Source organism: Lichenostomus cassidix, chromosome 2, assembly GCF_008360975.1.
Source record: "Lichenostomus cassidix isolate B80296 chromosome 2, HeHo_3.0, whole genome shotgun sequence".
Taxonomy (NCBI): Eukaryota; Metazoa; Chordata; class Aves; order Passeriformes; family Meliphagidae; genus Lichenostomus; species Lichenostomus cassidix.
The window spans coordinates 29,419,816-29,563,994 of NC_139482.1; the positions used below are offsets into that span (position 1 = coordinate 29,419,816).

Below are 144,179 nucleotides of genomic sequence, written 5' to 3' on the forward strand. Positions count from 1 at the left end.
GTTTATAGGCACATCATATATGTTTTCTTGATATTAGCCAGCACTAAAAGAATGTTTTTGATTTGAGATGCTTGAAGAAAGCAGTCATGAAATGAAAGTGGGTGTTCCCCTGTTCTCTGACATTTTAATAAACTGAGCTAAGTTTTACAATTGTATATTCCTCTTACCTCAGTTGGACTGCTCTTGCATGGAAGTGATCAGATGCTCTTAAGAGGGAGGATCCCTTGGATAGGGAACTGACAGCCTGACCAGCACAACATACACTGTGTCCATACACAACTGTGACCTGAGTCAAAGCCCTTTGTGGAACTTATGTCATTGGTGACATTTTGAGAACTCATCTTTCCTTGTTTGCTTCCCATTTTTGTACAAACGTATCCTGGTTTCAGTTGGGATAATTTTCCTCCAAGTAACTGGCACTACTGTGTGGTGATTTTTTCATTCAGTGTGAGGATAATATTGACAGCACACTGACATTCAGCTGTTACTAAATAGTGCTTGCCTTTAGTCAAGATCTTTCAGTGTCTTACGCTCTGCTTTTAGCAGGTGCACAAGGACCTGGAGGGACCATAGCCAGGACAGTTGGCTCAAACCCCCCAAAGGGATGTTCCATACCACAGAACATCATTCCCAGCATATAAATTGTGGGGAGTTGGCTTGGAGGGGCTGATAGCTGCTCAGGGATGAGCTGGGCGTTGGTCAGCAAGTGGTGAGCAATTGGATTGTGCATCACTTTTCTTCCTTGCATTTTATTTCTCTCTCTCTAATCGTTGTCTCGCTTATCATTACTATTATTATTAAATTCCATTTTATTTCAATTATTAAACTGTTTTTATCTCAACCCACAGGTATCACCTTTTTTCTGATTCTCCTTCCCATCCCACCATGGGTGTGGGGAGTGAGCAAACATGGTACTTGCTTACTGGCTGGGGTTAAAACATGGCAACATGATGGCTACACTCTATAACACAACACTCCATAACATAACAACACTCCCATTATTCAATTTTAAAATCTTTCCCCCTTTTTTTTCTTTTTTTGGTAGATAAGGGGAAGGAAAATAGATGAAAAATGATTCATTAGTGTCTCCATGTGGAGACAAAAAGCCTCTTAAAACAGAGGACTGCAGAAAAATATAGTGGGAGGAGACACTGTCCTGAAGGTTTTGTCAGCTTCAGAAGCAATTGATAACATTTCAGATCTATATTTTGCTATTTGGTTGTATCAGTGAATACCTGGTATTAGAATAAAAACATGACTCTTCAGTTGTGGTTGGATTTCCTTCATTTTATCTGATTAACAAATATAGAAAGGTCTTGTCTAGCAAGTGGTTTAGTATCTCTGTAGTATAAATGTCAAGAAATGGCAGAAATTTTTACTTCTGAGCTGATGTGCCTGAGTGTTTAACTCTGCCAAAAATGGTAAGGGAACAGTCCCAGTCTAAGTTAGTGGGATGAGCAGTACACAACAGTAAGCCTTAAAGCATTACTAGGCTGCTTTGGTCTGAAATACACCCAGGCAAATCCACAATGAGCAGTGGCAGGGGTGTATAAAAAGGAAAGGGGGGGTGGGGTGGTGGTGTCAGCCACCCTTTTAGAGATGCTTTAGAGCCTACCAAGACTGTCAGCTTGAAATGTCAACACTAAAACAAAAGTGCTTTGCTGTAATACAGAAAACCTCAGTGTCAACATGGTGTCACTGAATGCAAATCTGCCTTAAAAGACTAACATTTTCTGCTCATTATACATCCACTCAAGTATAAAGTAACAGTAATAACCATGCTGCCCCCCAAATTGTATTTTAAATATTGTTTTAAAGAAGGAAACTTTACAGAGCAATGCTGCTCTTACTTACCAAAGCTGGCAAAACTGGGAGTAATTGGAGAGGTGAAGGAAAAATTCCCTCAACACTTAGGTAGGCTTCTGGCATATGAAGGGAATGGTGTGACTTTCCCCCCCAGGAAGCCAATGGAGTCCCCAGAACCAGGAGCTTTCCTGCGAGCTAAGCCAGGTAAACCAGGTTTCTGGACTAGGAAGGATTCTGACTGCAGGAAACATCTCATAAACCCCAGCTAAGGGTAGTTTCTTTTCTCTGTGAGGTGTAAACAGCTTCTTACCTTTCACCAGGGACCACAGTGCCTTTTAGCACAAACTAAACCTGACAACTTGAAAGTAGCAAAAAACTCTGCTCTCTGAATCTTTTGACCTGGCCCTTTATACTGCAATGTCCCAAGGCAAAATTCCTTATTTCTTCATCACTAGAGTATGTTTGCATTTCAGAGATATTTTGCAAGTCCTTCAGCCTGTGCAGAAGCTGTGGATTTGGGGTATGCCTGAACAAGACTCTCTCCTACACTGTCCTTCTGTTTAATTTTTTTGTCTCTTGTCTATGTGAAGCCACTGACTTGTGATCTGACAAAATAGAAATGACACTTTCTCTTTTTGGCATAGGTGGACTTCTGAGATCAACATTAGCACCTGCCCAGTGCAAACACACAGGGGAATGTTGATGTGCTAATGCTAAGAGCACACTGAGGAGGAAGCAGACATTTTCATGATGAGCTCACCAGTCAAGAAAATGGGTGATCATTTGGTTGGAAGACTAACACTAAAATCAGAGGCTGAGCTGTTGAAAGACCTGGAAAGAAAGAGGGTAGAGAATTTGCTCCTGCTAAAGGCCAAAGGAGCCTTGCAGGCTCATTTGGTAGGTGCATCACCTCTCACAGTGTGGTGGCAGAAGCAACCCAAATCCAGTGGGGCCACAGGATTTACAAAAGGGAATTGTGGGTCTAGTCTTGGGCCTGAGGTCTAAGGTTCTCCAACCTTAAGAGCTCACAATTAAAAACAGGTCAGGCTGTGCAAATTTTCATTGCCTGCAGTTGGGAAAATACAAAGTCATGTTTCCAATTTTTAATTTGCTCCTGGCATTGCTGATGATACGTAAGTAATGGTTCTTAGAATAATTTACTCATCGTGCTCAGATTTGACTTAAGGCTTCTTTTGTATTTGTATACATGTAGAGTCGCCAATGTCTAGAGTTTGTTAATTACAGCCTTTGAATCTGTTTGCCTTAGAATTGCAGAGATCCTTTTATTTAAAATAACAGTAGGAACATAATAAACAAAGAGAGGAAAATAATCAAACGTAGCTCCCTTTAAGCTGATCCACATAATGTTATATTGAATATCCCATCAAAATAAAAAACACTTAGAAAAGAGTGATTCTTTTATGGCAGTGAAAACCAAATGCTTTCAGCTTCTTATTGGAAAGAATAATCAAATTGCATCATGTTGCTGCCTTAATCCCATTAGGGTTTAAAGAACATTAGTTTATTCATGGCCCTCTTTCATCTAACACTAGACAAAACCCTGTATTAAATCATTATTCAGAGTAATTTTAATATTGTAGATCCCAGTTCCATGTTTCTCACTCACACTGAAAATGGCCTATTTTAAGAACTGACAGATTAATATTAGTATTTCTACAAAATTAAAAAGAACTTTTTTTTACTTGTCATGTAATTAATTATGTATTAATAATCTCAGTTGTTTTCATTCTTAAGAGAAATGTGCTTTTAGCTTATCTGCAAAATAAGGTTTTGGAAAAAGATACTTAGGGTTACATTCAGTCACATATACTTCAGCCGTATTACAAGTCATGCCTATTTTGTGGTTCACCCTTTTCCCAGGAGCACCATATTTTTTCTTTTCCATATTGTTTTCAACACAGAATCTTTCTCAGTCCCTTGAAGGCTGGTTTTAAGCTACTTGTTTCCAGTTTGTTTCAAATCTTTTCCTGCAATATCCTTCCATGCTGGGCAGAGCAGCTATTCACCAGATGCCAGATGCATGGAGTACTCTTCAACTGGCTCCTTTCCTCAAAATTACTGATTTCTATGCCAAACTAATTTCTAATTTTTGGACTTCATAGCTGCTGATTGTGCTGTTGCCTCAGGGCAGTTGTTACTGGAAACAGTCCAGGCATCAGTGACTACTGTCACAAAACTTTCGAAAAGATCTCAATCCATTTCTCAATCCCTTTCTCATGTATTTTTCCTGGAATTTCTAAGGCTGAGCAACCAAACCTTAGCAGCAGCAGGTAATTGTGGAACCCAGAACTTGCTGCAGAGCTGGAGTATTTTTTTCATAATCTATGAGACCTATATTTCAGTGGCTGCTTTTACATCCTAAACAATGTTCCTTTGTTATTCTTTTCCCAGATATTATTTAAACATATATGATAATGTAGGTATAGTTCAGGGAAATTACTTTGTTGGCTACCCTATCAGGCCCTTTGGCATTTTATCTCAGAAGATAAAAAATGCTTAAAACTACAGCATAGTTTCAAATCTTCTCCATAGCCAAGGTGACATCTTGAGGGCTGTCCTAAACATTAGGAATCATAGAACTGAAAAATATGAAGATAGGACAGCTTAGTGTAAAATGCTACACACTATTGAGTCTAGAGGACAAACTCTATAGTGCAGGAAAAGATACCAGTAGTGTTTTGCTGCATTTGTACATACCTATTACAATACTGCCTTCAATTACATGATCATGTGCAATCTTATTCCATAGCATTTTATGTTTATTCTGATCTCTCAAGAATTACATAAGAAGGAAGATTTAAGGTTTCTCAAACAACTATAAATGCTAGAATTTTTACTGTCTTCTTTGTAGTAAGCTACAATTTATTATATTTTTGTAAGCAATAATGGTAGATATGACAGAAGTATCTTTGGTAGTTTACAAAACTACATTTGATTAGGATATTAATGCTGCTTATCAATTTTCTAGGATTCATCTTCTCCCTCATTCTTCTTTAGGCCTTTCAAAAGCCTCTTTTTTCTAACTACTTCATATCCCACAGCAGATGTTTTGCTGATCCTTTTCTCAGAAAAAGAAGAGAACACAAAAGCAACTACTCCCCAGGAGCACAATCTGATCCCTTTAAGGGCTTACTTTAAGCCTCCCATCTGAAGGATTTTGTGGGAAAGCACCTGAGGAGTGAATACTTCTGATTTGCAGGGAGCTGCTTTCTCTTGAGAAGTGGTGATTACAGGAAGATGCTGGGGAGCTGGCCATCCCTCCTATTGTTCCAATCACTGGAACAACACAGAAGGATGGAATAAAGTCCAGAATATCATATTTGACAGTATTCATTTAGTGAAAAGCCCATACAGAAATCCCACCAGTGATGTACATACACACCTGTGTTGTGTAAATTATTGAATAATCCCTAAAATAAGGATCAAGGTAGAGGCTGTCAAAACTATTATTGTTCATTTTCCTGTCTGAATTTTAACTTATTTTACAGGAGACTCTTCCTGTCTTAAATTTATTTAGGGTTCTTATTGATATCTTATTTATAATCTGATGCAATGCATCAAATAAAAGTTCCTTTAGTGTATATGCTGACTTTTCTGCTTTAGGGTTCAGCTTTCTCAGTGCTAATGGGATGGTTAGAGCTGTCCAGTCTTCTCCATGGCAGCCCTACAGGTCAGCTACATCCAACTGTTTTAGATACAGGTAAGAGGAGAATCTACCTGCTCTTGGTTTTTCATATTTGTCATGAAAATACAGAATGTTCTTGGGTGGTGGCTAAAGAAATAATGTTTTCTGTTGTATACATTCCCAGGCATGATGGACAAGCTAAATGACATGCTCATCAAGACATTGCATCTGCTGGAGAAACTCCTGAGAGTTTTTTGAAGTCCATCCCCATCTAGGAGTGTAAGTCCCCATGTGGGTGCTGGTTTTTAAATTATTTTTCTTTTTTTCCCCCAAAGGTAAATGTATATGATCAGTATTCCTGAATGGAGGTACTGTTTTTGTTCACAATTTTAGAAAGATTCCCTGGAAAGAAAAAAGTTTAATAATTTAGATTCTCAAACCTATAATAAAGATTATTAAATACAGAGGGGCCTTAGCCATTTTGCATACCAAGTTTTTTGGTGTGAGTTTTAGGACAGAGCCAGTAGACATACAGATGTTTTCATGTCTGGATTTGAATGTGTGCAAATCCTGAAAATATTTGAATCTCAGGTTTGGATCTTAATTTTCCATCTTTTCCCATCTTTCTAAGTAGCTCTTTCATCTTGCGGCACCAAAAAAACCCCCCAAAAAACCAACCAACCAACCAACTAAAAACACACACCCCTCTCTCCCTCCCTCTCAAAAAAAAAGTCAACCAAAAAAGGCCTTCATGAACCACTTAAGCAATAGTACAGATCTTCAGATCTTTTTTCAAAGTTAAGAAAATACTTTGAGTATAATTTAAAAGTGTTACCATTTCTATTATGCTATTGGGAAAAGGGAGGTAAACCTGAACTGAGTGGACTTGTCAGCACTGTCAGTGTGTTTCTGTGGAGATTCTGTGCGAAAAAAACAAAGAAAGTCTGAGAATAAAGAAGTCTGATGAAGTCCAGGAAATACTTTACGTCGCTGTTCTTCCTCATTTCAGTTTTTTCCCCAAATCTTTGTCTGGTTTCCCTTGTTTTGGTAAAAATAATAGAATGAACAAATGTATCAAGTTGAAAAGAGGAATGACTATTTATAGTCACTTTTTAAAAAAAAATTTTCCACTCTTCCTTGCTAAGTAAAGCAGTTAAGAAACCTGAAGTCTTATAACAGTTAGAAGCATTTGTTTGACATGAATATCTATGTAGATGAAACACAGAGGTATTATGATGACTACTAAAGTGAGACAATGCCTCTTTGAAGAAGAGGCAATTTTTCATTATGGTGCAAGCCTTTTCTTCTTTTGCCTTAATCCTCAAGAGAGCTGACACCCTTATGCATGACATTGTCCTTACACCCTTCCAGTGGATTATATTTTGGTTCATGCCTTCATTCGGTTTCTTTCCAAGTGTATAATGCAAAGAGGGATCAATTTCTCTGCTTCTCTGCCTGGAAGAACCTTGAAGCTCAATATTTCCCCTGTATGTTAAATTAAGTGTCCAATTGTTGCAAAAGCAACAGAGGAGAAACAACTGGTGTCTTGTTTGGAGATGGGAAGTGGTTGAAGTTGGTCACACCACCTAGGCAAGTCAAAAGGTCTCTGCAGGTTTCTTCTTTTGTAAGCTGTGGGAATCCAGAAGTTTTCCCCAAAATCTGAGACAGTATGAGTCACATGTGTTTTTCAAATGTCAGTTCAGCAAGTTGCATAACCATGACGAACATGAGTTTCACTTTTCTGCAGAATAATTCACACACACACAAAATTACATGAATACATCATGACCCCAAGTCCTGAAATGCTGAGGTCTGTCCAGAACTCTGGTATTTTCTCTTGTATAAGACAAAGAAAGCAAGCTTTTTTTGGTTTGGTTTGGTTTGGTTTGGTTTGGTTTGGTTTGGTTTGGTTTGGTTTTGAAGGCGTTTTTTAATTAAAAAAAAAAAAAAGCCAATGGCAAATACCACAGAAGGTGAACTGGATGGAATACATTTTCCAGTGTACCTTCATTTCTAAAAATCCAAACATTATTTCTACACTAGCATAGGAATCAAGTTTTGGTTTTTTTTTAATTGATATTTTAAATAGTCCTGACTGAACTGATCTTTTATAGTAGGAGAGGAGAGGTGATTCTTAATTTAAGGAAATTTAGGAAAACATTTTAGGAAAAGAAATTCAGATATGAAAGGTATTATGACTGTATCTTAATAATAGTAGCTATACCCCAAAAGAAATAGCTAATTGAATCATATGCTACAGATGCAAATATTGATACTTATGTTTAAACAAGATTTTAAAAACACATTTTCCGGAAAATATTTTTTGTATATTTTAAATAAAAGATTGGCTGCTTTTTTGTAGGAGATTTGTCTATATACTCAGAAGTCACCTCAGGTTTAAAAAAAGATAAACAGACCTACTGATACTTGGTCTTTATATACACCACATACCAACTACAGACATAGCCTTCAGCATTACGATGAAAAGCGTTTATGAGGTATCTTCCTTCCCCCATCTCGCTCCCAGAAAGCATTATTACTCAGAAATTTTCACAGCTGGGAAGAGAGTAAGGAAATTTTTGAGGGCAATTATCTTCAAGTAATTGATAACTCATTTTAATTAAAACATTTCTGAATGTTTTAATCTGAGCATTTAGTGGGTGTAGAGTGCAGTACATGCTGTGCTATAATGAGGAGTCTTGCAAAATGAAAAAGAAAAGCATCCATGATTTGTAAGTACATTTTAGTAGCTGGAAAGCTCTCTTGCACAAACAGTTTTGTGCTGTGCCAGGTGCTGACACCTCTGAAATCTTGCTTGAAGTAGTTGATGGCTTTGTCTAAACTGGGGTAATTGCGCACAATGCTTTATACCATGACGAATTACTCTTCGCATTTACAGGACTCTGTACAGTTGTTAGGTTTAGCACTGCTATATAAAGCATTAAGCTTATTACACCCAAAAGAATTAAATTATGCTGAGGCAATTTGATTACTTGTGTCCAAAGGAAGATTCTACTGTAATGAGGTAAAAGCTTGAAGTGAACATTGTTAACAGTAATACATTGCAATTAAAGAAAAATATTTGCTTAAGTATTTTTCATTAAATCTATTTTACCTGTTGTTCTGTTCATTTGCTGTTCTTGTAAAAATGTCTTTTGACTTCCAGATGATTCAAATATGAAAGCTGATTGAGCTTTTTAACCTTATTTCAGTGTTCATACACACTACATAATATCTTGTGTTCACAGTCTGTATCAGAAATTCTGGATTTGTTGGATTTCTTCCAAAATGTTAAATGATAGGCATCATATTTTAATTTTTTTTTGTGAAACATCCAGGTCTGTGTATGAATTGTGATACAAAAAATATAATACCACTTCCTCATTTCAGTCTGCCAAAATCAGACCAGTCATGAATGGAAGCTGGTTGATATTTCATTAGCATTACTTTTAGTTGAAGCAAATGTAAAATGCAGGTTCCTCGTGGTGGTCTGCTAAATACTGGAGAAGAGAGAAGACTGCTGAAGTAATGAAGCAACGGTGGCCAAATCAACAGATTCCTGCAGAAGCAAGTTATACAAAATCAGCACCTTGCCTTCAGAAGCAGGTAGTGATGCAGTGATGGCAAGTGCTGCCTCATAGGCAGACTTCACAGTACAGCTATTTTCAGTAATATATAATTTAATAAGCATTTTCATCTCAGCACAATTTAGCATATTTATTCCTTCGTAAGTTTTAATTCCGCTTAAGAGGAATGATCCTATCAACATAAAGAGGTCATAAGGATTGCTGCATGATCAGATTAACCTCTCTTCAACATCATTGCCTGCAAGCTTTAGATCAGTTCTCCTTGATTCGGGAAACAGTTTGTGTGTTTCCAGGCTACTCTTTCCAATTTATTGACAGAACATTATATTTATTTAATACTATCTATTGTTTTATTTTTTTCTATTAGTATTTATAGGCCTGCTCCCACCATATGGCCTAATTCCATGAAGACAACATTACCTACACACTATATTTTAGCACTTTTCTCTCTCTCCATTTTTGTAACTTCTTTTGTAACTAGTTAATTATACCGTACATAAACATGAAGTCACACTGACATTAATAATGATCTCTTTCCTTCTTCACAAACTGAGGTGAACAAGCAGCTGTTAACAGCAGTGCTGCCTGCAGAGCCAGAGCCATTGGAACTTTCCTTCAGACTAAAGCTGTACGGATTTGTGAATCTTAGCTTACTGCTAGAGAAGTTTTAAAAAGCTTGCTACAGTGCTTGAAATTATAGATGTGACTTTCCTATTGTGGTTTCTTACAGCAATCCCCTGGATGCCCATGCTTTCTCACTGCCTGTGTTGAGCTTGAAACACCTGAGTCGTGGAGGTTTTCTTGGGAGAACTGAGACAGAAGGTTCACTTTGTTTCTGTTCAGGATGAAAATACGGACTGAAAGAAAACAGGTGTGACTTAGGGTTTTGTCCAATCAGGGTTTATGCAGTATGCTTATGGCTCAGCACCCTCTTAAAAGTTCTCTAAATCAGTGTTGTTATCCATATTCTTGTTTGCAACATAACTGCGTAAGAGCAATGATCCCTTAACAATAGTTCCCTGGGAACTCTTCTGTTTTGTATGGTTTTCCAAACAGTAGAAATAGCTCTTCAGAAGAAATTTGGTAACTGGGAATCAATATATTGCTATGGGGTTTTGGTTTTGATATTGTTATTATCTGTATTGTGTGTTAATTGTGTTTGTATTCATAATATGGTATGCTAAGGAATGTAAGGAGTTCCATAATTGTTAGATTTCAGGCAGGATGTTCAATTTAATTCTGACTTTTCAAGACCCAGATTCTTAGGATGATTCAAATCTATGAATTGATTATTATGCAGAATCTAAATTGATGTCTATTTATTTAATCATGGTAGCTTCAAGTGGAATAATTAACATATGGGAAATGTGCCTGAGATTCCATTCAAATTCTGAGCCTGAATTGTGTTGTAGTCATTGTGCATGGTACTGCATAAAACCATGGCAAAAAGCAAATTTATATCTATTTTGAATAGAGCTGGATCCAAGCATTTTATTTATGCATGAGATTCACTTATTTCAGAAAATCCACTGAGTACTAATGTTGACTGTTTCACCTGACACTGAAAAAAGAAAAAAAGATTGCAGTGCTTTTTAAAGTGTTTATTCCAAAGGCTGGGAACCTTAACCTATGCTCAAATGAAGGAATTTTCTTTTGTAGAATAAACTTAGAGATTTGGAAGGGGTCATTTTTTCTAGCAAGTCTGAATTATTGCTGCTTCAGTTCAACCCAAATAAATAATTTTTCTTATTCTCTCCCACCTATCTTTTTCTCCTCTAGAAAAATAAAAGAGTTTATATTTAAGAACAGGTCTCAATGTACACACTAAGCCTTCAATTTTCCCTTGTGTTTACAAGTCAGAATGATTTATACCTACTCATTTCAACCTCTGTGTTTGTTTACTAACACAGTCAGTGTCACAGTAGGTAAAACTGCATGTAAGCGTTTTCATAGGAGCCACTAAAAAAATGTACTTGTTATCATTGCATCTCATATCGCTTCCCAAGTATTCAATTTAGACATCCTGATAATTTTCTTGAAGGATATAATTTAATTTCAGTATGAAAGAAATCAAATAGGATATTTCTACTTCTGGAATTTTTTGCTTGTTTTTCTCCTGTTGCTTGTTTTCCCTGTGCCTTCAAAATAACCAAAGTTGTATGTGATTTCATGAATGTATCTTTGTGCAATATACAGCTGCAGAAGAAACAAAACAGATTCTGATGAGGGGTGAGGGAGGTACTTTCAATGACTAATGTGTTTGGCTTTGTATTGTTGCGTGTCTGCTCAACAGCAAGGCATTAGGCAGAAGAAAGCAATAAAAGAAGACTTTAAAGAATAAGATAGAAAGGTACAATAATGATACTGGTACAAATTCCCTCTACCTCTTCAAAGCTGTAGAGAAAAGTGTTTGAATATTGGGTAGATTGGGAGAAGGGTGTTTGGCAGGAATACAACATAGATGAGTCAGTAATCTTCAGGGGAAACCACAAATATCAAAAAATCCTTCAAATAACTGGAAGCTTGAAAAGAAAGACACAATCAAAACTGTGCCACTGATATCTGTTCAAAACAACAGGGGGATTCTTTGTTTGCTTTGTTTTCAGTGGTGGGATTTGCTCACAAAGAGGATTTATTTATTTATTACTTTTCCTAAAGGCTTTTTACCTTGCAAAAAGTAGTATAAATTGCTTTGTTTCTAAAGTCCTGTGTCAGCACAAACATGCTCTGACAAGTTCCCCCAAGGAAAGTCCTGTAGGGTCCAAATCCCAGCTGAAATTCCTGAGTGAGCCATGCTGAATGTTTGCTACCTGACTTCTGGTCGGAGTGACTGGATTGCAAAACGCCGACTTGAAAGGTAGAAAAGCCTGAGGATCTGTACATCTGGCAGTACAGGTGGCTGCTCATCAAACCAATGAGCATCACTGGAGATTTATTTTGAATCCTATCACTCTCGCAGAAGTATGATAAAATTGCAAAAGTACCCTTCATTGATTATCTTCTGTTGACTTTATATTCATTACTATCTCTTCCTGGATGGCATTTACACAACCAGTCTCAAGCACTTTGTAACTGGTCCTGCAGGTCAGCCACCCTGATGCACAGCACACACTGACTTTCCTGCCTGCTGGTGTTTCTTCTTCAAGTGTAAACTGGAGTGTAGGAAATAAAGACAGGGGAAGAGAGAAAAATATATTGAATTGCAACTCACCTTATTCTACCACCGAATGCAGCCACCACCTGCACCCAGGCTCAGGGTCTAACAGCACCTGCAGTTAAGACGACCATTAATTTCAACGGAAGCAACATGATTCTCAGAGTTGGCTAGGAGAGCCACTTCTTCTCTTGGAGTGATTTCTGGGAATGACATAGGTTGGATATTTGATAACCAACACAAAATCCATCGTTTCCTAAAAAAATAATACTCTTTTTTCCTCCCATATCACCACTGCAATAGTTTCAGTTACAAAGAAGACAAGGAATAGTGTCACCAGCTCATTGTCCTGATTATTTTCTTGAGCATCAAGCTTGAAAAAGATTGAGTTGTTTCCATCTGTGTCCCTCTGTACATCTGTTAAGCTAAATAGATTGAAGGGATTGGGAAATACTATCTGATTTTTGTGCTTTTTATAGATGGAAATGACCTAACTACTCAAAAATAATGTTTTATTTTATGAAGGAAACACAGGTGACTTAGAATATGGAGTACTGTTCAAAGCTTATTCTGTAAGTTATGTCATCCTTATCAAGCATTTCAGAAAACATGTCTGCTGTTTGGATACATGCAAATATATTATCAGTGCTAAAGAACCTCAAATAAATGAATATAATATATCAAATACTGGATGTTCTTACACCATGTGAATACCAAGAAACTCCATGAAAACCTAGTCTTAATATTAGTAACTCAACAGCAAAAAGGATATCTTATTCTTTCCATTCCCTCCCCAATGACACACTGTGGCTTAAACCAGAAGCATTTATTCGTTTGTGGAAAATTCTGCTCTGTTTTTGCATATACCTTGGTGTAAGAAATTACTGTTTTTCTGACTGTATGTTAAGCACATATAAATCATTGTATGATAGTTTGATGCATATGTATGAGTGTGTGTGTAAATAGACATAAAATGCAGCTTTCTCTGCTTATGGACTGCAGGTGTAATAAGCTTGGAGAGGATCACAGGAGGTTGCTCTGGCCACCACAAGCCTAAATGATCTAGAGCTTTATCTCCACATTTAATGCAATTCATCATCCTGTGTGAATTATGTTATGGACGCAACTATTCAGCTGCTTGTGGATAGAATGTACATGGATGTTAAAGGAACAAACTCAGTAAAGTCAGTTCATCAATAACCATGACAGGAGTAAAATGGCACAAACAGATCTGAAATTCTTGCTATTTTTGTTTTATAAAAGCAGTTCAGGTGACCTGCAGCCATGATTTTACAGTAACCATATTTCCAGCTATCAGGAAGTGTATTATTTTAGGCTTAAAATCCTAAACTGGCAGTTTTCTTTATACTGCTCTGCCTAGAATGAAAAATTTTAGATGAAGGGCAAAAAAACCCACTGAGCTGTGTTTCTTCCATCTGTATAGTTACAAAGGGAAGGAAAACAAGGGAAAAGCACACATAAGTAACTACCAGGTTCTGTCCTGATCAAGATAATACCTTCATTGTGTCCATTATAAATGTTGTCATGATTTTGGTTCAAATTCTGGCCTGAAACAATGAAGACCATGAAATAGATATTTGCTACTTATTGAGAATGTTATGGGAATAACACAAATATTTTATACAAGGGTTGCAGTATGTCTCTAACAAATACTATCTAGCCATAACAATCTGGCAGATGGACTGTTGAAACAATTGTTACTGGGGAGAGGTTCTGACAGGAAGATTAATATCCCAAAATACATTTTTTTTCAGGTCTCCTTTCAGAAAGGCTTTCTTTTTTACAATTTATTGCAGAAGGACAGTGTGATGGGGGAGGTGGAGGTTTCCCTGTGTGTGCCTTTCCCTGAGGGCTTCACTGAGGAAGAATTATTGTAAATTCACAATATGCTCTGCAGAGCCAAAAGACACAAGAGGATTCTATGGGGACAAGCTGAAGATTATTCCCATATCATTCCCTTTCTTTGTCCATTTTTTGGACTGTCTAATTCTAGCACATGAGTGTGAAAGGCTACATCTACCTAGGAAATCAAGTTTAGATGTTGGCAATGACCCAGATATTGCAGCTCAGACATATGTACACTGCTAAATTTGTAGAATTCCTTGTATGGCTTTCTGCCACTGTACTACTAGCATGAAAATCTCTATGAAATTTCTTTTTAATGTAACAACATATTGATCACTAGATATTACAGTGACTTTTCTAAATGAACAATTACAAGATAATAACTTCCATTCTTCTATGAGCTACTGGTGGAATTCAATAATTTTCTCTTTTGTCTCTTTTTGCAGATTTTTTAAAATGCTTTCTTTTTCTTCCAAATTTCTCCTTATCTCCTTATCAATTGCTCTTCAATAACTACTTCTTTTAACAATTGGCTTATTGTTATTTCTGGACTTCCTTATTTCCTGTGCTTATTACCTTTGCTTTTCACCAGTTTTATCTTTCTGATCTGTTCTGGTTGCATTTCTAGGAAAGTACTGTATGAATCCCACTTTTGGAAAGTAAGATTTAAACATTTCTATGACTCTAATAAATTATCACACGACTCTTTGTTATTGAACATCTCAATATTGTACAGAGATGCTTAATTATTCTATCAGATAAGGAATGAATAAATGCACCAAGAACAACATGGTGTTGTATTATTATTTAGCACACAAAACACTATGTCACATATCCTGATCTGATTGAATTGGGGAACTGAATGTGACTCAGAATAAACTCAGTTAATATTATTATAACTATTTAAATTTTTAGTAGGTATGTTTACCAGGAGACAAACAAACAAAAAAGAAAATAGAAAATTTGACAGAGTTGTTACATTTCATTCAACAAGGTAACTTCAATAACTGAATCAACCTTTAGCTGCAGCTTCTGATTCTTTTAGGCTTGAGGTAGAAACAAATACAGGAATTACTTCTTTCATCTTTGGAAACTCACTTAAAACATATCACACTGGCCTTGGGACATTATGCAGACCACAGGCCACCTTAAACAAGCCTGAAGGTCAGCTGAAAGGTTCAGATAGACCAACATGCAGCTGTTTGTCTTTCTTAACATGGATGAGATCATCTCACCCAATTTCTGTGCTTATTGCTTCATTTCTTTTCAAATCCTTCTCTACTCCAAAATATTGTCATAAGTTCCTCGAAAGGACTGTAAACTACTTTTAAAACATCATCTATCATGCTGCACAGTACTAGGGAAACCTCACCCTTAACTTTGTAAGGTAAAAGAGCCCAGATTCAAACTTAACAAGTGTGGACTCAGGGAATTCTTACAAAAGGAATCCTGGATGAAAAATTAATGTTTGCTGGAGTTTTGCTGACTCTAGGACATACCTATTAGTAAGTCTTCCTTATGAAAGAAACTGTGAACTGGGTCCAGATATACACCCTCAGAAACAATAAACAGTATTTTATATCTCTGAAATGTGCAATTTTTAATCTCTGTCAGTTTAGGTTACAGATCCATAGATTATTTAGAGAAAATGGTCATGGAAAAAAAGCTCTTCTAAAGCTCCATGGTATCTTGATGATGCAATCCATTGTAGTGCCAGGATTATAAGAATATTTGTGCAAAACATTGAAGAAACAGTTCTGCCACTGTTGTGCTGAGATTACCAGAATTGCTAAGAACACTGACATAAAAAAACTGGTGATGTGCAGGTTTCAAAGCTGGTTTTATCCAGTGTTTTTATAAGATAATACACTAAAAATAAGCATTTCTTTCTAAAAGATCTTTTATTGCAAAGAATGCCCATGATAACTCCTATCCACTCCAGTATTTTGTCATTTATTTACAAAGTTATATACAGAATCTAAAATACAAATAATCCATGAGGCATCATTCCTTAGAAGAAACAGAACAGCTATTTTTTTTTCCACTGGACAGAAAGTTTTCTAACTCAGTATCTTCAGTATTTAGTATCTTTATTATTGTAAACAGAAAAATATTTAAAGGACATTCTGAACTGCAAAAGAGCACACTAGACTGCTGTTCTTTTGCATGTCTATAACATAAAAATAATTTAAGAGACAGCTTCTGCATAGCTGAGATTGTTAAAATCTTACTTTTCAGACAACACCCGAGGCTCTACACTGAAGCTGATGCTAGATAGCTCATTGAGAAAATTAACATGTGGGTCACTATAACTGAGGAGCTAAACATTTATCTAGCATGCAGGGCACATTGATTTGAAGGCTTTCATAAGACTCATTACAAGCAAGTGTTAAATACTAAAAGTTAGTCTGTGAGCCAGACAGAATTCAGAGAACCAGAGATAATAAGCTATAAAGATGATATGTAGCTAGCAACAGTTGTGGCTTGCTTAGGGATACATGTAAACACAGTCTGGTTAGGACACTTAACAGGATAAACGTAGAAAAAAATAGAAAGGATAAAGCAAACAATACATCAAATGGTTTGTGGGCAGTTTCCAGTACATGCATGTTCTCTGTTAATGCTATGGAGAAATAACATGACAGGACTACTATATGCAGAATAAAAGCATTCAAGTTTTTCCCACTGAAGAGATACCTGCTCCTGTCACCCCTTCTCCAGTGTTATAATTTGTTCTATGTAACGTGGCAGCTCTCTGGATCCATGCTGGCTTTAATTCTTCAAAGACAGTTGTTTCCCTACCTTCCTGCCCTAACAGACTCACGGTCTGCTCTCCTCTCTTCACTTCCTCAGGTGTCTCAGTCAGAGCTGAAATTTAAAAAAAGAAATATTGGTGGAATGACAGAACATTGTAGTCACTCTGGATGGGAAAAGATGTTAGAAGTCTAAATTACAAAACCTATAATAATGAAATTGCTCAATGAGAAACAGCATCTAGGAGTAAGCCCCGATCAGGTTGTCTGGGGAGGCTGCAGTCTCCCACTGACAGAAGGCTATAAATGATGGGTAGGGCAATTAGCTGTCAGGGATGACAAAAGCTCAGCTCACTGTGCTTTGGAGAACTATGGACTCAATGAGTGACTGCATTTTGTATCATGTCAATGAAAACCATTTGAATGAAACTAACACAGACCAGAATTTTATTCTCAAGCAGACTATTTCCTGAGCAGGTATTAAAATCACTGTGTTTGGGCTTTCTTATTTCTTTGTTCTTGTCTATTATTAATTATACATAAAGTTTGTGGAAATCTCTCTGTGTAATTATACAGACGTCATATTGGTTTTAGCCTTGGTCTTTGGCATTTAGATGTCTTTGTATCTATTTACTACTTTTTTAATATTCTTCTCTTTATATACCCACTAGATTCGATTGGAAGTCCTAATAAAATGAGAAATAATAGAATTTCCATTGATACAATACCTGTAGCTCACATCAGTCATGGTAAGGTTTTATAAGATTAAATTAAAATGCATGACACCTAAACTTATTTATTAAAATTAGCTCAGATTTCTTTTCACAGAAATTAAACTCTGGCATGGAAACAGCATTGTCATGTCTAATTTAGATAATTTTTTTTACTCATTAGTCTTACTTTGTGTATACCCTTTCCTCTTAATGAGAGCAGAAAGAGAATTTGCAGCCTACTGAGTCAGCCATCATAATTGTAAGCTTGTTTCAGGACCTCTCAAACCACAGGTTTTGTTAAAATTATAAGCCAATTGAGCAGCAAAGCCCTGTTAATAAACAGAGTTCAGTAGTGTTTTTAAAGCAGAAGTAAAATGATCAGCTCTTTATGTATTTGTTATGTGAATAAGAGAACAAAAGTTCTAGATGCAGCAAGATTGTAATAGTGGTGCAGCTGGATCATATGCTGCCCACATTTTCTGATTGTCATGGTGATTTATTGCTGTGACCAAAACCTTCCTGCTTCTGCATACTAGTAATTTTAGGATATTTGGAACATCTATGACCAAAAGCATTGCAAATGTTTTCTGAGGTTATATCTGTACTAGTAAATTTAACAAGAGTTGTGGAACTTCCAGGATGTTAAAACTCAACCATTGGTAGATTTAAATTGTTAGAATAATTCTTTAGACAGATCCATCATGTTCCCACATGATTCCCAGGGGCAGTTCAGGGGCTAGCACAGGCCAGTGGCTGTTTGCAGTTTGCATCCAATCCCCTTAGTTTGGAAACTAAAAAGATATAATAGTCTGGATCTGATTTCTTGTGTGCCAGTGAGCCTTAGTGGCAGGGGAGGATCCTGGGAACATAATGTTTGTTGATCCTGATGATTCGACTGTAAGAAACATCACACAATGCATGCAAAATCACTATTTTTCTTTTAATAAGTTTGTAGTTGCAGACATAATTCTTTGTATATTCATGTAACAAACAGAAACCGACTCCATCAACAAGGAAGGAGGGGAGAAAGATGGAGTGGCTGTCAGTCATGCAGGTGTCCAACTGCTGCTGTCTTGGTTGAGAGGTTCTGTTGGGTCACCCTGACTTGCCCTTGGGAAGAGATGACTTGTTACCACTGATTGATGTCTCCCAGGACTTGATTGGGAGTGGATTATGTTGGATTAAACTAATGAGTGCCTTTTTACTTTTCAGGACAAAAACCAAGGTCCTTGGGCATACTAATGGAAGATTATTTTAGTTATAAAATAAAATTTAATTTTAATGCTTGTGGGAAAAGAGGACTGATTAAAGTTTTAGGCAGGCAACTTTCATTCAAGTTGCTTGCTATATCTGTAGCTTTTCAGAACTACTTGGTTTCAGATTAAAAAAAGTTCTCTTGAACAGAGAGGCAGTTACTGCATAAACTTGTTCTCTTCTACTTGTTTCTGCATATGAGAAAAAAACCTGAGAATAGTAAGCAATGTACTGACCTTTACACTTACTCTATAATAATATTGTTCCTTTATCCCTGTACTTACAGGTGCAATATGCTTTTTTGTTTCATATATCATGGGATCATGATCCTGCCTAACAGATGATTCTTACTAATTTCTCAAACTTTTTCCAAGTTGAAAAATCTTGAGCACAGTCTTTAAATGTGCTTTTTGTCCACTCAAGAATTTTTGGGGGGCTCTGTTGGAACAATTGAGACTATAGATTACTTTGGATTAGTGCAAGCCAATGAATTTAAAATAATTAAAACTCCATTATTAACCATGACGTTTTAGCAGGAACCACTAGGTGAGGATTATATTCTACTTGCCCAAATAGTTCATATTTTTCATCTTTTATATGGCTCTTTAACTTCTGGAAATGCTCCCCAAGTTAAATATTCAAGGAAAACTGGGTGTGATTTTAAACACTAACATATCAGAAGCACCTGCAAGGGTAGTGGGAGTGGGTGTCTGGATGGGAAAAAAGAAAAAGAATGTAATTGTTCTGTCCTGTTGAGAAAAATATAAATAGCAGGGTGGAAGAAGGGGAAGTTTCTTGTCAATCCCATTTTCCCATTAAAACTGTAGACAGTTCAATTAGTACCTGCAAATGAGGCTAATGTAACATTAGTCCCATTACTCACTTTCTTTGTTCTTTATATAATTATTTCTGGTTTAGTTTTAAAACGTGGGGTAGAATCTCCCTCAACAATCCTTGTTTCTCACAGTGAGATATTCGTATGACCTTCCCAGTCCCCAAAGAATCTGTACATAGGCAATTCACTGACTCTCATTCAACTTCCACTGATGATTACTTCCCTGAAGTGAATAGGGAGCCATCTGAGTTGCCACAGATATCCTTTCTTAGCAGAACACAGAAAATAACACCTAAATCACCAATAGTTCTGTATATCCATAAAATCCAACATGCATAAATCACAGTTTTAAATCACAATCCTCTTTCCATGTCTCCAGGGAAGCAGAAAAGAAATAGCAGATAACGAGACTAGATTTCTTCTGTGTTATTTGCACTGCAAACAGCTAGAACAAGTCAGCACATAGAATTAAGCTGAGGGAAGTAAAACTTTGGCCACAGACAGAAAGAGTAGGATAAAAGCTAGAAATGAGTCAGAGATGACCCTACGATAGCAAGCAGTGTTTATAATTCTTATAAATTCCTCCCAAATGACAAGATTTTTGTTGGTCTCATAGTGACCCGGTGAAACTCCAGCTTGTTCAGGAATTTCTGTTTAGTAAAACAGCCCCTAGCTTATGAAATGAGTGAGGGACCAGGAGACAGAGCTTAGGAGGGGGCAGGAAATGCAAAAATGAGGCAGAATTTGGAATTGTGTGGAATAAAACTATATGGCTCATTTTGGAGTTAGGGCAGCAGGTGTGACTGCTGATAAGTGAGAGCTCTGGAAGTTTCAGAGAATGATAACTGCAAAACATGCTGGATACTGGACCTCACACATGCTGGAGACAGGGAAAGGCACAGTTCACTACACATTTTTCTTAAAAATCTCGTCATTGATTGGCATCACAATTCACGTCTGTAAGGGCAAAAATGCTGTATTTGAGCATGAGGAGAAAAGTGATTACTAGTGGTTTGAGATAATTTATTACAGGAAGATGTGTATTTTAGCTTAGACCTAGTAAAACACCCTGGTACTAAAATGAGAAGAGATATTATCATAGATAAAATGAGAAGAGATGAGAGTACTATATACATGAAAGTGATCTCCTTAGGAATTAAACCTTTTTTTAATTGTTCACATGACATTAACCACAGTCACCTTTTGCAAGACCAAACATATTATTAAACATGACAAAATACTAGTTCAAATAATAATAATAATAATAAAAAGTCCAACAAAAACACACACTGTAAAGGAGGTTCTAAGATTGCTGAATCAAGGTTGTATAGTTTTTCTTGTTTTACACTCAATGTGAGGCAAGATCTCTACTGTACCCAAATTATAAAATAGAAAATACTGAGACAATCATTAGGCAAAGAGACAATAAGAACATTGGATGAGGACAGATTTACAAAAATTATAGGTAAATTTTAGAAATTTTTAGTTAACTGTCTAAAAGGCCCCATAATGCATTACATTCTCCATGCATTCTGCAATTCTCTGTGTACTGAACATCTGAAATCTCATATTTGTTGTCAAATAGGTGGCTTTCCCATTGGAGTGGATTTCTAACAGGCAATGGATTGGACTAAAAATATAAAGAAAACGTGGCTTCTGCCTAGCAGCACAAATTCACCTTACTCTCCAAATTAGGGAGCTAACAGTAACCACAGTACCTTGCGGTGCCATGCAATTCCCGTGGCCCCAGAAGGAAACTGGGAGATGAAGTCCATTGCTCCTTCCTTCTTCAGGTAACCCCCAATAGATTTGGAGCTAGCAAATAAGACAGCATAATTACAGGTGTCTCTTCTACCTAGGTAGCACAAGACATCAAGAAACCATTGTGATCTTGAGGCCAGTGGAGAATAAGAACTCACTAGGGGCTTTGCTCAATCTCAAAGTGAATAAATAAAAGAATGGAAGCAAATTAAAAATTAGAAGAAGAGGAACCATGAACAATGACTGCAAGCTTTCAGCACAAAGATAATGTAAGTGAAGAACGAAAGCAGCGCAGCGATTTATGTTGTATGGAGTGATCACAGCCCACTTGTGTTCACAGAGAAAGAAACCTGTGAATAGGAAGAGGATCGGGCTGAAAAGAGCACTGAAAGGGACTGGGAAGTTTAGGCTGGAAGAAACTCAGTGCTTCCATAGATGGATGTGTTTGGAGTGAAGAAAGTGCATGAATTTCCAGTTTCAGCCCTAAAATCAAAAGAAGAAAGGGGCTGGAAAAGAGAAGGAAGTTTCACATGTACAACATTGCCTGCCTATTTTTTCTAGGATGCTGGAGTGGTCTTGTGAAGAGAGATGAGAGTGAAGAGGAGAGGGAAAGAAGAAAAAAGCCACCAAAAAGTTGGTGTCCTCTGTAAAAGTGTTTGGCCAGGAAGTTGTCAGGACTATGATTGCAAGGCATTGACCTCAAAAAGGAGAAGGTCCTCTTACTATATTTTTTAAAAAATGTTGCTCTCTGTAGACTGATTTTTTCAAAACATCATTTGACAAATCCCTGGCATTTGACAAGCCCACTAGCATCGTTAAGGTTTAGTCAAATTAATTTTATCTGCCTGTTGCGGCTTCAGTGTACTTTGCCCCTGGCATAGGAACCCAGAGAACTAAGCCCGAGCAATTAAGCTGATAACCGAGAGTGCGTTCTGCTGCCCAATATGCAGAAGGACCCGGCGAGGCCCCAAGGGACCCCCAAGCCGCTGTGCCGCGGGGTGGGCGCTGCGCTCAGCCCCAGGCTTTTGCCGCACGGTAATACCGGAGGCACCGCCATCGCCCCCGCGGGCAGAGCGGAGCCCGTGTAACCGGGGCTCCAGTACGCGGCGAAAGAAGGGGAGAAGCCCTCGCCGCCCGTGCGATGCTGACAGCCCCGCCAGCCCCTGCGAACGGGCAGGCAGAGCAGCACCACGGACACTGCCTCGGCCTCCCGCCCGCTGGGCGCGGGTGCACCGCACCGCACCGCACCGCTCCGCACCGCACCGCTCCGCTCCGCACCGCACCGCACCGCACCGCTCCGCTCCGCTCCGCACCGCACCGCACCGCTCCGCACCGCACCGCCGGGGCTGAGCCCGCAGCTCTGGTCGCGCTCCGGTGGCGGGGTAGGGCCGTCCCCACGGGGCGCGGGTGCGTCGGAAAGGGAGAAAAGGGTGCTCTTCCCAACTCTCGTCTCAGCCGTGACGGCGAGCAACCTGTGTTTGCACAGGGCGACTCCCAGGCTCTCAAGTCTAGCGCTGAGACAAAATTTATTGCGGTTTTTCCAGGGGAGGGAAGAGCTGTGATGCTTGCGGCAGCGGCTGCGAAAGGGACAGTAGCGAGAGAACGAACGGGCGGGAGAAGCGACAGCGGGTCAGAGCGGCACCGGGGCTCTCCTCGGACTGTTTTACTAGTCAGCAGTTTGGCGGTAACTTTCCGATGTAGCTCCTTTCCTTTGAAACAAGTGTTCAGCCGAAAATGTCAGTGTAATAACTCAGAGCTTCATCACCTAATGAGACATGAGCCGCGTCCGCGGTCACCGAGACCCGCCGGTCGTCCCGGTGGTTGGCGAGCGACAGACAGCCTTGCCCCCAGTGATTCCCGTTCTGTCCCCAGGTGTCCTGCTGTCCTTGTCCTCGGTGGAGCCCGGCGCCTTTCCGCTTCTCCCCCAACAACCCCCTATTTTGGGCTCTCGAGTGTTATTTTGGGTTCCTCTGCAGGGGCGACCTGCGGCTGTGACGGGTCTGCCCGACGGAGGAGGGAGGTGGGGGGGAAAGGGGGCGGGAGAGAGACGGACACGAGCCTCACTGTGTCACTGAGCTGGTGTCATTTGTCTCTCAACCTGAACGCTGTGATTTTTTTTCCCGCCACGATTATTTTTCTCTTGTTGGGGCTACACGAGCGCTCGGAGCTGACCTTCCTTCTCACTGGCCGCGGGCGCCCCGCGCATCGCTCCCCGGCCACCCGAGGCGCGGTGTTTTTCCGTCTCCCCATCCCATCCCCATCCCGGAGCGCTCCCCCCGCCGCCGCGCCTGTCCTGCCTCTCCTCGCCTGACCTTCCCAACATGGCGGCGCGGCCGCCCCTGCTCCCTCCGCCCGCCGCGGCCGCCAGGGGCCTCCCCGGCGAGGGGGCGGTGGCGGCTGTCAGCCGGGCGGGGCGGGACCCGGCCGGGAGCGGGCGCGGGGCCGGGCCGGGCGGTGCGGGGCGGTCCCGGCGCCGCGCACACTGACAGGCGCTCGGCCAGCAGACGGCGGCCGCGCCGGGGTGCAGAGCCCGCCGCGCACCCTCCCACCGCCGCAGAGGAGCCGGCAGGGAGACGGCGTCGCCTCGGCGGGGAGACGCGGCGCGAGCGGCGCTGGAAAGCCCCGACCGCCCCCATACCTGTGCCCTCCGGGGGCGGCGAGTGGGTGTAGCCGCCGCCGATCACCTGGGATCCCGCCCCGCGGCGCCTCCGCCTCCCGTCCTCGCCCGCCCGGGGAAGGCGCCGCCGCCACTGCGAGCGAGCGAGCGAGCGCCGGGCGGCCGCGGGCAGCAGCAGCGGGGCCCCCGGGCAGCAGCAGCGCGGCGAGGGCTGCTCGGTGGGGCTCGCCCGCTCCCGGCAGCCGGGGCGAGGCGGGCAGGAGGGGCGGCGGCCCCCGGCCGGCGGCGCCCGCGGCGCGGGGCGCTAGAGCCGCGGCAGGATGAACCCCAATGTCACCTACGCCAGTCGCAAGCGGCGGAAACCTGTGCAGAAAATGTAAGCGGTCCCGCGGGCGGGCGAGGGGCGAGGCAAAGAGGGGAAAGCGAGCGCCGGGCTTGCAGGGGGCGCGCCGTCCTGCCGCGCACCGCGCCGCGGGGGCCCGGCGGGGGCGGCCGTGGGGCGGTGCGGTGCCGGGGCGCCCCGGAGTGCTGGTGCCTCGGGGTGCCGCCGGGATTGTTGCTGCTTTCAGGGGTTTTTCCCCCCCACCCCAAAAAAAGACGAAGGGAGTGTCGGGGCGCCGAGGGTCGGGGCGGTGGAAGGAGGGAGCGGTGCGGGCAGCGCGGCGCAGCCGGCTGACCTAGATTGGGAGGCATCTGAGGTGACGGCTCCGCGCGGTGGCTGCGCTCGCCCCGCCGGGCTGGGCGCCGCGCTCCCCCTGCGCTCCCGCTGCGCGCCGCTGCCGCCGCCGGCCCGCTCAGGTGTGTGTGCGGGAGCGCGGGCTCCGAGCCGGGAAAGGCTCGACGCTTCCCACCGGGGAGGGCCTGAACCCCCGGCTTCAACCTCCGCTTTAGCCCTCCGCTACCGCGTGAGATGCGTTTATTTGTGCAGAGCTAAGGAAACCTAAGTGCTGCAGACCAGTGAAAGAGGTGTGGGGAAAAAAGTCTGGCTGTATGGTGGCTTTTTGTTTATTCATTTGTATTTTCAAACTGCGGGAACTGCTTAGTGCCGGAGTAATTTTGTGTGATGCACCTGCTTTCGGATTGCATCCTAGGTTTTATATGCTTCACTAAAATGTTGCTCTCATGAGAGGGGAATTTTCAGGCTAGAGGAGATGCTTGACTTGCACTTTCAACTAGAAGTCAAGAATCTAGAGGTCATAAAAAGTAGCAAAAGTAAACTACCGAACTGCAAGAGAAATAAGCAAAGCTCAAAAAATCCCTACGCATTTCTGTGGGTTATTTTTGTAGATGTAAAATAACTTCTAGGACTACAAAAGCATTAAAGGAGAGAATGACAAACATTTGACGAAATCGTATGGTGAAGGATATGTTTTTAGATTCACAGCAGACAACTGTCTTGGGGCAAAGGGAATTAGCTTGAGTGCTTGCTGTTTATGGTTGGAGTTAGAATGAATGCATGTGCATAGCTTGGTTTTTTACCCTACAAGTTAGAAAACAGGTCTAAAAAATGTATGTGTGTGTATATATATTTAATTTCCCTGCTAGAAAATGCATTAGTTACGAAAAGACCAGTGCCTGCTTTTTTGACCACTCATTTCCAAATAAAAATGTAGAGGTACCTAATAAAATTCACACTGTAGGTTTGGATTTTTAAGAATGAAATCAGTGTTTGTTCATGAGGAAATGAAATGTTTTGGTGGCATTTGTAGCCTACTAATAGCTAAAGGCAAATGGTTCTGATTGTGAAAGGGTGAGGTATTCTGCCTTGCTGGTAAGATCACTTAATGTCTGGCTTATTATTAAATTTTGGTTAGCCTTGGATACAGGATGTGAAACCTTTTGTTTTACCTTACTGTAGTGTCTGTGTAAGTAATCCTTTTCCCTGTATCTTCTCGTTATGTAAGTTGGCTGAACTGCTGTGATTAGTTGAACTTGAAGCTCTTTTTTATTACTAGTGGAACTATTTATCAATTGAGTGACTTAGCCGTAGGATCAGAGGGAGAAGTTTCTTCTCAAAATAAAAGTATTCATATTGAAGTAGTTTGTTCACCTGTAATTGAAGTGGAGGGTGATTATTAATCTACCTTGCTTGGGTTACTGGAAATTATTTTCATGTAAGACGTTTATCTCGCCTATAGTGTTCATATGTTTCTTTTCTTCTCAAAATGCCTGATGCTCTTTGGTTACTGCTTGGAGCAAGCCTTGGAGAAATTGCTAGTGGGTCAGAGGGCTCCGATTTCTCACATAACTGCTTACAGACCACACCTTTAGGCAAAAAAAAAAAATGAGACAGGCAATAAGCTTTTTTTAACTGATTGTGGGAGAGAGGAAAGATGTACTAATAAAGGTTTGACACTACTGTCATTTTAATCTGTTTGAAGTTGATTTTTTCCTCCTGTCAGTCGAATTCACAGCCATTAAGGAAAAAAAAAAGATAGAGGTGATACATTACTGGGACTAGTATCTTTTATTGAAGAGATTTTATCTCTTGATGGTTGTAATGTTTTGTTTGCCACGTATGTAACTCTTAATGGAGCATAATAATTAGTAACTTGTGGAGAGAGATAGCTTATACAAATGGAAGAAAGTTTAAATATACTGCCTTAGTTGCCATAGAAAAACATGAAATAGAAGAAGAACTTCTTGTTTCAGGTACAAATAACTCACAAAAGCCATGGGCATAACTCTATAACAGTTTAAGAAACTTCCTCCCTACAACTCCCAGTTTTTACTATGTGCCCTGTAGAGAACTGAATTTGAGAGGGAATCACAGGCTGTTGTCTGACAGTACCAAGTGTTGGAATGTGCTTTTTTGGTTCAGTTGGGAATTACAGTATTGCATCTGAAAAAGAAAAGCAATCGTGGGCAAACATGATAGGCAACTGTTCCTGCAGTTCATCTTGTTATCTTGTCATGTAAGGGAAGAGAAAAAAAAGATGTTGAACATATGCACTCCAATTGCTTGTAATATGCTACAGAAATCACTTTCTCAATACCTTGGAGTCTTTCAATTTCCTCCTTCTCTAAGGTTTGAACCCTGCAAGTCCCCCTGGTGGCAGCAGGGCTGGGGGGTGTTTCACTCCCCTCTGAGGCTTGGGGAGCACCGCACAGCCCCTGCTTTCTGGTTTTGCCTTTTTTGCCAAGTCTTGAATTTCTTCTGTCTAGTGATTATTAAGAGAACTAATATACTAGTATTGTATTTGGAGGGAAAAAAATGCAAGTTTTATGGAAGTGGGGTTTACTGCAGATAGACTCTAACACGAGATGAAAGGTATTATATAAGTACAGCTCCAACTTGCAGTTATGTCTTTCTGCCTACTAACTCTGATTTGGTTTGTTTTTCTTTTTTCACTGTTTGGATAGGAATTATTTTTTTATATAACTGGATAAATGTAATAGACAAGGAATGGGGTGGGGAGTTCTAAATGTTTCATACTATGTAGAGGCAAAAAGCATAATGATTTGTTTATTTAGTACACTAAATTTAAAAATTACGATAAGGTTTTCTTCTGTATTACGTCAAATATATTTATGACAGTAGGTACTCCTGAGGTTTGACTGGTTGATCCTTAATGATGAGTAGTTATAGTAATGTTAGAAAGCAGAGCAGAGACAATTTAAAATATTGAAACTATTTATGTGTTCTTTCAAGGCAAACAAGAAGTGCCAGAATAAGCTTTCAAAAAGGAAGTTCATCAGAAAAGAAAAATAATCATTGAAATATTTCTTTGTGTAGAGCAGTATCTGCCACAAACAGCAGTTTGCACCTCTCATTTGAAATGGAGGCAGCGACTGTTGTCATATGTAGAATAAACTTCTTACATATATTTGTCAGTCTTGGGGTAGCTGTATGCTACATGTAGACTACTGTTTAAAAGTCACTTGATTTGAGGCTTGTGGGTTTTTTAATTGGTTGGTTTTGGTTAATGTTTCTTGCACAAGCATGCTATTTAGAAGGAGAATCTGCAGAAAGTGGGGATATATACGTGTCTAGGTAACACGGTGAGTAGACAGGAATATATTTTTTTGTTTCTTTTTTCCAAGAAATATTGCCTTTTTATCTTAAACAGTAGTGAAGTATGTTAAAACTGAGTGTCAAATTTTCATTCTTGGTTGGTTTTTTTGATGTTTCTATCACTCTGGTTGAATCCTTCATGCACCAAACCAGCCTGAGCAAACTAAAACTATTTGCTACTGGAGCACAAACAATAGCCCAGCATCAGATGAGTAGCATGTCACTGCTTGAGGTTTTTTTTAGTAAAAGTTTTATCCCTTTAACAGTTTGAATCTTGCCTGGTTTCAGTCTCTGCTGAAAGAGACTCTGGGAAGGGTCTCTGCCCCTTCAAGATTGGTTGACGACAGCTTTAGATCAAGAGGTTGATAGTCAGTGTCTTATCTGTTGTTTCCAGGAATCACCAGCTGAATTTTCAATAATCATAAATTCAGTGTGGGAAATAAGAGTAAATGCTTAGATGTATTTTTCAGTTGCTAAAGTAAATGAAGAATTTTTAAGGATTCTATTACTTGCTTAGTGGTAACTAATTTCATATACCTGGTCTCCACTGAATGAAATCCTATATATAAGAGCATATGTTATTGCATGTACTACTCAATATGACATGAAAAATATTCAAAGCTGAGAAGATTAAATCCATTAGCTAGGTGACTTGTGTGTTCTTTATGTCCTTCTTTCCTAAGTGATAAGACAGTTCTGGTGAACTAATAATTAGGGGTTTTTAACAAATTAGTTTTTTAAAAACATGTTTCTGTATCTCTAGTGTTCAGCTTGCACATTCTTTTATTCTCTGATTTCATTTTACACTTCAGTCTTGTTACTTTTCATGTATCATGCTTTTCAGTACTTGGTTTTTGGGTAGTCTACTTTTTTCCCCATATTTTATCTTGTTCTCTCCCAAATAAACTTGTTCTCTCTTCATTTTCTCAGAAACTGCTTCAATTTTCCTTTAAAATAATATAAATGAGAATGTAAATATTGAAACTCAATTTGGCCTTTTGATAATAATTAAGACTTGGGTAATTGTGCACTTTTTAATAATTTAGTGTTAATGTCTGTGAAGGTGCACATGATAAGCATGTGTAGTGAAAACTTCTGATTAAGTATGCTGTAACAGACCTGTGAAAACAGCAGTCAGCTGGTGTTGTGATGGCAAATCCTTTAAAATTGTTAAATCAAAAGTTAAGTGTTCTTGCTTGTCTTGCAGCTGTTGGGTAATACAGATTGTAGATCAGTCCAGGGGCACTGAGTGTACAGAGACCTCTGGCCTTTGATTAGGGAATTCAGATTTCCTGTGAAAGGTAGAAGATTAAGAATGGAGAGATCAGCTTAAAATACATTCCCTCCTTTAGTCTTTTTTTTTTCCTTCTTTTGAATAAGGCACATGCATGGATTTAATCTTGACATAACACATAATTTGCCTTGAAGAAAATTTTCTGCATTGAAGCTGGGCTGTCTTTAGCACTGAGCGTTTATATAAGTGGATGGAAAATGGTCTAGCTTGCTGCTTATGTCCCTGGCACTTCTGCCCTTATTCCCTTCGTCCCTGAAGGATCCATTTTTATATAGTGGATTTTAGTGGGGTGACAAAGGGGAAAATTAGGGATAATCATTGCTTGGTTTGGGGGGAGAGAATATTGCAAGATTTATGCTGCAAATACTGGTAACCTAGTATTAGAAATGCTTTGAGCTAGTTGAAAGTAAGAAAGAGAAATCCTTAGGAAGTAAATGTGAATAGAAAAACAATGACATCTAGTTGACAATCCGATGAGATGACTGCACAGTTGCACATAGTTTCAGCTACTGTGTCAATTTGCAAGTTTAAAGCAAAGTAGGGGACAGTTGTTAAGATGGAAAAGCCTGTTACTTAGTGCTTATTTAGTAAAGTTTGCGTGTGTTGAATTTTTTCTATGTTCTATTTTCTACTTTTCAGAAGCAGACCAGTATGATTTGATTGTAGTTAGCTGCTCACTAACTGTTATACAACTGTTACATGCTTGATGTTTGGAATTTATTATTTTGTTTCTACATTTAGAAACAGTCTAATACATAAAAAATATTTAAGAAATACCCTTTAATGTTGCTGCTAATGTTTGATGATTTTTTAACTTCATTTTTTAGGGCTATATTTAAGTTTCGTTAATCATACGGCTTGTACAAATTAATATTCTGCGAGCATAAGAGAATATGAAGAAAACCTTGCTAAATTATTTAAAGTTTAATGTTCACTTGGGAATATGGTGAACTGCTGGTGTCAAAGTCATGGTTTGTGGCTGAAGCACACCTCTCACCAAATAGTTTGTTATCCCTTGCCATCGATGATGAACCTATGTTTTTTTCAAGAGAAAGAATTTTCCTAATTCTTGATTCAATTGTTTTGCCCACTTTTCAAGTGTTTTTAGGCTGAAGCGCTACTAATTTACAATACTTACTCTGCAGCAAGTTTAACTTTATTCTTCTGAGGAGTAATTTCTGCTGATATATAATATTTCTGTCTATTAACAAACAACATTTGTCTTGTGGCATGTTCACATTTCCAGGCTCTGCATAAGGAATTCCTTTATTGTGGAAAAGGACAGTTGTAGTGCTGGGGAGCAGGCAGCTAGGCTTAAGTGCAAGGTTTTGAAAAGTGGCAATTGAATAAGCAATGGCTGTAAAAAGAAGGGCTTGAATTTAACAAGAAGTGTAATTGAAATATAGAATAATAACAAGCTGAAAAATAAGTATATCCACTCTATCAGTACTCATTTGACTGAAATCACAAGATGAAATTATTTTTCTGTATGGTTTAGTTTAAGCAGTGGCAAAAATAACTATTGGAGCTTTTGCAATTGCTTATCATAAAATTGATATAAGGATGACAGTTGGAAGCAGACTAAATGAAATACTGAAGAAATTAGCTGCTGAGTGTCTTTACGCTCAGTATTTTTGAGTAATGCCTCTTGCAGAACCAACATTTCTGTGAGAGCAGCACAAATTGGTAACTGCTGTAGATTTCACATAGAACTGCAATATTGGAAAAGTGACAGTGAGTCACTCTTTAATTAGAAAACAGTTTAATAAAGAACATAAAATATACGATGGCTCATGCAGATAAATTATTTGGTTTCAGTATTGGCTTGTAAAGACTAAATTTAAATCAAATGAGTAGGGGTTTAAACCTGTTCCCAGACTTCTGTGTATGTGTGAAGGTGTGAGTATCCAAGTATCTGGAACTGGGGTTCAGGGTGCATATGAATGGAAAACAGAAAGTTTACAAAAATGTTATTATGTAATTCATAACACAAAGCTTTTAAAATTGTTCTTTGTAAGGTACAAAGGCATGCCTTTGTCATGCTGAACTCAAATGAAATGCCTTCAGCTGAGACGTGGCTTAAAGGATGAGCTCAATAGTGTTTGCCACAAAGATTTGATGCGCTGGCTGAGCTATATCTCATGGTTTCTTGTATAATCTTGGATGCCTAGCAAGTTGCTACAACATTTGTTGTGTTCAATTAATAATAGCCTGTTCCAAACATTGATAAAAATTAAGGACATCTGTGAAAAATTGTTATTGAAGTATCAAATCTGTTTGTATAGAGATATAATTAAAAGTTATTGCTATTTTGGAATACTAACATTTCAAAGAATTCAAGTGACATTTGACTGAAAGTATAGGAAGCTTTTGTAAAAAGTAAAAAATTTTAGTAAAAAATGCTGAATCTCAAAGGTTTCGAATGCCTATCGCAAGTTCAAATTGACATTGTAGCTCAAACTGCATTATTTAACAGTGTGTATGTTGGAGGAAAGATTAACCCATCTAAGGTTATTTTGTTTATTATTTTTTTTTTTAATGGGAAAGTCACTTGGGCAAACATTTTGGTTGTTACAGTTTGAGACAATTTATAACGTTAGTCTTGGCAAATATTTCCATTCATTTTGGGAAGGAACTGGCATTTATATTGTTTGTTTTTCTGCCACAGTGTAAAGACATCCCCAGCTGAAGGAGTCAAGTCCAATCCTTCCAAGAGACACAGGGACCGCTTGAATGCGGAGCTGGACCGCTTGGCGAGCCTGCTGCCTTTCCCTCAAGATGTTATCGCCAAATTGGATAAGCTGTCTGTGCTTAGGCTTAGCGTCAGTTACCTGAGAGCTAAAAGTTTTTTTGACGGTAAGCACTGGGAATTTATTTGGGTTTGAACTGCTTGTAAATTCAGTTTATACTGTTTGTTGATTTCAGCCGTTTAAGTACTTAAAACTGTTAAATTTATCTGTATTTTTAATGGAACCTCCAGTTTCGTGAATATATACAATGTAACTCTATAAAGTAAGCTTTAAACTTTCTTGAAACCAAATGTAACTACTTAGATTTCACTTAGGTCACCAGTCTTTCAAAGCTTTGCATTTGGAAGTAATATTGCCCTTAATGAGTCCTCCAGTCCTTTTCATCAGGCTGTCAAAGATACCCAAGAGATTTCTCTTTTCCCCCTCTGAAAATTGCTGTCATAAAACTATTACTGTTTCAAAATATGTCATATGAGTTCCTATCCAGCTGCATTTTGCTTAATGATGCATCAAAAATGACTTTGCTTTGATATAAAGTAATTGATAGTGCCCCTTCCTACAGTTTGTTGCAAAGGTGACTTGTAAAGAATAGAGACAAAATCTTTCCTGTGTCCAAGCCCTGATTAATGCAGGACACGAGGCATTAAAACGACAGCTAAGGTTCTCCAGTTATGTGGGCAGGTGTGCACTGACCCCAGCCCTGGCAAGGGTAATGCACAGCACTCAGAGTAGTCATAGGGTCACAAGTTTGTGTCCTTGGTCACCTCAGAGCTGGCCAAGGAGTCCTGTCCCTCTCTCAGACCCTTCACTACCTGAGCTGCTCTGCAGGGTGAGATGCACTGGTTGGCTTCATGCCAGTTTCTTCAAAGGCAGAAATAGTCCTGATCGTTTGCATTGCAGGAATAAAGCAAGGAGCCTATATTTAATTAATTGGCCTTTTCTTTTACCAATCAGTGAGATTTTACAATAGTGTATTGAAGATGAAATTCTATTGATCGGCTGTAGCTGAAGAATCTTCGTTGCAGTAGAGTTAATACTAAATTTCAAGTTGTTTTTTAACTTTTGAGATTAAAATAATCTCTATTGTCATCAGGTTAAGATTGTTTCAGCCTCCATAAAGTGAATGAAAGGACTCAAGAAACCTAACTGTCAAAGGTAGTTCCACTTTTTCCCGTAGGAATACAAAATGCTTATTTTTATTTATTGTATCAACTGGCTCCAGTTTATGAATGCTTATAAATTTATATTCTGTTTTATTGCTAGAAGAATATATTCAAGTGTCTTGAGTTCTATGCTTGCTCAGGACAATCCTTAGTACTAAGTCTACTCTAAGGCTAGAGCTGGTCAAATGTTTCTAGCAGTGTGTTTTTCAAAGGAAAATATTTTCTCCCATCAATTGAGAGTTCTCTTGGCACATCAGTTTCATTAAAATCCTTGCAAGACGTTATCTCAGGTAGACTGCTGTAAAAGAAATTATTTTGCTTGTCTATATTCTCTTGGTGAATTGAAGACCTTCTAGTCTTAATGAAATGTGTTTTGTTGTGGTTTTTTTGTTTTGTTTTTTATTATGTACTCTGAAATAAATCCAAGATTGCAAGTTTTTGTCATACTTCGGATGGAGTGATAATAGCAAATCTTAATTTCTTATCTCAATTTCTCATGCAATGGAAGTGCTTGATTTTTATTCATCCTGCCTCTTCCCCCCAGTTTACATTTGAAAGTCCTGGTATGAAGGAGTTTAAGGCTATGATTTCTCTACAGGGGAAAAAATAAATCGTGGCTTTAGCTGTAAAGAGACATCCAGAATTCCTTCACACCAAAATTTACATCCGTTGCTGGTTTCTAATTTGAACATGATGGCAGCTTTCAGCCATTTGGAGTGGTGATGAATTAGATGTGTGTTAGTGGCAGAGAAGTTATATTTGCATTTCAAGTTGCAGTTTAACTATGGTGAACCCAGAATTGAAGCAAACTTAACCTGTGTTTTTAACTTAATAGCATAACATTAGGATTGTATCCATTTCAGGCAAACTTATGCAACTAGTGCTACCATACTAGACTACATCTCTAGAGTCCAGGGCATTTATTTGTGTTATAATAAATTAAGGAGCAGAATTTTGATTTGCCTTGTAGGAAAGGAATTTTCAAGCAACAAGTGTGTATACTAGGGTGCTCTACAGGAGAATACTTTTCCTTTAGTCTCTACAATGTAAAAACCTGGTAAATTTGAAAAGATATGTATTTGATGTTGCTCATCTTATGCAAGACATTTTGAACAGGGTAAAGTGAAGTGAGTTTTATTTATACCTTCAAACAGAGTAGCTTGTGTAGAAGTTGTCTTAATGGGTTTTATTAACAGAGAAACTTTCTACTACTTCTTTACAGGCCTTTGTATTGTAGGACTCCAGATCAGGTTAGTCGTCAGTCTCCATCTGAAGGTATTTAAAGACTAAAATCAATGACTTAAGTGAAGAGAAACAAAAGTAACCAATTTATGACTGACAGGCACAACAGTGAAAATTAGATTTTTATACTATTTTAGTAGTTTTTAACATGGAATCTATTTCAGTGAAATTCATTTTCCAAAAGAAAAATAAGTGCTTTGAAGAACAGAATTAACAAAAAGGCCCTGGAAACCCCTAGGTTTGATTTTCATGGTCTATCTCTGCAGCGCTTCTCAGAACGGCTTTTTCGAAGAAGTGTTTTGTGCAGTTGAATATATGTGGAAAACCCAGTAGAATAAATCTGACAAATGCAAGAGTGAGCACTGATTGTCACCTTGAGTGCCTAGGCTGAGCCAAAGCTCCACTTTATTAACGCAGCATGCTGAAGTAAAGGGAAACGCTAAATGAATAACAGGATGCAAATGGGGGGTGTGTAAATTCCTGCGGAAAGTAAAATATAAACGCGTAATCATATGATCTTGCTTGAAAGGAAACCCAAGTTTTTGCTGCAACAATAGATATTTTTTTCAAAGAAAGCACTTGCATTTTTCCAAGTTTAAATAATCTATAGTGAATGTCTGTTTTCTGAAGACGGAAGTCTGGGGGGAGAAAAAAAAGCTGTTTTGTGAAAGACATCTCAAAAAGTTACATCAATGTGCATAAATGTGCCTCACTTAAATGTCTACAAGGTTTTTTTGTTGTTACTTGAAAGCCAAGTGTGTGTGTATATATATAAAAAATAAAAAACCACCACCAAAAACCATCTTCACCTGACCCTAGTCGTTAAGATGGTAAAGTGGTACAAACTATTTTCTGGAGCTAGAGACAGGTGAGTTTTTTTCTGTAGTGTCTACTGAAATATGGTAGACCTCTGCATGCCTGCCATATTTCAGGTTGTAGGAAATAGGTGTTTACATTTTTCTCTTCGACAACATCAAAATATCTTTCTTTTTTCTGGTGGTGATTGTACTCTGTTAAGCAGTTTCTTTGATTGTTGTTTTTTTGTTAGTAATGTTATTGTTGCTAAGTGACCCTTTAGATACAGTAGTTTGGTGCGGTCACGTTGGTCTCAAGTCCCCATGATGCCAGAAGGCTTTCTGTATCCCCACGTTAGGCACTCTGGCATGCTTTTATAGGTATGAATTTGACCTCGATTTATGAAGAAAATTGCACTAGTGGATTGAAATAATGTGTCTCTAGTGTCTCTCACAGTTCTTTATAAAGTCTTGTGTGGCAAGTCAAAGCTAAAAAGTGGTTTAGGGTGCTGTCACTTCTCAGCTGTGCAGTGCTACCTGTTGTACTGAAGTGGATTAGCAGTCCTCAAAGTCAAGCAGGATAGCTTAAATCACTGCTGGAGTGTTTATTTTGTGCATGTAAGATACTTTCTTAAAGTGGCTTAAGGCAAGCTTTTTATTTTTAAGAGACTAGGATGAATCAGGCAGGTATCTGCTGACAATCAGTAAAGACTGTGTGTTGTCTGGTATTATTTCAGTTCACTTTGAACTGTTCAGTTCATCATTAGTTACCTGTGCATGTGTGCATTCAGCGGTGAAAAATATAAAGTGGAAAATGGGACAACAGCTCTTTGTGTGGATACAGGTTAGTGTAAGCTCAGCATCTGGAGCACAACTGGACAATCATTTAGGCACAGCCTGAGTTCTCCATGCATACTAAAGGAAAAAGCCCCTTTGCCTCTAGATTTGGACCCTATATGATGAATTGATAATCACTTAAATACATTACTGTGGTAAAGAAAAGCATTCATAATTGTTCTTGGGATGTTGGTGAAATAGAATAAATGGTTAAAAATAGAGTTTGTATGACTGATCACTTTTTTACTGTTAGGGGCAGGATTTTTCTTTTTAAAGGTGTACTGGGAATAAAGGAGAGGCTTGCAGAATTGAAAATGAAGTAGCTGTGCTATGTGTGCATATCAATACATTAGGGAAAAAATTCAACATGTTGCTTATTAATTGTTCTTTGATCCATTTCACTAAGAATTCCTGTGGTTTAAAGTATGTTGGTATTTTTTCCCCTCTTGCTTATTGGGTAGTATTCTGCATTTATAGAAGAAAGTTTCCGCTCAAAATTAGTTTAGAATTGGTTTCTTATGTTGGATGCTAGTGATTCTGGCAAGCACAGCAATAACAAAATAATTAGGATTTTATTTTTTTTTTTTAACTTTGTAATGGAATTAACACACATTCCTTGGCATAGTATAGCTTAAATTTGCAATGCAGCCATTGTCATCACATAAAATATATTCTTTGATAATGTATTTTTCCTGCGATGCCCACTGTTCTATCATTTTTTATATATATATGTTCTATCATTTTACGTGCTGGAGGGAACAGACTGCATGTGGTACCTGTTCTGGAGAGGATGGCTTAGATGTACAAATGGGAAAGACAGGCAGAGTGGGAGACAATGCATTTATTCTGTCACACTGAGAAGGGCAGCAAAATATTTCCGGTCTAGTAGATATAGATAACCTTTCTGCCAAGTGTCAGGTGGTAGTCTGAAACAGAAACCTGAAAGTAAAAGAGTGATTAAAACACAAGTAAGACCTGCATAATACAGCAGATCTGTCCTGACTTGCTTTTATTTTAGACAGTTACCATCTTTACCTGTTGTGTCTGTCTAATGCAGTTTTCCTCATGTATTTTTTGAAAGTGTGACTTTCCTTCCACATTTCCTCTTTTCCCTGCTGCTGTGTGCAGAACAGCTTGACCCCCACACTAGGAAAAGCTAAAGAGCAGTGGAGTTAGGCTGCACTCACAGCTCTTGAATGTTTATGTGGATGCTGTATAGGAATTTACTGTTGCCAGCAGCTTCTAGTGGGCTTGGCTAGAATTTGATTCATGACTCTGTCTTGAGCCATTTTTTTACACCCAAGGTAGAAAATACCCCATAGTTTGAGAGACTGAGTTTTTGCAGAACACCCTCTGATTTTGATGTGAAGAAATTAAATGGAGAATCTACCACATCTTGGTGATTCTTCTAGCAGATACATTGTCTTGTTAAAATATTATTCAGGTTTAAATTTACTTATTTTCTAACCTTGGAAGCTAAATTGTTTTTTAATTAGCTCTTCTGTGTTTGGTACTTTATGCCATGCACATGAATTAATTTTCACAGTTTTGAATGAGCTTCTTTGAATCTTATCTGAGAGCTGGAGGAAAGGAAATAATAGGGGAAAAAAAAAACCCAACCCAAACAAGCGAACTGTGTTTCCTTTTGCACTGTCTTCCCCTCTGGCCTGAATCCAAAATTATTAGAAAACGTGAACCTTGGAATTGTATAGTTATTTCAATATCAGACTATCATACCATTCAAGTTATTTCGTAATCTATGCTTGTTCTTTCACTGCTGGGTTTTTTTTTTTTTTTTTTTGCTCCAAACCTCCCCCCTTGCCCCCAATCCCCTGAGATTCATACTGAGCATTTGGGACTGTCTGCTACAGACTATTTTAGCCTGTATTTTACGTAACAGACGATAAGTAGGGATTTAAGCTTTGAAGTCCTAAATTCTGATCTTCAAAAATGATGATTAGAGCCATGTAGCTGTGATGTCACCATAAATCTCAAAATGTGTATGTTTTCACAATCTTAGCTTTCATTTTAGGAGTGCTGTGTCACTAGGCATCTGATGCAGCTGGGCAGCTCTGTAACCCATGGATTGATGCAATTTAATATAACCCAAAGTGAATATCTAAAATTGAAAATTCTGTTTATATCGTGAAGTAAGAGCTTAAAATGTCAAAGCATTTGTAGGATAAGAGGAGAAGCCAGGTACAAATGCTAGAAATTAATATGTTCTTTGGATTTTCTTTTTGTTTTACATTCTGGTATTTCAGTGATTAATGCTAATTGTTGTTAGCTCTCCCTTTGCAAAGGAAAGAAAGGAAAGATTATCTCTTCTTCTCTGCCCTATGTGTATTATTTAATCAAAGGCATATGAAAAGTCAGTGTAGGAGCCTCTTAAGTTCCACAAAGCTGTTGTAAAATTTCTTGAAAACCCCATCCCAGTATGCAGAGCATTTGGATTTTTTCTCTGTAGCCCTTTTTAATAGGGAGATTAGTTTTAAGCATACTGTTCTGGGCTTTGCTCTGGATTCCTGAGTCTTGTATGCAAGATCAGAGCCTAAAATGTAATTTATCCTCTTCTAACAACATCAGCGTTCTGGAGATTGACACTGTTGTATGACATTCAAACCCAGCGCAGGTAGCAAGATAAAAAGCCTAGCTTCAGGAAGTACCACTGCTTCTCTGGCCTTGTGTATTCCAAGTCTTGTAATCTTTGCTAACATTATTGCTGTGCTGTAGCAACTAAAGATAATGTGATTTGAAGCTTTTCGGTTTTGTTATAAAAATCACCATAACTTTTGCTTCCTCTTGAATGGAGAATTACAATTTGAGGTACCACTGGGTTCTCAACATCTGTCTTCTGTGGGCTTCATGAATCACCCATCTGAATTTGTAGAAGTATGGTTTGCTTGACTATGACGTTAGAAATGTGTCCTAGTTATTTATGGCTTCAGTATGAGTGCATATTAAAAATGTGTACAAATAATCTATTAATACTGGAATGGTTTTTACTGCTGTGTCTTTATGACTCAGCAGTTTTCCTCCTGTGTGTGCTTGCCAATGGGAGACATGCCCTAGTTTTTCCTTATCAGAATACAGATAAAATCAAACAGGAAATAAGACATGCTTGTATGATTGAACTCTGTAGATGTTTACAGTGCTAGCCAGTTATAATGGTGTTTATTTTTCCTGAGTAAACAAAAACTTCACCTCTGTTAAAACAGTTTCTGCTCTGTACATGCTTTGATAAACTACTTTCTTAAAGAATGATAGCTTTGTGAATTGTCTTGGAAATCCAGCTAGATAACTAGAAGCTAATTCTACTTACCAGAGCTTGGTTATTGTAATTGTTTAATTTATTGATTACCTCTTTTTAAATAAGCAAAAAATAACATATTTCAAAAGTGCTCTTCAAAGTTTCAGGTAATCTATTGATAAATGTTTCCTGGGAAAAGTCTCTTGGGAGTTCCTGCTCATCAGTGCAGTGTCCAATCTGTATGTTTAACAAGGCATTATGTTAAAGATAAAACTTAACATAGTTATTCTAGAGACTTAAATGATCTAAACTGTAAGAATTAGAATGAATAATTATCTGAAACTGACTTAAGAAAATGTGGGTTTGCTGCCTGCCAGCTGTGAACATTAAAGGGGACCTGCAAATAGGAATTAGTCGCCCTCAGTGATGCATGCTAAACTCTGTTTTTAATTGAAGAAATGATCATTTTTTTCCGCTAATTGCCTCTTGAAATTCAACCCGTGTGCCTTTAGAATTGCACAGTACTACTCACTTCATGCATGGCATTGTATAACATCTAATAAGCTGAAAGATATACATACTTGGCCCCTCAAGACAAATTCTAACTGATTGCATAAAGTAGGAATTACTGGAGTAAGTCCACGGCCTGACTGGTCGAATATTCTGACTTCCCCATCAAACTCCATGGTCACATTTTCAGTACTACAACACCTGTGGGCCACCAGAGACACTAGCTTTGTGAGTGAATTCCCTTTTTCCTCTTGGTGTCTCCATCTGAGCTACAAACTGAAGAATGATGGCTTTCCTTTCTTGATTCTTTTCTTTATGCTGCATTTTTTAAAATGCTGTATTTTAGCTATTTGGAGGAAAAAATAAGAGTAGCCTCCAGTTTCCTCCTTGTTTATACCATTTGTTGTTTGGTTTGCTTTTACCAGGCAATGATAAGAGACAGGCCTAGAAAAAAAACAAGCAGTCTTTCTTGCTTGTCCTTGCAGCTGCTCTGAATTTTGCTTTGATACTGTCATGCTCTGTATGGTGCTATGTGTAATATCTTGCCAGAGACCAGGCTGTTGATTTGATCACATTAAATGATGTTGAAATGCATCTGGTGTCATACAGCACATTGATACTGAAGGCTTTTGTTATTGTGCTTTCTTGACCCAGTTAATGGGAAATTTTGTGTGGTTTGTAGCTGATCCTTCAGAAGGATAGCAATGCAAATAGGAATTCCAGGTTGGTATGTTATCAGTGGCATAAATGCTGATGAGTTATATCTAGTGATGTAGAAGAAAAGAAATGTTCCCCCTCTTTGTGCACCTGATCATCATTTGAAGGTAAAACTCAAGACTTAATGATCTCCTTCAGGAAGGCTTTGAGCCCCATGACTAGGAGTTTTTAGGAATGTATTAGCCTGTTCATTTCTGTGTATTTCCTTCCCTCTGTTTGTCTTCATCTGTATTAGCTGATTGCAAGCCCTGTGCAGGAACCCTTGCAATTAATTACCTTCAGTGTTTGGAGCATCAGCTATGCTGAATCCTTCAGTGCTTGTTGTAGCATGGATGTACTACTGTGAAAAAGCTACAAGTGGACAAGTTCTTCCTCAGCTTTTATCCTGTGAGAATACTTGTCTCAGCTGCAGACTAGGGGCAAATCATGCCTGAAAAACAGACTGCCTTTTATGAAGGCTGCCTGGGTTTGTGGACAGCAGGAAAGCAGTTAATATTGTTTCCCTTGACTTTTACAGGGTCTTCAATGTTGTTTTTGTATCACCAAACTGGTGAGTTAGTGTGTCTCCAGAGAATGTCCCCAACTCTGTCCCAAGCGATCCATTCCTCGTGTGTACTACACAGTGAGACCCTGTGTAGTACACCTGAGGTCTCACTGTCAATCTCAATGGCAACCTGTGAAGTTTGGGGGTTGACTAGAGGTTTCTGCAAAGGACAAGGAAGGAATCGTCTTTCAGGCTGAGGACATCCATAGGGCTTTTAACAAGATGAATCCATGGGCTCTGGCAGTGGAAATAAGCTGAGAGTAACTCCCATATCCCAAGTAGAGAAAAGACAGTCTTGGTCTGGAAAGGAAGCAACCCTCCAAAAGCCCTCTTGATTCCCTTGCTTTAATTCAGTCATTGCAGAAAGCCTTTTGCTAAATTGCTGAAAAGTTATTAATTGGTATAAAAATACAACTTCATCTCTTTTGGTGGAATGTATGTTTTCCCCCTTCAATTTAAATAAGATATATTTCTGTTAGAAAGGACTTATTCATGGATGTCTTTATATAGCAAGGATTGTAATTGAATGATCTTGTAAAGAAACCTTCCAAACCCACTTCCATACACTTTTAGTGCAATAGCTGCAAAACTCAACATTGCCTTTTACTAGAAGAATAAGCTGTCTTCTTTCATGTGTGGAATATAATTGACAGTCTGTTTTTTCAATTAAAATTGTAGAGAAACTCTCCAGGCAAAAATTCTATGTAGTTGCTGTTGAGTCATCAGTTCAGCGAAGATAAAGTTAAGGCGTTGTTTCAGTAGGAGCAAAACCCAAGGATTTGAGTTAATGTTTTGAGTACCAGGTCCAAGTTTGTGTGAGGTGAGTTCACCAAATGAAACTGATACATAGGAAAATAACTGGGAACTGTAAAGGGAGTTTAAAAACCACTGTAGATTACTAGGCTTTATAATAAAAATTAATACTGATGTATAAAAAAGAAGAGTTATTTCAATGTGATTTTTTTTCTTAATCAAAAAGTTTAACCATTTCAGAATTAGCGATTTATTAAAAAAAATGAATCTATGGTATTAGCTGTGATTTTCTAGTTAGTATTAACCTGTCTCTTCTACAAATCAAAAGCCTAACAAATTGCTGTTTTTTAAACAATATGTAATATATTATTAGCTTTATGCAAATAACCTTTTGCTTTTTTCTAACATATTGAAAAATTGTTATAGGAAGAGAGAACTCTGATTTTAGGAACCAAAGGCTCAGAAGTAGGTTACTGTGAACTTAGTTTCAACTTCCCATAGATCTCATTCTACATTCTTCATTCACTTTCTTCTTTGATTTTTTTCAGGCCTCACCTCAAAAAAAATTAGGAAGCCCTTTTTTCCTCCCCTTTTTGTGGCTAAAGCAGTATTATATTAGTAAGTCTGATAAGTTACTATTTACCTTTTTTCTGAAGAAGCAAGGAAGATGTACCCAGACAAGCAGCTGAATGGGAAATAGCTCAGAAGAAATGTGTGTGCCAGGATATGGTTTTGGTGATTCAGCAGGTGACTGTCATCTCTGTTGTAGTTAGGGAACAAGAGTTCATTGCCTCTAAGTCTTGAAACCACAAGCAGTATACGGTTTGGTATGTGGTTGTTAAGCTTCAAAGCCCAAGTGAGCAATTACAAATTTGAACAACTGTATGTTTCCTGAGATTTACTTTTCTGTTTTCAAGTACAGGATAAAAGCAAAAGTGAAGTTCTATTCCTTGTGTGTGTTTAAAAAAAAAAAAGAAAAATCTGAATGAAAATTTTATCAGGGGACTATGTACAACTGGCTAACTATAAAAGCACTCCACACTAATTGCTGTTCTGCTGCATTATACATATGTCATATGCAGTCATTCTTGAGGCTTGTTTTTTCTCAACTCTAATTGATTTAAGTTGAGGAGAACTACCTCTGATGCATTAGAAGCTGAGAAATTTCCAACCAGCATGTAGATACCTGTGACAGAAGCACAATAGTTTATTCCTGATCCTACACTTACAAGGTCCTGTAACCTTCTGGCTACTTCTTGCTCTCAAAAATGGCTAACTGCCTTTCAGCTCCCATATAAATCTCATTTTGCCTTCCCTTGACATTCTCTGAATCTGGGAGCCTGATGGTGGTATTCTGAGCAGGATGCACACACATGCTTGTAGGCTTTAAGGGAATGAGCATTTATTGCATAGTGGTTGCAACTGCTTATGACTCCTTTTTTATTTTTCTATTTTTTTTTTTTTTTGTCTTCATTCTCACCCCCAGATCAGGAGCAGTGGCTCCTAATGCATAGCAGTTTGGGAGCCTCTGCTTCAGGAAGCGCAGCTGTTTGTGTGAGTAAAGGCTTGAGTCTTTCAAATGCAGTGACTGAACTCCCATTTTTGTAGTCTGGTGCATGTTGACTTAGTGTGGTGTTTCTGGACTGATTATCACGCTGTGAAATAAGTTCAGTATCAGTCACTTAAGGGAAAAAAAAATACACAACTTGATTGTTGGTTTTACCTTCTACTTAAGAAAACATAGCATTGTGTTAAGTACCACTTTGTGGCAACTGAGGGTAAACTCCCATTTAAGGGAGACTGCTGCATAAACACTTAACATTCCACAGTTACTAATGCTGTTAACTCTTTCTTTAAAAAGCAACATTAAAAAGGCTGCAAACATAAAAACCCGAGTTCATCTGACTTGTGTACCATAGCTTGGGTTGTTTTTAATCAGTGTTGTGAGCAACTCAGTGCTGTATAATGTTTTTTCAGATCTTTAACAGCAGATATTTTATTTATTTTAATCTTTTAATGGTCTTAGGGGAAACACCAATATGCTTCAACAAGTAGTTCAGGGCTTGCTGAGCTACGTTTTGGGAACAGTTCAAAAGAAAGTATACTGTGAAAGTTGAGGAAAATCATCCCATATACATCCCTGGTTGAACTTCAAGATCCTGGGTTATGTGAATGTTTCAAAACAGGATATGGTATATATGGTAGGCAAATCTAGTGAAATCTGATGTCTTTTTTTCTGTATTTGCAACTTTTTCTGTATTTGCTAATGCAGATTTGCTGTTTGGTAGTAGTAAATGGTAGAATATTGTAATAACTGTTATAAGCTATATGGGAAAAAATAATTCAAGCAAAGGACTGGATTACTAACAATGTGAAAAATTTATTTAGTCTTACAGTGCCTCTTATAATGAAAGAGAAGAAAGCATTAGAAATACTAATGACAGAAGAGGAAGTTCCTGAGCAGGCAAACTTTTAAAAATGGCATGATATTACGCTCTGCCTGTTGTGCGTAAGAATGCTGGTGCAGTCTTATAAGCTTGTTTCTTGCAGGATTTGAATCCATCTGAATTAGACCAAAACAGAAGAATGCAACAAAAAGCTTACACAAAATCAGGACACATGGCTGTGTTTGAGAGGAACCTTAGCAAGTGTTTTCATTTCATGCCTTGCAACTTCCAATTACTTTGCCATCATTTTATGTCACCTGCAACATCCATGCCAGTCTGTGTTTGTACAATGCAATGGAGATGTGTTTCTTGTGCAAACATTTACTTACATTTCCATTCATCAGATCAAGTAGCAGTGCTGGGGGGAAGCTGATGCTGTGAAATGCATCTCCTCTCTGGAATATTAGGGCTCAAGTGAGTCACTACATCTTATGTCCAAAGACATGTTTTTGGAAGAGCTCCCACTCTGGCACTTCAAATAGTGTCTCTCTCCATTAGGAGACAGAAAACTATCTGCTGTCTTTTAGTGCCTTCCCGTGGCTGAGGATACCTGACTGTTAGTGACTAAGCTGGTCAGACTAACCTAAATAGCTGAGACTGTCCTTCGGTTTTAACCCTTTGCCTTACTTTCTCGGTTTAAGCTCCTAAGTGTCCTAGAAAAGAATATAGCCATGTCCATTTTTGCCTCTTCTCTCCCTGGAAACCCATATGTAAATTATTTTATAATCTCTTGGAGGGGATTTGTCTGATTAAGGAACATAAAGGAATGAGGAAGCAAGGCAATATCAAGTGGAAGGGGACAGATTCAAATTACATACTATGAGATGATTATAACTGTTCAGAAAACACTTCTGCTCTAAATCCATCTGGAAGAAAATGACTTGTGCAGACTCTTTCAGTGCTGTTCAAAGCCATGGGCTGCTTGAAACTCTTATCTAATTGAAATCATATAGGAAAAGATCTGTCTCCCTTTGGATTTGGTAATGGCCCCCAAGCCTGCAGTTTCTTGTGTTTGTAAAGTGGGTCATGTTTGCATTCAAGATGAAAATAAAACACAGGAATTCACACTGTGTATAAATATTTTCATACTTGAGGTATCTTTCAAGTATTCTGAAAGTTCTTTGCATTAGCTAACCCTACTCTATAGCCATATTAAAGTAAATGTCAAAGTGGAGACATGTTAAAATAAATGGAAGAGGCTTTTGAAGATATTTCTTCAATTTCTTTTTTATTTTTTTAAGAAGGTAAAGCGGTAAGAAAACACATTTTAGACATTTTCAGATATTCTACCTCAGGGTTTCATGATGGCACTGTCTGCACAGCTACATGATTCTTACAGGGATGCTTTTAGGACACTCTGATGGGAATTCCTGCCTTTATATAAGTGTTTACTGACTTTATATTTCAACCAGGTTCTCTCCTTTCTGTTTGCCTTCTCTGATGGAAGAATAGCACCAAGTAGGTGCTATTAAGAACCTTCTTTGCATCAAAATTTTGAACTGCACAATTAAGAAACTTTTAAAATGCGAAACATATCATTTAACGTGCATAAATACACATCAGACTTAGAGGTATGTGAAAAGTTCTCTGGAAGACCTGTAGTCAAGATTATCACTTTCAGTGTTGCTACCAGGATATAACGCTGGACAATTTAATCTCCCCTGATTAGAAATTTAATGCTTAACAGGATGTAGCTCATGTGGCAGCATCTGTGAGATGTTTTAGCAGTGAGTTCTGTATTTCAATAGCATTATGGTTTTGCTTCTGATATTGATCATTGTAATCAGTAGAAGCCAAAGCACTAACAAGTTTCACAAAATGCCACTTTCTTTTGTCAAAACAACCTTGGAAATTACAAAAAAAACAAACTCATAATGGAATATCTATTTGATTTAAATTATATTAAGACCACAAACTGAACTCTCTTCCTCTTAAGACATTGATAATAGCCTTAAGCAACTTACACTTAAATGATAATTGTGTAATTTCTTGTAACTCAAAAATTAATCTCAGCCTGGTAAATTGTTATCTGACACAGTAAGTTCAAATATAAAATTGCTGCAGCATCACCTTTTCTATGTACATCTCTGAAAATAAATGTTGCTGTCTACTTTCTGAAAGTGATGATGGAGTACGTTACTCGAATTTAAAGATTAATTGTCACTCCACCTAAAGATTCTGTATAAGTTACGTATATAAGATAAATGGAACTAAGAGATACAAATAAAAAAAATTATAAAAGGTGATTATTTTTGTATTTTTATGCCATGCAAAATTTGAAGTTGTAATAAGTTCTGATTTTTTTGTTTGTTTGTTTTATGAGCAGGATGAATTGCTTATAGCAGAAGCTTTTGCTGTTTTGCTTGCAGAATAAGTTGATTCCAGGTTGGATGTAAAGTATTTTACAGTTGAATTTATTCTGCAAGGCTGGCAGCTATATATTTATGTATGCATGGTGTAATACTGCTATATTTGGAATGAAATAGTAGATTTTTTTTGGCACTAGGATCTAAGGATGGAAATGCCATTTGGTATATAAAAGCAGAAAGCTGTAAATTACAACAGTATTAGCTAGACTAAACACCCATAGTTCCTTTCATGAGAAATACATTACTGAATTCACTGCAGTTTATTTATAATTCACCTCTAAATTATCCCACTTATGCTTGAGAAGAGAGACAAGTGTCAATAGTTTTCACAGCTTGCATGAAGAGCAGGAAAATAAATCTGATACAGTAGACACTGCTTTTTTTAATAACTTTTTTAGTTGTTAGAGCTAGAAGTAGACTAGGAAAACTCATAGAGATTAACTTTTCGTTTTTCCTGCAAAGCCAAGCTGTCCTGAAGAAGGAATACCTGGCAATTTTATGTCTGTCTTTTTGTGAGACTGAATCACAATTGAAGATCAGTTGAATCTCACAATTGAATCTCAGAAGTTGTCTATATCCTCTGTGCAAAACTGACCATATCTATCCCACTTGCAATTTATCTTTTCACAGGTATCTTCCTCTGCTCACACATTAGTATAGTCATCACCAGTAATATGCCTCTTTAATTTCCTTTGGCACTTGAATTTTTGTGTTTAAACATACCTGAGAGACCAGTCATGCTTTTTGTAAGGTTAATTTTGTTTTGTGGAGTAGTTTGTACATATGTATCACAAAGCTGAAACAGTATAGACTCATTTCACTTTGCCTAAACTGGTGAAATAACATAAATCATTAACTTTTCCAGTAACCTTGCACAGCCTTGTTATTTTCATTGAATGTTTGGGTCAGAGAGAGTTAAGAACTGGTCATGGAATATTAACACTTGTAGTGAAAAGATAGTAATGGTAATTTTCTACTCTTTGTTAAATGTAATGTTGGATTCAGTGACATTTTAATATTTGGTCATCACATTTGCAAATATTTGATATATGCAAAATAGGCTTATAAAATTTGGAAGTTGCAGCTGATGTTACTATATATGTTCTGCTAAACTTTATTTGTGCTCCTGGCTTGCATTAGCTGTTAGCTCTGCAGCCCTGGCTGAAGCTGAGTAGCAGTGAATGTTGAGTTGTGGGGATTTACTGCTCACTGTGTTGAAGAAGCATCACTGGGTTTGTTTCACCTGAGCACTGTATGCTGTGAGCTGTCGTAACTTAAAGGCAAATATGTTCCCTGCTAAAACTATCCAAGCTGTAGAGTGAGCAATGTCCACTCTTGGGTCGGAAGGCAAGCTTGGGAAAGTGAGGGCTGTCTCACCTTTCAGAATCAAATTCTTCTGTTCTTTGAACCATTGCATTTCATGCCATCTTATTTATTACTTGTGTTTTGCTACAAAAATGAGGATCATTCAACTTTATATTCATTTGGAATGCTGATATCTGAAGCTGAACTGCATAATTATTAAACTATATCCAGAATGTGTTTGTATGCAGGCTCTTCTCCAAAAGAAATGAAAACTGCTTAGAAATGGAAGTATCTATGTCATTTTATAAATTGATGTGATGTATGTAATGTAATGGTAAAATTACATCCTTAAATTATGATTGGTGATAGTGTTACAAAAATGGTGATGTGCAAGGCAGTGAGGGGGATTTGTATAGCTTTTGCCAAAAATTCTCATGTTGCTCTTACCTCTTTTGTACGGTAAGGTCAGGGCAATTAGTGTGAAGTTGTGCCTGGATTCAATCTGTACTTATTTCTACAAAACAATTCATAGGCTGCAGTATATATATTTTTTAAAATGTTATTATCAGAATAGAGGTTATAAATTACAGCATAATTAAAGCAGTCTTTGTGAGTTCAGCATCCTCCTGCACAAAGGGCTGGGATGCAGGAAGGAAGTGGAGTTCCTCTCACTAACACTCACCATCTGAATCCCGCAGAGAGCTCCACGTCATCTTTTCATCTGTCCTATATGCAACTCCCTCACCAACATATTAAAACTAATAATAGATTCTCATTCTGGTTTATCAAAGCTAATCTTTAATTTGATGGATTAATTTTAGAACTAAAGCAAATGTCTTAAATATGGAAGCAAACTTCATTTCTATTAAAAGATTAAACAAATATGGTGACTAGTTGCAACTGGATTATTTTACATAAAACTATATATCGTCATTAATGACAGTTGTCAAAGGCACATACTTATAAATGTTATTAATAATTCAAATGGCTTAGTAAAGCAGATGGAATCAATTGAGTGAAATTGTCCATAGAGTATTTCAAAGTATTTTTGCACTGTTTTTGTTTACATTTTAAATTGTTAATCTAAATGCTTATATTTATGTTACTGTATGTTGGTTTTGGGTTTTTTTGCTGATGAACATAGTAAATCAAATAGTTAATGTAACTCTTTTTACCTAAGAATCAATTGTGCAAATAAAAATATGTGTATTTTGGGGAGGAACTGCTCAACTATGAGAACTGATTTTGCTTCTCTTCCTGGCTAAATGCCAAATATTCTAAGCATATGGAACAATTTAGCAGAAAATACGTAATTATCAAACAGCTCTGTCTTTGCCACCTTGAAAATTATTTCTTGTGGCAGGGTAAATGAAACCTCATGTTTAGATTTTATTACATTTGATCTTTTGCTGCTTTGGCAGCAGAACACAAAAAAATATGACAGATGGCACCATTAAAATATGAGTTGATTTGTGCTTACTCTAATATGAATCTGAATATGTTTAATAAAGGCATGGCAAAAATGTCTAACTGAAATTTTGAAGCAAAGTACATTTATCTTGGTAAGAACATGAACAATCTGTGTAACTGTAAAAACAAATTTAATATCATGCAGGTGTTCACAAGCAAATATATGCACATTATTACATTTATTATAAATAAAACTGCAATCAAATTTTGGCTCTAAGCTTGTTTTTGTTTCTCCTTTCTATGTGGAGGCCAATATCAGTGATTGCCAATTCTCTATTGCAGTGTCCACTCTGTAGGCAGATATCCTTATTGATGTTGTAGCCTTACCTATAAAAAGCACTTTTTACAACATAAGAAATGTGTTGTCAAGATTAATTCACTATGCTTTCTTTTACATGACTTCTGATTTTTCTTTATTACCTTACTAGATCTAAAGTCTTTTGAAAACTGGATTTTCTGGACTGGATTATGCATTTCCCATGAAACACCCATCCCATAACAGAGTGGAATAGCCCTTTCAGTGGGGACTGGATCAGGGACTGATCTTATCCTTTTTGGTCAGTGCCCCAGGTGGAACATGTTTTCTGATTTGATCTTGCAGATTTGACAAACTTTTTTTTTTTTTATTCTTTTCTGTATGGTAGACAATTTTCAACAGGAAGAGTAGGTATTGCCTGTACCCCCAGCTTTAAAAATTTTTCTGCAGTGGAAGAGAAAGGAGTGGGAACCACCTGTAGCAGAGGAGTGAATAAAACCTGGGTTTATATCCTGATACTGCAAAAAAGAGCTATGTAATTTTCTTCAGACCTGGAAAAGAATCAGTAGCTACTATCTGTCAGAAGAACCTGAATTTATGCCATATGGGGGAAGAGTCAGGAGAAACCTAGTTTCTGCACCATGGTGAAGTGGGTGTCAAGCCATTCTCTCCCAACCAGAGGGAGGTACGGCAGCTATACATGGTGGGGCTTACAGTGGAACTTAGGAAACTGAAGCACATAATATGGTATTTAGAATGGGAGTTTTCTAAATAGTATATTGGGTATAGAACCCCAAATTTCATGTGCCAGGTCCTTTTTACAGGTCTGGGCTTTTGTAGTTGTACAGTACTCTGGCCTGTAGCCATATCCATCTCTATTGCAGTTGTCCATGTTGCAGAGTTTCCTGTTACGTAACTGTTTTCAGAAGTCTGGGAGCCAGACAATAACTGGCTAAACTAAAATGTTAAGAATGTTTTTTACTTCAGTAGCTACAGTTAATAAATACTGATAAGTATTTTTGTAAACTCGTATGAGTTTCAGTTTTGATAGTGGCACTAAAACAAGTGATGTGAAAGGTTTTTCATTAGGTTGGACTTGGCTGTCTTTTATTTCTCCATTCTGAAGATTTTGGTAGAGTGTCTTAAAGCAATCTTGGAGGTAGCATTGAAGGGTACATTCCTGTAAAGCAGGGCTACTTCATTTATCAAACTGAGTTGACAACCACTGAGATTCTCCAGAAGATCTGAGAGATGTCATTCAGTTTATAAAATAAATTTAGGGTCTCATGAATATTATAGGAACAGGGACAAAGAACTCCTAGAGAGTACATATTGCAGGAGATGACTGCATTTGTCATGTTTAGCATGGCAGATTGAAGATGAGGGGTTATGATTGCTGTCTATGAATATACCAAGTAGAGTAATACCAAAAAGGGAGAAGAGCTGTTGACATTAATGGGCAGTGTTATCACAGGAGGACATAAGCTGGACATGATAAAATGGTCACTGGAGATTTGAAGATTTCTAGTAAAATAAGCAAAAAAAACCTTAGTAGAATGTCAGTGAGGGGAGAAGGAAAAAAAAAAGGTGGTGGGGGGGAAGAACTAAGTATTCTTGAGATTTAACTAAATATTTACTGTGATGATGTGGTCCCTCTCAAGTGTAACAACAGTTGTTTGAAAATGTTGCTTTGTCCCCTTTAAGACATTGTATCTTCCAGCTTAGCTTTTTAGCGGCATTTCAGGGGCAGTGAAAGTTGAACATGCTTCAAGAAAGCATTTTGAGAGGAAATGGTAATTACTTATGTGCAGCCTTTCAAACGTCATAGTTTCTTTAGAAATAAGAATATATGGAATTCCCAAACAAGAAAGGAATGTGTGTGAAATGAAGAGTTAGTGAAAGGGGCCATTCTTTCTGTGCATCTAGCAAAGTCTCATGTTTTCTGTAAAACTGTGGAACCAAGTTATGTGGAAGCACAGGGAAATCACGTTTAAGTTGTGCTGTAGTATTGTCAGCTTCAGACATACAAAATACTGCAACACACCATAGGTACCTATGAGCTCCATGGCCAGGTAGTGTCACAACTGCAGAGAGGTCCCTTGTGCTGTCAGATTCTCCAAACAATCTTTATCTTTCTAGACAGCTTCAAAACAAACAAAATTTCCCCACAGCACAAACAGAAAAGCAAAAACCCCCAAACCCTCAACACCCCCAACCAAAAAAATTCTGCCAGTCCACACAAGCCACATAGTTCTTCTTAAAGCATGAAACTGCAACGAGAAACTGAAATCTTGATACTATCACTCATCGTTTTTTTGTGTGTGTGGTTGCCCTCCAGGGCAATCTCATCAAGGCAGGAGCTTTCTGTGTTTCATGTGTATCTGTGGGTCAATTAAGCAGTGATGTTTAATGAATAGCATTTAAGTATCTGTCTTGATTTCTGGAGCAGTTTATTAAAAGTAGAATAGAAGAATTGAAAATATTAAGAACATGTTATGTACCTTTGTGAAAAGCTTATGTTTTCAAAGGGATGTGTCATGTCTGTGTTTAGAACTATTGGGAATAGAACCTTAACAGGAGTGATTATTTAAATAATAAGTAAAATTGCATCTATTAATTTTAGAATCTTAGAAACATAAAATATGTTAAAATATTTATGGTATTGAAGAAAGGGTTCTGTCTGTGAGAACTGATACACGTACCTGGTGCCATATTAATGAAAATATTGTTTTGCTTTAGTTTTACTCTTCGTACAAGTCTGACTAAATTGAGCAGTTGTTTCTGAAAGATGAGTAAATGAGTTGTTCCAGTAGTAAACCTGTGTTAACACTCGTTGTATCTAGGGCGTGTTTTAATATTTAAAGTTTTAAATATTTAAAGTATTTATTAGTATAAAATCCTCCAATGTTAGAACGAATGGAATAAGTTTTGGAAAACTTACACCTGTGGTTTGTCTGTATTTTTATCAGACCGCTTCTATCAGGTTCCCTTGTGGACAGGCTAGAACAGACCCTCTGAAACGAATCCCTATGGGGGAGAGCAGATGACAGAGGCAGTGGTTCCTGTTACCCCCAAGTCCTCTTCTTCCAGAGTTTTGTCTGTGTGCTCCAGTTCCCCTTCTTAGCAGCATTCCTTGCCTTTCTCTTTCCCTCCTCCTTGGGGTTGTAATGAATAAAATATAGTTTTCCTTTGCGTCACAGTCTAACGCTTAGCAACATAAGTTATATAATGCTTGCTGTTACTATTTCTGTTTTCTGATGCTAGATCAGAAATACAGACCTCTGTCCTGTGCAGCCTCCTAAGCACAGTCTTCAATAAAAGTGCCTGGGATAAAATCCAGTCTGACCTTTTTTCCCCTTTTTCTGCTTTCTATATAGAAAACCGTTGGCCTTTTTCACCTTGTTTGTTTTACGGAGAATATAACCATTCATAGGTCTTTAATTCATAAACTTACCATTCAGCATAGCAAACCATAATTGTCAGGAAAGATGATATTGAAATACTGTGCAATTATAAGCTTTAAACTATGTGTAATCTAATATGATTTTCTTGTGGGGCACTGAACTCTCTCCCAGTTAGAGAATCTGAACTTCCAAATCTTTACTGCATTTATCCTTGCAGTGCTGCTGGAGCTGCAGTGCTCCTGTTCTGGTTTCATAGTTAAGGAAATGAAGTGTACAATGCCTGTATGATTTCCACCACAACGCACAGGAAGATGATGTCAGAACCGCAAAACCATCCTCTCAACTTTTAGGCACATTTTTGATAACTTCCTCCTTGTCTTCAGCCTCTGCCTACCACCCAGCTTGTCCTGTGTGATGTAGTGTTGCCCATTGCAGTGTATCCTATAATCCTATATTTACTTGAAAAGTATAATAGTGGCTGTTACTGTGTGAAAAATATACCTAAGACACAGATCCTGCACTGTTTATTGCCTTCCTCATTTTTGGAAGCAGAGTTCTGCTGTCTTAAAATGCTGCCATGACTGAAGCTGTGGGGAAAGACAGCTGCTAATTTTGCAGGCTGTTGCAGTTAAAACATTGTTCCTTTAGGATATTCAACCAAGAAGTTTTGGGTGTTTCTCCAAAATAACAGTGGAAATCCAGTATCTTGTCTGAATTCTGTCTCAGGAAGTTGCTATACGTTTAGCCCATCATAAACTCATTAGGTAAGATCTAATTCCTGTCCTAGTTACCTGCTGTTACCTATTCAGCTTTCCATAGGAGGCTGAGGTTAGGGTTCATTTCTTCTAAGAGGCTTTCTGCTGGTATAAAAATAATGCCAGGAAGAGTTAGAGATGTTTCATACAGGCTTTCCCATATTTCATGTGCTAGAAAGAAAGAGTTTATTGTTTTCTTCCTCCTGTTTAGTACTTACACAGTAGTCATGCATTTAGCAGAACAGTGATTTTCCAGTACAACCAACTATTAAAATATATCTCCTTGTTTTATTATAAACAGGTTCAGGATTTAAATTGTGGTTCAGTAAACACACAACTTGTAAAACAGCAAATAAGTTACCAACTTGCTGGTTCACATTTTGTAACTTCAAAGTACTTTGAAAATATTATTCTTTAGAAGATATATATTCATATAGTGTGTTCAAGTATAAAATATAAAGCAAGGGGAATTAAAATACTATTCCACAGTATTCTAGGATATAGTGGTTTATCAACAAAAAGTGTAGGAAAGGGTTTTTAAACTTTTTGAAAGGTTTTTTTTCTGCTTTTCTTTGCTGTTAGTGTTGGTAAGTTTTACCAAGCAGCAAATTAGATTCAGAGAAATATTATTTCTTTTCTTCCCCCCAGTAAAACAGTGTACTCATTTACTATCTTATAAATAATCCTGTGATTCAGAAATGTAATTTCTGGGAAATTTGTGGCTCCCTTTGAGTGTTGGCCAAAGAAATTTGATTGAAGTTTAGGTAGAATAAAAGGTGATACTCCTGCCAAGTTTCTGTCAGTTTTATGATTTATAACTCTTAAGCACTGGAAACGTATCCTTGCCATAGACCTGGAAACTGAGTAGAACTGATCTGAACTCAGACATGTCAATTTTGAAAGGGCAAGCAACAGACTTCCTTATGCCAAAAATAGCTTTCATGCTAAATTATTTAAGCATATTATTTGATCACAGATAAGTGAAAAATAATATTTTGTACTTTGGACCTTTTTTGTATAGTAGGGGAAACACAAGGTCATTTTAAAATTAGATGGCTTTTGTTAGGCACATCTGAAATATCACACGCTCAAAAACCATGGTACTTGGCATTGAGAAAGATGTTGTGTGCTGCTTTTATTCCTCATGTATATTCTTTATATATTGATGGCAATGAAGAGACTATTTTAGACTCCTGCAGCAGCTCAAGTAATGTGTACCACTTCTGTGCCTTTCTCTTGTTGAATGTAAAATATGTATGAAGACATGTCTGAAGTGTAAGTACAGCGGGGCCCTTGGGAAGTTCTGGAGCTGTACCTTGAGTAATTTCAGTCCAGTGCTGACAGAATATTTACTGGTTTATTTTCGGTTTCTAGGTCTGTTTTGATCCATGGTCTCTGAAATGTTCTACTTGAACATTTCAGATTCTTAATAGAACCTTAATATTGAAATTTCTTTATCTTGATTATGCCAAAAGTACAGATATTTCCCCACAGTCTAAAACATACTTACGGCTATATTGTAGTGGTTGCTTTGGTGGTAGCCACTAGTTTCCCAATAGTCTCTATTGAAAAATTTTGTATTAAGGCACTTTCAACTTTTGGAATCGTCTACTTTGGAGATGAAAATTTCCTTTTTCTGTTTTTAGCCTAAGCATTTTTCAGGCCAAGCCCTATATTTCTTCCCCCCTTAAATACAATTTATTTTACACTTGAGCATCCTCACAGATGGGTAGACTTGTGTTCTCTCTGCCGTGTCTGATTGTATAGCTGATGAGTATGCATTTTACTCAGTTTGCATTTGGGTTAAAAAGAAAGTCCTGGATGACTGGAAATGGAGGGGTGCACATACACAGAAATTGCAGTGTGTCCAGTGCCAGTCTATGGTGCTGCTGGGTTCTGGTTTGAGTAACAAAATCTGCACACCTGGAAATACTTATTTCTAGAGATTTAGTAAGAAATCAGTAAGCAGTCTGTATCTGTACAGCAGTTAAATTATTGACTCTCAAAAGGCCAGGAAATGCCCAGAACCTGACCACTTATACTTGTTCTGTTCTTCTTTTTTAAATAGTGGAAATAATTTTTCAGACTTTCTTTTTATTTGTTTTGTTTGTTTGTTTTTCAGATTTGTTTGTTTGTTTTTTTTGTTTTTTTTTTTTTAATCTCTCTCATTAAAACTTGTTCTGGTAAAAGCTTTATTCTCCCTAAATCTTTTTTCTTCTTTCACCAACCATAGCCCACTACTATTTCTTTGAAAGCATTCATAGTGGTATGATTTATGATCTTGTGATAGCAGCTTCATGGCATTTTCTCTCTCTTGAAAAATGAATAATTTCTTTGAGGCCAAATCAAGAAATACCTGTCTTCTGTGGCTTATTGGTTCTTTCAGTAGCTTTTTCTAAATGTGCAGACATATTTATATGTCTCCACATTAGCTGAAAATATGCTTATGAATCAATGTACCATGTCTTCTGAGCCTGAAGGTTGGTTGTTACTAGTTTTTTAAACTATATTTGGCTTTTTTATGGAATGTAAACACAGCTCCTGCATATATTTTATTGGTAATTTTTCTGCTTTAAAATATATTATTTGAAAGCTGTTCCAGTACTGTCATTAGGTGGATTCATTGATGCTTAAGGGGGAAAAAGGTATCCTTTGTTACTAGTTACTACCAAATGTACAATTTCATTCTCATCTTGCCTATATTTACGAAATCCAATTATTCAACTTTCATCACTACTTTTGCAAATAGTTTTCTTCTGATGTTGCTCTGGACTGTGTCAGAAAAGTGAGGTACTTTTTGCATTTTTATTAATGAGTTTACATTTTGGAGTTTCAATAGTAATGGAAAATGCATGTTAAACATTCCTCCATCCACTCACAGTTTACCATAATTTAGAAGCTGTACTGTTTAATTTAGAAGCTATTACTAATTTGTAATACAGTTTCCCAGGAAGACTGCTCTTAAATTATTTCATCTTCAGACATGTTAAGAAGACCCAATGTAAATCTATCTTGACAATTATTCAGAATCATAAATGACAAGGTAGGAAATGGAAAATTTAAGTATGCAAAATACAGTGAAAAATTTTCCCCCATATGTAATGTGTTTTGCTTGTAAGTACAACCTTGCCTCATGTAATGTAACTAAGACTTTAGCAGATGTTTTGATAATTCTGAATTGTATTTATTTTCTGTTTTATCTCTAAATACAGAGCAATCCTTCACAAATTTTATTACCAAAACGTACCATTTTTGCTATCTAGAAGTATGGCTATTTAGAAAATATAAAGTCAATACACCTTTTATCTTCCTAGAAAAATAATTAATTGCATTTTTAATTTGTGTTGCTTAACTTTCATAAACATTTTTGCCTTTACAGTGTTAGAGATTGCAGGTGCAAAATGTTTTATGTAATCTTAAGTAATGGAAATAGATAAAGTTGCATATAGATACATGGGTGTGTATATATAATACTTTCTCCCACTTAAAATGGATCTTTCTCCAGTATAAACAGTTTAGCTTATGTTAATGATTTTAGGCATGAGTTTAATATTAAACTACTGTTTTCTCAGTAGTGCCTTCCTTGTCTTGTGTTGGCTGGTGACCTTTGTGTTGAAGCTTAGCATTTGTTGCTGGAGTAATACCAGCCCCCTCAAGAGAACTGTTGTTTTTGTACACTAATCTAGAACAGACAAGTAGAATTTATAAATCTGCTGAAAAGGTTATGAAACAGTCTCAATTGGCTTTGACTGCAAACTTTGACCTGTTTGGCCGAATTTTGGAAACCGTGCCAAGATTTGATTTAAAGCAGCTCTGGGAAGCTCTTTAAGATTAAATTCCAGGACTGCATGACTGATGTGCTAGTGATATACTGGCAATATTAGACAAGTGTTGCTTCAATACAGTTTTAGGCTTAAACAGATCATTCACCTAAAAGTGAAAATTATCTCGAGTCTGATTCAAAGAAATTTGCTGTATCTCAATATGATTATAAAAGGCCTGTTTAAAGTTTGAGATCTTGATATTCTGTTCTCTGCAGCTCTCTGTAGTGAACTACCCTGCTTCCTCTAAAACAGTTTGCTATGCTGTTCTTTGAGGCAGAAAAGGTAGGAAAAAGAAAAGGTTCTAAACGCATAGTACCTTGGTATGGTTTCTAAGAAGCTTTTCAGCCAGCAGTTGCTGAAACAGTTTGTATTCAGCACTCTGATAACACATGGCTGGATTAGATGAATTTTGAGATGGTAAGTTTAATCATACATTTTTTCACTCCTTTGATAATAAGAGACATTTGGTGTGGGAATTCTCAGATTTCAATGGAGAAAAATCTCTCCATACTTCACGGCTGAGCACCAGAAAATGTGCATTTATGTCAGAAAAGCTTCTTTATTCACTCAACACAGAAAAAAACTCCTTTTATTTGTTTTTCTCTTGTTTAATTTCTTCTTTCTGATGATTTGAAAAAAAATATACTTTTTTTCCAAATTTAGTAGCTTCTAGATTTGAGGAAAACAGCATAATAAACTTGGTTTGGCTGAGTTGAGTACTGACAGTGTCCTGATATCCACTGATGGATGCTACTATGTTGTTCTATGGTCAGACAATGGATTATTACATAAGATATTAGTCACATTCAGGTTAAAGGCATTTTTGTTAGATTTAATTTTTGCTGATATTTCTTTTGATTACTTGTATAAGTGTTGAAGGTGTGTCACTTCTTTCATTAAAAGGGGAAGTGGAACACAGTTTGAATGCCTCTCCCTTTAAGTAACTTAAGTAACTATATTGCTTTCTTAAAGTGATAGTAAATTTGACTATTCAAGTATTTATGTGTTAAATCAGGCTTCTGCGTGAGTGCTGATCAGAAATTTGGCTAGATAGTTGCTAAAATGTACCTAATGCTGAATTCTCTGCATCTCCAGTTAACTTTGCAACAATGAGTATGTTGACTGTAATATTACTTTTGGATGAGTTATGCTTTTTAAGATTTAGTTCTCCTTTCCATTACCTATCATGATATCTCTAGGTGGTAATGTGTATAGAACCACACATTACAAGTGTGCATCCTGGTATGTGTGGTTCTTCAGTGCCAGGGACTTGGGTGGCTTCTGGCAGGCACTAACAGGCCTGTGATTTATCTGTCAGAACAAGGATATTTGGATTTGTTTCTTTTTTTTCAGGAGTTGTATACCCAATGATGGATATACAGCTCTAATTTCCACTGTATCTTCCATTTTTATTAATCCAGATTATTGGCAATTTTCTATGTGCCTAATTTGTAAACAGCTTGATTGCACATTTTGAATTTCACTAAAGTTGTTGGTTTCAATTCACAAAAAGTTTAATTTCACATATACCTCTTGTGCACCTTGAAAGTTAGGAGGAAATAACCACCAATGCACTGCCTATGTTTGAGCTCAGGAGGTCTGTTAATTGATAGATTTTATCTATCAGGCAGCATTTCATTCTATCAGACATCATAAAAGAAAAAGCCACTTGTATATAATTACATATAGTATTTTGCAGAATGGCAAGCATGTTTAGGCATTTTTACTTGTAGCTTTCACAGCTCAATGTGGACTTTTTCAATAATCACACAATATAAATTTTAGACGTTTTCTTCTATTGCCTCTTGAATTCAGAGGTGTTTAGTGAATATTCCATAAACCCTTTTGAAATAATGCTCAGAAAAAAAATTGGCTACATAACCCATTCTCATGATATTCCAACTGCAGCTCTCTGTGGCCTGTTGCAGGATTCTTTGACTACCTTGTAGGAAGAACAGCATTAGGGTTTTAATTTCAAAGCAAACCCTTAGGTACATTCAGATCTGATTAATCAGTTAATGTCTCTTTAGAGCACAATTTTCCTCTCTGGTGCCTTTGAGGTGTATTTTAATGAAAACTATCTGGCTTGGAACTTCTTAGCTGCCATGATAGCTTAAAAAAATGGGAAAGGCATAATTTATCTTTCAGTTACATATATGTAGTGTAAAATATCATTTAACATAGTTTAGAAATGTGTGGACTAATTCAGGATTCTTGACTAAAGTTCTGAGCAGTGGAAAAATGAAGGTTTTCAGCAGGTTGAAAAATAATTTTAAATTTAGGTGAATATCCCATCATTATGAGAAACTTGCATTTTACAAAAGTGCAGTTGTTTTTATAAGTTTTATTCTATTATAAATTTCCCTTGCTTTGCAGCTTAAAAATTTTGGGGTTGGGAGATGTTGGCCTTTAGTTTTATGGTAAAGGTTTAAGGTACAATTGCTCAAGTAATTTTGAGTTGTTTAGACACCACAAACCTACTCAGACTAATTTCAGATTTCAAGACTTCTTTTTTTCCTTTTCCCTTTTTTTTTGAACAGTGAAAAGTAGGTAAGTTCTGAGTTATGGATGATCTTTGAGTATGTAGTTTTATTTGACAGCATCTTGTTCATTAGAAGGATGCAGAGATGGGAATGTCTTTCAGGAACTTCATACCAATATGTTCTGATTCTTCGTCTCTTAGTCATTGAGTAGCTTTTTCTTTCAATTGGATATATTTTTATCTGAATTATGATTATTCATTGTTACATTATTTTATCTGAAATTGGAAAGAATGACTAGTTGTTTAAAAAGCTAGAATTTAACTCTGACAGAAAATAGCCACACCTTTTTGTTTGAAATATTTCTTTGTTTTGTTGGGTGTTTTTAACATGTAGTGTGCATTTAGGGTTCATGTTTCTCTCCTTCCTTTCCCAGAAGGGAGCTTTAGGTCTAGAGCAGGCTTATCTGTCTGATGAACCATAGTTTGATGTCTGAAATTAGGTGGGATAAGAAAAAGTGCAAGTGTTTTCATAACTTAACACTGAGTTGTTATCAGTTTATAGGAGGTTGGCCTATGAAAACAAAAGTTTCACAAGAGTGAAAAACTAGAAGTAAGTCTTATAGTAAAGAGAAGGAAAAGAAGGAAAAAAGGTATAAAATAATGAGATTTGTGTTTTGAGATAATACTGATTTTGTTGTGAAAGTATTATAGTATAGAAAAGAGAAGGATGACAAAATTAAGGGTTAGCTCTAAAGGTATGGAAAAGGCTTGACATGGAAACAAAAGCCTTTCAGTAGATTGAATTAATTATATATATATATATTTAAATACATTTTTTTTCTTACACAAAATAGCACATCATTACCTAAATTTCAAAGATTGCTCAATTTTTTTTTTCTTTTTTTTTGTTCTAGTTGCATTAAAATCCTCAAACTCTACCAGACCAGAAAGAAATGGCATTCAGGAAACTTCTAGAACAGGAAAGTGTGGAGAAGGGATGCAAATCCTGGAAGGAGAACTCTTATTGCAGGTATGTTTTAATACACATACTGCATGAAGATTTAAATTTTAAAAAACCCGACCTGCATTTAACATACTAGATGCTCACTGAAGAGATAGGAAAAGTCAGTTTTCGTATTGTCAAATTCTTACCTCATTTTTTTAGGGTAATATTAAACAGTTCTTGTATTTTTTTTGGTAGCAGTGACTTTAGAGTGGGTGTTAGAATATGGGCTCCTCTTCAATGTTGCTAAATAATATATCAGAGGGGGTGTTTCCCATCTCTTTTCAGCTGTTGTTAATAAAGATGTTGATAAAAAGAAACAGTTTTTATAAGGGCCAGGTAAGTTATTAATTTACTGTAAATTTGGTGACAAATTCTCTGAATGAAACAATTTCTCCTTACACCATGGGCTTGCTGAAATATCTTGCTTTCTCAGTGGTCTGAAAGAGCCCAGCATACATAGTGTAGATTCAGGACAAATTTTAAAATACTTTGAATAACTTTTATATGAGCTAATGGAAACTGTCAAAGAATATGGATAATTATGTACTGCTAAGTCCAGACTAAACTCAAGAAATTACTAATATAGTTATTACAATGTTCTAATTAGTTTCAAAAAGTAGATTTTATGGAGTCCTGCAGCTCTATTTGAAATATGTTGGCTTCACACTGATGTATCTATCAAAAGTGGCAAATCATTCAGTCAGAGCCAATTGTTTGCTTAGAATAAAATGAATTTCAATGTCAAAGATTAGAAATTAAAACAGTTTCTAGGAATCCCACAAACACTGATGCTAATTGAAAATTGTTTTCTAACCAACTAAAAATAGTAGGACATGTATTTAATTTTCTAACCTTAATAAAGTATGACGAAGAACTGTTATAGAGTTACTGCAGGGGAACATCTTTCTTTTAAACAAAAAAAACCCCAAAAGCTAAAATATATGGTTTATGTCGGAGGCCTCTATTTCATCTGAAATATAGGGGGTTTATTATGACTTCTGAGTGGAAGTTGTATGAGGCAACTGTTTTCCAGTAGGAAAATTAAATGGGTGATATAATTATTGCTGTAAATTCTGCCCCTCTTGGGAAGTAAGTAAATTAACCAAATTTCTTAAATGAATTTGTTTTTTAAATATTTTATATATGTGAAAAAATTTATGAGAATGAATATACAGATAGAGTTTTCTTCAGTAATTTAAGAAGTCATGAGTGCTGGGAATTTTCTTGAAGATAGTGGGAATCAGTAAGTTGTAAATATTGATAAAATCCTTCCCTTCCACTTACGCCTAAAAGTCTTTTGTGTTACACAGGTGTCAATAAATTATAACTGATGAACATTTTTCTTTTATTATCACCCTAATTTTTTTGGTTTTGCAAAGGTGATATGAATATACACCCTATTGTTTGTATTTGTTTTTATTTGTTTTCTTGTTTCCAAACAAACAGAAAATTGTCTTTAATTTCCAACATAGAAACTGAATTGCCAATTCAATATATTGTGGAAATAGAGATCAAATGCATAAATGTACCTTCCTTAAAACTGAGCTACATTTCCTTTAAAATTATTTAAATTATTTCAAATTCTTATTTTAAATAATCTATTACAGCCTAAGCAAGTTTATTATCAAAAGTTCAGAACAAATTATGACCTCTAATAAATTTTTAAAACCTAATTCTCACCGGAAATGAACAATTTTGTTATTACCTGTTTTTTTAGGGTGGTTAAGAGTAATTTTTAGAGGCAAAAATATCACCTTCTGTTCTCCAGAATAATAAACTCACTGAGTAATTTCATTATGTCTTTTAAGATAATTATTTTTGGATTGCATTTTGCAAAAGCCTCCATCTGAACTCATCTCCTATTTATTGGTATGTCCAGATATATGAATTTTACAGAATTTCTGGCTTAGAGAATGTGTATGGCTATGTCAGTAACAATCCTGGTTTAACATGAACTGTGTACCAGAGCCACTGCAAAATGTGATTGAATTCCAGGCACAGAAGGTGTACATAGGTCTGTATGAAATGGACCAGAATAACCAATTTTAACATTTGAGACACAGTTAGATGCTGTGCAGGTTGCAGATTTTTCTATCAACCAGCTGAGGTGAAATGCCTGCAGAGCAGGTCAGCAGAGGACACAGGCACCTGCCATTGCGGCATTCTGCTCCCGTGAAATTACTGCAAGCCTCATCAAAACCAAGGGTTCTGGGTAACCACTCAAGATTTCTTGGAATGGCTGTGCTAGTTAATTTCAAATTATTATTGATTTTTTTTATTAGCTCATTCTTTATTCACGTAAAATTTACTAAACTTAAAAAACTTAATGAGTTTTTATAGAGCTGACAACTGTTTATCAGAGTAGATTAAATAATATCTACATGTTCGATTGGAGTGGTTCACAGCATTTAAAGCCCAGTCATTTAATCAGATATTTAATTTATAACTTATTAGTTTGTTGCAGTAAGATATAGGATATCCTTCACTTACTTTACATTTTCTATGTTACAATAATTCTGCATAAATAGAGGGTTTTTTTAAAAGTGTTCGGAGTATGCTGGCCAAATTTGCCTTTGAATGCATCTGAGGAAATTAAGTGGCACAATATACTGAATCCATCCCCTAGAGACTGCCTTTTGTTAAATCTTGACTGAAATCCATGGAAGTAAATCGGCACCTTTCAGATGAGCTGCCAAGTCACAAATGTACTGTTTGCTATCACAACAATTGCCATGGACCGTATTGATTGGGAGTTCAGATAAATGCCCTTTGCGTGACTTTGAGTGTGGAGCCGCCTGGTCTGCTGCTCCATGGAGGGGGAAATCTCTTCAAAAACACTGTTTACTTGCAACAGTCCACTTGTGCTGAGGTCTTCTATTTTAAGTAAGCTATAAAATGTTTTCTTGGACTATATAGGGGATCTTGATAGCCTGATTTCCTGGCCACAGTGGCCTGTCTGCACTATGAATAGAAGGGATTTTGGGATTGGGTTTGTGACATGGCTTTCATTTGTGCTGTGGGCAGCTGGGGGTATCGAAGGCTTGAGCCACACTAGTATTGTGAACTGTGGTTGATATTAGATATTATTACAGTTGCTCATACTGCTGTCCCTCATCTTGTACAATCAAGAGTATTTGAAAGTTATCAACATGGTTTGGCTTCTACAGGAATTTTTTTTTTAAAGTTTGGGTTTTTTTATTAGGTCCAGTTTTCTTCATTTTAACATGGAAACTGTAGAGAGATGCAGTGAGGAATCCTTCTCTTTATGCTGTTAGATAATGATATGTTTTTGCATGCTTCACATTTTATTGGGGGACTACAGTATAGGTAGACCTAGAGCCACAATAATTATCTGAAATTTCGTCTCTGAAGCTGACAGATTGGTATGTTTCTTCCCCAGGCATTAAATGGGTTTGTGTTAGTTGTTACAGCAGATGCTCTGGTTTTTTATGTCTCTTCTACTATCCAAGACTACTTGGGATTCCAACAAGTAAGTTGATTTTTTCTTCTATTTTTTCAGAGGTTTTGCTTAATTTCAGAGAACATCAGTGTTCATATTTAGGGTCTTAAAACTTTTTTGTAATAAAAATCTCACTTAGGTACTTTAGGTTGAATTACTTTGAAACCATATTGCTTTTCTATCAGCTTACATAGCCAGGATATCAGGCCAAGCACAACAGGAATACAATTTCCAAAGTTGAGTTAGGCAAGATAGGAAGTTTTCACACTTAATTATTCTTTACTGGAACAACTGTTTGAAATTTATACTGTGGTGTTACCCAGTTTATGATGCTGAGTGAGACATAATTTAATGGAAGATAATTATTTTAATAGAAACCTTTCATACAAAATCACTTCCATATGCCTTGAGATTTTAAATATCAAGTGAGTGAGCTTAATATTTTTAGAATTTGTTCCCTTGCTCGTGTTTATTTATTTAATTATTAATTTCAAAACAAGCATTTGTTTTTTACTATTTATGATGCAAATCACATATGGCTGACCTCATTGGGCTTGCAAGCCAGGTGCCAAAGTATAAAAGACCAAGGCATAGCAGACAACTTTTGCCTTTGTTAGAAAACTCGTCAGAGGACTTTATATGAAGATAATAGAATGAAAATGATAGTTATAGTTCTCAATGTGTATCCATGGATTCTGCTAGTTGATAGATACAGCTGCTGTCTAAAAATAGGGAGAAACCTTGGTTGGTCTGCAGTTTTAGGTAACTGATAAGAGATTGGTGAAAGTTTGTGTAAAAGAAAATATTTCAAAAAACCCTGTTGTTGTTCCTGGGGTTACATATTCCTTCAGGGTTGGGAATGAAAAACCAAAAAAGCTTGGAAAGCAAATTAGGCATAAAATTTGTGTAGTAATGCCAGTAAATCAAGTGCATGATATTGAAGTAAAGTCTTAAAGTTCCAAAATTAGCATTTCTGGCAATTTATTGTGAAAAAATACTGATTGTTTTATTAAATTAATCATAGAAAAATTTGATTTAGCCTTCTTCTTTTGCCAGGCTTGTTCATCTCAATTACCTTAGATCTATGTTTTATTTAAATATTTTCTGTTTATATAGTGGCTGGGTTTTTGAAGCATGTTGAAAGCAGGGACCTTAACTCTACTCAGTCAACCGAGTCTTTTCTTGAATATTTTGGGTGGGTTTTTTCCCTTTTAAATACCATTAAGCATTGATCCTTGCTCTTGTGCCCTTGCCATTTACATCACATTCCTAACCACACAATAGGTATAAGAGCTTAATAATTACATGTTTTTAACGCATCCTTAAGAAGTGATAAAGCTTTCAGGCAAACAAATCCACTGTTTGTAATCTGCTTGGCTTAGTTTTGGCAGTTGTTTGGTTCAGGGTCTTTAGGTTTTTTTGTATCCCTGCAGCACCTATAGTGGGTTAAGTCAAGTACTAGCTGGCAAGTACTTTATTTGCCACTATGTAAAATGAAATAATTTAAACAGAACCTAAGCATAGCATTTCCAGGCTTTCTTAGATAAAAGCAGGTAAAGAAATTGTTGACATAATGTAACTTTTTTTCCCTAAGGCAATACTTTTTATTATTGTTTCCCACGTTTACAGTCTTGGGTGAAACTGAATTATTCTCTGTGCTGCTAAAAATTGTTTCTCGAAGCTGTGCCACGTGTATGTGACTGTATCTATTTATCCCTGAGCAAAATGGATTTTGCTATATCTGTAACAGCATTGTCAGTCAGACAACTTGTATCATATAGTCATATAATTTTCTTATTCTCATTCTTTCACACTGCTTTCCTTTTGTTCGTAGTCAGATATTATACACCAGAGTGTATTTGAATTGATTCACACAGAAGACAGACCTGAGTTTCAACGACAGCTACACTGGGCATTAAATCCTGCCCAGTCCACAGATTCTGGACCAAGTGTACAAGGTGAGAACACAGCCAATTTGTGTGTTGGCCTGTCTGATTAACTGTTCTATTTTGGGACTTTTTAAATTTGCCAATGAAAAAAAGCTTAGATAATTTTATATGAAGAAATAATTTACTTGAATTTTATGAACTTTTTTAGCCAACAGTGAGAATTACTATTTTTTGCACTTTAAATAAGTAGTGTTATTCATAACACAGCACCATTAAAATACAAATTATACTTTCAATTGGAAGACTTTAATTTGGAGTATAATTGACAATGTTTCTTGGAGTGATTAGTCTAAGACTGTGCTAGGTACAGTGTTAATATAGGGAATAGTGCCTTTGTTGCCACATAGACCAGTACTTCTCTTGGAAAAAAAGGGGAAGAGAAAGAAAAGATTAAATAGATGTGCCTTTAAGTAGTATGCAGGTAAAATCTTCTGTTACTGTAACTTGATTATAGTTTGAGGGTTTTGTAATCCATAAAAAGTCCTTTAAAGTCCTTTTTTTTTTTTTATTTCTTCATGAATCTTCCATTCTTAAAGTAACTTTAAAAAATTTAGAGTATGGAAGTGCCATGATTTGATAGGGACAAGTTAATCTGTTTGTAACACACCTCAGTATATTTCAGTTTTTCATTTAGTGGTCAACATTGTTATATCATCTCTGGATCAATCTATGCAGTCCTGCTGCACAGCTAGTTAACAGCAGTTCAGCACAGCAAACAGTTCAGTGCTCAGAAACCAGATTTTCATCTGGTGACTTCCTGTTTGCTTTAGAGTGAAATGGTGTTTTGTGGACCTTAAGCGAGTGCATATGAATTTACAAAAAGTTGTTTGAAAAGTATGACACCAGGTTGAATTGGCATCAGATTTGACTGAACAACAGGAAGTGCTGAGCAGAATTACAAACAATTCTTTGTTTTGTATCTTGTGTTTCTAGCTTGCTAAAAGCTGCTAATTGTGTCCCATTCCTGGAAGAGTTCAAGGCCAGGGTGAATGGGGCTTTGAGCAACCTGGTCTAGTGAAAGGTGTCCCTGCCCATGGCAGGAGAGTTGGAATTAGGTAATCCCAATGGTCCCTTCTACCCCAAACCATTCTATGATTCTATGATGACTTTTGCATCTCAAGTAGCATAAAATGTTTGGATGTTGAAAATTTTAAAAATGAATTCAGATATAGCAAAGGATAATGCTATGACCATAAGGATCCCCTCCATTTTTGCTAATTTAGTCCATTTCTGTTTCAATACATTCAGCTAGTATTATGTAGATATTTGTAGATGTATTATAATTGTGCTCAGGCTTCAGCACAGATTCCAGCTTGAGTCTGAGAACTAATTCTGCTTCATTTAGCCTGAACTGGTTATTTCTCACTCAATACTCTGGTATGCTGCTAGACCACTGGTTTCCTCAGCTGTTTCTGTGCTTCCCAGACAATCCTCCCAGTGCTGTCTTGTTCTCAGAGAAGTTTGCAAAATCTGATCTTTCATCCCAAATATCTGCTTTGGGGCATTAAGTCCGGATTATCTTTTCAAGTTTACATGTTGCGCAACCATATGGTCTTGAGCTCAAAGACAAGCACTTTAATGCCCTGGATGTCCTGCACATTGTTCCATGGTATTGATGAGATCCAGCGTGAGCTTCATGAGGAATGTGGGTTCTAACCCCTCCAGTGTTAACTGATAGTTTTGCTCTAGGGATTGCAGATGCTCTGTAAGATTCTTTGCATTTTTACAGTGAGTCACTTCTTCAAGATCCTGGCAATAAAACCTCCCTGCCTTCTGTGTGCCTGAAAAAGTGCAACAGTATTCCTTCCACAAGTGTAGGAGGCTTGGTTTTGAAGCCCACTGCCTTCTGTTTTGAGTTCTGTTCTCCTCCTCTCGAGAGCCACTTCATCCACCAAAGCTTTGCTTATTCTTGGGAACTGTGCATTTTTCTATGGAAATTGACAAACTACACAGGACCCAGATGGACTTGCTGAACCTTCAAATTTCAGCTCTGTATTTACCAAAAGAATAACACTGAGTTTCTCCTGTGGCAGAAATGCTGAAGGGCACCCCTATCAGTGCCAAGGACGCCAACAGAAAGCCTGGCACTGCTTATTGGGTACTAGATATGCACCTAGTCAGAGTCAGCATTTTTGAAATATAAGTTAGGATTTGCAAGCTGTTTCTTTGATGCTCTTTCTTAAAAATCATTGCTTCTTCAGAGAGCTTCTTGGAGGAGCACTGTCTCAGAAGTGTTGAAAATTCTCACCAGCAATTAGGCAATTAATCATTAAAAGAATCTGCAGTGGTAGGAAGTAAGGAAGTAATTGTGCTTTGTCTGTTGAGAACCATCCACATGATGAGTGTGGGAATTTGTTATTTTCAAATTTCGAAGTTATCTGCTAACTATCTTGGACTACAAGTACTTGAGTTTCTCTGCCTGTGGGATCAGCTCAGAATAGTGACTTTGGCCAATAGAGTTCTGCAGATGGCTGTAATTTCAGATTATCTCTTTTTTTAACACTACCAGCTAGGGCACTTTTTCTTTTCCTCCATACCTTAAAGTTTATTCAGCAAAAATTGACCTTGCATAGCAGTTCTTTTAAGAAAAAAAGGCATCTCCTGATTTAATCAGAAAAGCTGGATAACTCAGCATTCTTGTTGGATTTAGATGGCCTTAGGTTCCAAGGCTTCTTGGTAAACCATCAGCAATTTCATATGGCTCCACTTCAGTCCCTTGAATTAATAGGAGATTAAATTGAACTGGCTTTTGGTAATGATTTGTTTACCTTTGTGTATGTTTTGCCATTGTACAAACTACTGAGCCTCTCTGTAAGTTTTTCCAGCTGTTCAAGAGACAAAATTATATTCCAGAAAACATAATGTGGTGTATTATTAAGTGACATGCTCTCCTGACCTTGTCTCCATGTCTGGAAGGCTAATATGGATTCAAAAATCTGTATTTTTCTCTTTTCCATACTTGATAATCAGTTCAGTAAGACTACATGGACTATTTTAAATCAAAAAGTATTTAGCATTCTAAAATAGGACTTCAAACAGTTTTTTTCTTAATTTTCTGCATGTATGAATTCCTAGGGAACAACCCACGTATTTTATATATATTGCAAACAAGATCACTTTGCTAAATTTGCTGTGAGTAGTCATGCTCTGGTATCTCTGTATATGTAGTCTCATGTAGAACAGTTGTATTCTATCAGAAGTTTATTGATGTACCTTCTGTTTTTACTTTATATTCCAAATGTTTAAGTCTGTTTTCTCAATGCCACTTAGTAGCAAATGCTTGTCTTGAAGAAATAGAAGGATGCCATGTTATTATCCTAGTTAACAATTATGGTTTTAAGTATTTTTAAAATCAAGTAAACCCCAAAACACAAGTACTCCAGGTATATCTGGAGAGGTAGCTATGGTGCTTTGATCAGCAGAGCCCAGAAATATTTTCGCTATTAAGTAGGCTGGTTTTGTCTTCATTGGAGAAAAATGTTAATTTTTTTCTGGTGGTTTCCTAAAGTTTCTGATTTCTGTTTATTACTACAGCTTTCTGGGAAGTAGCAGTTTCTCGGTTTGATACCACTGCTGAGCTTTTCAAGACTCAGCCCCTGTAGTTGCTGTGCCTTTTTGCAGATCCTGCCATTGTAGTAACTTGTTTCTTCTCTGCTGAGAGCTCTGCTATCTGCAACTGATGCAGAATTTAGGCTGTTGACAAACATAATGAATAAATTAAAAACCCAAACAAACAAAAACCCCGAAGAAAAAAACACTTTAACATAAATTACATACAGTTTTCAAATACCATAGCCTGTAAAACATAATCCCATCAGGAGTGATGCTTAACCTCAGTGTTATAATCTTTATAGGTTCTGAGGATGTTTCCAGTTTACATTGTTCTTGCCCAGGTCATGGCCTAACGCTTTGTTTATGAGACGGAAGATCGTTTGTTATAGATAGCCTTCACTAGGTGTTCTTCTAAAAATACTCCTTATAAATAATCCTTTCCTGCAGGAGATAATGGCTTTTCACAGCCAGCAACCTATTATAACCCAGACCAACTTCCTCCAGAGAATTCTTCCTTTATGGAAAGGAATTTCGTCTGCAGGTTACGATGCCTCCTGGATAATTCATCTGGATTCCTGGTGAGTATGGAGTTACATAAAACCTTCCACATACGCTTAAAAGTTGGAAATCTGCATTATCCTAACAAGAGGTATGGCAACTTACTTTATTTGTTAAGTCTCCAAAGATGTTTGAGCTGCTTGAGCCGCAATGTTTCGGTTAGTGCCACTGAATGTCTACCCTTTAACACGTTGTCACAACCAGGTGCAAGTTCTCTCATTTCTCATGGCTCAATTACCTCAGTGAAATGCTTTTGGAAAGTGCTGTGTGATTTGCAGATAAAAAGACATTACAAGAGTATTTTCTGTTGATTATCTTGAGATGAAATAAGTTATAACTCATAGAATCATAGTTTTCCCTTACTTGGGAAAGTCTTGCTCTTTTTAATGCATTCTTTTTAGTCAATTATTTAGATTTTAAGATAAATATAGGTTTATCCCCCTCTTTGTGATATCTTACGAATAGATAGCGTTTACAATTGCAAAATTAAATATACATATTTACAAGAGATATATTGATATAATTATATGTATGTACACTCATTAGTATATTAGAAGCCCCAGCTGACATTTGTTACTACATATTTGGGTTTGGGTTTTTTATTTTTTTAACAGAATAATCTTTCCATTAATTCATTTTATAATAAGTTTATTAGTAGATTTTGAAGTGACACACTTGGGGTATAACAACAGTATTCTGTACTTGCTAGCTAACTTTTATGTATGCCATTCTGGAAAGCTTGATTCTGATGGATCTTAATAAAAATGAAAAATATGTTTTACATCATAGCAGAAATATCTTGCTCTTAAATATCTCCAGCATATAACAATTATTTTTTCCCTCATCCTAAGGCTATGAATTTTCAAGGACGATTAAAGTTTCTCCATGGACAAAACAAGAAAGGGAAGGATGGTGCTACTTTGTCTCCTCAGCTTGCTCTGTTTGCAGTAGCTACTCCCCTGCAGCCACCATCTATCCTTGAGATACGAACCAAAAACTTCATCTTCAGAACTAAACACAAACTGGATTTCACGCCTACTGGCTGTGATGCAAAGTAGGTGTAAATTATTTTGTGTAATAATCTAATAACTTGCTGCTGAGATAGGTTTCAAGTATGTATTTTAAATATAAAGCAGGCTAATCTTTCAGTATATATATACAATTTCAGTGATGGTTGGTTGTTTAGAAACTGTTGAGGTTTTTCTTTTCAGCCCTGCTAAAAAGTAAAGGGAATTGGGATTGCCCAAGTCTATTTCCTTGAAATGGCATACTGCTCTCTGACAATTGTTAAAAAAACAAAGCAAAAACCCACAAAACCATACCAAAATAAAAAACCCAAAAGACAGCATACTAATGAATTAGGGAACAAGAAAAGTTTCATGTTAAATCTGGTTTAAAATTTGGTTTTAGACCTGATAGAACAAGTTTTTAATTTCATTCTACATACATATTTTCTCCTTCAGTTCAAATAGGTGGAAAATAAAATGGAAATGTTATTTTCTTCAATATAAACAAATTAAGTCCTTTTTTATGCTATGGCTTTGACCCATCTCCAAACCTTTATTTTCCCTATGTAAAATCTGGAAACACTACTACATCAAAATGATGTTATTATGCATCAACATGGGAAGAAGCCCATTAGGATGCTTTTTTTATCAAAATAAAAGCCTCTGGCCTTCTTCCTACTCCTCTCCCTCCTATTTTTGACTGTCAATGCTTTCATTTTAAGTGGAGTCTCTCATATGGGTTTCCATGCCTACTTATAGGATAGAGTTAAATTGCTTGGTATTTTGTCTACTGAGAGGCAAAATGTTTTCTTTGTCTAAGCTGATACAAGTAAAAGTTAACAAAATGTTAACAGAGGTGTTTCTTTCCTCTGTCTGATATTTTTATTCACTTGAAACATTCAATTTTTGTGGCATTTTACACTTCTACAGATATTGTTCCTCATCCTTACTTCCCCTCCTTTTTTTTTCCACCTTTCTCTCTTTGAATCTCTATTTCTTTGCTCCAAATCCTCTTTAAGTCTCTTTTTGACTGTGTCTTGTTAACATGTATCTCACAGAGATCACATAAATTCTGTTAAGCTTTTCATCTCCCCAACCTCTAGTAAAGCTTTCTAATTTTAGCTGCCAGGGTCAAACATGACTCTTGCTAGTAGTCCTCTGAGTCATATCTTGTTTAAATGGAAACTCAGGGGTCCCAAACCACTCAATAGCAAAAGACATGTAGTTCTGAGATACACCCGGGTTTGAACTTTAAGCCACTAAAAATTCTAATTTAGGCAAGAAGTTTTAGATAACTAAAGTTAAACCCCTACCTAATTCTACACACAAACACCCATAAGTAAATAATATGAAACAGGGCAAAGAAAACAGTGTCTTTCATTGGAACCGATGGGAGCTGCCTGCTAGGAGTGAATATGTTCACTCCTAGCAGAGCCCAGCTCTAGGCATCCACTTTTTTTAATGATCTAATGGTCTTGTGAACCCAGTTCTAGTCACTGAAGGCAACCTGGCAGACTAGTTGAAGTTTTATTATTTGTTGACTGTATTTTTTATTGGGGCTGTTATACTTCCACATACAATTGATATTGCAACAAAGTGTAGTTAGCACTTGCATCTGGAATGTTCTAGACATAATTAACCTGCTTGACATTCATTCTTGTCATCAGCAGTGTTGCAATTTTTTTGTTTTACCTTGCAGAGGAAAGATTGTGCTGGGATACACCGAAGCAGAGCTGTGTATGAGAGGATCAGGATACCAGTTTATTCATGCAGCAGATATGCTTTATTGTGCTGAAAATCACATCCGAAGTAAGTTTCATTCCCTAAGAAAGGCTGAAAAATCAAAGAATGGAGTATTTTTTCAGTATGAATGTAATATGAAGTTCACTATAAAAAAGGTCTTTAACAAAAAAAACCTGCAGTTCATTTCATGTGTTCTTTCTGTCCCTGTAAAAACTTACACTGGTTGAAGAAATGTTTAATATTCCTATCTAGACCCTTTTAGTATATATATTCCAGTCGCTGTCACTTCCCTTTCTGCTCAACCCTGCTGCTGCTATTTCAACAACTTTCTTTGGGCAAGGGGACTACCAAAAGATAGCTTTCCCGTTAGCAAGTTAAATAAAGCATTTTCTTTTATATTGGTGTAAGATTTTTACCAGAAACCAATCTCTGATTTAACATGCTAGTGTCCTGTACATTTCTGTTTTTGATTCTTGGCAGCTTGATTTAAGTAACAATTTATGGAGAGAAGTGTAGTGGTAAAGAAATAAACATCAGCTATCTGACATTAAAGGGACTGTTAGGGGACTGTGCTCTTCATTTTTTTTTTATTATTTTTAGGGGACTTTGTTCTTTATTTTTTTGTTGGTTGTAACACAGTTATCCTCAGAACTTACAGAATCATCTTCAGAATATTATGGGACTTCTTTTCTACTGACTTCTCTTGAAAAGTTAATTTCTTTTCTTTTATCCCCTCATAGACAATTAGATAATGCCCCTGAGCAGGTTGTTCTCAACCTCTCTTAAGCACATTTTCTGTTTCGGGTATAGCTCAGTCACTGTTGCCTATCCGTGCTTTTGTTTCTTTCATAAAGAATGACAAAGAAATGGTTCCAGAGCAGAACGGGATGAAACTTGAACAGTTTGAAACTCTGTCTTAAAACTGATTTTGCTACATTTTTGATGCTAAGACTAAAAAAAAAAAAAAGGAGAGAAGTCTTGTAGCAAAGATTTTTGGTTAGATTATTGGACTTTCCTAATACATTTTATTTAATTTTTCTGTCTGGAAAGCAATTGTATTACATCCACCCCTTGCCTCTGTGAATCACACATTTAAGAATTATCTTTAAAATCCACATTCATCACACAACCTTCACTTAGAACAACAAAACCAGCCAAACTAAACAAAAGCACCCCACACAAAAACCAAGATAAGTTCATCACAACACAGAACAAAATCAACAGTTTTCACAAAATCTACCCCTTGTTCCTTCACCACAATTACAACAAAACTTACCCATGATAATTCTACTCTCTAACATTGTTCAGTACTTGTTTTGCCTGTTACCTTTCCCAATTACTATCCTTGTCTCAAAATCCTCATGATCCTGAGTTTTGGCACCAAAAAGACTGTAGAGGGTTGACCCTGGCTGAATGCCAGGCACCCACCAAAGCCTCTGTATCACTGCCCTCTGCAACTGGACAAAGGAGAGAAAATATAATGAAGGGTTCATGGGCTGAGATGAGGACCAGGAGAAATTACTCACCAAATACTGTCACAGGCAAAACAGACTTCATTTTGGTTCATTAACTGAATTTATTACTAACAAAATCAGGGTAGGATAATGGAGACTAAAACAAGACCTTAAAAACACCTTCCACTAGGAAACCTACTCCAGCAAGGGCTCCTCTCTCCATGGGTCTGCAAGTCCCTGCCAGGAGCCTGTTCCAGCACGGGCTTCCCGTGGATTCACAGCCTCCTCTAAGGCATCCACCTGCCCCAACATGGCTCTCCTCTATAGCTACAGGATGATGTCTGCATCCCTGTAGTCCTCCATTGCCTACAGCTGCTTCACCATGGTTTTCACCCCAGGCTGCAGGAGAATCTCAGCTCCAGTGCCTGGAGTATCTCCTGCCCCTCCTTCTCCACTGACCTTGATGTCTGCAGAGTTGTTCCTCTCACATATTCTCTACCTGCTCTTCTCTGGCCACTATTACATCAGCACAATAACTTTTTTTTTCTTCTTCATAAGTGTTATCACAGATGCATTAGCAGAATTTCTAATTGGCCCGCCCTTGCCTAACAGCCTGTCCATCTTGGAGCTGCCAGGGATTTGCTCTGCTGCAAATGGAGGAAGCAGCTTCTCACAGAAACCACCCCTGTAGCCCCTGCTGCTACCAAAACCTGGCCACACAAACCCAATACATACATGTACCATGAAAATGTAGTATGTTTATCAAGCATTGTTAGTGGTAGTGGGAATGAAACATAATAGATTTTTAAGTATCTCTGCATTAACCAGTCAAAATGTGAGAGAATTGGATTCAGAACTAATGTGTTTTCTAATTTTTTTAAGAAATACTCACTTTTTGAAGGTAAGAGAGTCTTAGGCTTTTGTCATTTACATGTTCTAGTATTTATTAATTTCTGTTATTGAAGAAATAATAGACAAAGCTCCATATAGAATGCTGCCAATCTGTAGCAGATACCTTGCAGTCTCTTGCAGTTTTGACTTTTATTTTACTAGTAGATTAGACAGCTTCAATTGATCAGTCATCCTGTTTCACTGGGAATGCATTAATGCCACACCAAATTGGGCGGTTGAGGACATGAGATTTGTAAAATGGCTTTACAGATGGGATTCCTTTCATGATGTACAGGTTTTCATGGTTTTGTTTGCTGGACAGTAAATACTATGCTTACTCTTTAGTGATGAAGACAGGTGAGAGTGGAATGACTGTATTTAGGCTTCTAACCAAAGAAAATCGATGGGCCTGGGTACAGGCAAATGCACGTCTTGTCTACAAAAATGGAAGACCAGATTACATCATTGCCACGCAAAGACCTCTTACGTAAGTCATCCTTGCATAAAGCAGTATACTTCAAAAACTGAAAACTTGTTTGAGGCTGTTCATATTCAAGAGGAATTTTTGGTTTTAAATTAATATCCTTTATATTCCAAATTCCTAAAATTCTTTGCTTGCCAACAAACATTGAAAAGAATTCTGATATTTCAGAACTTATGTAGCACACTCCTTTGCATACAACTTTAGACATACTGATTTCTTACAAAGAACAAGATCAGCAGCAGAAGCATGAAGTTATTCCATCCACCATATCTTAATTAAATCCCAATGAAAGAAATTCAGTACTGAATTTCAGTTCTCAACTAAGTTCTGTATAATATGGAATTCAGCCTTGTTAAATAGATTAAATAATTTTTGCTAAGGAGTCTGTAAAATGGAGAAAAAGAGATACTTCAAGTACTGATTTACTTGCTACACCAAGAAAAGCTTAATGCATGGAACAAAGCACTCTTTTTTTCATTTCAGCCCATAATGCACAGAAAATGGTGTATGCTATCTAGATTTAATTACAAATGTAATATGTAAATGTGGTATTACAGTTATAAGCTCCTTATTTCATAATCTGCCTCTTGGTTTAACTCAGCCAAGTTGAGCTGGAATAGGTAGGAATTTGAAAAATGTCTACAAATAGAATAGTTCATTTTTTAAGTTAATTCCAGGGGACAAAAAGAGTAACTGTTTAGTACTGCAGTACCATGCTACATATCTGATTTATTTTCAGAGATGAAGAAGGGGCAGAACATCTACGGAAGCGTAACATGAAGTTGCCCTTCATGTTTGCCACTGGTGAGGCTGTGTTATATGAGGTATCTTTCCCTATGTCGAGCCTTATGGACCCCTCTCAACCGAAGAGTAAAAGCACAATGGGAAAAGGAGCCAAAGCAACACTGCACAATGATTCTGTGGATCCAAACTCCCTCCTAGGTGTGATGTTAAGGCAAGATGAGTCTGTTTATCTCTGCCCTCCAGCATCACATAAACTTTCTTTCGAGCGGAACTTCTTTGCAGACAGTAGGGATGAACTGGCTGGTGTTGTTAGCAGTGGCTGGACAGACAATCTCCTACCTGCTGGAACTCACAACATTCTCAAACGGGAGCTGATGGAGGACAATACTGTTCCACTTCCTGAAGACAGTGCAGCCCTCTTTCAGGATAACAAAACCAGTGATTTGTACAGCATCATGAAAAATCTCGGTATTGACTTTGAAGATCTAAAGTGTATTCAGCAGGATGAGGAATTTTTTAAAACTGAATTATCTGATGTGGATGATATTGGGGACATCAACATAACTGATGAAATCCTGACTTATGTTCAGGATTCCTTAAATAAATCTGACTTCTTATATTCAGACTGTAACCAGCAGCAGCCCTTGGTCCAGAATGAAGGTTGCATGATACAGCAAGACTTAGAGTCACATCAACTTCATCAGCACCAGAAACAGCTTGTGGAACAGCAGCAACAGCAACAGCAGCAGCTCTGTCAAAAGATGAAACATATGCAAGTCAATGGGATGTTCACAAATTGGAGCTCTGGCATCAGCATGCCTGTTAGCTGCTCACAGCAGCAGCCCCAGCAATATATGTTCCCAGGCATGCATGCCACTACATCTGAGTTCTCTTACAAATCAGAAGTAAACACTTCCCCTTATGAGTGCAGGCAAGACTTTGTTCCTTACAAGCAACCCACAGCGATGATGCCACAGCTTTCTAATTTTGCTCAAATGGATTTTCCTGCAGCAGGTTTTGACAGATCGACCTATTCTCCTTCTTCCAACTTTGAGGATTTTCTCAATTGTTTGCAGCAAGTCCCTGAGAACCTTGAGTGTGGGATAAACTCTGAGTCAGTTATGCTCGCTCCTCAAACGTGCTATGCAGGCGCTGTTTCTATGTACCCGTGCACGCAGGAGGCACAGCCCAGCTGCGTGGATCAAATGCAGTATGATCCTATGATGACAAATCAACAACCACAAACCTTGGGGAACAAGGTATGGTAAACAGCATTGCTGCATCTCTTGCATTTTGGGTCGAGTTGATATTGTTTTGGGGGGGCTGCTGGGGGCAGAGTTTGTTGTGACTGAGTTGCTGAGTTTGAAGTGGATGGGTTAGCATTGTGTGGGTGTCTTTGCTTTATTTGTTCATTAGAGTGAAGAGAGTTGCATTTGGTCAAGTTTATATGTATGTGTGCCTGCAGTCTGATAACTCTCTTTGCCAGTATTAATCAAGAGTGAAAGAACTAGTCTGTGGTACCTACCATTAATTTTCCAGATAGGAGCAAAAAAAAAGTAGATTTGTCAAAGTCTTGGAATTTGCTAATAGACCTTTTTCAGAGGAGTTGAGTTTGCTTGACATACTCCTTTTCATCAAATATGTTGTAAGGATAAAAAAAATTTTTTTGAAGTGTTAGTTTTGTCTAGCTACTGAGATTCTTCAATGATTTTAGGATTAGTGAAAGTATTAGATTATAATATCATAAAAAATGGCCTAAAACATAAACTATTTCACTCCTGTACAAAATGTTGCTGCAAAAAGGTTTTTATATATTGCAATAAGTGAAAGTTGGCTTTTTCCTCAAGCTGCTGTCTAAATTTTCTGCTAAAGAAAAAAGAGTTGGAAAAAGTTATATTCACAGTAAGATAAGATGGTCCTTTTTCACCAAGGAGAATGCACAATAAAACCTGTAGAAGAGAGGATCCTGGCTGTAGCACAGACTGCAGTTGTAAACATAGTTCTTCATTTGTAAAATTAACTTAGAAATAAAATTCAGTTAATAATTCTTCATTCTGAATAACCTTCATTGAAGTATTTTCTGTTATACCATTTATTTCTGTTAATGCTGCTAAAGTACAGAGCCACAATTATTTTTTTTTTTTGTTTTACATCAATGAGTTAATGTTCTGAAGTACTGATCCTGCAAATGCTTATGCACATGCATAAGCATTTACAGAATTAAAGCATTAATTGGCATTTAACCTATGCAAGACAAAGGTGAGGAATGCAATTAGAGCATCTCCATTTTTTACATGCTTAATACAAATACAAAACATTCCCCTTTCAAAACTGCTTCACTGCTGAAAAAAATGCAATTGAAGAATTGCAGAAATTTACCTAAAATATGGGACAGTTCAGCAAGGTGAATGGCTTCTCCCTGCGTGCCCAAGGTTGAAATTGCATGAAGTGACTTTGAGAAACTGCAGTGCACAAAGTTGAGCACTGCTTGGCTGTGTGCTGCCTGGCTGTGCTGGGTGTTTAGTCTTTTGTAGTGCTTCTTAAAAGGGTTGCAGAGCAGTTCCAGACCTATCCAAGTTTGTCTTTCTAATAACAAAGAATTACTCTTTTCACAAAAGCTGTGCTGGTGTGATACATCAGTTTTGAAAAGCCATTGCATTCTCAATTTCATTTCTTTGCTTTTAATGGTTGGTTTCAATTGCATTTATTTTGCAGATTATTTTGGTTTTACACTGCCTTATATAATTTTTGTTATGAGCCCTATTTGTAATTATCTTCCTTAAATTTCCTTCACATTTATCTATAAATAGTTTAATTGCTAAGACAGCATGTCTGAAAAAATTGTCTATTGCTTCATATTTACTAGAATGCTGTGCTGCAATAATAATTGGACATTTGGTTTGTTGTTGTAAAAAGATGAACAAAGGTCACTTTGGGAAAAATTGTAATTACTTAAGTTCTTCAGAGGCAAATACAGCCTCTCTTGTTAGGGTATTCCTGTCCTGTGTTGGGCTAGGTAGCCCTGCATAAGCAGAAGCTTCATGCGACTAAGCAGACAGGATACTGCTGTCTGAGCCCACATTCACCCAGCCAAACCAAAGTAGGGCAGTCTTGGTGGCTGGGTTTAGCACACTGACATCCCTGTCAGTGGTTACAGTCCAGAGAGAGGATAGATGTTGCTATACAAGCCATGATTGATATCTTTTCAGACTTCAAATGCCCATTGATTTCTACATGAAAAGACTATGGCATTAGAAAGCCAGAACGGTCGATTGTGGTCGTGTGCCTTGACCTTCTGCCTATCTTGTAACTGTGGTAGGAGCATAGCCAGTGGAGTCTAAAATCACTTTCAGTGATGGAGAAGGATGGAAAGGCCTGTGATCATTTTGCTGCTTGTTTAGGGGTCAGTATTCCTTTATTAAGCAGGAGAAACCTTCCTAAGTACTTGATTCTGTATTGAGAGCATTCTTAAAAAAATTAATAAGCATGGTCATCTTATGAAGAATATTGAAATAACCTACTTCTGTCAGAAGTAATCCTAGTGTATGCTCTTAAAAGTGTGTCGGTTTTGATTAAAAACATAATTCACATGGCTACATTCTTGTTGCTAAAAACTTAGAATAACTGCACCGTTAGTAAAATTTCAGTGTTTGTGTAGAAGGGAAAAAAATGAAATAAAACACAGCATAATTTGATAGATGAATGAATGAATGTATAAGACTTGTTTTTAAAGACAAACCTTGAATGAATGAATGAATACTTGTAATATAAGCTGCTCCTGAAGAGATGATGGAAATGTTTAAAATACTTTGTTGTATTTTCCTTGCATGACCTAACAGAGTATTTTGTAGATAAAGTCCATAGCATGACAGGAAGCATTACATTGGATGATTAAAATAATCCTATGAACAATTATGTTAAGACTGATGAAAGCCATTCATTGCACTTACTTGGCATTGTCAATATGAACATTGTCAAAAAAGCCCACCCTGCAACATTTCAGCCAGTGAATTGAACACAGTATGCTTCAGCTTATGGATAGAACTGCATGTGCATTCCTGGGAGAGCTGTAATGTCTGGATCCCACTGCAGACATGGAAAGATGTAAAAAGGTTGCTTTTAAAATGTAACAGCTGGATGTGACAGTTAGGACTTCTCAGTCAGACTACTTTCTACAAATGGAAACTATATTGCACTTCAGGTAATAGAATTATTTCTTCACTTAGCCAGATGTAGGGCTCCCATTGACTTCAACATGGGTAAGATTCACTGATGATTCAGTCCCTACTTTACTGCAAATTAGCTTCTCATTATTCATCATTTTAGAAACCAAATTAAAGTTAATCAGTGCATTTTAAGATTGTTTTCATCCAATGTCTTTAGGAGGACTTTTAAATACTTATAAATAAATTGGTTTCCTATACTGACCATTTATATTCTCTTTTTTTCCTGCCAGTTCCAAAATGGTTTCAATGGAGGAAATGTAAATGAATCATATCCCTCTCAGTTAGATGTGATCAGTAATGCACAGACTGCTACACATCTTCAGCCTCTTCATCATCCAAAAGAACCCAGATCCTTCTCAGATTTGGCATCTAGTGGATTTATGTGATTCAGATCTAGAGCTCCATCTGTGATTTTGTCTGGGCATCAGGTTGCTCTGAGGAAAAGCTTGATAAGTCTCTCTTTGAGCATCAGACTTAAACAGCTAAATTGCATTTTGAGAATATAAGGTTGGTTGCACTATATACGGGTGGATACATAATTCAAGACCTGGCTTTTTAGAATGACAGGTGGAATTAAATCTTCCGATTAAAAGTATGCATGTGCTGTTTTCCATCAGGTTGACTGTGTCCTTGCAGTATGGATTGCATACATACTACAGACTATGTCATGCTGTACAACATAAGATAAGGCAAATGGTTTTGTTGTTTAGAAAATAATTGGGCACTTTACAAATAGCATTGATGGCACAAGGAAGGTGGTTTCACACGTGGATTATTTCCTGACTTTATTTTTTAAAAACTATTAAAAAAAGCTCTAAATTCATGGGAATCAAAAGCACTTAATTTTAATGCATACTAAGCTCTTTAATCACTTATTTAATATTTAAATCCTTTTGTTTTAAGTCTCCATTTCTAGCACTTTAATAGAAGGCTTAATACAAGGATATGATATGCAACTTCAGGTTTTCTATGAAACAGACCCCTTGCATTCCTCCTTTTCATGTCAACCTTAAGTGCCTCACAATTTAGCTACCTTGTTTCTGATGGGAGCTTATTTTAGCAAAACTCACTATAAATGTCATCTCTAGTATGTGAACTTTTAGCTAACATCTACAGTGCTACTGGCTGTGTCTTTTTTCCTTTCCTTCTAACAGTTATTTGTTTAGAGAGTGACTTAATTCTTTATCTGTGGATTTGTTACACTGTTATCAGGAGTTGTTAATGTTCTGACTTTAGTTCAGCTAAAGAATTTGAGTTTATTCTATACTGCTTTTCTGCTTTCTTCAGGTAATACAGGGTATATTAAAAAAGCAGATTTTGCTGAGGGGGAGGAGCAGATCCTCAGGATTAGTTTTAGATTATTAATGCTGAAAAACATGTGCCTTATCTTGTGTTAAAATGCTCATAATGTTCTCTAGAAATAATACAAGGCTGCTCTATGCAAATATTTTCATTAAAATGGATATTGAAAAGGATTACATTTTAAATAAAAGGGGTAAAGGAGTCTCAATAGTGATTGGTATTGACATTACTTTGACTGCAGTTTTCAATGTTAATAGCGGGGAAAGGATCAGTTTGGTTTCAGTTTTATCCCTGGCAAATTGCACTGCAAAGAGCTGAGAGGTTACTCTTTTTGTGTGTGTTGATCCATTTGAAAAGCTTTGTGCAAAAGATGAAATTGGGGAAAGAAAAAAGTCCTTACATAAATTCTCCTTGTAATAGGTTTTATTTTCAGGAAAAAAAACAAATTAAACATATCCACTAAACATTCTGGGGTTTTGTTTTGCTTTTATCTGAGGACTGTTTAAATTGAGGACACCAATGTTTGGTGCAAAATAATAATCTACATGAAAAATACAGAAATGTGTATATGTTAAAAATATTTCATACTCTTGTGTATTGTATAGTTCATATATAATAAAATGTCTTTGTAAAATATTTTAAACAGTTAATTTTAAAGTGTTACATCGTTATATGTTAAGAACAGTTTTATTACATTTGTTATATATAATGCAAAATGGCAATTTAGCCAGTTTGTTTGAAACAGGCAAAAGTAAATTGGCTCCCTCCAGATAGTTGTTAATATTGTTTAATAAAGGACAATCACTTAAAATTGGAATCCTTTCATAGCTGAAACATGCTTTCTTTGAAGAAGAGCATATTTTCTTCCATTCTGTGTGATATGATACATTAGGCCAAACTTCTAACTCAGTTACAATTTTTCATATTAATGAGTTCAGCAGTTCTTTTAAGTGAAGTTAACATATATGAAAGGGACATTAAGGAAGCAATTGCTATTCAGGAAAAGCCCATAAAGACATTGTGGGTTTTGTTATAAGGTTGCTTTTTTGTTTTTTTAATGTTTCAGATTTTGTTTTCAGCACAAGACAATAGTAACTAATTCACTTAATATAATTTGAATTAATCCTTGATTCTCTTTTCTTTATATTGAAGGTCTTGTCTTAAGCCAATATCTGAAACGTCTTCCATATCTAGCTAGTGTATCATGTTTGCGTTTGAACTTGAAAATTAGAAAAATGCTGTAAAACCAGAAGGTTTAAAGGGATGATGTATGTGTTCCATCTTACAAACCATTATATATCCTGTTTATGAACTTAGTTAAACCAAATACATGTTGTCCTATCACTAAGTGCCAAGGATGCAGTACTACAACTGTGCTGCCCTACTTAATGTAAACAAGGTAGTTGTTTATATGCATATCAGCGTATTTTGTGCATTATCTTATGCGTACAACATTGACTGTATTAGTGCACTCTTGATCTGCACCAAACTGTACCTACAGTGCACAAGTGTTCCTGAATTGGACCTCTATTAGCCCTTCAGGTCTGTTATAAGTAAGATTATAACCCAGTGTTAGTCAGTATTACTGTCCATTTTTGTACAATTTTCCATACCTTGTTTTTCTTTCCAGTTCTTCTCTCCGCTTTGCTATGCCTGCACTTACCATGCAATACACCTCTTGCGTTAAGGTATGGTTCTGTAGCGCTCCTGCTCATCTCCACTAAAGTTTGTAAGACATAATACATGGTAATAAAATATTCACTTGAATGTAGCTGAAATGTATGTTCTTTTACTACAAAAATGTTTGATTTCAACAGCATACAGAAAATACGTTATCATATGGTTACTAATATCTTTTGAGAGCTTGTAATCTAAAATAGTTTACAAACCTTGTTATTTACGTCACTGTGGACTTTGCACTTCTCTGAATATTAGATGCAAATACAATGTATATAATTTAGAGTGGTGAAGAAATGTGTATTTGTCCATGGAATTAGTATTTTATACTTGCATGAAAATGAATTTATAAATAAAGTTTGTAAATAGCAAGCCACAATTAGTAGTTGGAAGGCTCTTATATCCATTGCTTAATCACACTAAATTCACAGTTGAACAGTACTGAAGCAGGAACAGATTTCTGAATTGATGCTGCTGAAAAGAATATTCTCTTTTGTGATCTGTAGCTGGCCATTGGTACTTACATTATATTGGTATTTCCTGTTTATTGCTAGTTCACAAATAGTGACATTAAATTAAGAAAACAATTATTTTAGTTTATTTCTAATTGCTAATATTACTGTTTCCTGTGTGCTACGTTGGCTTTGTGTGATGATCTTTTAAATAGTTTGTAATGCTAAATCAAATGTTGCACTGTAATTCCCTGTGCAGTTTACCAAATTTACAATAGTTCTTCAGTTTAGTGATGGACAAGAATTTAATTGGTTTGAACTACGCTATTGTCTAGTAAAATGTTGTAAGACAAATGTCTTATCCAGAATCAATACTAGGCTATGAACTGTGTGTCAGTCCTATTGTTTACTCTTCTGGCACTGCACATAAAGACATGCTAAGGTACTAGAATAATTCAACAAGACTGCAAATCTATAATGTAACATCTGGAAATAATCAAACAATAATATAAGCAAGTACACCTTTAAGCCACATATCAACCTGTTCCCAGAAGTATAGGACCTTACTGTCCAGTTTTGTTTGAAGGAAGGATATACTTCTGGAGAAAACCATTTTCTTTATGATTTATGAAGTTTTTCTTCTTAGCTCTAATTCAACGTGAATGCTAACTAACAGTCATGAAGGTACCAAACCAGCAGTAGGGCACTGCATCAAAAACTCAGGCAATTCATTGGTAAAATTCATCATCTTACTCAAGGCTCTGTCAGAGGGAATCTTTTCCAAATAGCTCTTTCGGAGATCTTCCTAGTGAGGAACCATGTGTTCCACTCACACACTTAAACTGAGAGCTGTTTTATTCTCAGGTGATTTTGTTCATCTGAGGACTGGCATATTAAGTGGGGTTACTTCTATTATCTAGAATAAGAGGCTGATTCTACTTCTAATATTTTTATTCTGTCGTTCATTAATTTGGCAAATTATCTTCCTGCATTTTTTCCTGTCTGCCTAGGCATCCTTCCCTATTAGCTGACATTTCTAGTACTAAATCAGTGATACAAGAGCAAAACAGCTTTAGACATCCAAAATACAAGTTGACATCTAAAACTAATGATGAAATTCCCCCCACTGTATACTTTGCACCATCTAAACACATAATGATTTCCAGCATGGGGCACTGTTTGCTTTCTCCCATTTTATTGCTGTTCCCTCCAGGAAGCAATGATCACTTTGATTGCTTATCAATGAACCTGAGCCACTCTACTCTTTCACTCCAGAAAATTCTGGTGCATTGATTTTTCTGGTGAACCCACATTCTGTCAATTCTCCTATCTCTTGAATTTTGTCTTCCTAACAAGTAAAGAAGAACTATAGCATTAAGGCATCAGAATCTAAATGAAAAAAATTCAAAGATTCAACCAAATATGTGAAATCAAAAATGTGATCAGTCTTATGAGATCATGAGTTTTCTTCTTAATAACCTGACTTTTTTATTCAAAGTCCAACATGCAGTGTTATTAGTATTTTAAAAAGCTATATACACTTAGTTTCCAAAGGAGGCAGTCTTTGAGGAAAGGAGAGGTTCCTCAACCTTAAACTGTTTTATGATTTATGCTGAAGCCAACAGGCTCTTATCTTCTCTTGAATCTGGCCTGGATGCAAATAAAAGTATAAGCAACACTTCTTATAACTTCAATTAATTAGAAACTTAATTAACTGCAAAATTAGTAACTTGAACAGATATTTTAAAACATTTTGAAGGCTGTATATGATCATAATCATCTGGATATCTATACAAATAAGTTTGAGAAGTTTCATTATTAAAAAAATTAATTATAAAAACAGTAGAGGAAGCCTGAGGGATGTTGGGACTAATTGGAGTCCTTCATGCTGTATAATAAGAATAATAATAAATGTAAAAATACCTTCTATACTTACAGAATGAAAATTTTTGATCAAATTTTCTCCTTTTTGCTGGTTATGGACAGGCAGAACATTGAGTAGTGGGCATCTGTTGGTAAATGGTAGGAACCAGAGGAGCTTGACTCCTTGTTAATAAAAGTAAGAGCTGAGTTAGAAAAAACTATTAAATTAATTTGTGACACTTGTCAGTAAAGTTTTAAGAGGGAGATGCAGGAAGAGAAAGGATGGTTTCGCTCTCAATGGACTTGGAAGATGTTTGAAGGTATTTGTATTCTTTTCTAGTTCCTAAATCATAATCCATACTTTTTTAAAGAGCAAAATTTAAATCTTCAGAATCCCTTACTTGGCTGCCTTGATCATTCAATAGCCACTCAGATCCTGGTAACACTGAGGTACTTGGCTACCATGCCCTCACAGTTGCATATCAGGTGTTTCCTGCATCTCTGTGGGGCCCAAACCAGTGAGTAGTTTCAGAATATACTGAGAAAATTTGTCCAACAGAAAGCAGCCAGAAAGTCTGTCAAAAGGAACTAATGGGCAAGCAAAACAAGTTAGCTCTATTCTCTACCTTGTTTGGAGTTTGGATGTGAATGAAATAGTCTCCACAGTGGTTCCTAGGATATCCTGAAATGAAAAGTTGTTTCACTTGGAACAAGTAGTTCATGAATAACGGAGAGAGTGAGAGAGCAAATGTCCTTTGGTCTAGGATCTAGGACATACACTTAAGACAATTGGATTCTTCAGGAGGATGTGCTGGATTCCAAGGATAGTCTGTATCCCAGCAGTTAGGACATTCATTCAGCTCTTCATCAGCATCTGCTTCATTCTCTTGAGGGGAGAAATGCAATCAATTTTGGATGGAGGTTTAAATGTAAAAGCCCGCAAACAAAATAAAAAAACAGTGTGACCTCCATACTTGGTTTTACATCTGCAAGTAAATAAAGGAGCTCTGCAGCTAAAATATGCTACAAATGCCCTCATTGGCTTTTAGCTGTTTATACTGGCATATATGTCGCTGTTGAGCTGCTAGCAGAGAAGGAAAGCCCCGATTCTCAGCGTGGCATAGAAAAAAGTACTTTATTGTTTGAATCCAACATACATATAGAGTTTTCAAAGGTCACCCAGATTGGTCAGCCAGAAGCCTCCCCCTAGGCCTGATTGGCTAGGCCTGCACTGTCCAAATCTTGAGACACTGTTTTTAATAACATCCAAAGTTTATCTTTGTTTATAAAACACAAAAAGAATTCTCATGGGAAAGACCTGTGCTAGCCACAGATATATATATTTTAAAGTACATATATTGTAAGTTCTCAACAATATTATAATCATAACTGTCTCTCAGACCTTTTTCTACAGAAGCTGCAAGTTGCTCTTCCAAGTTATAAATGGAACTGTAGAGTAAGTGCAGAATGATCTTCTGCCAGTGGAGCTTCAAATGCAAAGCCAAGAGCAGGTCAGGATGTCACAGAACTGCCAATCACTATAAAAAGTAGAACAGTCCTTTCTTTGCAGAAGTACCAAAAATTACTGAACAAAATGGTACAGCATTTTGAGCCCCTGGTGGGTGGTGGTAGCAATCCTGTGTAACATGCACATGCACGCACACAGAGCGGCCTGTGATCATGAAGGCACATGATTGTGTGCCAAAGAATGTTTTAATTATACTGGCATCTAATCAAACCTTGAAAGGCTAATAAGAGCCTGTGACACCTCATTCAGTTTAAAGAAGGATCTGTGTTAAACGTCAGACCTAGGCTTATAATCAGTGCATAAACTTTTATGTACTTAGCTTTATGGCTCAACTCTGCTTTCAGTCCCTCAATAGTTCTTAATAAAATAAATACAATGAAGTTCTCAGGCAAAGAAAAGTTTTGCTAACTTTATGTTTCAATTTTAATATTGCAAAGTAAAATAACAATCATAGGAGGTTCAGACCAAGAATATTATTATTATTATTATTATTAAGCAACAAAAATGTGGAAATGATCAGTTCAAAGAATGTAGATAAACCTCATCAAATGGTTCTAAGCTCTTACTTTTTCCCTCAAATATAACTGTGTAAAGTCACATTTGTCAAGTTTGTTCCCTTCCTTCCTTTTTTGCAGACATCTGAAAACAGCATGTAAAATGTTTCTTGCTACAGATGAGAAAGATACAGATTTCTGACTCAGCTGTGACTGAAAAACTTGTGGAAGTTCAAAGTGCTTTGAAGTCAGCATGCCCATTTCTAGAATCTGGACAAAAGTGAAATATATGGCAAAAAATCCAGATCTTAGTGGATGTACCACTGGGACATCCTTCATTGCTTTTTTTTCTTTTTAGAACTAGAGTATTTGTGTATTAATGGATACACTTGCCTACCCACTCACAGGGGTCATATATATCTTATAGAACCTGCTCCAACAGATACCAGTAGAATTAGACCAGTTGGAGCTTTTTGCTTAGATATTATCAATGTTGATTTTAGCCTCTGCTGCTTCTGGATGAAGACAACTGTGTAGCTTCTGCAGAAGGAGCCAAAGTATACTGTGAGAGTGTCTTGAAATCACTTTGACAGATGGCAAAGGCAGGTGAGGAGTTTAGCCTGTGGGAGTCTGCAGAGCAAGAACAGTTGCTTCATGGCTGGAGCAGTTGCCCGTTTTGTCAGGGAGCAAGGTAGCCAGACTCCTGCAGCAGCACTGCACAGTAGCTGAAGTCACTAACAGGATATACAAAGGACAAATATGGCTCAGAATTGCTGCCAAGACTCCTAACCCCTGCACAGGCAGTGCAGGGAGATCAGCAGTGCAAACTGCTGCTCACACCACAGGGCCTGGAGCCAACTGTAAGCTCCAAGACCAGACTTGTCTGACTGGTGACTCCCTCTTATGCAACAGCCTTGGGGTTCTAGGACAAGCCTTCTGCCAGGGCTCGACTGGCAGCAGGAAGGACTGCATTCACATGTAGATCCTCACAACAAATACACCAGCTGAGCTTCCACCCAGGAACTTGGAATAACTGATCGGAATTATTCGATGTTCCAAATGAGCTGACTCCCACACTTGCAGACACAGATCACCTAGCAGTTGTTATTTGGGGGGGGAAGGGGGAGGGAGAGTGAGAAAGAAGATTCCAGCAAGTTGGTTAAACAGGATGATTTATAACACCTAATGCCTAAAGCAAATACCAAACTATTTTAGAATCTGTTTTCCTGTGATGTGGCAACTGCTAGGTCAACTCTTGTCCACTTTGAGGTATCAGTTAAGCAGCAGCTCTCAATTGATAAAATCTGTTGGGCAACACGACCCAATTTGAGCAGCTGCTAAATTGCTTATCTGATTTTTGTAGCTTTTCCAAACTTTGCTACCATTGCTTGCAACTTCTGACTGCTCTCTGTTCCTTTCTCTGGCAGCTGCTCTCTTTACCCATGCCACATTGGTGAGTGGTTCCTGCTACAGCAGCTCAGAGCACTGAAAATAACACAGATAACTAACATACATGTTTATGTGTGTTAGCTTGAACAGCTTTTCCTACTTCCCAGCATAAAGAAAATTGTTGCGTAACAGTTCTTTATTCAGCTTTAGAAGAGAGATTGAGGGTTTTTTTTAGGCTTTGACCATCAGCCTTGGCAAGTAAAATACCTGTCTTGGGACTGTCCCTTGACATCACTGTTCCTTCTTTGCCCCCTGCATGCAGAAAGCATGGCAATAGTTCTGCTCTCTGTTTGCCAGTCGCTTCTAAGTCATGTCTTCCCTCAAAGCAATCTTTCTCAACATTTTGGGCTGTCAATCTTCATGCAGCCCGGAGTCAGTTCTCCTGCCCGGGAGAAACCAAGCCACTGCCAGCAGTGAGAAGTAGGTAGCAATTCCCTGGCTAAGATAAACATACTCAGCCGGGTATTACAGCCCACTCATGTTCCCTTGTCACTCCCCACATTAGAGGAATACTTGTACATACTTCTTCCACCCATTATGTCTTTGGAGCCTTTTGTAACTTCCTACTTGTAACTCAAAACTTGAAAAACACTTCTTTAAAAATTGCATGCAATAAATGATGAAGGACCCTTCTTCCATCCTTCAAGAGTCAGTATTTGACCTTTCATTTACCATACTGTATTTTTAGTGGTATAATTTCAGATACAATTATCTACACTCAGCTTCTTAAATCTTGCATGAAATGTTTTTTCAGAGCCACATTAACAGCTAGCTGCTCAGCTTGCTGGAATTAGAAACCCGATATGTTGTTCTATTTACAATATAAAATCAGACTGTGGTTTTGGTGTAGATCACTATAACAAAGAGGAAAGGTCCCTTTGGTGTTCTTTAATTTATGACACACTGTAAAATGTCCAGGCACATTTTGCCTAGTAGCAGAAGGAGAAAAAATAGTAACTCTTGGCCAAAGATTAAAACAGTCTCACACACCATTAATGTATTTTGAGATCCTGCACATTTGGGAGCAAATCAGCTACTTATCTGCTTCTGGGATCATACTCATTTGTAACCACAGTGCAGGCTCTGTGGCTTTCAAGATTTTTTTTTTGTTAGTCTGCCTAAATAAAATCATTCACATCAGATGAATGTCAGTACAGTGCCATTAAGATCACATTAAAGAGATCTTTAGGCTAACATTTTTGGCCTTGCAGGAGGACTTGCATCCTGTTCTGATTTTTTTGATTCGTAATGTCTCAAAGCCTGCTTTTTAAGCACTAGAAACTAAAAATAGTCAAGTGCTGTGAATTACAGCTACATTGTGCTTTTTACCCTGCTCATGAAAAGTTCTTGTCATCATTCTGCTGAGTGTTTCCTGGGGAGCTGCATAAACAACTATGACCTATAATTTTCTATAGCTTGTGGTCAAACTGTTTAATCTCTGCTTATCAGTCAGGAACCTTAGCTACTTCAAAATGGCTACTTCACTGCAGAGCCTGGATTAGAAATACATCATCTGATTAACTTCAATCAACTGCATCAGTAAATAGAAACATTACTAGTGAATCACAGAATGATGCAAAGACCTCTTACATCATCCCTCTCTTCGCACTGACAGAACAGGATTCTTCATTGTTATATAAAAGCTTCATCTGTCTGACTAGGGCAACTGTGGTACCTCTTATTCATGCAAGAGCCCAGTAGGCTCTCTCTGTGAGGAGGATTTGCCTTCATTCATCCTATATTTTTCTCCTCTTCATTTTTTCCTTCTAGTCTCTATGTAGTTACCTCAAGAAACTGCCTTCCAGACAGGCACATAACAAAATATTTCTTGACTATCACCCCTAGTCAATTTGAACAGTAGGTATTCAGGGACTGGTATTTCTATACACCATGCTATTAAATAATTGGTATGAAGAGGCAAATAAAAAGAAATTGAATGATCCAGCAGAACTGGCAGATGACCAGCTACTATTTTTTTTCTTGACAAGATAATTCTTCAGTAAAAACCTCCCCTTGTAACACAAGCCCATTGTTTTTATTGTGTTTCAAAAATGCTTTTCTTTCAGCCAGCTGGGTTTTTAGGGGGTTTGTAGTTTTTGAGGTTTTTTTTTCTTCTCAAAGTGAGTATAGTCCACTATGTCAGTGCTGGACAAAGAGACATTAGTTGAATTGATTGTTCATCATATTAGAGACATACGTATATGGGAAAATCTCGTTCTCCTTCTTTATATGAGGAAACTCCTCATGCATGTCAGATTTCTATTGGTTTGGTTTTCATGAATAATATGTTGAAAACTCATGTCAAATGCCTATCCAATGTCTCTTTCTCCACCACTAAGAATTCCTTGTTTTCCTCGTACTTTGAAAGAAATGGAAGTCTGCATTTCCCAAAAACTGAGATAAAAAAGTATGGGAGATCTGTTCTAACTGAGGAGGATGCAGTAGGGAGCTGTCAGATAAAGTTGTGGAAGAAAGACCAAAATATTGAGGAAGCTTGGGGAGTAATAGGACATCCAGTGATGGTCCTTTGGGGGTTAGTTACAGGTGCCACTGTGTAGGACACTCAGACCTAGACTGAGCTAGCTGGTACTCTACAAACAATTTATGTGACTTAATGGATTTCTCCCATCTTTTTTCATGACTCTGCTTGGTCCAGGACGGTGGCCTTTCATTTTATGGCAAAAACATGTGCACAGCCCGAGAGTAGATGCTTGCCTGTGTGCTTTTAAAGGGCTCATAACTGCCTGCCAAATAGCTTTTTCTTTTTGGTTTCATGCATTTTTGAAATTCATACAAAACCTTTGGAAATGACTCACACAAACATTTCAAAATCAATCCAGAAGAATTGGAAGAGGGAGGTGTTTACTCCCTAGCTGACAGCCTTTGTATGTCATATCTCAGCTTGCAGCAGGTGTTCTCAGCTATCATCAAGATGCTCTCATAGCAGCTGAACATACATATTCCTTTGCTCATGACATTCTTTTGCCTTATGGAACTTGTCAAACTGCAGCATAAGTTATCTGAGCTTTGCAAAAATTGCAAGGAAATCCTATATTTGCCACTTCTAAATATTGCTGACAATGTTTTGTGGAATCATTTTGTCTTATGGGAGAAACAAACAAAAAGATAAATATAGATTTACCCACTCATTTTGTCTTTGCCTCTATCCCTGTCGATGTCTGTACCCTGACTGTTCTTCCTCACCTGGAGGCCCAGTCACAGAGGATTTACTTCAGTCTGAAAAGTAGGAAAATTACCTTGTTTAAAGCTGACAGGCGAGTTTAGAAGTGGCCTACCTTACTTAGGAACTCCATGCCTCAGGATAGAGATCACTTCTGCCTGTTCATGTGGAAAAATACAGAACATATTTGTGAAAACAACTGTACTGTCCACATGCACCTAAAACAATTCTGGCAGTCTCTGGCTCTGAATGTCACCTCTGGGTCTCCTAACTTTGCTCCCATCCCAACAGGAATGGTTACTGCCTCTGAAGCTGGAGATGAATGCCATTCATGCAAAACAGAGAAAAGCTCTTATACCTATTTTTAAAATGAATATAAATAGCTTGGAAAACACTGACTGTGGGTTTTTTTAACCTTAGCTTTCTGATCTGTGTTACAACCATTCTGGCATCAAAGAAGGGAAGATAGAAAATAATGACAATAGAACAAAACCACAGATCTTTCCACATTTCAGTCCTTCCACTAACTGGCAGATGTTTTTCATAAATGGTGATATATTCTTATACTCTTTGAAGAGGTTGAGGCAATAGAAAAAAATAAATTTACTTTATTTTCTGAACACCTCTGGAAGATTATCTTCTCTAGAGGTGGAGAAATCAGCTTTTGTGGTGTTCCTCATTTCTATTTTATTTTTTCCACAGCCATTTAGCCTCTCCTCAGCATCTGTGTAGTTGCAAAGAATGTAATCCCTGCCCTTCACTGAGAAATTGAAACCTTTGCAATCTACTGACACAGCAATTAGTAATCTACTGACACAGTCTTACTGGTATGCATCTTTTCCTTCTCGCTCAGCGATAATGTCATCATCCATTTTGCTCTTAACTCGGAGTAATGAAAAGTGACTATTTGAAATACTTCACTGTTGGAAATGGAACAGATCTGTTACCAGATGTAATGCTAGATGTAGCTTTATTCTGTATTTTACAGAATATCAAGAGCATGAGTAAGGTATAAGATCAAGATCAGACATTTAATTACTCAGGACATACATAGCTAGTGGTTACACAAATAAATCTTGAAATTCTGATCTCTTAAATCCAATCTCCTACGCACGTTGATGAATGACACACTGGAAGATATTCAAGGACCTAAAGACAGACATCTAGTGCCATTTTAGCTATAGGCTATCCAAAGTATCTACATAAGCAATTTCACAACTTTTACAGAAGCAGCTGGTAGGCCAGGAGAGATTGGTGCCTTTTCCAGATACAGGAGTCACTGCCACATTAGGTGACATGTTGTAGAGAAGCACTTAAGACATAAAATTTAATAAATAATTACATTTCTTCTACATTCTTATATGATCAGCATGTGGATTTGTTTAACATGTTAATAGGCAATCAGTTTTATTTACATACCATCTCACAAACATGGAAATCAGGAAGGCAAAACTGGATTTAGTCGTTTCTTATCTTTCTAATCCACCCCCCAGGTCACAGTCCTTTTGTGCTCATAACTGTTCGATGTTGTTGTGATAAAACCTTTTAAAATTGGAAAGACTTAATTTTATCACTGCAGCATCTGGAATGCAGAAGCAACTTATATTTTTATGGGCAAGAAACTGCCAATCTCCTCTCACTAAAGAAAACACTGTAGTTATATCCAAATGTGACCCCATGATAATGCATCAGTTCTGGCCTCTGGTGCTCAGCCTTCAATATAAACTCATTCTATCAATTATCCAACACATTCAGCTAGGTTGCATCCTGCTTCTAAGTGTGCTGTGAGTAAATGTCCTTGGGAATCATCCATTTGTTGCTGCCAGTGGCATCTTGTCTGTTCTCCCCTCTGACAGGGGATATGAAAGTCGACCAGAAAGCTTCTACAGTGACAGGGATGCTGGCTGTCTGCCAGTACCAGTGGGTATTTCAACAATCAGTCCAGGCTGCCTTAGGCAGGCTTCAAAGCCAGATACAGTGATCCCAGCACTTGAGTTCTGCTGGAACTGCTGGCACTCAGCTCAGTTTTCTATGCTTACTCTTCTTTCTTCATGTCTCTGGCTTGGTGAGAAGGAAGAACACTTTTAAAGAGGTATTTTTGAAGCAAAGTCTTTTAAAGCTGACTGTGATCCTTTAAGAGTATGCCTTGCATGTTTCTGGGTAGCATCAGCTATCTGGGACAGTGCTGGATATTTTTCATAGATGTCTCAGCCACTTCTCCAATAGAAGTTCTGCCATAACTGTTCCCCTCTTATCTCCTATTTCTCATTCTGAAGAGACTTTCTGTTTGCAGATGAGGTAATTGGCTAAAGACAAGCTTGCTGACCAGGCCAAAAATTCTGTGGATGATTCTTCACAGTTTTACAAACTGGCTGATCTATGACTCAAAAAATTCAGAAAACTGTAATGAAAAGACTCACCTGGGACATATGCAGAATTTAAACCCCCATATCAGCTGTTGCAAGTGATTAAATCATTCAAACTATCTATCCAAGAAAACATTTTACTCTAAATAATGTTAAAATATAAGCAGTGAGGTTTCAAAGAGAGAGAATATCTGAGAATCTGTATCTCCCTATGAAATTAATAAGGCTGAGATCTATCTCTTATCAAGGTCTGGGCTCATAGGGGAATCAGGCAGATAGATAGACAGATAGATAGATGGACAAATATGCAGGAACCAAATTCCCACTGAAATCATCTTGTTAAAATAGATGCAGTAAGAATCAGAAAGAAGAAAAAAAGAGTAGTGTATTTTATAGTGTTCTAATCTTTCGAAAACTCTCCTATCATTTCTTCCAATAAATCTTTTATAGATTTCCTCCTGGCAAAATGTCTGTATTGTCAATAAAAGAGGTATTTTACTTTTAAAACACGTGCAATTTACTTGATGCTTTAAATTGCCTTTGAAAAACTTTGGCTTCAAAGAAGCACATAACAATTATCCCACACCCATGAAGTGAATAATAACTTCACTTTCTGTGAAAAGCAGTGGTACAGCATTTTTCTTTGGCTTTTTGCCAAATGCAGAGGCATTCATTAAGGTTTTACTGCATTTTTTTTATAAACAGTGTCTAATTTACCTGAAATACCAACATGATCTTTGCCAGAAAGGTCATTTACTTAAGGTTGTTTGAGTTTTTTTTGTACAACACACTTTGCTTGGGGATGACTGTCATTTGAAGCCATAGAGCCACTGGCCACCTAATGCCAGACTCTAAACATTGCAGAACATTGTAGATATGTTCTGACATCCAGGTCCCAACAGATGCCAGGTATGGTCAGGTCTTCAGACTCCTTCTCGTTTTTTAGTGTAATTATAGCATAATATTTTGCTTTATCCCCTTGACCCACTTAGCAGTCTTTCCCCACTGCTTTGATTAATTTTGTGAAAGCCCCATCTCCTACTTGAATCTATGTTTATCATGATTTATTTTGTTTAATTGGATTCTGCTGTATGCTGAGAGCCACTGAATTACATTGAAGAAGAAAAGAATATACACAATGTCACATCAGACAAAATGTGAGCATGATTTCATTTAGTTTCATAGTCTTCTTTTAGGTCCCAAAAAGGGAACTAGAAAGTATGGTCACTTCCTCTGCTTACTGCAATGGAAGAAGTGTGCTTTGTCTACAAAGAGGAAAAATGAAGGCTTAGGGTATAACATGATCCTTATGACCCCCTTCCAACTTGAGATACTCTAGGATTCTATGATCTCCTGCATCCAAATAATTTTCAGTCCCAGGCTAAAAATAAAATGTAAAGTAATAAATGTAAATGTAAAGTGGTTTGGGGTCCCATTACCTATGTTTCATTTTTTGCTATACATTTCTTGATTTTTCTGTCTTCACAAATATGTCAAAATAGATTTAAATTAATCTAACTCCTTTGATGTACTCACAGAAGGGCTCTGGTCCTTTCTCTCCTGACACAGTCGAGTGCAGTCACAGAAGCTTCTAGAGATGGACCTTTCTGATTTGAGCAGGTAGAATGAGTGGGCTTCAATGGAAAAGGTTACTTGTTTTCTCTTACTGCTTTTGCAGAGGCAGATTTTGTCCCAAAATTATCCATTCACCTCCTCCCATAATTATGATTAGATCTTGATGGAAATTGAGAACCTGTACTCCTGGTTACACTCTTGTGAAGCCCTGAGTCATGTAATGGGGCTGACCCAAAAGAGGGGAGATTATCCTAGTGATAAAATGTAACTCCTCTCTAGATTCACCACTTAAAGATGCGGTCATTTCATTTAATTAAAGTTGAGTTTAAAAAAAGTTTTCATACTCTATGTATGCAGACCTCAGCATATGAGACCGTTTTAGTGAGGATTTGAAACTTCTTTTGATTCACAGATTCATGGATGAATCAGAATAATCTGTGCCAGCTACTCTGCATGACCATAATTTAGTTCTGTTTTGACTCATCCAACTGAAAAAGTGCAACAGAAACAACAACAGAGTGAAAGGGTGGGGAGTCAGTACCAGCCTAATTTTAGAATCTATAATCTATATGTGAGCCTGAGGTCAGTACTTCAATTATTATTATCAGCAAGGATCTCAACCTACAGTCAAGTGAAGTCTGGAGAGTGATTCAGATGCTGGAGTCTGGTCTGGTGTAAACAGAAAGGCTCTCCAATGTCAGTTGAGAAGAACTTCCAGATCACCAGCACTAGACCTTTGGTGGTAAAGGAATATGGTCATATCATTCCACACACAAAGTTATCAGGCACCACTGAATTTTTCTGATAGTTAAGACAAATTTTCTAATTACTGGCCTAATTGTGGTTGGTCAATGATTATTTATCCTCCAAAGCAGGGGAATCCAGATCATGCAGTGATGAAAAACAGGACCTAAGGGCTTGCTCCTCACATCATGCAGTGCCATAACCCCATGTTATTTCTGTTTTGGCTTCAACTGAAGTTGCAGGCTGTGACCTGACATTTGTACTGGATGAGTTCCTGCTGTAGTATTCTTGCCTTGCACTGCATGGAACAAGCATATATTCTTCATCAAAGCAGAGGAAAACTGTGCTGTTGACTGTATTTACTTTCACCTTTTTACTTCATCCTTTGAACATTCTTTGTGCTGGCTGGTGACCATAATAACTATGTAAGTCACTTTATGCTGTAGATAATGTTTGCACAATGATATAGCTTGTGTAACATGATCATCATCACATCTATGCTGCTTTTCTGACAGCTCCAGATAGATTTACTCCTGTGTGAAAACAGGTTACTGACTTCTTTTGGAAAACACTTGCAAGCACCATGCTTTTTTGTTTGTTTTCTTGTCTGTTTTTTTATTTTTTTATTTTGTTATGGAAGTCCCATTCCAAATAGCAACCTGACCACTTTTTCTAAAACCAGCTATTTTTAAAGCCCAGAAAATTTTTCTGTCTTAATCTATTCTTGAAAATCGGAAGTTCTGTAAAGTTTTTCCTTAGTGTTTTAACTAATAACCTTCTCATAAAAAATAAGAAGCACAGGACATGTCCAACACTTTTCATGTCACAGAAGATAAATATCTCTTTCAAACATAATACCTTCAAATATAATAGTATTTTAGTTCTCTAAAGCAGGAACAAAGTGAAGGTTTTGAACCGATTTCTTCAGTGACAGCTGAAGATGGCCAAATGTCAAAACGGACAATAAAATAAATAGCAGATGACCAAGGCTATTCTGAAACATTCTTTCAAAGTGCATTTTGCAGTTATTTTGTTTCATTCTTTTTGTGTTTTCATACCTTGAAATATTATACCACTTGTTACATTCTTAAAGAAGCTATTTGAAGAATGGTTCACAGTCCATTTATTGTTATTCTGTACAGAGATGTGATGAAATCTATGTACTCTGCACCGCAGGCATAACGTAAAGCAGATGGTTTTTCCTCAAGCAATGAGTACATTAAAATCAAAACTATAATAGAGTGTATATAGTGCTTCTAGATTAAAGCTCTTGCATGCCAGATTTGTAGCTTTGATTCTTTCTGATTTTAGCGCTTAGTAGGATTTATCCCAGTGATTTTGCCCTTGGGCCAAAGTGAATCAGCTTTTATCTGGGATGATCATATATTGGCTAAGCCTTGTAGCTTTTCTTTTAATAAACCTGTAACTTTAACCTACCATTACATGTACATAAAACATTATAATTCAAGCTTGCACACAACACTATGGCCAAACCAGAATCCATTTGAGTTCAAAATGTGATTCATTTGCAGCAAGAACAGTTCTAATTTGTGTCCTTTTAATTTTTCTGATTGACTTCCAGTCGGCTTTCTTATAATCAAACTCATGCTTGCCTGGGGTTAGGTTTATTTGTGGGCACAATAAAAAAACATCTTGGGACTCCTGCCTTCAGAGTGAAAAGTCTTCATCAAGTTGCAGGTTTTTGCTAAAAAGTGACATAGTCTAGTGTGCAAAGTGACACTGATTTTCTGATCTTGGTAGCACAAGAAGAAACTTTCAAAAATATTTCTGTGTCAGTTTGGCTTATTTTATTAAACCTCTTTTTTTCCCAAGACTTTCAGGGCTTTGCTCATATTCCAAAAGATTAAATTTCTTGAATATGGAATTATTATTATTCTTTCCCAACTCTCCAAAAATACATTTTGAACTTTGAAAGTAGTTGAGTAGATCCTCTTGTCCAACATGGTCTTTTACCATTGTTCAAGACAAAAAGCAAAAATCTGTTTCTAAGGCTCCTACCTGTGATACCTGCAAGATATATGTTATTTAGAGAGTTAATTCTGTAGGCTTCCCTCCTTTTGGTCTTCAGGGCACATGTTGTGACACAGATATAAAGGCAAGAGGGCAAGTTGCCAGTTTGCTCTAGAATATTATGGTTTTCTCAGCACATGGAAAAATCTTACAGGGTCATATTCAGGCTGAAGTTGGAGGGCAGAGGGTCATAAGCAATCCTTTCCACCAGTGATGTTTCCAGTAATTCTTTGAAGGCATCCTGAGATCTCTGGGAATACAGGCTTGTTTTATTTGGGAAGATATTTACAAAAACTGGAACTAGAAGAGAATAAATGAGTGTCAGACACATAGTCCAAAAATTTAACTGATTAGTTCCAGAGCAACTAGAAAATTGTGTGTCCCTTTCACTCCAAATTGATTTTATATGTATCTCTGTCTAGACTACTCAAAGAAGCAAGATGAGTCTGACCTATGCTCTCTCTGTGGCATTAACTATATGCTTCAGTTTCACAGATTTATCTCATTAACTCAGCTATCGCCTGAGCAATCCCACAGAGAAGCTCTCAGTAGGAGGCATGACATCTACATAGACCTGGGCAATTCAAGATCAGGTGAAAAAATTGTTTCGGTCAGTCCACCATGTTAAAGACTCTATTTTACTGAGGCAGGAGTTCTGTGCCTGTTTGCACAGGGATGTGCACTGCTCCTGCCCTCCCATCAACCATCCCTGTCTTTGTCACCAGCTTTGTAGATCTGCTTAGATTCACTGCAGGGTGTCATTTCCAAAACTGAAACATCAGTTCCTCAATGAGACTACCTCAAGCACTGTGCAAAAGAGAAATGCTATCATTCATACAAACAAATTAGAGGGGTTTTCCGTCCTGCCATTTTTCTCCTGCATGTAAAGCAGAGGCCTATTTATCATTTCCTGTAAGTCTGGCCACTCTGAGACTGGTATTGACTCAGAGCAAAATAATTAAATAATTTACTTTACTAAAGAAAGAAAGCAAGGTTTTCTCTCTAAATATAAGGCATTTTTTCCTGAGTGGTTCAAATTCAGAAACAAGCAGTATAAAGTTCTCACTGAGTTTTAATATAACATACAAAAAGCCAACCAACAAAAATAGTACAGAATGTGCAGAGAAAGCAGAGTCTTCCTACACTTTACAGTTTGATGTTAAGATCCTGCAGCATGTGACTTAGAGTAAACACATTTCCTGCAGCCTCTAAAGATGCTCAGCAGGTCTGTAGCAGGTGTCAACACGTCAAATAAAAAAGTACAAGTATTTGAAACAATTTGTGTATTTTATATGCTAATTTAGCCTGGGTGACTTTAATACTGTCTGTCCTTTAGACATTCCCACGGCAAGCTCTCCCAACCTGTCCTTCAGGTGAGGATTCCTAGGGGTGAGATGCAAATGTACAGTCCTGAATGCTGAATTCCTGCTAGTGTGCTGAGACAGCTCATAAAGCCCCTGATGACAGTGGGAGCTGTACTGGTACATGAAACTGAAACTGCTGCTTCGTTTCACCAAGAAAACAGACCAGAAGATCTTTCTCAGGATAATAAAACCTTTAGGTTACTACAGATCTGGGCTGCCTCCAGCCAGTTACAGAGAGATGAAAGATGCTGTCCTGCAGTACTTATCTACCGAAACCTTCCAGCTCTGGATTGAATCATGATTTAGTTTAATCGCCATATTGTTAGAACTTGTTCACCGTGCTACAACTAATGCAATGAGAATGCATTTGCACATCCAATTGTTTAATCATTATTTCATTTTAAATAGGGGATATAAAATTACTGCAGTGCAGATAGTCCCTTTTTTATTGAAGAAGTCATTGTTCTCCATGGGATTAACTATGACTCTCCCATATTTTGTGGACATTTTCTTCTCCAGCTGTAAAGTGGTGTTTTCTGTAACTGCTAAGAATTCTATTAATCTACATTGAACATTTAATTTCAAAGGAGTAATAGCAAGTAGGGTAAATGACTGATACCTGCCTGCACAAATAAATTCCATGTCTAATGTTATTTTAGCCAGAAAAGTATTCTCATTCTAATGTATGGAGTTCACTTCATAGAAAGATTTCCCCCTTTTTTTTTTTAATTTTAAAATCTAAGGTAAAATGTGGGATTATATTTTTGATCTTGTCTGGAGGGTTTTTTTTGTGCCATGTACAGTTTGTTTCCAAACAATTCAGAAATATGACTTTCGGACATAATTACCTGTTTAGTTCAAAGCCATATTACATAATAAATATTTTTTCTACTTTTGAAAATTTCAACAGCTGTTGAAATTAGTTCAGTCATCCTTTCCACACCACATAAGAATAATTTTTGAAAGAAAGAAATCAAACCAGAGCTAAATACAAAGTAAAGCTCTCAATGTAAGAAGAAAAAAAAATTAATGGAAAACATGCTTATTACATAAATTACATTTGCGACTATGATGGTCTGATTGTCTGTAAGTTGTAGGCATGGCTCTTTACTCACTCAGATTGATACAAACCGAAGGTAATTACCATGTATACAAGGATATTCTAGAGAGGAATAAAGTTCAAGTGATATTAGCCAATTCTATGTTATATGTATGTGTCTGTAAATATATTTACATAGTCTTGGCTGTCATTTTGTTGAAAAAGTTTCATGGAAGTTATTTTCATTTTAACCCACCACACAGGCAATGTAATGATTCTGTGGGGTTTCATTTGGAAATGTGTTGTGGTTTAGTGCCAAGTTCACTTATTTTTTTGTTCAAATTTGCTTTTCATTTTTTCACTATGCAGTTAAACATGTATTTGAATTACAGAACAGTTTCATTATGGTGGCTTCTATATTCAGGGAAAACAAGGATAAATAAAGCTCTAAATAAAATAAAACCATATGCCAAGCATGAATGCTTTGAACCTTTGAAACAACAGAGGAAGTGAAATGTGAATTCTTTCCTGTGAAAACATTTGGGGAAAGTATGAAATCTGGGAACTGACTGAATTCTGCACCCTGTTTGTTTACCAAAGCAAACACATAATTGCACCAGGTTATGCAATGCACTGTGTGTTACCTGTGGGCCCCTTCACAGAGAAGACTTTCAGGAAACAAGTAATAAAGAAAAAAAATCTACAGTTCACATAAAAAATCAGCCTTTTTTTCTGGAAACTAATGATTGCTCCACAGTTTTGGTGAAGGGCAGCTGTTGCTGTCCCTGGGACTGGAAGATCATGGAAGGATCCTGACTGCAGCCTTAGAGAAAATTGGGAGATATTTGGGGAATAATCTGAGGCAGACCGGCCACAGGTTTGGTGCCTGGCCAGAGCCAGGAAAGGCCCTGGAGAGGGAGATGGGAGAAAAAGCAGGGTTTGGACAAGGTGCCCACAGGATGGACTGGGTGGGGCCAGGCCTGCAAGTCAGCAGAGGAGGTCCAGTTTAAGGGCCAGATGAAGGGATGGAGTCAACAAGAGGTGGAATAAAGGAAGATAAGCAGACAGAGAAGCAAAGAAGCATTTTATTAAGGGTAAAGGAGTTTGAGCAGAATTTGTATGGTGAATGCAGCACTGAGGCACCAGTATGAGTGCACAGCTGCTGCAGAAGCCTGCGGGCACATAAACACCAGAGATGCTTTCCTCTTTCACCACAGCTCCCCAGGGCCAGGGTTCACATCTCAGCACATCACCAGAATGGGCCCATTTCTGACAGGGCTGAGCAGCTGGGAGCTGGGGATACGGGCATTCGTCTGCCTAAATCCCCGGCAGGCCATGGTTGGAGAGGCATTTGCAAGGCATTCTGAACACACTCATGACTGACACGTCCCTTTAAACATTGCCACTGTGGAGGGGTCCCTTGGCAGCCCTCTCTTGCTCACTGATGGGGCTAAAGCACTTACCCAAGCTGCAGAAAAGCACCTCTGTTTCCCCAGCAGTTATCTCCAGGATCTGGGAACCCAGCCTAGACCTACACTTATCTTTCCTAGTCAGGCCAGCAGGAAAACTATGTTTCCTGGAAGAGGTGTCGGAAATAACTTTGCATCCAGTTTGTAGGTGTGTGTGGGCCCCACTGTTTGTAGGAGTAAGTGGGTCCCACCTGGACCAGTATGTGGTACAGATGTGGAGGAATCTGGACGTCTGCAGCATGGTGGAGACAAGGAGGATTCTCTTGTGAAACAGAGGGTAAACCAGCCTGGCATCGTGGCCTGAAAACACTGCTACAAGGTCATCTTCTCTGCAGTCTGGCAGGGTTCTGCTTGCCCCCACCACAGCCAGGGGCCTCCCCACCCTGGTGCAGGTGCCAGGCTGCTTGCAGATAGATTAACATAAATAAGGAGACCTTTAGTAAGTCAGAGCATGGTTGTTTTGGCAGGGGCAGACCTTGGCAGCAAAGGTAAAGGTGCAATTGTGTGCCCTACCTGATATTCTGTCCCTTACAAGGCAATTCCTACTGCTATGTGTTTTTGCACTAAAAGCACCAATTAAATCTGACTGGACCTTTGCACAATGTTGATTTATAGCTTCAGAGTTTAAGACTAATTTGCTTTTTTATCTCTTCTACATTGATTTTACTTCCCTCAGTGGCATGCCATAAATGAGAGCATCCTAATATTTATTACACCCACATATCTTTGTTACACATCAATGCATGCTTACAGTATCAGAAGGCAATAACAAAGGAATGGTGTGAGAACCACTATGTATACAGTCACTGTGATAGCTGCTTGATTATGTCATAAAGTATGTGCTTTACTTCACCATATGTAAAATGCAGTCTGTATTTCTCCATGTGTTGTGGGCTTTAAAAACCCATGTCCTCAGGTTGATTCCTCTAGCTCTGAATTTCTGTCCATGTCTCCACTGCATTTGGATCAGGTTTTTTTTCATGGCCAGACTCCCTCCATGTGCCATGTGATGGCAGATGTGGCCCCAGGCATACCTGGAGCCCATAATCTTGGGTGCCTGTGCCAGTGTGCTTGGGGTTAAACAGTGCCAGGCACAGCCAGGCAAGCTGCCTGGGAGACATGGGCGTGGTGGGAGGAGACTATCTTGGAGATAGTATTTTTCCACTAGAAAAATATTTTCCTACTTCCTCTCGACTCACATATTGGACTATGCAAAATGGAACATCTTCTCGTCGACCAGCACTTTAATAAGTTAGTCATTTATTTAGTTAGTCATTTATTTTCCTTTTTTAGTTAGTCATTTATTTTCCTTCTACAAAGGAAAATAAATGATAAAAATGAACAAACAAGGAAAATTTTTATCTATGTTTAAAGCTGTTAATTATGCTCAAGCTACCGCTCCCCTGATAGTGATATACAAGTGGGATGTAAAAAGGATGAAAAAGATACTGAGATGGACTTATACAGCAGTTCACCATTTTATTTGTAAGAGGGAGAAAACATGGAAATCTGTGAAGTTTTCCTCAAACTATATCCCAAGTTAGGAATTACTACTGGAACTATGTTTGGAAATTAGATCTGGCCCAGAAACATTTTATTTTTACCCTAAAAACCCATGAAATGTCACCACACTTGGATTCATTTTGAATAAAATAGACAAGGAGCTCCCTACTGCCACCCAGCACTATGGGTACAGGAACAATCCTGACTTCAACATGAGAGGTATTACAGCTCAACTGTAAGACCTGAAAGTACTGGTGAGAACAATGTATACGATCCATCAACACTCCAGTGGTAACCTCAGGCCACTTCCAGGTTTCAGGTAAGACAGGACTCGGGTACAGCTCTGATGGCCCCAGTGTCCCTATATGAAAAGCTGCTCAACAGACTTCTCAATTCCAATTAAATGTTAAGCACCACCTCTGTCTTGATGCTACCCCTCATTTCTCTCTGTATATTCCGTGTCCTGAAAAAACAATCTAAGCTGTAAACACTGTGATCCTACTCAATATAAAATCTAGGTCTATTGTTGCTGTTGCAATCCCACAGTATCAGCATCCATCACACGCCCCTGAAACCTTTTTCCTTCCAATTCCTTTGCTTTATTCACCTGTTTCCCTTTACTGCTTCTGTGTGTGTCTTGGCATGAGACATTACACCAAAAAAAAAAAAATTGTGCAATTCTATTCTCTTTATTCAATAAGTTTCAAAATAAGTTCAGAAAGGGGAATATTTTTATAGGTAGGAAATCTTCTTTAAAGAAAGGTAAAATGAATAAAGATTTAGTTAGCAAGTAAGAAATCAAAACCTGTTCAAATAATCAAATAAAAAACAATAGCTTCTGGGGTGGTATCATACATTTTTATTATACTTACTATGGTATAACACATAACTCTTCTGATATGATAGGAGTGACTTAAATTAAACAAAGCAGAGAGTCCACCTACACTTTTAGGGGTCTTTAAAAAGGTACATAAAAGCCTAACTGTATGAGACGTCTGTAATCCATTGACAAAACAAAAATACAGTGAAAGTGTGTGTGCCTGTGAGAAACATTGTATATACTCTGCAAACAGCTTCCAAACCACAATATCTTAGCAGCTTTCATTTTCCAAAACAAAAAGCAATAAACTATATAATGCACTGTTACACTGCCAAAATACTTTTAACCATGGTTTATGGTTAGATAAGCACAAATACATCCAAAATGGATAAGATTTGGGACTTTTTCTATGTGTATATGTACTTTAGAACAAAGGTATTCATTTTTGTCTTATCCAAGAAGAATTACTAACACTGTAGTGCATCACAAGTAGGATTTACAGCCAAAACCTTAGTCCATTGTATTGCAACTAAACTAGTTCTCTTTTGGCTCTTAGGTTTTGTTTTGTGGGGTTTTTTGTCTCAAGAAAAATAATAGAGCTAGCCAGTTTCTCATTTGAGGCATGTCAAAGATTTATTACTTGTTTTGAAAGTAAATGGAAAGAGAGAGGTGTCAGTTCAATTTGAAACATAATCCGAAGTGAGAGTGTGTAAGTTAACCATTCTGGGGGTTGCCAAGCGTGATCTAAATACGTGTTTAAAACACTGGTTGTGCTTATTCATTCTTTCAATCAGTAACACAGACCAGACCAGATCATAAGGTGCTACTGCTAGCAGATCCTTGTCATCTGGACCAGAGCTCCAAGTTAACTTTCTATAATTATTAGTTACAACTAAAATAATTCCCTTTTTATGGGAGACTGTGGGATGAATAATACCGTAAATTTACATATGACATCCTAGTGAACCTAACCACTAAGTTTAATGCAGTAAGCAATGCATTGCACAGTTTGTCCACCACAAAAATTTTTGTACTGAATGGCAGTGGAAAGACTCATATCACATTCCTGCCTCCAATCACCAAATTTATTCTCCCATGGAAGGAATTTTTCCCCTCTACTTCAGATCCCCATATTTGACTGAAGTGCTGCCTCACCTTTAACTTCCCTAAGCAGTGTCTCTTCTTGGCTATCCAGAATTCAGGGGAACCACTGGAAGAGCTACTTTGTACTTGTAACCTTGTTCATCCATGTGCATTGCTAGCAATCACCAAGTTCCAGACTTTGCAGCTCCCACTGCCCTGGCCAGCACAGTTTAGGAGAATGGTGTTTTAGAGCTTTGAATGGTACCACAAACTGGTGTGCAGAACGCTGTTGCAGTAACATTCCAGATAGAAACACCACAGATTGATTTTCTAAAACTGGCTGAAATGAATATTAAGAAATGCCTTCTTTTTTTCAAATACCTGAGAAACAGGATTTCACAGTGCCGTGTTTTGCCAATGGAAAGCAACCCTTAGAGGGGAAGCTTAAGGATTCACAAGGTCATGTCAAATGACAAAGGAAAATTGAAGGCCTTTCTATTATGCACTCCCTCAGGTTTAAACTACTATTTTTCTCATTTCCATCTCATCCTGAGGTTTTTGTTGAGGCAGTTCTTGGTGGGTGGGAGAAATATCAGTAACATGCTGTAAGAACTGGCACAATTACAACATTACTGATGTGGCAAAAGCTGACATGTGCACCCACTGACCATTACCTTCAGGTTTCACCATCTTTGCTGTTCTTGTTCGGCTCAAATTCGTGATTTAGTAAGACAGCATGATGTGAAACAAGGAGATTTTCCCTGAAACAGGATATTTCTTCACATTGCCATGCCTGGAATTTTTGTTAATTGGTTGTGTCTGGAAATCCAGAAAGGCAGTGCTACTTGTGGGTCATGCTCGTCTCATGTTCTTGCGTACAACAGAGGTCTCCAGTCAAAACTTAGCTAATAGTTAGCACTACAATCTGTAAGGAGGTAACTCTCTAATAAAACATCTTTTAGTCATAATATAAATAAGCTTTAGGAGCTTTAGGTGTCTACATTCCACTGCAAGCTGGGTCTTTAATTCCCTTAAGTTCTTATAAAATCCTAGGCTTTGTTCATGCAATAATCAACATCATCACTGTCCTTCAAAAATTTGCAACTAACTAAGCCACTTAATTCTGGAATTAGCTGTCAATAATGCAAATGAAAATGCTAGAGAACCTGATCAAATTTAAATGTGGGCCATGTGATAAATTCACAAATTATCTTTAATTGTTTATCAGAAGATTGTTCCTGGATTTCTTAGAAATTGTATCTAGTTATTAGCAGTAAGCATTTATTTCCCACAAAAATTATCTGAGTTTAAAAGCCAAAATGTTGGTTTTTAAGAACAAGCAAAACATGGTTCCAATAAATTTTATGTTCTCTTAAATTGCTTGATCTCAGACTTGGTATTGCGAGTCCTAGAAATAACTACACATTTGAAGCTCTTTCTTCAACTATTAAAGCATGGGAAAATTCAAACACATTTATACATTTGTATTTATTTAATCCTTCTGTTTTCTTAAAAACAATAAATGGTATTTATGGGCCCAAAGAAATCTGTACACATTGGGTACCTACATTAAAGTGCTCTAAATTAAGATGTTATGAATTCCTAATGCAGACAAAAAAGTGTAAATATTGACATTTACCAGCTGGACAAGCTGAGACCTAGCCTTTCTTTATTTTACAGTAGAACCTGTAAGCCTACACTCACAATGTGGAGCTCAATGCAGGATTTCAGAAAGTAATAATTGACACAGTCTGGCAATCCAGTTCATTTCTTCCAGGCAAATCCATAAGTTCCTCTCAAAAATTCATGGCAAATTGTCCAAAACTAGTTACCAATTGCATTTGGAATGGAGTTCTGAATGCTGTGGAATGGAAATATTTGTAGTCTTGCTCAGTCAGAGGGTTTTGGTGTGTGACACCTTTTGCATGGTCTATCTACCATGTGTCAAGTGCTTGATCAATGTGAGAAAGCAGAATTTCTCATATCTTTGGCAAACTAGGAAGATTTTGTTATTCCTAGTTGTTAGAACTGCTAATGTAAGAGAAACAGTATAAACCTAAAGCATGGAGAATAGCTGACATAAAGAAACGGGGAAATGAAGGGAAAAAATCTACTCTTTGCACAGACTTCCATATGATTACACTTCAAAGACAAGGGACAAACCAGTTTGTGATCATGACAGGTTTAATATTGCCTTTTATGCCCTGGGAGAAGGTGATGCTGATCTGCTAAAGGGGTTTAACTCCCTGAACATGGAAGAGAGTTTGAGATTTCTGGATGATTTTCCACAGATGGCTATGATTCCACAGAGACTTCACTGTCTCTGTTTGGTAGTGAACACCATACTATATACAAATAAAAACCAAATAGACATAAAGATCTTGAAAATTATGCAAACAAATATAGACAGAATATTCTTGTTCCTAAGTTTATCCTAAGGCTCCAGATGACAAAAACATTGAAACATTTGTTTCAAGAGGATTAAAATTATCATGAATTTTGCTCAAGCATCAACCTGCACCACGTTTCTATTGGAAGCAGAGCAAAGTCAGGGAGAGGTCACAGTCACTACTTATTTATTTACTCATATATTTTTGGAGGTAAAGAGGAGGATGGGAAAGGGATTGCGAAAAAGAAATGGCAAAGAATGATATACATGAAAGGAGCAAATGGGTAGCCAACTTTCCAGTAAAAGGACAAGAGGATGAGTTTAGAGAAAGGCTGTAGAGACAACATGGGCTAGAGGAATTCTGAGGTTCCTGAACTTTGTGTGATTACTGTTTGAGTTCTGCTTCTTTCCATGGATTTCTAGAAGTTTTCAGCAATTAGCTGCAATTTGTTCCTCTTCACATCTGGTACATTTTCTAACTCCTGACTCAGGAGTGTCAATGTTTAGCCTTTCTGATGGATCAGGACTGAATTTCTGCTGCATCCCACCAAAATAAGTTGGACTTCAGAGAGCCCATATGTTCTCATGGAGTGCAACTGGGGCGAGGAGATGAACAGATGTGCAGCAGACAGCAAGGAAGGGTTTGTTACATAGATTAAAGCACTCAGAAGTGGCAGCACTAACTCCAAATGATTATGACCCTTTGGTATGAAAGAGGGAGGTTTTAACAAGTGTTCGAGGCACCATTTTGAAAAGAGTTTAAGTGTCTGTTTAATTGACAATGCTGAAGTCACACTTGAATCAATAAGATTTAAGTGTATCTCTTTGCATATGCATTTTGTGTTGGGAATATTTTGAAAACACTGATGTTCCTGTGCCTGTAAAAAGGCTAGCATAGGAAAAGGTGTATCTCAACTATACAGAGTGGAGTTATCGTTGAATGTCTCTTTTTTGGGATTTGGTTTCATGGGCAGAGGCATCAAATACGTAAACAAGCATAGCTATAAGAACATATGATAAAACTTTGTGCAAATGGAAATTAAACATGATTGCTCATAAATATCTGTGCTTTTGAAAAAATCTATACTGCATGAAAAGTGCCATACGCCAATTTTATATCCCTACAAACCTTCATTTCCTAGAGGTAGTCATTGACTGAAGATCTGTAGAGAAGAGGTTTTTTCCATGTTTCCAGAGAGATGAAATATTTTCCCTGTGGAAATTTCTGGGCACCATAATATCTTCAGAAAAGTCTTAAAAATTAGTTTCCGCTTAGTGGCAAATATATCATGAAGACTGGTGACCAGCTAACAGTGGTCCTCCTGCTGCTGAAGAGGAACAGGTGGAAAACACACAGCTGACGTGATGAGTTTAAATAAGCATGTTGCAGGCAGGCATTCTTCTGCCAAAGAAGCATAGGGCACCAATCCCAGACAGGCTTGAGGTGATGTGGGCATGCCTCAAGCCAAACTTAAGAAGTCCCTACTTCACATCTGCACTACTGATGCATCCCCAACTTCTTCCCACTCCTCATCCCAAGTCCCCCTTCCTCAAACCATTTTAGCCATATAGCATCTCTAAACTGGTTGCTGTTTTTACCCCTGTGACATAGTCTTAATTTTTTCTGTCCAATCACAATCTTCAAGCACTTCTTGACATGCAAAACAGTGCAAATACAGGCTAAAAAGCTGTTTCCATGGGCAGGTTATGACAGGGGAACTTACTAGGAGGAGGACTGAATGAGGCAGACTAAATAAACCTGGAGCAATCAAACATGTGAGACCTATGCAGGCATTTAAACTGCTTGAGCTTTAGCCCTGCTTTGTGTCAGCATTTCAGTTTTCTCACTGAACAGATGCTTGTTTTATGTTGTATCTTCCATATTCTCTCAGTATTGAGCACTTCACAATTAACTCCATCCATGACAAATAAACCCTGACAGAATTCAGTGCATGGGACACAGATGTAAATGAGCAGCATTGCTTTGACCAGCTGTATCTGGCTGAACCTCAGCAGCAAGCTGCCTGTCAAACTCTGCCATTAAAAGACAAAACCCTCACATCTTGTGCGCTGGTGTGTGTGTGTGTGTGTGTGTGTGTGTGCTGCAGAGGTCTAAGCTAGAACAGAGCTCATGCTAAATGGGGAAAGAGGGAGCCTGTGAGGGAGCAGCTGCCGCAACTCAGCACAGCTTCATTTAGCTTTTCCCCCCTCCCACAGCAAATGCTAAATCTACCCTGCTAAAGAGGAGTTCAAACCATGAAGATACTCGGCACAGAAGAGGATTATGAAGCCCTATGATGAGCCTGGAACGAAATCAAATATAGCCTGTGAAATGAATGTACTTTTCTTACTCAGCTCTAGGAGGTTTCATGAAGGATATTTTGCCTCTGAAAGCAGTAAGTGTAACCTCTCATGGTCAGACCCCAAAATGTCCACTAAATGAGTGATAAATTTAGATAGCTGTTAAAAAGGAATGTGCTCGCCTTGTCTGGGATCTTTTTTTGTGTTGTTGGGGCAAGGGAAGCATGTGTGTGCATGCAAGTCTGTGTGTAGGAAAAGGAGGGCTCAGCCAGTCGATCAGATTTCATTAGGTTTCTAACTGCCAGCTTTAGGCTAGTGGTTTTGGAATATTACTTGGGATCATTTCAAGTATTTTCAGCTTTGAAAAGCAAGTTTTGTAGTTTCTAATTAAAAGAGAGGAAAAAAAGGCCCCTTTGTCAGTTAATAAATAATGGTCATTGACACTTTAGTTCAAAAAAACAGGAAACTCTGGAGCTTTCCTTTCTCCCATCTCAGCTAAGGGCTCTTGGCAAGAGACAGTGTCCCCAGCAGAGGACCACCTGCAGCTTGGGAGCAGCCAAGTTCTCAAGCTGAGCTAGAGGAATTTTTTACATGACCATGATGTCCACTTCCACTCCAGGCCATCTTGAGACCAGATGCATCCAGATACAGAAGTGGAGGGTGCCAGATTTACAGTATAAAACACCTTCTTTTAGCATTACTCAGTCTATGGGATCCCTGGCTGCTTATTTTATCCCTCATAATATTAGAAAAGAATATGGATCCTGCCAAGTTTAGAAGTTTCATGTAAAGCAATGACAAATAACCTTAAATGGTAAATTCTCTGGGAACTCCCTTATGTCTGCAAAGTACCATGAACACTCCTGCTAAAGTATACACATATATATATATATGTATATCACATAATCTCAAGGACAGGGAAAAGGTATACTTAGCATTTCACCTTGCCTCATTCATGTAATTTATTTCACCATGTTATGAAAATTCTTATCCTTTCCTAATAACATCAAAATTATTTCATGTAGTTCTTTTAGTATCTTCAGAAATTTGGAAAACACTTTGGTATCTTCTCCAGATACATGGATTTTGAGATCATACCACTTAGTGCTCAATTGAAACTACAGATAAAACCCATCCTTGGATTAGTCAAGGGATTAGTTAAGGGATAGGACTTAGGTATGTTTATACATTGACCTAGAACTCACTACATGCAGGTGACTGGAAGTTTTATGTGTAGAGATCTGCAGATCCTATAGGTGAGATTAAAACCTAGCTCTAAAATTAATCATGCCTAGAGACAACCACACTCATTGGTGTTTCTGTGGCTCATGTGAGTGTAAGGATGGCCAAGAACAGCTAAGCCGAGCCTTGTACCTCAATATGAGAAAGGTGGGTTGGTAAAAATTCCTCTGGCCTTTCAGTAACTTTTGTTCTTTATTCTGTTTGTGTGATAATGATCCAAAAATTTTTGGAAGGGTCCCTTCATAGAACTTTTTACATGACATCAGCTTTCCCTGTGACCAGCTCAAAAAACAACTATAAGAGGTATATATGGAAACAATAAAGACCTACTGTTTTTATGGAAGTGTAATGCCATCCAAATAAAATCCACCATCTATGGAAACTTTCATTAAAAACATAACCCTGAAAGACTTGCTACTAGTAATTCAATGAAAAGAACCCTTGTTTTGTAATGCAAGGGAGAGTCCTGTAATGTCAGGTTTATCACAAAAAAAGCTATTCACAAACACATCAGAGAGAAGCCTGCCTGTGAAGATAATGAAGGACAGATGTTATCTCATCTGAGATGAAGATGAGAAGACACTGAGCTTAAGATTTTTTGCAATGGAGGTTCAAGAATAGGTGTTTTATGCATCATATGCCATTGAAAATATGTATTTTTTTCATTATATTCGGTATTATGCCTGCACTTTACAGGGGACACAGAACACCTTGGGCAAGAACAAGTTTTCCATCAGCTGCTGGCAATGTGATAAACTGCCCCCATTCCTTTTTTCTCTGTCTGAACATCTTTCAATTCCCTGTGTCCAATCCTCTGCCAGTCCCAGATCACATACACCTGTGTGAAGAAATACTGATGTAATTTAACCCCAGCTCTAAGGGGTTACTAATGTTGTAGAAGAGGCTCTTAAAACTCCTAAGACAGCTGAAAAGTGATTTTACATGAGTCTGATCCCTCATGCACACCCTGTGTCTGTTTACTCTGGGTAAATTACTATTTTGTATCTTAAACGCATGGAAAATTAACTCAATTTACCAGAATTATCTCAGTATATGTAGAAAAATATGATTTTTGAATGATTTCTTTTTTCTCAGGTGGCTGAGAAAAAATCATGGAATAGCCTATAAATGATCACATCCCCTTCAAGAAATATACTTATTTTAAAGGTAATAAGTTAATATTAATTCAATAAAGGGGAAACAGCACAAATGGTAAAGTTCTATCATGAGTAAGGATTTGGCTTTAAAGCAAGAATTACTAGTTAGATTTCAACATGGAAAGTGATTATTAATGCCTATTTTTCATAAGTTGAAAAAAAACCCACAAGGGTATAAAAAAATAGCTGTCCCTGTGTAATTTAGATCAGAATTAAACATACTCCCAGAACTGTCCAACTGAAGATCAAAGACGGCTTGCATTCATTTTAGATTACTAACTTGCTTATTTTTTCTGATGTCTTTAATTATTTTATTGAAGCAAACGTTTTTGTTTTAGTTAGATTGAGTAAACAGAATGTCCACGGGGCTTTTAATTGATGAATTATTTTGGGTCTCATAAACCATTATCTTTCATGCTTTTCAGTGCCCAGTCCTGCTAAAAACATGGCTGGGACATATAATCTGCTGATTTTTTTTTTTATATTGGTGGGGAACCATGGTAAAATTTACATGGTTTTAGAAATTTAACAGGGTTTTAGATAGCTAAATTACAGAGCACATCTATCATGTAAGCCTTCAGTGCTTACACGATACCAACAGAGGGTTTGATAGGTAATACCTTGTATCTACTGTAATGGCTTGTTCTTGCACATTGCAGAGTAATCCAGAAAGAATTCTACAGTCACTCTAAATTAACATAAAACAGGAGAGGTTGCAATGTGTACATTCCTTCTCTGATAATACAGGCATAATAAAAAAAAAAAAAAGTAGGTGTGCCACAGACCTGTTTATTTCCCACAATACAGGCAGAGACATCAGACATACTAGCATGGAAAGCAGCCCTGGAGTAGCAAGCACAGCAAGTTCAGACAGGTACAGATAATACAGAAACATTTTTTCTGCATTTCAGGTGCACCAGCTGAAAGCTGAATTTTGACACTACCCAGTTCTGTTCACCTCTGTTACAGAATAGGACTGAAATCTATTTTGGCCTGAACAAGGTATCTCAGTTTTAATAGTTCAGGGAAGCGGGGGTGGGGTGTGTGATTTATCTGCATTTTCTTTAACATGTGTTCATTTATCAGTTCATTTGTTTAATCTGTGTGTGGTACTTTATCAAAAACTAATCTTTTTTTCATAAATAATTTCTCCTAGTTCTTATTATATAAGCAAAGTTCCTACATTTGCCTATGGAAGAGAAACAGGATTTATTTAAGAAGAATGAATCACTGTTAGCTTTTCTCACTAATGTTATGCATTTATCAACTTTAAAGTTTCCAAGCTGGATTCTCAGAAAGATTAGGTGTAACCTGCCATTGATTCTTAATTTATTAATTAGAAAATGTTAGTTTTATGTAGCCCTTGGCAATAGTCTTCCTTGTGATATATTTACAGATCATAAAGCAAACATAAAGCAGGAAGCAAAATATGAAAGCCAGCGCAATACAAGCATGGATGAAATCCCACCAGCAACTCAGTCGCAAAAAATCATTCAGTTAATTACATGTTTACAATTTAATCCTTCCCCAAATATTTTTATGCTCTCAAAGGTGATGAACAATTGTATTCAAAGAAAGACGCTTCCTCACCCATGTTTACAATATGCACACAAAACAAAACATTCTAGGACATGGGTGATGGCTGTGCTTGCAGCTGTGCCATGAATAGCTCACTACCTCTGCCAGCCCTTGTTTTGCCAGTGACCACCATAAAAGATGCAAGATAGACTGCCATAAATGATGGGTCAGCAAATTGTTTTGAGAAGGACTTAACTGCACTGGTTCAGGTGCAGTCTCTCTGCTGTACTGTGGTGGGGAGCTTCCCTGGGATGAGACACATGAGACACATTCCTCTGACTCTTCAAATATGGGGAATGAGAAACAGCAAATGGAGCAAGGATATAATATCCTGACAGAGATATGATGTCCTGGGCTGAGTTGAAGGTTTCATTTGAAAAATTATTTAGGAGACCACAGTTTCTTATGGGAATGCAAAGGGATGCAAACAGGAGAGTTCAGTAGAGAATAACAATTCTGAGGAATCCAAATTATTTTCATTAAATTTATCAAGTGCAAGAAATTCTGGAAGTCTCACCTCATTTCTTAAAATCCAGCCTTCTAAAATGAGAAGATTACAAGTGTACCAATCTGATACTGGTTAACCATAGTATTACTAACAATTACCTCATACCTCAAATCTTGGCCAAGGGTTTCTGTTTGCACAGAAAAAGGCTGGCAGTACCCACAGCCTTTGCTTCAGGCAAAGCCTCTCAGGTTGTTCTCCATGTTTTTCATCTTTTTAAATGCAGTCTTTTTATAGGGTTCCCTGGTTTCATTCTTTCCATATGTTTTCTACTTGGCTTTTGCACAATTGCCTGAAGTTTCAGGGCTGGGTTCTGCCCCAGGGGGTGTCACAGACAGGGGTGGGCTGTGCTCCACCTGCTGCCAGCCACTGGCCTGGGGCCCACTGGACCTTTCTCAGTGCCTCCAGGCTCTCCACCTCACCAATGAGGCAGTGTCACCCTTGCTGTCCCCACAGCCTTCAAGGAGCCCCTAGAGCCACCACCCTGCCTCCTGTTTGGCCTGAGCACACAAGGGAATGATCTCAGTTTCATAAATGGGCAATCCTCAACAGCCAAATTAGTGCCAGGCGACTGATAGAGAGTATTTCAATATCTGAAGCCAGAAGGCTCAGAAAAAACAGCTAGATGTATGTGAGGTAACTTAAGTTGGCCAACAGGGGATTCCCAGGCAAGAGTAGGATTTAGCTCTTTTTTCAAAGGTAGTTCATCTGCATATTTCTGAATAGAGGGGCAGAGGATTCTGTTAACATATACTTCACAACTACAAATCAATTCCAGAAGTAGGGTAGATGCAAAAGTAATGTTAAAAAAAGCCAAAAAATGAAGACTCTTATCCTAGCTGAATTTGAAGCATTGAATCCTAACATTCAAGTCCTAGTAAATCTGATTTAGAGCAAGGCCCGGAAATAAAATTGTTTTTCTCCCAAGAGAGCTTCCTTGTACTTAGAATAAGTTGAGCAAAGTCTGTGTTTGTTGAAGGTGATCCACTTGAGCAGAGACTGTGATCTAAATACAGTAATTTTCACACTCTGTCTAAGCTCAATGAATATTTAAGTATTTTTACACAGTAGGACAAGAGAGGCTGAGATGATATCAGAACTGAACACCTCTAGCTTTGCTTTGCAATGGTTAGATGACCTCATTTTAAATCCTATACACAGATCAGACAGAGGAAAGGTCTCTAGTCTGATATGCCACTGTACCTAAGCCCTCCCAGCACTGCTTTCTCAGTGGTGAATGACAGGGGAAGACATGGTCTTGGATCAATCTACTTTGAAAAGAATCACCTATGGTCCTAGAAGCAGCTGAGAGGGAAGGCAACCCGAGATACTTCTGCAACGTGCTTGAGCTTACTCATGAGTTACACACCCATTTGATGATGTCAAGATTTAGACAGAAATATGCAAGAACTTAGGCCCTGGAGACCGTAAATATCAAGGCAAGTCAGGGAGGAGTATGAGGTGAATGGAGAGAAAGATAAGTTTAATCAATCTCTCCAAGCTTCCCTAGCTTGAATATGTAGCAGAACAAAGATGTATTTATTCAGAGTCACGTGCTCTAGTGAGAAATTAACACTGAAACAAAAAAATTATAGCAAGAACTCTTGTGGGTTTTAATGAAGAGAAAAATTCTCAATAGGTTTATGGAAAGGCTGGATGTGCTCATTTGAATTCTTTGGCTGTTCTATAATAAAATTATAAATACACAGCCTATCTTGACAAACCATACTATTAAAAGGTGCATAATTCAGAAGTTAGGAAATAGACTTAAGGGCTGTCTTTGTGAAAACAGTCCAGCTTTTTTGTGCATATGGATCAAGATAGGACCCTAGCCCACCCTTGCCCTGTTCCGTGCTCAGCATGGATGGTAAGTAGGTTTATAAAAATTAGTTTTTTCTGTATGTTGAATTTGTGGTCCCCAACGTTTTTACTCTAAGCTGTTTAAATACTAATTGAGACTGAATTGATTTTTTCCCCCTTGTTTTCTCCTCTGCTCCTCAGGACCACAGTGTGTATGTGGGATACTTCTGTACATTTCCCAGCTCAGTGGAAGCAGGAGCACACAGGGATCTCTGTGCTTCTAAGTCTCAACCGACAGGATATTGGAGAATCTGGACTTCAGCAGGGCTGTTTTGTTGCCATCCTGTACACTTGACAATTCAACAGGTCTTGGAAGCAATTAAACTAGTTAAAATCCGTATTGCTACATATACATGGTGGCGATGTGTATGTGTTTAAATTACTCTTTTTCATGATTCATTTGATGTCCTTAATAATGTCATCACAGGTCAGTAGTTTTCTAGCTTGCTTGTTTTTCAGGGCAAAACTTTGGGACACAATAACCACATGCAGCACTACAGGCTGGGGGCAAAGTGGTTGGAAAGTGGCTCAGTGGAGAAGGACCTGGAGGTGCTGGTAGAGAGCAGCTGAGCATGAGCCAGTGTGTGCCCAGGTGGCCAAGAAAGCCAATGGCATCCCGGCCTGGATCAGGAACAATGTGGCCAGCAGGCCTGGGGAACAGATTGTTCCCCTGTACCCAGCACTGGTGAGGTCACACCTCAAGTGCTGTGTCCAGTTCTGGGCCCCTTTACTTAGGAAGGACATTGAGCATGTCCAGAGAGGGGAATGAAGCTGGGGAAGGGTCTGGAGCACAAGTCTGATGATGAGAAGCTGAGGGAGCTGGGGTTGTTTAGCCTGGAGAAAAGGAGGCCAAACTCATAGAGGAGATCAGTCCCCTGCTTTCATGTGAGGAGAAAGTCAGGTACACTTAGAGGTGTTAAGAACTCTCTGTTGCGTGCCTCAGATCTCAGCTCTGCGCTGGTAGATTTGTTGGTGCACATTTTGGTTTCCATTTATTATAAAATTCTCTCTTCTGTGTCCTACAGAGTATCATATCAGGTGGCTCAGCCTAAAGCACTGACAATTGCAACCAGTTGTTTTCTGCATCTGTCTGAAGTCACTCTGAGGGCTAAGTTCTTTTTTCCCTTCCTTCACCAAAGCCCTGAACACTTGGAGGAGGTTTACCACCCTTACACTCTTTCCTGGAGCTGCCATGAAGGGAAAGAACATCCACTGGGGGTCTGGGCCTACAAACATTGCTGACTATTCTCTGTGTTCAGTATAAATCACTCGAAAATGCTGCAAATTATGGACAATTGAATCTGGAGTCCTGTGTAGTCTTACTTCTTGATATTTATATTTAATGAAAAATCAAGCCATGTTTCCTTGCAAATGGACAGAGAATGCAAAACTGAGCCAGAACATGAGACTGCAACAACAGTTTTGGGAAGCTGGTCTTAATCTGTAATTTTCCCCACAGTAATACAAATTATTTTTCTAAGTGATTTCAGTGACCCTTTTGTGGCAACACTCATGTTGCTATGGCAAGGCTTATATTGATATTAAAAGGTGCTGTCAGACCGCATGCCTCCACTGAGACATACAAACACTTGAAGGTGGGAAATATGCCAAGATATTCTTTCTACACAGTTAGGAAAAGGAATGTATAGTTAATCATTGTTTTACGCAGAAGAAAGCAAGGAGAGATACATTTGTACCTTATGTATGCACCATTACTCAACATCAGAAGAAAGTAAGGCCCAAAATTTCACAGAGTTGTTTGGAAATATTACAAAAACATTTGACTATACAAATGGTTTGACAGGAATTTTTAATAATCATGGTTGTCTATATTTATTCTCAAAAGAGAAATCATTACAAAGCTCAAAAAGATATATTTTCAATCTCTGTTATAACTGAGAAACTGCACTGACTTCACTGGGTTTGCAGAACTTCTGGAAGTGTGTCAAAAACCTATGAAAGCAGAAAATTAAAAAAAAAATCACACAATTTTTATAATAGGTTATAGAAGTCTTTGCAATATTTCCAGATCAAATTCTGCTTTCTATCTCTTTCTATCTTCCCACATGTAGGAAGAAACATTTTGCAGCACTACAGCTCTTAATCTGAACTTTTTCCACACTCTAATTTCTTTAGGTTTACATGAATATCAGTTAGTGCATGTGGTGTATCTACAAACACATTTCATATAAGATCCATAGGCAATAAAGGGTTAAACAAATACCTGTTTCAGTTAATTGTTTTTGAGAGCCACAAAACCTGATTTTGAGTTGGGCCTGTAGGCATATCTCTGGGTACTGCTCAGACCAGTGGTGTGATGGATGGCAAACACTTCTGTATTTATAATGGCACAGTGCCCAGCTTTTATACTGTCTGCTTCCTCCTCTTCACAGCCCACGAGGCCTTCAGTTATTTTTTGAAATTGCAGTCCTCGATATCAGAATTCCAGACTGTAGCTGAGACACACATGTCTCCAGCATACCCTCTTATTTTATGAGAAATGTCAGTCTCTACCTAATGAGCCCTAATAAGCTATAATTAACAGAAAGCCTCTTTATACCCCTAATAACAGAATGGTCAATTGTAAATCAGTGGATGAGGTAATTGTTTTCTATCAGACTCTTCCGTCAAATACCAAAATTTCATAGCTAAGAAAGCAGAAACTTCTCACAAACCACTAATTTCATTCATTTCATAAGTGGCTTAGCAGAGTTCACATGAACATATGAATCACTCTGTTTATCTTTTTTCATTAATTTGTTTTATAACTGTTCCAAAGAAAACTCTTTTATAACAGAGATTTATAGTGTAATAAACTTCCCAGTATATATTCATGCTGTTATTGTTGAAAAATTAAGATTTCTTTTTTTTTTCTTTTCTTATTCCTTTTGAGGAAGTGAATATTTGGATTGCAAATAACTATTTCAGTCCTATTAGCAATAAAGTTCAGAATCACTGTGGCTAATTCAAAGAACAATCTAGCAACTTTATGAACCAAAAGTTTATTCAGACAGATGTTTGGGTGGAGACAGAGATGCAGATAAAGGGGGAAAAACCCATATTTGGTGTTTAGGTAACAAGGTTTAGCCACTACTAACACTGAGAGAGGATTTTTTCTTAACTCTTATGCTAGTGGGTGAGAATGAGTTTCCTCAAGAATTCACTTAAAATGTCTATCGTCTAGAGCACACTGAGGATTAAAACTCTTTTTAAAAGCCAGAGCAGAAGGAACAGAGCCATTGATTAGTGTGATTCAGCTGTGGTTTGTGGAGAGCAAAATAGGTCTGTCATAGTACTGCTGTTCCCATACTTACCCATCCTTGAGATTTCAAATAGAAAGGTATTATCTACTGCATTCATTTCTGATATACCTTGATAGGAATTGAAGTGAAATCACAAAAACAGGGATTTAAAAGTTAATGAGAGAACATATCAATGAAAGAAAATGGAGGGTGAAATCTACTGGAAGTTTTATGCCCAGAGAGTGCATGTCTGCACACAAAATAACCCTTGCTGTAATAGCATTAACATCAGCGTTTAAGTTACTTCTGAAATTTGTAAATGAGCAATAAAATTTGGTTACCTACAGATTGTGAAGAGTACAAATGCTTTTTATAAATTACAAGGAGATTCAGTATGAGATAATTACTTCTAATATCGGGGAGGGGGCAGTTCTGCAGCAGGATTTTGCATTGATGGTTAATAATAGTGCTATTCAAAAAAATTAATTAAAATTACTTTTGCTGGCTGGTACACTCTATTGTACTTGAATGAATTTCATTGTACTTTTCCATTGCTGTAATGGTGGAGGAAGCAAACGTACAAATTATTTGTTTTAAATAAGAACAACAATAAAAGTAATATGCAGCAGCTCTTTAAACTTTCACTTAAGAACTATTTTTAAATTATATACAAAACATCTGTTACAGATATTAAAATATCTGGGACTGTCTTCCAGATGTGAAATAATGTTTATCAAAGGATGGAACAAAAAGCAGTTATCACTGAAGTAGGTCAAGAGGGAGGTCTCTGGATTACACAGATCTACTAGAGCTTCACAATAGGCAAGGGGTTATGAAACAAACATCTGATCATGGTCAATATAACTTTATTTGCCTTATGAATAAGGTACTTAACAGGACACATCACTAACTGAAACAAGAAAATAAATAACAAGCAGCCTTCTCCATACAATTTGTGTTGTGAGTATGTTTAACTTAAAGAGTATCTGTCGTGTTAACACAGAGATTAATTGTTGTGTTTAGGCACAACTCCATCTTGAGTTACACCTTCCCTGGAGGAGTTTGGAGAGATTAAAAGGCTTCCCAGGACTCTGGAGCTTGTGGTGTGAACTTGGAGTGTGCACCAGCTGCAAGCCTGTTCTTTGTCCCTCTTAGTGGGCTGGTCCCTTCTCAGTGACACCATCAACACCTTCTGTGAGCAGAAACCAGAAGACCCCAAGCCTGAACACAGTTCCTACTTTATATCCATGCTAACTAATGTCACCCTTTCTACAAAGGCTTTCTCTTACGATTTGGGCTTCCAGCCATGTCTTTAAACTGCCTGTGTATCCTGTCCTCTGGAATTGACTGTTGCCCTTTGTTTTCTGATTTACTGATGCATCTGTTTCTTCTGTGCTGCTTTCATGAACTTTCAAGTCATACAGTATATGTAATTTTCTCATCCTGTGTGTGCAGACATTTATTTTACCACCATTATTGGGGAGTTTATTTCTCCCAATAAATGGATGTCAGAATTTTAAGAGGGCCACTGTATTCAAGACATTCTGGTATTCTGAGATCATCCTGATTTGATCTTTTCCTGTTCAGAAGATAGTGCAAACTTGGCTGCCAACTACCCCATTAAAGCTCACAAACCATTCATAATGTATTGGTAGTCCCAAAAGTCAAGTGAAGCTGTAAAAATGTCATGGTTTCAATGTAACCTTTGCTGATCTTGAAATCAAATGTGACAGTTAAATGAAAATATCAGGAGTGATAAGGTGAAGGCTCCCTTTTCCAAAGTTAAAGAAAGAGATTGTGGCATCATGAAAGGGAAGCTTCTGATCATGCTCTGCTTAGCGGTGTGTCACAATAATGAAAAATGGTAGAATGTTGCATTTCAATCAAAACCTTTTCTGCTTGCAAGCAGAAATATTATATGTCCTGATACACAAAGATGAGGTTGTACTAGAATTCCTGTTATACTCCAAAATTTCTCAGTCTGCGTGGCAAGCATCTAAATGCAAGAGTCAGCCTCCTGGAATTGCTCACTGTTTGACAGCTTCACATAAATTGAATATGCAAATGCTTCTTCTTTGCGGTAAGGTACCTCATAGTGGAACGTCTAAGTGACAAAAATCAAAAAGGTGAGAAAAAATAGTTATAAGCTGTCCTTTTGATGGATTAATAGATAGTGGGTGCATTTTTCCAGTTTGTGGTTTCAAGCTTTATTGTTTCCACCTGTGTTGCCAGGGCTTTTGATTTTATGTCTGCATAATTTTGTTACATTCATCCCATTTCTGAATCAATGTGGTATCTTTAGTCCTGCTTCCCAGGGTACTTTAGTAAATCCGCTCCATGATTTGGCAGAGCAGGATTATTAGGTATTGTTGGTATATTGAAGCAGCAAGTAGAGCTGGTTTTGATGTCTGAACAAGTCTGCTTTGGCAGAAGGCCAGAAAAAAAGGGAAGGAAACAAGCTCCTGACCCCCAGGCAATTGCTGGCAGCTCTTTGGGGAGACTGCTGGATCATGATAGCAGAGAAGTCATCACTGTAGGCTGTGGTATCTTGACTCTGAGAAAAAAATTATATTTTCCATTTATTAAATTGTTTCACATGTAACAAGAATTCAATTATACTTCTAAATAGACTTATAAAATAAATTAAAGTCTTGATACATAAAGCAGATATCTATATGCCAATACTAGTGATCCTGTGATCCAGTGATCTGAATAGAAGAAGTACAGGGTATTGCTTCAGATCAAAATGTATGCTGCTTTTTCTTATACCACTGTTGACCTTTTAAAGATGACTGCTGGACTGTGAAAATACATTCTTGCAAAACAGATTCTGTGTACCTTTGCATACAATTAGATAAGCCAAACTCTTATTTACTCAAGGAGAAAGAAAAACAATTCCCAAAAATGCCCTCCCTCCCTAGTTCAAATGAGTCATATGATTTCTAGCAACATCCTGGTTTTATTCAATGTTCCATCTGTGTTGACTGAGGCACCAAGAGGTCAAGTGACTTCAAGGGTGGCTTTCCCATAAAGACAGAGCCAGCAGCTGTCTAATGGAGAAAACATAAAAGCAGTATAATATTGGTTGACACTGGAGCATTTAAATAACTGCAGGCTGGGAGGAGATGGCATTTTCCAATTTCCCCGGAGCAGCTAAGTCTTCACAGAAGTTGCTAGTGAGATGACTGCAAGCAGTGGGCTTTTGACTGAGCTGGCAGCAGTAGTTTTGCATTTCCCAGCACTGATCGTTGATCTCTAGGCAATGCCGTTCTGTCCGTAAACATTTACCTGGCCTTGACCTGCTCTCCTGATGCCAAAAGAACTTTAAAATCTGTTTAAAGAAGATGATAAACTCATCACTCCTTATAAAATGCATAATTCAGACATAAAATTCAAAAAAATCACAAGACTGTGTAACAACCTTTTATTTAGACTTATTTTCTCTCTAATTCTTAAGAGTAGGGCTAGACACAGAAAGTCAGATTTTTGTCAACACCTACTCCATGGAAGAGTCTGGGGTAAAACATAACCACTTTAGCCTGAACAGAGGCATAATCTCTGTGTAAGTGGTAACATGCAGAAGGTGTTCAATCAGCCTGGTGCTTAGGTTGTGGCTGGAGGGCCTGGGCTCATGGCAGGAACAGACAGACACTGGCAGTGCTCTCACACAGAAACTGCCTTTCTGCCTTTCCCCGTGACTTGCTACTGAAACAACCTCCAATGTAATGCAGTACTTTCAATCAACACCACCAGGCTGGTCACCACCTGAGAGCTGGGAAAAACACTCTTGGTCGTATATCTTGGCCTGATTATGCTTTGTTATTGTGCCCACCAGCTATGAGACGTGTTGTGCAACCAAGATGCAGCTGGGGAGCCTGGCAAATCCTGAGTAGGTGCATGCTCTTGGTGCAAAGGTAGCTCAAGTGTCCCTTGCAATAAACCTGGCCTTGTCAGCAGAAACAAGCTGATCCTATCCTGAATTATGCAACCGTTTTGAACAAAGTAGAGAAGGATGAAATCAACTATTGCAAAGTGAACTGGTATTGTCATGTAAGCTGTCCCTTTCCTCCTGTTGCAGACTAGACATCACACAGGAGTTTAGCCCCACTCTCTCAGTTCCCTGGCTGAACCAGCCGCACTGCTGTCAACTCTGCAAAAACAAAACTTGATAATCTGTTTCAATTTTAGTGGATTTCTAGAGGGATCGGGGAATTTTTTTTACTTCTTCTGTTTTTCTTTTTATTATGGCCTTCAGTGCACTCCATGCCCAGGCCTCTGTCCAGCACCAACATCCAAGGCAGCAGAATGAGGCAAGTGAGAACTCAGATACCGATGAAAGAAATTTCCCTTTGTAAAACAAAGATAATGATGTCAATTCATTCAATAGCAATAATGCTTAGAAATTCCCATTAATTCCTACAATTACTGACAATATTCATAGGCATCAGTCCAAGAGTAATACTTTTGTTCTGGACAGTTTCACTTTCAAGGGTCAAGAGGGAAAAAAATATTAAGCAGGACAAAGTGGATCTTTGAAGCAGTGCATGAGAAAGAAACCACATTATGTTCCTTGGCTTTTCTAACACTTGTTCTCTGGCTGATCTGTTCTGAGCCCATTTATTTAATTATTATAAAGAACAACGTTCTGACAAAACAAGTCAATGCGACTGATTTGTTTGCTGGAAATGTGTCTTTATACAGCTATTGCCTTAGGACGAAAGTTTTCTTGGGCCAATGGACTGCTCTAACAATATGGAGTGAATAAAGACAGGGAAGAGGGAGCCTGAAAATATCTTAGGGAGCTTGTATAGTTAAGGAGGGATGTGCATAAGAAGAAAAGGATTTAAATTTTTAAAGGAGGCATGGACAGAGTTGGAAGACCAAAGCTGCAACCTAGAAACTTCCTAATAAACTTGCTCGAAATCCAGAAATCCTTTCCTCTTTAATGTTAACATTCTTCAGGTAACTGAAATCCAACCTTGCTCTGTTTTGAAGAGTGTTGTGTCTAATTTCTTTCCAAATTAATTAGAGAGATATTTTTTTAATTTAAGGCTTCTGAGAGTTATAATTTTCCAGACCTTCTGTAGCAAGACCAGACTTCACAAAAAATAGTGGTGGCATTACCGAATACTAGTTTAGAATGTTTCCCTAAGAAAAGGAATGAAAGTTTTAAAATTTTTCTCAGCTGGAGGCATGCTATATATGCATCTTCTACCTCTTATAAAATGGCTGCATAGCAACTGCAGTTTTTAGGCAAATACATTAATGAAAAGTGAAGCCATTGTTTGTTTATACTCTTGCTAGACTGAAAAGAAGCATTTTTAGTGCATATGGTCAAATATTCTAGTGAAGGGAACTGAGAGGAAATATTCAGTTTTAACTCCACTGTTTATAATATTTGGTTCAAAGATACTCATTCCTGAAACCTAAACTTGGAAACAAAGGTGGTTTATTCACATTGAGTATCTCACCTTAGAAAATGCAGATATATGGGACCCAAAGTTAAGATTCAATACTTTAATGCTTTTGTTCTTCTTCGCTCCACATGAAAGAGCAATCCTATCCTGACATTACCAGAGCATAAAACAAGGAAGTTCCCTTACCCAGAATATCCTATATCTGGTTGCAAAGTTGCTCTCCTGATATGGGGTTTTGAAATCTTTCATCCAGATGAAAGATCTGATTTACTTCAGCTCTTAGTTTCTGTTTGTGTGCTTTAGCTATGGGGTCATTTAACAGGTCATACATACCCATTTGTCTTTCAAAGAGTACTTTCACTGCCACATTTTTTGGTGTCTGCATCCTTTATTAGACGTAACACAGAATTTTTAACATGAAAGTCAACTACTGTTGATGCAACTTTCTGTCTGCCATTTCCCTTACCCTCTCTAACAGAGCTTGCTCTCTCTTGCTAACTAGTTCTGCTTAAAATAGATTCATTAGCCTGAGCCAGGCAGATGTTTACAGTGTGAGGTATTCTGAGCAAGAACTGTATGAAAGCTGTGATTTTCACTAAATTGTTCCTGTTTAATTTGTTTTTATCTGCTAAATTAATAAAAAAACTGTTAAGCAATATTGGAATATTTAAATGAGCATATAAAATAGTCAAGGAGAGACACTGGAGTTAAACACTTAAAATGTTTAGGAACATGTTTTATGATATCACACATACACAGACAGTATGGGGATTGTGAACAAGCTTTACTAATTCCCACCTGCATTCTGTTGCTGTTTGTGTTTGCAGAGGAAGCTTCCCCTCATTTGCAGTTTAATATGAGACCGACATAGAGTAACCAAGTATTATAGAAATCAACACATTCGGGAAGCTGGGGTGGGTTTGTCAGTTCAGACTTTGCTTGAAGATTTTTTGCAATTTTTTTCGTTTGGTTTGGTTTGGGTCTTTGACTGGAATTACTGATTAAGGGACATTCAGTGAGGGACATGTTCATAATGCCATGACCATTCTTCCTTATTCTAAATGTATCTGTTTCTCAGAAGGGTTAAAAATTAAAGTTTCTTTAATATTTAGAGATTTGGGAAATGGCTTTATTCAAAATACTGGTAAGCTTTAACACTGGTGAACAGATGTGATACTAAGAGCTGTGGTTGTTATAAGACGTGCATTGTGGTCAGTCATCAGGGAAAGGGTTAAATGACATTCAAAATTAAATTTTATTGGTTTCTGGTCTGGTTAAATCACCGTAAATGCCTACATTTAACAGCACCACGAGACAATGAGATCTGAGCATCAGCTGGTGTCTGTGCTTCACCTTCCATATGATGCAAATACACCCCAGAAAACATTTTAGACCATACTGCATATGGAGAGCCAGAAGTGACATGGGGTTCCAATTTTAGTAAAATGAACCATATGTCTAATTAAATATATATGTTTTCTATTGATCTCCACACTAATTGCTGAAAACAGATGCACATGTTTCATCTAAACAGCAATTAGCTATGGGTAGCTATAATTTGTGATTCTCCCCCATACATCTTTTTCTCACCTGCTGCTCATCTTACCCCTTGTGGAAATATTTTTTTTAGGCTATACGTTTCTTTTAACTTGGAATATGCATGAGTTCTCATGCTTGTTCATATGTCACATATAATTAGCTTTCCCTGAAAGAAATAAGCAAATATTTTAGAAAGTAGTGATATGATATTTCTACAGTTTTATGGGAGACAGCTTAGAGATTTCCTGAGGGTGGTGCTAAGCACATTATGAAAATCACCCCTGCAAGAACTGCCAAATTAAGAATAGGCAGAAATGCTGCAGATGTATGAATGGAATTAATTTTCTTGGCTATTTCATGATGAGGAAGATTTCTATAAAATTATTTGCTTTAAACTGCACAGAAGTAGGAGCAATAAAAGTTTTCAATGTGTTTCCAGTTTTGGCAGAACATACATAAAATTATCATCTAAATAAATTGCCCTTTTTTCAAGAAAAGTAAAAATAGAGTGGCAATTCTTTTCATCATACTCATCTAGCAAAAGTTGTATTTCACTGTTAGACACAAAGTGAATGAAGAAACCTTTTTAGAAATTCCTGAAGACCATAATTTACAAAATTTTTATGAAGTTGAAACGACCACTGAAATCATTCTGTCCAGCTGAAGTCTTAAATGCATTCAGTTCTGCAAAGAGGATTTTAACAACAAAGTAAATTGCATTCTGAATAGCATAACATCTGTAACTGCAGAATTCCAGCTTGAAGCAAAGATAGTGCGTCAGAGTTTTTCTGCTTTCAAACGTGACTGCACATTAATGATTTGTCACATAAAGTTTTTCCCCATAATTTTTAAATAATCCTTGTTTGCACTATGCTGTTCAACAAGCTCATTCTTTGAAAACATTTGAAAAGATATACAGCATAAATAAGTAAATTCTTTTAAAAGGTTTCCATTAAATTTTCAGTGAGGGCTTTTTATGAGGAAAAAAAAAGGCTGCTTGGAAAAATTCTCCCAATGAAAGAATAGGACCATGAGACAGATTTGTCAATTCTTAGTGGTGTATTTTTCCAAGGGGATTGCTCTGCATTGTTTGTAGACTGGGTGGTTACACAGAAATGAGTATTTTCATTAGCAGCATTGTCTCAATTTAGGTGTGCAGCTTAGGTGTGTTTCGGCAAACTGAGCTGAAACACAGCTTTTCTTCTCCTTATAGTTAAAGGGACATGGGTGGAAGCTTTCAAAGGGCATGGAGAGGAAAAGGGGGAGGAAGAGGAGTGGTACCTGCTAGGTGTCTGAAATGGTTTAATCACTGACAGTGTTCAACATGATGTCAACTGCAAATATTGCAAGCAGGCAATAGCAAAGGTGAACCACAGACTGAAAGTAAGTTTAAGTTTATTAAGAGAATATTGTTCTTCAAAAAGAAGTTTATGAAAGCCTATCAATTTTCAGGTGACTTGCACATTTGCTGAGAAGGCTCCTGACCTTTCAGAAGAGATCACAATATCTGGGAATGATTCACAGAGTAATAACTTCACTTGCTGAGTAATCTACATAAGCAGGGTTTCGGTTGGTTGTAAGATTTCCTTGTCTCTCTTTCAAAGTCCACAAGGTGTTTTCCCCTGTATAGGCAGAGGTGAGCTGCACTGGTTTAGCCCTGCTTTGAATGCAATCTGTCATGCAGTTCAGCTGCCATTGTGTTTCTGGACTTCGCTTTAGTCTGTTTTTGGAAATTAACATATTCATATAACCTGTCAGTATTGCTGAAAAAAACCCAAAAGCCTCCAAAAGATTATTTCTTCAACTTCACACAGTCATTTTCCATTGATAATCAGAATTATTTTTTAACTTTTGTAGAAGGAAAGAAATCTACACACATCATTATCAGGTGAAGTAGTCACATTTCATCTGGTGTATTCATACATAAAGACATTTGTAATATGCGTGGGGTTGTCAAAGCTAGTCATTAATTTGCTGCAGTGGATTCTTTAACATTACCTTTTTAATGAAATAAACTCTTTTATTTGGTAATACATAACAATTTCACCAGAAGAATCTTTTATTACAGACCTGAGAGATAGAATTTGGGAAGGTTTTGTTACATTTACCCTTATAGGAAAGACTTGAGTTAAATCCTGCACTCCAATTCACATTTTTTCCTGGGAAATGAGTTTGCTGCTTTACATTATGTAATAAATTAGGATGTGTAGTCCAGAACCATTTAATTCTCTTTTGCTTAACTTTCAAAGTGGAATTTCCAAAATGAAAATATATCTGATCACTTTGTTATCGTACTCTGATGAAGACTTCCTTTTCTGAAACAATCAACCCCCTTTTGTTCTGTTTACATTCATGGGTCATGTTGAGTAATGCCATCTGCTGACAGAAATATGGATGAATGAGTCACACAATGCAAAAGCTAGGGCAGGAGATAAGAAATACTCATGTTAAAGAAAGACTAATGGCTGAAGAACCTGACTCTGTCAAGGTCTGAAGCTTGGTATTTATGAAAAGGATGCATGAAAACTGTAAGAATATGTCTCATGTGTCTGCAAAATGTCTGTCTTTGACACACTTAATATGCTTAATAGTACTTGATGGATTTTTTTTCAAAATTCCTCTGTAAGATAAATCTTTATGATTTAGCTAAACCTGGTAACAATTTAGTATTCCGTGTCGAGTGCATCTTGTCTTACTGAGTACCACGCTGTAATCATATGTGTGAAAAATAATGTCTTTAGCTGGTTTTACATCTATTATCTTTGAGTGTCCCCACCCCATCCTTTCTTATGAAAAACTGTTAATAATTTATTGCTCAATCATTCATGAATTTCCAGAACATATGTAAAACTTTTCACCAAGTAGAATTTATATTCATACTTAGGAAAATCTGCCAGGTCCTTCTGAAGGATACTAACTATTAAGACTAAAACTTTACTGCTTATCTAAACTGCCCTTTTCCCTTATGCTAAGTGAAAATCCTACTCACTTCTCTGCTATTGGTGGGCTGCTCAAAATGAAACAGCGATAGTGTGAGAAGGATGAGGTAAAAAGCAAGTTCAGTATAACTGAAAAGACTTTTTTTCGCAGGTCTTTATGAAAATTCTTCATCACATATGCAGAGTTTTTTTAGCAGTGGTTGCCTTATCTCTAACTAGATGTGCAGTCTTGCATAAGTAAAACAGCAGAGTTTTGGTTGATAACATTTGACATTAAAAGAGTGGTTGGGATTTTTATTGATTTTTCTGCCTAGACTGCATTTACAGCTGGGATGATTAATTAATGAATTTCTAGTTTCAGAGAGATTATTGCTACTTAAACTGATTAGCTAGCACAGAAGTATTTTATGGCTTTCCAGCAATTAATCTTTATAGCTAAACTGACGTAGGAGTATCCTTTTCATTGTGGCATTTCTAGTTTATATAGAAAACAGTACAGAAACAGTAGTTGGCTGTTACTCATATCAACAAAACAGAAATTACGTTAAAACAAAAATGCAGTGTAGAGAATATCACGGGACACGGGTATCATTTAAAAACAAGAAAACATAGTAATGGCAACTGTGAATTATATATGGAGCTCTTTGTCATATCCCATACAGATAGAACTTTGTGCACATTGTTGTGTACATTGGATGGTCACTTGCTGCCGCAAGGTACTCATTTAGACAGCGACAAAGCACTTAACTGAGCTAAAATACAGTCTGCTCAGGGTCGAGAAAAATCCCATGGATTGCTGGTAGCAGTAGAGAAAAAGAATATTTTCAAGAAAAAATAGTTCTTTGGGTCCTGAAAAATAAGAGCAAAAAGGAAAAGGGGAAAGAGAAATTGGCATTGAAATGTCACCAGGTTTAGTTTGAATAATCATGACTTGCTGCAGTGCTGTGTTATATACACAAATTAAATGTACATTGCACCATTGTTTGTAGGAACCATGCTATATTGGATAACATCTCTGCATTTAAGAAAGAACAAAAAATTCTAAAAGGCTCTGCCCTTGGGAAACTGCCTCACACTGACCTAATTACTTTATTAAGCTTGGATTGAATGGTTGATCCTAAAGTAGATAAAGCTGGAAGCAGGAAAACAGCAAATTCTCCCTCTCTCCCTCTGTCTCTCTCTCCCTCTGGGAAGAAATGTCATTAGGATGATGCTCTTTATCATTAAAAAATTCTTTCAGTGTGTCTCTGTTCAGGAAATTGGCCTAGGTAACAAATGGATTACACTGTGCAGAGCTGCAATAATACATGGCAAAAATAGAAATCACCAAAATCTTCACTTTGGAGAAGATGATGCAAACAGGAAGAAGGTTTGTGTTTTGTGGGGCATTTTGTTCTCTGAGTGCAAAAGAAAATATGTGTAAAAGCGTAGAGTTGAAACAGGAGACAGAGAAGGTGGGAGGAAATGCTTGGGCTGTCAAAAACTGTGTAGTGTGAGGAAATGAGTGGGGAAACAGGGAGCTTTCAAGAGCAAAAACACTGAAATTTTAATCCCATCATAAATGACATAGAAGGCAGTGAACAAGTCAGATGAGAAAAAAATATTTTCCTTCTTTAGGGACAAAAATTGAAAAAAAAAGCAGGGGAAGAGCATGATATTTCTGTTGTCACTAACTGTAGTGCAAGCCAGTCCCCAGTGAAAACAAATTCTTTCTGTATCCCCAGAGTGATCTGAAATCCCTCGACACTTTTGGATTAGCAGGATAGCAAAGGCTTTCTGCAGTTTTCTGCCAATGTGGCTGCAAAGTACCCAGGGTGCTTTGTGTGCAGTGTGAGGGTGCACAGAGAGGGTGCAGAATGTCTATAAAGACAATATCCAAATCTCTTTTTAAAGATTGATTTGACTGCACTAAAGCAAAATTGTGCCAGTGAAATAACTAGTCTTAGCTACAAGTTTCTTCACCTTATCTCTGAATTTTTCATGCTTGTCCTTGCAGCCATGTGACCTTGATAAGCTTTTGTCAGCTGTACTGGAGATCCCCTTAGTGTAAAACCTGATTTTCAAAGATAGATCTAACTAAAAGAACTGTTAACCTTTGTTTTGAACTAAATTGATAGATTGCTGTGATTATGGTCCTCACAAGAAGCACTTTTCTGAACTGTCTCCAAAGATATATAAACACAAAGGTTACATCACTGCAGCCCTAATCTTACAAACACCACACCAGCTTGGGAGTATTTTGTCTATATATCTATGTTTCATCTTCCTCTCTTACAGTGTTTAAATGGAAGTTGATATTCAGCTGTCCTTTTTTCATGTTTCCTAGAACATCATGTTGAAGTTTGGAAGTTTTATGTCATGAGAATGTTTGAAGTTACTGTAATCTTTTTTTAAATTGAAGTTTTATGAGATAATACCAAAACCAAGTTTTCACAAAGGTTGTTTCAGAACAAAGATTATTTCCAGAATCTCCAAACTTCATCTCAAATGCTGTTTTTGTTTCTGTATTGAAAGAAATGTTTCAATTTCACCCCATACCATGCCATGTATCTTACAGTCACTGCTCACCACTCCTGACATATCAAACATGACACTATATAATAGTTGAAATAGTCCATTCTATCTTTAAAACCATTAAAGACAGCTGTTATTTAGTGCTGATTGAAACATCTTATCTTCTTTTATAGATCCAAGCATATCCTGTGACACAGTATGTGACATAGTTTGGCATTTGGATATTTTAAGTAGATGGTCTTCAGATGTTCTCTGTGGATCTCAAATTTAAATTCCACTGGGAATAAAATCCCACAATTTTTATTTTTTTTTTTTTGGGGGGGTGGCGGGGGCTTGCAAATAATTGTAACACTCCTTTCAGATGATAGGACCTTCCAGAGAAATGTGAAACATTTTAATGTGAGTGTTTATTAGCACCCAAACTAAAATTTTAATGGTAGCTGGGAAGCCCAGTGAAGTAACAGCTTATATACAGCCTTGCAGAAAGCTCTCAAATGTGGAATAAAAATGGACAGTAAAATAAAAAGAGTCTGTATCAGTGGCTGAATTTTCATGTAGAGTCCTTTCAAATATAATACTCAGGGTGGACAAATCTGCCTTGACTGAATTTCCCCCATAAGGGTGGTACTTTCTAAAGATCCAGGAAAATTAAAAATAATTTAATTCTACATGTGGAGAATAAGCTTCAGTTTTGCTTCCAAGTAAAATTAACATTTGAAACACAGGCTGTATTTAGAAAAGTCCATGGGGTTAAAAATGGAAAGAATATCAAAATACCTTCAAATCATTGCTGTGCTAGGCAACTTTTTACTACATTTAACATACCTAATAAGGACACAGATAACTCAAGGTTAAATGGACTTTAAATTACATTACTTACATCTGAGATAGAAGTGAAAAGGAATAATACTGTACTTTAATCTTTTTATTCAGGAGTTTGCTTAGGGATCTGGTTAAGAATAACCAGTCACCAGACTCCAGCCTGGCTGGGTGTAGTATTATTGCAAAGGGCTGGTGGCTGAAAATGCTCCGGAAGAATGTGAGTAAACAGCCATATTAATTCAACTTGTATAACTGTGTATTCAGGATCCAGATGCTTGAGAGTGAAATATTAATGGCTGACTTGGCTTGTATATTGAATTGTATGTTGGATGTTTCATTCTCTGTACTCTGCTCTCCGTTTGGACTTGAGGCACAAACAAAAATGGGATAGTTATTTTAATGTAATAAATGGAGACAATGAATAGCAAACATACTACAGTCTCCCGCTTCCCCACTGTTTTCCAGGAACAGAGGTCCCCAAGAGTATGACACTTTTCCCTAATTTTCAAATCAGCCACATTTGTGGTTAGTTGAATTGCTTCCATTTGCTACCATTTATTTTTATTATCCTTGTCCCCCCACATGAGAGAGAAATTCTGTGGACAGGAGGGTGGGGAGAGAGAGAGGGAGTTAAGGGGGAGAGACAGACAGATAGAAAAATAGACAATATCATATTGCAGAAATCCTGGCACCCTGATGTCACAGCTTAAGCTCCAAACTTGTACCACACCCTGAAAACAGATAAGCTTTTTCTACTGTGTGAGTAGAGTAAGGAATTTAGCTCTATTGACAAATAAAAACTTTCCACTGTGGCAAGGATTAATACTTCCTTTAACTATGCCCACTGTGTCCAATGTTACTTCATAAGTTAAAGACAGTGTCATTGACACAAGATTTTATGTTTCAAAAATCAAAGAACCACTCTGAAGTCTGTTTTAAAAATATGCTTTGCAAGATTTAGCCACATTAAAAACATTTAATTGCATTACTTCAGTACAAAAGACATTAGCCAATGCACTCTCCAATACTGTGTGTAGACATGGACATTTGCAACTCTGTAACATCCCATTTGCTTTTGTAGAATTTAGTAAGTTTTGGATGATCTTGTGTAACTATTTTTGTATTCTGTAGATAGAAAACATCATAAATAAACAGCTATGGAAAATTAGTTGGATACAGGCTGTGATTGAGTCATTTGGATTGAAAATCACTTTACATTTATTTCCTCTAAAACTTTATGTTCATTTTATCTGCAAAGTTATTTTTGGATGAGAAGCTGTCATGGTTATGTGCTTACAGGAGTTCTCATGCCAGAGGTATGCAGTAGTCATTAGCAACACTCCTGTGGGTTTGGGAGCCATCCAGCAGGGACAAATAGGTAACTCACAAAGTGAAAATAGATACATTTGCTGAGTCAATTGTGTGCTAAGAATAGTTCTCCCTGCTCTAGGAGTTTTTACCTTCTTTGCACGTATTGCTGGTTAGGCTTGGATAACACATAAACACAAATGTCATGAGCCATGTATTCTGTGATAGTATCTGAGAAGATACCATAATGAATTTCTAGTCAAGGATCAGTGTCCAAATTACCTAAAAATCACTGATAAAAATATAGGTACATGGATGAGTAGATTGTTGATGGTTTGACTGATTGGATGCTGCTACATCAGAGTACCCAGAAGAAAATCACACAAACACCCACTGCATAAACAAAAAATCTAGGAGTAGAAATGAAGGTCTAAAGAATATATAATACAGCTTTTACATCTAAGGAATATTGAACTGAGGCAGATGTTGATGGGACATTGGGCTGTGGTGTCTGAGAGACAAATGTTGAACCATGTTCAGCTGATTACTGTTATTACATCATTACTGTTTTCATTCAAGCTGCTACTATGCAGACAATTGCATAGAGTTTATTAAACACTTTTCCAAGTCAATCCAAATTTATTAGTATAAATGCTTTCATTTACATTTGGTTAGCTTTCATAAGGTTCAAAGCAAAACTCTGTGATCAAAGAGTGTCAGAAATTCAATCACAGACATCTTAAGTGAGCAGTGGTATTCAATAATGATTTATCTTTTTTTTTTTTTTTTTCAAAAGGCAGGGTGGACATTGTGAAAGCTCTACCCTTGAGACAAAACTAAGACAGATACTATTTTATGCCATATTGCCTTTTTTAAAACATGGTACTGTCAAAAGTCTTTGAAAGTCCCACAGTCACTCCATGCATAGCAAAGATTGCAATGTATCAGAATATTTTCAGGATTCCAGCTGGCTTTTGAAGAGGTCTTCTATGCAACCCTGTGCCCATCACTTCAACCCCACTGCTTTCTTTCTGCTGAGTTTCTTCATGATTTTATTTAGATTGAAGGCACTGACACAGGAATTGTTTAATCATGAGGTCTGATTTCTACCTGAACTCCAGGAATTACAAGAACCTATAGAAAAATACATGCACAAGGCCAACAGCTGTTAAAAAGGACCTTTTTCTGGGAAGAAATGCAAAGTAGATTTTAATATATTTACCTCTTCATAATGTATATTTGAAGGAATACATTACATGTAGTGCTCGTGTCAGCTATTGCTCTGCCATTTTCTGAAGACAGGATAAGGAGGTTGGTATGTTTTGTAAGCATGGCTTCTTTCTTTACAGATCTTCACCTTGTTACTTCCGACAAGTGCTGGGGTAGCATGAAGTTTTAAGCCCTCCACAGTTGGAAAACTCGAAAACATTTTTGTAGGTACTAAGATCACAATTAACCATTTATGTCATCTAAAATGTAAGATAACACAGGCCCCCAATTTTTATTCAACAGTTGTTCCTGACATTGTATTTCTGTATCCCTATTGTCTGCGTCAAACTGTAATAAATAAAATATTATGTAAGTTTATTGTCTGAAGTATGTAAAGTCTTTTCACAGGCATGCAGTTTTGTCCTGAATAAAGAAAAGTGTGGCTATTTTATCATATTTTAGGGTAATTTAATCAAGAAATGTTATGACAGGCGCAGGGGAAGTGGAAGGCTCAATTTTAAATTCAGGTTGGTCTTCAATGTAGATCCATTTCTACCTGATGGTGCAACAGCTTTCTAAGGTACCTAAGTGACAAGTATCAGTGCTACGCTTTATTCTTAACTATAGACATAATCCCTTCTACTGTGCTACAGCCTAGCTGTCTAATGTACAGTCTTTATCATGCACTGGTGCTCCTTATTTATCTGTGCTTCTTGTATGTGAAATGCTTCAGCAAAACTCAGAATTCTGCATCCTAAATGTACTCTTACAGCTGACTAAAATGGAAGTCACACTTTCTGTAAAAGTTTTGAATTAATGTTTTTTCTACATAAATTCAAGTAACATTAGAGTCTTGTAAGGAGTTTATTGACTGCCAGCATAGGAGTGGATCTGCTGAGTAACTGATCCCCTCATCTGGTGATAGGAACCTGATGCCCACATTACATGTGTTGAGACCTTTAATTTCAGGCCACCTCTAGTTCGTTTCAGTGGGCTGAATGCCTAGTGATTGCTGGATCACATCAGTTCTGCTCCTGGGGCATATAATTTTTTAGTGTCATCCAAAAAGTGTCCAGTTTCAGAAGTCATAGAAACATTGTTCACCGAAGTACAGCAAGAGGGGACAATCAGGAGACTGCCTTCAATACCTTAATCTGAGTAAAAAATCACTGTGTAAATACCATTGTTTCCTTGCACTGAAAAAACAGCCAAATCAAAACCAAATCACCCTACCTTCTGAAAACCCTTGCAATGCTAAAGAAACAAAATAACCTTTTCTAACATCAGTTAAGGCAGACAGTTTTCTGTGTTATTTACTTGTTTGCTTTGAAGAAGAAATAAACAAAGCATTAAACCAGACTACCAGCTTCCCCAAAAAGGTCATACCTGCCAGCAACGTATCTCAGAGGGGTGAATTTCACAGTAGATCATAAGCAAACCTTTGTTGTATACATCAAGGTCCCTTCAGATGTTAAAACTAAAAATTTTTGTGGATTTTGTGGAATTATGAACTCCCAACAAGAAAGGGGATTTCATGCCTGGCAGGGTAACAGTGCATCATGCTAGTGAGTCCCAGTAATGCTGTTCTAATAGTGCTCTCTCTGGTACATCACTAAAATTCCAAAGATTTTAAGCTAAACCCACCCCACTCTGGTCTGCAGGCTGTTTATGTAGTCTGCTTGAGAATAGCCATACCACTTCTGCCTGTGATGCTCATGCATTAAGAAGCAGCATCTGGAGGGCCCAAGTTTGAAGAAAAATGTAGGAGTGATGAGAAGGATTGGTGCTGGAGGCCTTAGACAGCAGTTAGGAAGCTTGAATTCATTCTCTTCTTCTGCCACAGTGGTCCATGTGGATCCTGGATCCAAAACATGAAAGATAAGATTTCTTTCATCTCCACGCTAAACCTTTCTTCTCTTTTTGAAGACAAGACTTCCCCTGAGTTATCAATCTCTGGCAGAAATAAGAAAGAATAAAAAACTGTGCAAAATTAATTTTTGAGGACTATTGAGTATCACTCCTGCCTAGGAGTTCCTTTGTATCTATCCAGCTTGTCTTAGGTAGTTACTGCCTAACTTTTTTTTCAGAGAAAATTTTAGGCTGTCACTCTGATAACTCTTGATTTTAGAAATTTTGTGCATTTTTCCACAGAACAAGAGATGTAATTTGTTCATTTGTCTTATTGACAGCTCAGCAGTGCTGCACTTACTGGTAGCTGAGTCATCAGAAGACACTCCTGGCTCGAAATCTTTGAGGAAATTCTCATCACTGGGACCATATCATGAACAAGGAGCAAGCCTAGAAAAGACATCTGAGTTTTCAAAGAATTTAGTGACATAGAGGATATAAACCCATGAAAGGAAAGGATGTGTCAGTTGACAAGACTCCATTATCTGAAGTACCTCTTTCTAATCTAAGGTTGATGGTTTCATCATGACAAGCAGCTAAATAGTTACTTTATTAGAAGTCTAACTTCTGGTCTGGCTAAGAAAACTAGAATTTTGTTGATTTTTCCATCTGAAGTTCTCATAATAAGAAGTTAATATGATTTACATTCTTCAGTCATACTGGTTTGTTCAAAGAGACACAGACAATTCTCGGTGTTTCGAGGATGTATGCAGTTTGCTAGGCACATGGTGAAAGATGTTATGCAAAAATGTTATCATAAAGCTAGAAGCAGTAGCTATTCTAGTCAGAGTGTCTAACCAATAGCTGGTTTTCCTGGGATATTTCAATTAGGAGAAAAAATAATGCTAGACTTGAAGGAGTGCTAGTTTGAAGGATCTCTGGTTAGAATAGAACCAATACTGCTGAACTCTAGCAGTGAAAAGCACAAATGTAATAGAAGTGTTGCACCTCTAATGTGGCTGGAACAGCAAAAAAAGTCCTTGCCTCCTACTAAGTTCTGAGGCTGACACACATGTCAAAAATGTAGAAAATCTTTCTCTCTTGGATATATAATGAAACAAACACTTAGGCTCTAGCCAACACCTCCACCTCAAAGCCCACTGTCTCCAAGACAGGCCTTTGCAAGCTTTTCTGAAGCTCTTTTCTTTATATACTTCTCAATTCTCCAACTAAGAAGCTTCTTTTCTGCATACACAGTTTATTAACACAATTTAGGCCACATCTTTCCACACAGATCATCTGAATTGTACTTGGGGTTTTTTTTTTTGTGGAAGCATAGCTGTATCACTCTCTTTTAGCTACCTAAAAAGCAGGCTGAATTCCTTAGTTCTGGTGAAAGATAAATCCACACAGTTACATACTTTTGTCCCAATAGCCCTAAATAGGATAAACCATAATAATCTACCAAACAAAAAGAAACAGAAATAATTTGATAGATTATCAATGCTGGAAAATAAAACACTGATCTATATGCAGTCTATTTTGGAATTGTTTCACTCTGTCAAACTTTCATTCCTGTCCAGATTACTATCTTGAGTGTGTTCCAAGCCCCATGGTAGTTTTTCTGTCAGGTAACAAGGGCAGGCCATGCTCAGCATAGCCCTGATGAAACATTACACTTTCTGTAAAAATTGCAAGCTGGAAGGTATTCCCTCCCTACCATTCATTATTTTACTACACTTTATCTCTTTTCTAGAAAATCCTGCACCAATATTTCCAATTTTCTATGGACAACAGGAAAACAAAAAAGATGCCTACATGTCATACCCTACAAGATTCTTAAATTTAGGATTTTTTTTCATTAGAGATTTTCCAGAAGGAAAAATAAGACAGATATTTTTAGCATGTGCCCAGATGTAAATACTGGACTGCACTTCATACAGCACAGGCCTGTTTTTTATAGACTATCTAGAAAAATTAGAGCATAGCACTTAATAGGCAGTAAAAACTATGATTATGTTTAATGTTTCCACTATTCAAGCAGAGCCTTGAAAACCCAGGGTCCATAAAAACTCACAGTTTTCAGATCTGTGCTTAAATTTAACCAATGTGAAAATCCTTGCAGACTTCATTCACTAGTGCCAGTTCCAATTCCATAGCCTTTTGGAATCTGAATGTATAACTAGCAGCCAATATTTGCATGTAGCTACAGTCCAGCATGCCACTTCTCAAAAATAACTTTGCAGCTTGACAGCTACATATTGCCAAAAAACTTAAAAATGGCACTAAATATGGGCCTTCCTCCCTTAAGCCAGACTGTCTTTGGTGACACAAGCAGTGACCTACAGTTCCAGCTGAACCTGTAGGCTTCAAACACTATGGATATCACAGAATATTCTGAGTTGGAAGGGACCCACAAGGATCACCGAGTCCAACTCTTGGGTGAATGGCTCATTCCAGGATTGAAACCACAACCTGGGTGTTATTAGCACCATGCTCTAACTGACTGGGCTAATCCCAATCTGTATTTTTCCTTTTTGGGAGCAAGGTTTTTTTATCTAGAAATATCCAAGTGTTTTATAACCATCCTATAAAGGTTATCTATTTTCAGCTTCTCAGGTAAAACAGCCAGCTAATCCGTCTGACTGTTTGCTACTTTTGTCTCATTCCTCATAAATTTACTTTAACTCCCACTTCCCCCAGAAACCCTGAGATCCTGATGGGATGCTGAACTTGAAAATTGCCTGAACCAATAAATCTGCTAGCCTCACACAGTGTTAATGATATCACTATCTTTACATTTATGCAGGCAAAAAATTTCATTTCATTATATAAATGCTATGTCAGATAACCTTAGATGCAATTCTGATTGCAGATGTGATGGGACCAGTGATAGGTTGTAGCTAAATACAATCATCATACTACAAGTTGACTGTACTTAATTGAACACTGGCTTTATCCCTCTGCAAAAGCATCATGAAATACAAATCAAATCAGGTGCATCTAGGAGTAGCCCTAGATCAGACTTTGAATTTTCAAGGACATCTAAAGAAAACAGCTGCAAAAGCAAGGACATCTGTGAAGTAGATTAGCTGGCTTAGCATGGGGTGCCTAAACACAAACCTTTCTGACATCCGTAGCAGCCATCTGTTCCTCAGCCATTCCAGCCTGCCCCTGACTGTCACACTCAAAGCTGGAGGGTGGCCAGCTCTGTTTAATCATGCCTTATATCATAAACCTTCTGATCCAATCTTTTCCCATCTCTGCTGGTGCTTCATAACATTACCACCACTGCACGTGCGGCGTGAGCATGTAACAGCCAGCTCTGCAGAGAAACCCCCAGACTATCATTTAACATGGATCCATCCAGCTCACCCAGAGTGCCTCAGGACATATCTCTGGAATCTCACTGTCAACAGGAATGGTCTCCATTAGCGGTAACTAACTTGTAAGTTTGCTCAGCAGCAAATATAAACCTTCTGATTTTAACCTGCCACACATGCACCCTGGCAAAGAAGTCATGTCAAGATTGTTGTAGGGCCTACATTCATTCCTTTGTGGTCCTCTCTCAACACTGGTGACAATGACTACAGCAAATTAAGTCTGTCTCTACAAAACATGTATTAAGCCAAAAAGAAGACAAAAACTGCTTGAAATCACACCAAACAAGCTTCAGCAGCTCATGGAGGATACAAAATTGAATTTATACAGATGTGGCAACCAGTTCTCGTTTTTTTTGTTAAAGACTGCTTTTGCTTCCAATGCACTGCTACAGGAGCACAGGTTCTGGGCAACGATCTGCGCTGTCTTTGCAAGTTGTTTGATGGATGTTGATGTCAGTTATCTAAGTGCCGTTATACTAATGGGATCTGGTGACAGGGAAGTATTAAAGCAGATAAAATATTTATATTATTGCAATGAAGAAAAGGTTAGTTGCAATGAATATAAATGTAACCCCCTAGTTAGTCTAGTTACCAAAACGATCTTTATTTCTGGCACCTCTAAATTTTTCTTAGCAGGTAGGGATCTCAGAAAACAATTTTAATACAATTGTGCTTTCATGTGCATTATTTAATGAGAATTTAGGACAAGTGTCACATAAAGCCATTAGCAGTTAGTAAAGCATTAGCAAGATACTACAAGACAAGCGTACCCAGATCTTGTATATTTGAAAACAGAAAAGAAAATGCATTCTGTCTTTTACATGCCTGTTTCTGTGTACAGTCTGAGGCGCCACAAGCTTGTCCCTGATTTCAGGGTAAGCCAAGGAACTCAACTGCCTGTGTAGGGCTGACATGAAGGTGCAATATGCTTCCCAAATCCATGGGTTGTGATGCTAGACTTGATATAAAGATGCCTGCCATCTGCACCCAGAGAAAGAGGGAAATAAAATCCAGAAAGATTTTACCACCTTTTAAATTTCTGGGAAATAGGTCTGGGTCCTCAAGGTAAGAGCCTCATTTGATCCTTTCAATAATGATTTGGAGTTATAATTGGATTTTATAGTGAGTCAGCCAAGTCTGTAAACAAAATTAATGTGCCGTGTCATATGAGTTTTCTCCAATTCAGGAATGTTGAAAAAGAATCTCAGCATCATCATCTGTTACAATAATATTAAATCTTTTGGAAAATAGTCTGGAGAGGAGAGATGTTTCAGAAGGAGAGATGCTTCAGCAGGTTGCAGAGAGAATGCTATTTCCTGCCAATCGCCTTTGCAGGTCTGTTCAGCCTTGTTGCATGCTTCTCTTCCAAGCTGCATGACAGCAGACACAATTGCCTCCCTTTGACAATTCCCCCTCCTGACACACTACCCTTCACTGATCCAGGAACACCAGTGATCCCAGCTGGAGAGAGCTACTCCTCTCCAGCATTGGTGGGCAGGGAAAGGAGAGGCCTCCAATGAGGGGGGCAGTGGGGAGGTGAGGTCTGCCTTGAAGTGGTGAGAAATGTGAGAATCCTGCTATTGGTCTGGATTAGGGGCAGTGGAGGCTGGAGAATTGCAGGCTCCTGGGACTAGGGTCAGTATTTTTCTGAAGCACCTGGGGTATCGTGGAGATATCTGTGGTATCAGTGAATTCCTAGGTGGAACAATTATGGTAGAACTGGCACCTTAACTATTTCC

The 144,179-nt window shown here is 37.5% G+C and overlaps 1 protein-coding gene and 1 long non-coding RNA gene across 2 annotated transcripts; both read left to right on the plus strand.

The window, feature by feature from the left end:
- Positions 1–23,843: 23,843 nt before the first annotated feature.
- Positions 23,844–84,605, plus strand: AHR (aryl hydrocarbon receptor). The gene is made up of 11 exons (XM_085050855.1): positions 23,844–24,368; positions 31,970–32,157; positions 61,088–61,203; positions 64,580–64,669; positions 66,474–66,597; positions 70,588–70,718; positions 71,550–71,752; positions 73,405–73,514; positions 76,139–76,280; positions 77,017–78,280; positions 81,478–84,605. The coding sequence occupies exons 1-11, from the start codon at positions 24,313–24,315 to the stop codon at positions 81,631–81,633; spliced, it is 2,580 nt and encodes an 859-aa protein (XP_084906981.1). The 5' UTR covers positions 23,844–24,312; the 3' UTR covers positions 81,634–84,605.
- Positions 41,630–49,657, plus strand: LOC146441045 (uncharacterized). Its single transcript, XR_014849768.1, has 2 exons — positions 41,630–41,928; positions 42,410–49,657. It is a non-coding gene; the product is annotated as an uncharacterized LOC146441045 (long non-coding RNA).
- Positions 84,606–144,179: the final 59,574 nt, after the last annotated feature.

Bases quoted from the DNA above. Each gene is read 5' to 3' on its own strand.
- AHR (XM_085050855.1), top strand. From the start codon at position 24,313: ATGAACCCCAATGTCACCTACGCCAGTCGCAAGCGGCGGAAACCTGTG. The intron at 24,369-31,969 runs GTAAGCGGTCCC...TTTCTGCCACAG, and splicing joins CGGAAACCTGTGCAGAAAAT to TGTAAAGACATCCCCAGCTG. The intron at 76,281-77,016 runs GTAAGTCATCCT...ATTTATTTTCAG, and splicing joins GCCACGCAAAGACCTCTTAC to AGATGAAGAAGGGGCAGAAC.